At 55.4% G+C, this 138,899-nt stretch overlaps 4 protein-coding genes and 1 long non-coding RNA gene across 6 annotated transcripts; 3 read left to right on the forward strand and 2 right to left on the reverse strand.

The window, feature by feature from the left end:
- Nucleotides 1-9,323: 9,323 nt before the first annotated feature.
- On the forward strand, nucleotides 9,324-25,174 carry SYPL2 (synaptophysin like 2). Its single transcript, XM_074935825.1, has 6 exons — nucleotides 9,324-9,371; nucleotides 9,480-9,551; nucleotides 14,349-14,473; nucleotides 19,635-19,836; nucleotides 20,747-20,938; nucleotides 21,763-25,174. Exons 1-6 carry the CDS (start codon nucleotides 9,324-9,326, stop codon nucleotides 21,889-21,891), a joined length of 768 nt encoding a protein of 255 aa, XP_074791926.1. The 3' UTR covers nucleotides 21,892-25,174.
- Nucleotides 25,175-30,431: 5,257 nt separating this feature from the next.
- Nucleotides 30,432-47,297, forward strand: ATXN7L2 (ataxin 7 like 2). The gene is made up of 11 exons (XM_074935968.1): nucleotides 30,432-30,574; nucleotides 34,774-34,842; nucleotides 36,148-36,252; nucleotides 37,973-38,153; nucleotides 39,194-39,504; nucleotides 40,616-40,698; nucleotides 41,376-41,620; nucleotides 41,912-42,104; nucleotides 42,453-42,574; nucleotides 44,754-45,600; nucleotides 47,183-47,297. Exons 1-11 carry the CDS (start codon nucleotides 30,442-30,444, stop codon nucleotides 47,195-47,197), a joined length of 2,304 nt encoding a protein of 767 aa, XP_074792069.1. The 5' UTR covers nucleotides 30,432-30,441; the 3' UTR covers nucleotides 47,198-47,297.
- A 3,986-nt stretch (nucleotides 47,298-51,283) lies between these two features.
- Nucleotides 51,284-92,381, forward strand: CYB561D1 (cytochrome b561 family member D1). 2 transcript variants are annotated; one of them, XM_074936459.1, is made up of 4 exons: nucleotides 51,289-51,407; nucleotides 53,662-53,699; nucleotides 55,096-55,587; nucleotides 92,308-92,381. In XM_074936459.1, the coding sequence occupies exons 2-4, from the start codon at nucleotides 53,688-53,690 to the stop codon at nucleotides 92,314-92,316; spliced, it is 513 nt and encodes a 170-aa protein (XP_074792560.1). In that variant the 5' UTR covers nucleotides 51,289-51,407; nucleotides 53,662-53,687; the 3' UTR covers nucleotides 92,317-92,381. The 2 variants fall into 2 exon arrangements, with proteins under 2 accessions (XP_074792559.1, XP_074792560.1); XM_074936458.1 differs by lacking the exon at nucleotides 92,308-92,381 and having other exon boundaries at nucleotides 51,284-51,407; nucleotides 55,096-55,718.
- Nucleotides 81,965-85,932, reverse strand: AMIGO1 (adhesion molecule with Ig like domain 1). The gene has a single exon (XM_074936499.1). The coding sequence runs from the start codon at nucleotides 85,596-85,598 to the stop codon at nucleotides 84,102-84,104; it is 1,497 nt and encodes a 498-aa protein (XP_074792600.1). The 5' UTR covers nucleotides 85,599-85,932; the 3' UTR covers nucleotides 81,965-84,101.
- Nucleotides 92,382-106,319: 13,938 nt separating the features above from the next.
- LOC141975678 (uncharacterized) lies at nucleotides 106,320-110,510 on the reverse strand. The gene is made up of 4 exons (XR_012635986.1): nucleotides 110,375-110,510; nucleotides 109,381-109,585; nucleotides 108,189-108,298; nucleotides 106,320-106,596 (listed from the first exon to the last, which is right to left on the reverse strand). It is a non-coding gene; the product is annotated as an uncharacterized LOC141975678 (long non-coding RNA).
- Nucleotides 110,511-138,899: the final 28,389 nt, after the last annotated feature.

The following is a 138,899-nucleotide window of genomic DNA, read 5'->3' on the forward strand; positions in this document are numbered from 1 at the left end:
AAACTGAGGTGCAGAGAAGGGACTTGCACGAAGTCAGAGAGCAAGATTCAGGAAGAGAACCCAAAAATCTTAACTCCAAGTTCCCTGCTTTAACTACTAGAGCACATTGCACTCAGGGGTAGAACCCAGGACTCCTGTTGCCAGAGCGCTGCACTACCCACTAACCCTCATTCCCAGCCTGGACGAGTTTAATGCTCTCAGGTGACATTGGTTAAGCTATGGAGGGTAAGCCATCTGATTTGATCAAAGACTCCATTCCTTCCTCCTGGCAGCACCATCACGGCTTTTAAGTTCTGTTTCACCCCCAGCTGTGCCGTATATGTAGCAAGAGAACTTCATAAAAAGCTCTTTCCCTATCATCAGTTTCTGCTTGTATAGATTGCTGAGCCCACCCTCCCCACTTGATTCATGCTAGCTCAAAACTAGCAGACACCTTACGCTGTTGAAGATCCTAGCTCAAGGTACATTCCAAAATACTGCATATGACAGATACACATGTCCACCGTTGTGTGCATGGAAATTTTATGGCTAAGAAACTATAACTACATCCCAGGTGCTCAGATATCAAGATGATGAGTGTGGTATAAAGCCTCCATAGATAGATTAGTCTAGACAACATCAATATTGCATAAAACCAAATGTACTTTAACTGCCCATGTGGTGTACAGGTGCAACCTTTTGCCATTCCAGTTGGCTACAGTGTGGAAGCCACCTGCATTCAAAGCTAGCCTTATGCCTCCCACACAGATGCCTTTAACAAGTGTGTGGAGAGGAAGGGGGGAGGTTGGATGCTGTGATAATTATTTAATTAGCATGCCAAAATATTAAGCCCTATTTTTTATGCAGTGGATTTAAAAGCAGGAGCAAAGACACAGAGCTAGTTAAATATAAGCACACTTGGAAGGATTGTGCAATATTACCACTCATGCAATGTATAATACAACTCTATTATAGACTCAGAGACCTTTCTACCTAATGCACATATGTACTTTGCACTTGCCTGGCTTGAATAGTTTATCCTCTCTGGAGAAGGGTTTGGCATTCAGGACTTGGCCTAACCTCTCACTTGCACCAGTTTTACATCAACAAGAGAGATCGGAGTGAGACCCCCAGCAAGTGGTGAGAGATCAGACCTTCAGATCACCCTATTATTATGTACAGAACAGCTAATTTAGAGCGTGTTTAGAGGTCTGTATCACTCACTAGTTTGAACTACTCTCTGCTTTTTGAGGAGGAAACATGCACAAATGATAGCATCACCTGGAAGTTCCAAGTTATTTTGTATTTCCCAGTAATACACAGTGGACTAATTTGAAGATTTAACTAATGAGAGAATAACATTCATTCCCCAAAGCAAATCTGAGACCACCTCACTTCCACGTCATGACCCTATGCCCTTTCTCAATGACTCTCCTCTCTCTGATCACCTTCTTCCCCTTTGCTTGGAAACTCCATTGATGTCACCCTTTAGAGAGCTCCTACTTCATTTTAAAACAGCTGCTCCACTGGGACGCTGATACCAGCTGCCTGTTTTTTCAGTCTTTGCCCTCCTCCTCCCAGCAATTGCAAACTCCACTATCCCAGCTGCTTCCCCATATGCCCTTGGCTCCACCCCCTCCCCACAGTCACGCTTTGGGGAACGTGGAAGAGGGAAATAGCAAGCAGAAATAAATATCGATGGTATTTAGGAAGTGGCCATCACTGTATAGAACCTAGGCACTGCTGGAGACAGCAGAATGATTCATGGGCTCAGACATCATGACATTAAGGCCCACACTTGCAAAAGTGGCTTCTCATTTTGGGTGCATCATTTTTGGGAGCCCAACTTGACTCCTAGAACCAGATTTTCACATATGCTGGGTACTCACAGCTCTTATTGACTTCATCTGGAGTTGTGGAGCTTGGGCATCTCTGAAAATTAGGTTTATAGGATGAAAGCCTCACCCCCTTGAAGTAAATGGGAGTTTGCCATTGATTTCAATAGGGCCAGGATTTCGCTCTGTCTAAAGTTGATCATTGGAGATCACTGGCTCTAATTGCCTTTTAAATTTCAGCTCCTGGATTTTGTGAAACCATTTCTGCAAATCTCTGTAGATCTCTGCTTTTCACTTCCTGTCCCTAACTTTTTAACAAATCAGATCTCAGTTGTAGATTTAAACCAATAAGCCAGGCCTTTTCTGTGCAGCAGATAGGGGAAGTTATTCTGCATCAGCAGTAAGAAATGGAGTCTCTGAGACCAACTAAGCACAGATCTGCCAAGTCTCACTGATGGGGGGAATCTAATTCTAGCTGGTTTTAATTTTTCCTTTGTATGTCTCATTGGATTTAGTCATTTGCAGCCACATGTTCAAATCCATCCGTGTGCAAATCCCCATGGGCTAGATTGTATCAGCAGGAAGAGGGGGGAAACCCTTTTCTGAGAGGCTGTGGGAAGGATTGTATTGTTGGTGAAGCCCCATTGTAAGAATCTAGATTTGCAGCTGGGGCGGTGGCAGGGGTAGGAAATGAACCCTCCCCATGCCTTGTTCCCCGTGCATAATCTAATCTTTCATGCTACCATAATCCCATTTCAGTTAATGCTACCATCAGTTAATGCAGGTGCTGTACTTCTCCATGCCATGGGGCCCCCTTTAGAGGAAGCTCTGAGAGTGCATTATTGACAGGGGACTGTTGTTTTGGCCCCATGCGGCTCTTTAGCCAGGAGATGACCGGAGTGGTCTAAGAGTTAGTGTTGAGCAGAGGCTTTCAAACTTTTTGTATTGGTGACCCCTTTCACACAGCAAGCCTCTGAGTGTGACACCCCCCCCCTAAAAATTAAAAACACATTTTTTAAATTTAACACTAGTTTAAATGATAGATTTATAAGTTTATGGGTTAAAATGAATTTACCTTTTCTCTTTTAAATTAAGACCACACACGTTTTAATCAAATTATTGTTATAAGCAGAAAGGTTATCTTTTAAATTGTTGGTGTTTAATATTGGAGCATGCGAAGAAACTTTGTCAGTATCACTTTTCACAGCAGACTTAGTGTCCCACTGCCACCCTTACTTCTGCACCGCCGCTGGCAACAATGCTGCCTTCAGAGCTGGGCAGCTCAGGGCTCCTACTTAAGTATGTTGCGACCCCAGTTTGAGAACCCCTGATGTAGAAGCACAGGGCCTTTGGGAGGCTGGATGTGCTTGGGGGAGGATGGCATTGCATTAGTGAAGGTCTGTTTCTGAAAACCTAGGAAGTCACCCCCATGCAGACAGACAGACTATTTTGAAGACTTAAGTGATGCTTACCCTTAGCTTGTACTGGCCCTGCATTTCACTCTGAGACTAACCCATTATGCCATGCTGGGCCTCCCCAGCTCACAAAGGGAAGTTTGGACAAGCCTTAAGGGGATGATGACATTCTTGAATTAAAGACAAAGAGCTGGGCTTGGCTTAGAACAGCCTTTCCTTGCAATAAGGGAGATGGATTCTGGAGCAAACAGCAGAGGCTGTCAGCTCCACGAGCAAGTAGGAACTGGGACACTGCGACTGGCACATAAAGAAACCACTACTAGCCTCCACCCTTTTCCACCTCCACCTCCATTTCCCACCCCATGGTAGCGTAGCTTCCTGTTGCTGGGTCTGCACAAGCACTAGCATCAATCCTTGATTCTCATCTGTTTCTTTTTCTCAAACCAGCTCTGGTCTGACTGTGCCTATCAGCCAGATCTGTTACTAGTGAGGAAACAAGGTCAGATCCACCACACTGGGAGACAACAAAGCCTCTACACTGGGGAGAAGAATGGCCAAGAGGGGCTCACCACCCCAGCAGTGCCAAGGTAGGCTCAGTAGGGACTGCAGGCTATGGGATTTTCTGCTGGCACAGAAGAAACCTGGTGTTCAATGAACTGGGGCATAATGACCTGCCATTAGAGGGGGCAACCCCCTGGCATTCCATGGGAGAGGAGAACAGTCCATCAGAGGAACAAGGCTGGCAAAACTCCATGAGGTTCTAATCCCCTGTGCAGCATATTCATATGTAGAGGACAGTCGGATCGCCAGCATAAATCGAGGAACTGGGAAATTAGGGATAAAGAAAGCAAGGTATAGTGGTTAAATCAGGGACCTGGGAAGCAGCAGAGCTAGGGGTGCTGAATGGGTTATTAACCAGGAGCTCACAAACAGGTTTGATGGGGTCACACCCATCCATGCTTTCTTTATGGATAAATGGGAGGAGCGCCTTGAAAATATTTTCTGTGGTAACATGGGTCCTAGTATGGAAGAGGCTGGGCACCTGACTGTTCTTGGCTGTACAGATTTGCTGAGTGATGTTGGGCAAGTCATTTCCTCCCTTCCTGTCTCAGTTTCCTCATGTGTAAAAACAGGGATAATAATGGTCCTGACCGCACTCAGGGAGGCAAGAATGTATAAACAAGAGGGTTTATTTGTTAATTCACTGACAAAAAACTTTGTTAACACAGAGTTCAGTGAGATGTTCTCCTGGTGTTATCTGGACCAGTGATCTGCTAGGTCACTCCAATCCTCGACTCTGGGAGCCAGCCTTACCCTGCTCTGCTGTGAGAACCCCCACTCCTGGGCTGGTCACGCACGGCCTCTAGCATAAAGAAAAGGAGTACTTGTGGCACCTTAGAGACTAACCAATTTATTTGAGCATGAGCTTTTGTGAGCTAAAATTGCTTATGCTCAAATAAATTGGTTAGTCTCTAAGGTGCCACAAGTACTCCTTTTCTTTTTGCAAATACAGACTAACACGGCTGTTACTCTGAAACCAGCCTCTAGCATGTAAGCTGCTCCCAGCTATGTGAGTGAGCAGTTTTGGCCAGCCACTGCTTGGATTGTGCAACCCAAATGACATTAGCCATTATCTCCCATCCCAGACACAACCCTAGGAACCTCCGTCTTGCAGTGTCCAGTTATGCCTGCTGGACACTGCAAGCTTATATGAGTTAGTCAGTATAACAAAGAAACTGATACATACCAGACTTGTTATCCCAAGGGGAGTCTCTGACATGCTTTAGACCAAATGCAGTGCTTCAGGTAGAATAAACAAACACATTTATTAACTACAAAAGATAGATTTTAAGTGATTATAAGTCAAAGCACAAGAAGTCAGATTTGGTCAAATGAAATAAAAGCAAAACGCATTCTAAGCTGATCTTAACACTTTCAGTGCCCTTACAAACTAAGATGCTTCTCACCACAGGCTGGCTTTCTCTCAGCACTTCATTCGCTTGGTGGTGATGTCTGTAGATGTAGGTGGAAGAGAGAGAGAGAGGAAGAGCATGGCAAACGTCTCTCCCTTTTATCGTGTTCTTTCTTCCCTCTTGGCTTCCCCCCCGCCCTTGGGGTCAGGTGAGCATTACCTCATCATAGTCCTAAACTGACCAAGGGAAGGGGGGTGGCTCAATCGAGAGTCCAACAGATCCTTTGTTGCTGTCTAGGCCAGTGTCCTTTGTTCCTGTGAGGCTGGGCAGGGTTTGTCCCATACATGACCTGATGATGTGTGAACTGCCCCTCTGCTCCTGGAGAGTTTTGCCCGGGCTTGTTTTAAGCCATGAAGACACATTTTCAGCCTCATAACTATATACATGAAATTACAACCTATAACATTACTATAACAACAATGCTCAGTGCATCATGAGCCTTCTAAAGACACCTGACATGACAAACTTTGCATTGGATACCACACAATCATATTATAAGGATGAACATGGAGGTGCAGGATGTTCTCCCCGAGGTACAGAGCATCACATTCAGGTTGCTGAGTTTCAGAATGTGAAGTTCAGTGACACTCAACCCTCTGAAACCCAGGAAATGAAGAGTTGAGGTACACACCAACATAACCTTAACTCTGCCCCCTTGGAGCTGGCAAAAGCCGCTGGGAGTTACCTGTTTGCCCTACAGCTGCATTCCCTGTTTGAAGTGTAGCTGTACTGAATGGTGGAAGCATTAGTTGGAGCAACTTGACTGAGCTCTGATTGTGATATGAGGAGATCAGGGAGGCCTCTATGGGGGGCTAAGCTCCTCCCACCCTCATGTGTGTGACAAAAGAAAAGAGGCGCATGTGTACCTTAAGGCAGAGGTTCTCAACCTTTTTCTCTCTGAGGCTCCGCCAACAAACTGTAAAAACTCCACGGCCCACCTCTGCCAGAACAACGGGTTTTCTGCATATAAAAGCCAGTGCCAGCATTAGGGGGTAGCAAGCAGGGCAACTGCCCAGGCCCCATGTCACATGGGGCCCCGTGAAGCTACATTGATCAGGCTTCAGATTCAGCCCTGGGTGGCAGGGCTCAGGGCCCCGGGCTTCAGGGCCATGTGATGGGCCTTCAGCTTTCTGCCTTGGTCCCCAGCAAATGTAATGCTGGCCCTGCTTGGCAGGCCCCCTGAAACCTGCTCATAGCCCCCCAGGGAGCCGCATACCCCGGGTTGAGAACCTTAAGGGATCCAGTATGCCTCATGTCAGCACGCAATTCTGTAGGTTATGTCAGTAGCAGTGCACAAGGGTCTTCTTGCCATGGGATTGTCAGCAGAGAGGAGGAATATGAGAGTGGTCTGTGGGTTTAATGATAGATAACTGAAAATACAATGTTAGATGGACTCCTGGGAGTACAGGTGAATGGATTGCAAAAGGAAGCGAAGGGGCTGTAAAACTTAACAAGTATGGGGTTGTTTCTGGGGAGTAGGCTTGGCGTTTGAGTGTAGAACAGGTGTAGGTAGCTCCTGATCAGCACTGCTCACATAAACTCAAGTTTTGCCTTAGCAAAGAGAAGGTGCTCGACTCTGTGCTACAGCTGTCATGTGCCCTTATTCCCTGAATGATATGCACTGTCTGCAAAGGCAGAGTACAAATATGGCTGTTATGGACATACTGGTCATCGCTCAAGGAGGGTAGCATTAAGGTTGTGTGGACACATGCCTCAAAGCCTGTATTTCCTGATTTTCAGAAGTTTATGCTTCAAATACCTTTATTCTTGAGTTACTGGTTTTGAGAGGTTTGAGTTTTGCTGAACTGTATGTTCTGGAAGGCCTACAGAGCAATCTGAACTCTGTATTAATTATGTTTGTCAGTGAATTTCCTAGTTTTGTTTTTTTTAATAGAAAGAGAAGTGTTTGTAGGAGTCAGTGGTCATTTAGGTAGTCGTAGTTATCAGGTAGGTTTGTAGTTGGTATGCTTCTGTGGCTAGGTAATAATTATACCTAGCTCTTATATAACACTTTTCATCAGTAGATCTGAAAGCATTTTACACCATGATCCCTATTTTACAGATGAGGAAACTGAGGAACAGAGAGGTGAAGTGACAGGAATAATCCCAGTCCAGGGGTCTCTCCAGTAGGCCATAGTTGCCATATGAGTCCTAAGTGCTCTGCCCCACTCCCATATGTGTACACTGTTATAGTGCATTGAGGATAATACTCATCCTTTTAAATGTTTGCAGTGTATAGTTGCTGAGGGAAATCACAGATGTGGTCTATATCCTAAATTCTTGAGAGTTTTATTATGTGGTGGTTACAGTAATTTTAAGCCCGTGAGAGGAAAGTGGCGTGTTTCTTCTTTACTATCCCTTCCTCCTTCCTTCCCCCATTCTCCGCTCCTCCTGCCCATTCCCATTTATCCCTCTCTCTTCCTGCAACCTCCAACCCCTTTTCCCACCCACTCTTCTGCCTCTAGTTCCCGCTTCCCTCCACCAACCATTCACATATATAATACATTTCCTTTTCAAACACAGTTTGAATGCCTTCTGAATTATCTGATCTGCTCAGATAACATTTCCCCAAAACAATAATAATGATTAAAAAACAAAATAACAAACCTGGAGAGATGTCAATTTTAGCAAAATGTTTACACTTCATTCTCAGATTTCTGATAAGAGTAGGTTTCAAACTTAAAGTGGCTGCATGTTGGTCAGTTTTCAGTGGCCACACTCCCTGAGGCTATATGAAGGCTAGCAGCTCTCTTGGCTAGTCTTTCTTCATGTGTGCACTGTAATCTGTTCAGCATGTGAGTGTTAGGCTCATGCCTATCTGGTGAGTTTAACTCCTTTTTTTAATATTGTTTTCAATATTGCTTCCCCAAAGGGGCTGTGAATGCCATGCACTAGCTGGGATGAATGTTGATCCTGAGATCATTTTGGGGCAGGATCAGAAACATGTTTTGAGCCCCAGGTCTGAGCAAAAAAACAAAAAATGGCAGAATGTGTCAACCTTAAGAAAAGTTTCAGAGTAACAGCCGTGTTAATCTGTATTCGCAAAAAGAAAAGGAGGACTTGTGGCACCTTAGAGACTAACCAATTTATTTGAGCATGAGCTTTCGTGAGCTACAGCATCCGATGAAGTGAGCTGTAGCTCACGAAAGCTCATGCTCAAATAAATTGGTTAACCTTAAGAAATTCTTTTGTGTAGGGGGGTGCTGTATCTTGGGAACCCCATTCTCAAGACCCCAGTTTGGCACAGTGGTTCTACCCTGCGGTCCCTTGAAGCACACCAAGTTACAAGGCAATGCTAGTAAGCATGCAGCTTTTAGAGCATTTGGAAGAATTGTCCTTTAAACAGGAAGGGCTCCTGACCGTGAGCAGTGGCGGAGCACTGGAGACCCTCCCCGGAACTTCGAAGGGCTCCGACTGCAGTGGCGGGCACGGAGCGGCAGAGAGATGAGCGATACAGGAAAGGGGGAAAGCGCTGGTAGCTGGTATGCGTTAGCTGAGAATGGCTGTGCCCCAGCACGGGGGGGTGCACAAGGGGCTTGGAGGTGACAAATGCTCCTGCACACTGCCTGGGGGCGGTGGGGAAACTTGACTACGTGTTTGCTTTAGTGGCCAGCCCCCAGGAGGGGTGGGTAGGGCTAGACCCATGGCGCTGCTGGGGTCTAGTCTCCGCTAAATTCCCTAATCCGTTAATTGTGCATTCATCCTGGCCCATGGGTTCGTGCCTGTCCCTGGTTTTCATCGGGGGGAATGTAGGGCGAGGCCCCCGCGGGCCCGGGCGGGCGAGAGAGGCAGCCCCAGCCTGGCAGTGGCCCAGGCTCTCCGGCAGTGCCGCGGGCAGGGGGCGGAGGGGCAGGCGGGGCTGGGTTTTGGTCTCCACGTGACTCCGCGAAGTTTCGCTGCGAGTTTGACAGAAGTTTGAATCGCGGGTTCGTCCAGCCGCCAGGGCGGAGCGCAGAAGGCAGCAGCGGCAGCCGCCGGCGGCGGCCCCGGAGCAGCGCCCCCCGGACAGCCCCCTCCGCGCCTGGGCTGCCCCCCAGCCCTGCTCCCCGCAGCCCACCGCCCGGCAAGGGTGCGCTCCGCCCGGCGGCGCACGCAGCGGCCAGCCCTGCCCGCAGCTGGACATGTCCGAGCCCACCGCCGCGGCCGGCCGCAAGGAGCCCGGGCAGCAGGTACCGCCCCCTCCCTCTCCCTCTCCTGCCCCCGCCCCTTCTCTGCGCTCCCCCGGCTCCTCCGGGCTTGGCTGACCGTAGCTCCCCGCCCTTGTCTCTCCCCTGCAGGGCCGGCGGCTCTTCGGGCTGCGCTGGGGCCGCCTGGAGGAGCCCCTGGGCTTCGTTAAGGTGCTGCAGTGGGTGAGTTTGCTACAGCGGCTCTTTCTATTTCGGTACCAGTGAGTGACGTTCCTGCACAGCAAGGCAGCGCCGCCTGGCTGGCTGCGGGGGGGCGGCTCTTTCTGGGGGCGAGTTCTTGGTGAGTGGGGTATGGGGTAGGGTTAGAGGAGGGAAGGAGCTCGGCATGCGGTGCCCCTCCCAGGCAGCCCCTCTGTGTGCAAGGAAGGCCTCCGTTTATGGGGAGGGGTATGGGAACTGGCCTTAGCCCTGCTCACGTTTCACTCGGGGGAGAGGGGGGGAAAGCTGGCTGCCGTGGTTTAACCTTTCCAGAGCTCTGATGTTGCACATACCAGGCCTCGGTGGGTCCCTGAGCTCGCTGAACTCTCCTCTTCCGCCTCCCGCGGGAGAGACAGGAGTCCTGCACTTATTTGGACCCCAGTACTTGGGGCTTGAGTGTGTGGGAAACCTTCCCCCCCTCAGAACAGATCTGTTGTAGAACAGCCTTCTGCCCCCTTCTGATCACCGAATCAGGTGGTAATAGCTGGAGTTGTCTGCTACTGCACTGTTGGAAGTGTGTTCCCAGGGCAAAGTTACCATTGTTTGATAGTTGGAGTCAGTCTCCACTCGGCCTGTCTGCATCATCCAAAGAGCTTTACGTGTACTGACTCTGCCTGTCTAGGGCAGGATGCTGGGAGCCAGGACTCCTTTAGGTTCTCTTCCTACTGACTCTCATGGGACCCTGGGCAAGTCATTTCACCCCCCTGAGCCTCAGCATACACCTCCATAAAACGAAGATACCCACCCCCCTTCTCAGCAGTGTTTCGCCAAGGCCACTGTGAATGAAACAGGCCATAGAAGAATGTAGCGTTGGTGTTCTGAATAACACCAATTATGATTTCTTATGTTTGCAAAGGTAACTTTAAAAGGCCTTCTGTCTGAATGAGGAACCGCAGCACTAGCTAGCATATCTCATGGCACATCAAGGGTGCTGCATTTGTTTCATGCCTCCATGTGGTGACGGAACTGTTCAGCATGTGTTCGTGGTGTGCAGGTCACACTCTGATCTGCCAGGATCCAGGGAGCCTGTACTTGGTGTATGGTGTGCCATGTATGCAGCATTCAGCTCCTCTGTAGCACTCTTCATCCAGAAATCATGTCACAAAGGTAGGGGAGCGTCATGGCCCCTGTTTTACAGCTGTGAAGCAGACAGGGGAGGTGATTTGCACAAGGTCACTGGCAGGGCTAGGAATAGACACACATTGCTTGTCCCGCCCCACATCCTCACCCACACAGCCTGAGAAGCTGGCTGTGACTCTGTTTACTTTGGGTGCACACCTCTAGGCTGACACCTTCCCAAAGTAGCTCTGGTTTTGGATCCCTCTGTTTTTGGGAGCCTAACTTGAGACACTGGGAGCCGGATTTTCAGAGGTGCTGAGTGTCTGCAGTCCTGACTAAAGTCAATGGGAGCTGCTGGTGCACAGCACCTCTGAAAATTCAACATATCCCAAGTCAAACACCCCAAAAGAGAGGCATCCAAAATCAGTGGACGGTCTCACAAACAGTCTTGCTTAGTCAGACCTGAGAGGTGCTGAGTACCCATTGGAATGGAAAGTGCTTCAGCATGCTGCAGGATCAGGCCCTCCAACCAATAGTAGCAAAAGGGTATAAATCCTGGGGAGGGAAAGAAATGATACAGGGCAGTTCGAAGGGACATAACTAGGGGGGACACTGAACAAAGAAACTTAAGCTGAATGCAGGAAAACCAGGGTAACAAAGGCAAAGATCCTCAAAGGTATTTACACTGTCAGTGGAAGTTAAGAGCCTAAATACCTTGGAGCATCTGGGTCAGAGTTCTTTATGGCATAGAGTCTCAAGTTAAATGGTGGGAGAAACATGCTGGACAAAGTACTTGGGAATATATAATACAGAACAGTCCCGTGCTGGCTGAGAATGGACGAGGTGACATAAGATGACCTCTGCCCCTGACTGCTGTGATTCTCTGCCTGTTCTGTTCAGGATTTGGTTACATAGATCAGTCCTTTATAGATGAAGTGGGAACCCCTCAGTCTATTCAGCCTACATTTTCATTCTCTCTCTTGTACACACGCAAACAGAGAGTTGTTTTTTCTTCCTGTCGCTTGTGGGAGCCAGAGTTCAGGGTGCATGAACTTAACCAGAGCTGAGTGTTTCTGCATGAGTTACCAGAAAACTATTCAGAAGCCACATTCATCCCCCCCTGCCAGTGGAAGAGAAAGAGAAATTCAACTCAGAACCAAGAACAGGAAATGTCATTTGAGACTCATAACCATTTCCTGCATGGATGAATTACACTCTCATTACAGGGGGGGAGGCAAAGAAAACAAGACATCAGTTTATTGGTCCTGTAATTGAAAACTGATTTTGGTTTAGAGGCATAAAGGCCCCTGAGCATCATCAGTCCCAGAAAGTGAATTAAAAGTTGCTTCAAAGGAAAAAGATCCTACCAGGGGCTCAGGCCCTCAGCTTCACAGTTCTGAGAGAGACATTCAGGTATTGGGCTGCATTTTGCAATGAGGCAGGAAGTTTGAGGTTTTTGTGAAAACACAGATTTTTCTTTTAATGAAGTCTCTGCTTCTGCCCAGGCCACCTGCCCAAATGTCTCCGCATCAGCTGTTCTGGAAACACCAGCTTCTTTGGGAGGTTTCTGAACTGCTGATTCCGGGCTTTAGGGGGACAGGTGGCCCTGCTGCAAAATTCTTCCAAAGATACCAAGGAGCCTGCTCACCCATCCACATGGGCAGGTAATCCCCACTGAGGCCAATGGGGCAGGGGCGGGGAAGAAGCGTGTGCAGCTCTAGGTCTCGTGGGACACCATCCAGGTCCCTTATCTGCCTGTGGCAGTTCCCTTCCACACACCCCCATCCATTGTGCACCTCCCTCTGCCAAGTGAGGGCGGAGAGCCTCACGGAGTGCACACAAGCTGGCCAGCTCACCAGGGGTTAGTGAGCGATGTGGGGAAGGGAGCCAGTAAGAAGAGATCTCTGGTATGGCGCCTGGCCAGCCTGTGTTGCTGGCACAGATGGGCAAGGATGGAACAGAGGAGCTCAGCAGGGAGGAGGAATCCCTGAGAGCGTGGGCTGTCTATCAGCTGCGCTGGATGGTTACTAGTGCTGTCAGCTGTTCGGTGGTGGGGATTAGGCCCCATGGAGCCCCGACAGGAAGCGCTGGGGTGACAGGTCTCTGGAATGGGGAAGCTTAATGAGCCAGCGACGTGCTCACTGCCTTGTGTGCTCAGGTGTCCTGGTGCCGTGCTGCAGTCAGTGGGGGCTGTCTGCCCGTGCGGCTCAGTGTATCCTTTGTGAGCAGAGCCCCGGGTGCCATGGTGTGCCCCAGGGGGAGGCATCGGCCCCATTGTCTCCAGCACTGGGACAGCTCTTGCTGTCTTTAAGCCATGATGCCTGTGTCAGTCTCTGCAGCTATTCCCTGCCCTTACCTACTGGTTTCTTAGCTGCTAGTAGTTGGAGGAGGGTGTGGTGCAAAGCAGACATGGATCCTGTGTAAATACCTCTGCCAACCTTGCATGTTGTCCGTTAGGGTATCTTCCTTTGCTGACCCCCCTCAGCCCCAGAACCTGCAAAAGGCCTTGTTAGAAAGGAGAGTTATGGGAGTCATCCTAGCAGTGCTGCTGTTCCCTTCCCTGGCTGGTGCAGATGGGAGGTGGTGGTGTCTGTTAGAGCAGGGTCAGTGAGTTAAGACACTGGGGTTCTATTCCCAGCACTGCTATTACCTGCCTTTGTGCCCCTGGGCAAGTCACTTCCCTGCTCTGGGCCTTATCTCTGCCTTCAGTAGGAATCAATGGGCCAGCTCCACAGTTGCTGTAAACTGGTGTAGCTCTGCTGAAGTCAGAGCACCAGTCTGGGGGCACATACCAGTGACGGGGAACGTGCATCCGGAGAGAGGTTGTAGTCTCTGATCGCACCTCTTTGTCCCAGCACATTGGTCCCAGCAAAAGTGTCTGGCTCTCTCTGAGGAAGGTATGTGCTTAGTTTGTTTGCAACATAGCAAGCAGAATCCCAACCAACCGAACTGGGAAGAGAGGCTGGCTCAGAGGATTGCTGGGATCTAGAGAACTTTCACTGCTAGGCTGCCAGCTTGGCCAGCCCCCGGTCAGGAGAGCAGTGAGTGAGAGCTCTGGCGATGACTCTCCACTGGTGGTCTCACTCCAGTTCCATATCACAAAACCTCTATCCCAGTTGGCACTGACTGGCCCCCTTACTCGGCCGTAGCCAAAATAGACTACGGAGACGGCTTCCGTCTCTCTCTGGGTCACAGTACTGCCTGGTTTTCTGTGAGGAAGAGATTGACTCCAGCTCCGCTTCTTCCTCCCCTTGCCCTGCTGCTCAGGGAAGTGCTCTAAGAGCGGTTGCTTGGGAGACAGGGGTGATCTGGAGCCCTGGGTTCTGTTTCTCCATGTTCTGCTTGTGTCGGCCTGTTCTGATTTCTTGTTACAAACGTTATCACTCAAGGAAAAGACCTTGCTGACTGGGTTTTCTGATGAGTCCTTGCACCAGGTGACAGGGATGTCATATGACCATGGCACTACGTTGCAACTGCTGAGGATGTTGCCTTGACTATGATGTGTGGATGCGCCACTGTTATATTGTGTTGCCTCAACTAAACTCAGGACTATTTACCTGTGATCACCGGGGCTGTCTTGTAAATTTCAGGAGGCGTGATGAGCCCAGAAGAGCTACCTGCTAGCGCCTGTTGCCTGTTGCTAGTTCACTGTCACCAGCTGGAGTCCCCCTGACTTCAAAACCTTTTGCTTTTCTCTTCCAGCTCTTTGCCATTTTTGCCTTCGGCTCCTGTGGCTCTTTCAGTGGGGAGACAGGGGCTACCGTAAAATGCAATGATGACCTGAAAGAGATGACCGCCATCTCTGTCCAGTTCGGATACCCTTTCAGGTAATGTGGGATCTTGCTGGACACTAACCCAGAGGATGCTTCCTCTCCAGACTTACATGCCACTGGAGATGGTAATTAATCCATCAGAATAGACAGACTGGCCTGACACCAATGCTTGACTCAATGGAGAGATGTCTGTGAAGGGACCAGAACCTATATCCTACCCCCAGCTTCCCAGATGAGTGCTCTTCCCAAACCAGTACACTCTGACTTGCTTTTACTACCGTTTTAAAAAATAGAAATACTTTTTGAGGCAATGTATAGTTAATCTGTGTAACTCACTGCTGTAGGATAGTGCTGCTAGAACAGGACTCTCACTGCAGGTTTTTCTTTCATTTTAATGGTACCTAAACAGAGTTGAAGGATGGCTGTTTAACTGCCCCTGTTGAAAAATGACTCCCATTTGGGCTCTCCTTGGGGTTTTGGAAACCCCTTCTGCAATGGGTGTGGGCAAAGGGAGGGGAGAGGGCAGGCTGGTATAGGTCTTAATTACCCAAAACTTACTGCAAATAGGAAGCCGTGAGGGAACGGATCCAAAGAAATGGCCTTTGGATGCCTGAAGAGTGGGGGCAAGTGGGCACAGATGGACACGCCTGATCCCACGGTGTGGCAGGGAAGTTGGTTCCTATGCCAGCTTAATTGCAAAGAGAACAAGGCATTTTTTAAATAAACAAGCGAGGAGAGCCAGCGAGAGGAGCTGCCAGCCTTCCCCTCCATGCTCTGCTGAAGCCCTTTCTATGCAAGGCTCCTATGGCCACTGAAGCCCCGTAACTCAGATCCTCAGTTGGTGTGAATCAGTTTATCTCCGTTGAAGTTAGTGGAGCTGTGTCCTTTGACATCAGCGTGTCTTAGCCCTGCTCTGAGGAGTAAATGGTGCCAGCAGCAGTTGCCTTGTCTCCCTAGGGCTCCCAGCCTTTCTGCCGCCGGTGGAGCTGAGCTGGGCTTAGCAATGTTCGAAAACTCCCTTTGTGTATAAAAGGGAGCTGCAGTCAGGCCACAAGATGGAAATAAAGTTATGTCCAATGGAGAAACCTCCCCCTCAGCCCAGTCCAGATCTCTTCTCGCCTCAGCAGAGCAGACCCCGCTCCTCAGGCCAGAGTCGGGCCAGGCTTTCTCACGCGAGCGCCTGCAGGTCATGTGTTTTGTTGGTTATATTTTTTCTCTCTCTCCTGTAACACGTTTTGTCCGGTAACGTAGACACCGACTCGCTGGAGATTTGCTCAAGAATGCAGTGTTCTGTATGGGCCCGTCTTCCCCGCCCTCTGCTGGGTGACTTAGGGACCTTGAAAGCAGGGATAACCAATGCTTGACTAGCTTTGACTGCATCCTATTTAAAGGTGTATCCTCTCTGAGCATCTCCTGGAGATGGAATACCCAAGGGAGAGCCAGTTCATTATGGACAGATCTGTTCTGACCCCTTTAGCTCTCCGTCCAAGAGAGCATTTCAAACACAGACCCCAAAGCATAGGGAGCCCTTTGCCCAAGACAAGCTAGGGAGGCTGTATGACTGAGGTGAAACCTTTTGGACATCTTCAGGCTGCATTATATGGGTGAATGCATGAATAGACCTGGTGTCAGTTCCCACAAGAGAGGAATTTGTGCCACTATTATCTGAGGCAAATAGCATAGCAAAGCTTCAAAGAATGACTAGGTTTTTGTATGAATAAGAGCAGCACCTTCAGTTGTAGCTCTGATAATACTGGAAGGGCTTTTAGTCCTCATGGTTCAGGGCATATGCTGATCACCAGCTGGGTCAGGAAGAAATTCATCTTCCCCCTGCCCTGCCCCCCAGTACGGCATTTAAAACCAGGTATTTTTCTTAAAGCATCTTGCACTGGTCACTATTAAGAGATGAGATGCTGGTCTAGATAGATAAACCATTGATCTGTTCAGTCAAGCAGTTTCTCTGCTCAATTCTCTGTAGGTTGGAGGGCTCAGAGATCCTTTTAATCAGCTAATGTGGGTGTATGGAGAAAACCATCATAATTCAGAGGTGACTACTTTAACTCCTTGTAGCTCACAGGTGTCAATGTCACAGCTGTGAATTCTGAGTGCTATGCTATGGGCTGGCTGCACGCCTGACTCTCTCTCTGGTGTCTCTGAATGAGCCCCTTCAGGAGTCAGGCCTCATGCTTTTACTTCCTGGGGGGTGGAATCACATGATTCTCTCACTCTTAGACTGGACCCTGTGCTTCAGCATCTTGTGTATCTACCGTACTTACCCTGACAGGTCCGAGTGGGTTCAGCACCAGTGGATCATCCCTTCGGGAACCTGTGAGCAGTGGTTTGTACAAATAACCAGAGAGCCTTCTTACACCAAAGCATTGTTCAGCCTTAACAGTAGGAGCCAGGCATAACATGAGAGAGGGATTAAACAAGAAACCGTCTGCACTCAGCTGCGATGGATCTGTTATACTCCCATCGTACTTTGCATCAGCACCTGCTGTGGGCTCATGTGTGGGCACACCCCCTAGGAAGCCTAGAAGGCCTGATTTCTTCAGTTCCCCCAAATGGGGTCTGTGTCTGTCTGCCCCTCCCTAACAAGGTGGAGAGAGACTTTTTAACTGTTTGGTTTCTGTTTCATTGGTTGGCTCCCAGTACTGGCAGAACAAGTCTTGTAACTTGGCTGGAGCCTGGAAATAGCAGCTTCACAGCGAATGGCTCAGGCATCCTCTTCTAATGACTGGCTGGTTGCTTATCTGTAGCCATTGTGTTGCCTTGCTACCTTTTCCTAGTCAGTCCTACTATTAAACTAAACCAATTCGTACAGAGACAACAACCCACCATAGCCAACAACCAGGTCACATACACATACATCCGTCACCCCCATTCCTGACCGCTGCTGAGGTCAGGAGGCAGGTTGCTGCAGACTTCAGCTCATGTTTCAGGTATAGGCCATTGCTGGAAGCAGGGTACTGGCATTGATGAGCCAATGGTCTGTTCCATTATGGCCAGCATTCGTTAATCCCTCAGCCACCCCAAGGCCAGAAAGGTTTGTCAAGCAGTAAGGAAGTCAAAGTGAGCACGGAATAGCCCCGTTTGTTACGGATCAGCAAAAAGGCCTCTTGGGTGAGCAGAAAAGAGGCCAGAATTAGACTGAAATCCAGCCTGTGAAGCTAAAATTATGAAAAGTGTGAACATGGCTATATCTATCCACACATCTCGGCCTGCCTGCCAACATTTGATAGCTATAAATAGAGGCACACCTCTGATCTCCACTGACTAGGAGCACTGCTAGGAGGCTCAGAGAGGGGAGAAATGGAGAACTGTGCTACTGAAATAACAGTGACTGTCCCAGCTCAATAGGGACAGTTGGCAAGAAGGCCTTGGGCATACCTCAGTTCCTCCTTAACAAGTGCTCTCACCATCAGAGCTCCTTTAGGGACCTCCAACATATGCAAGACTCCTGCCCAGTTCCCTACACAAGATGGAAGAGTATAGCTCTCATCCCAGTCTGCTAAGGGCGCGTCACCATCCCTGAGATGATGAACACAGGGAGAGTTTTAAGCATTTAGTGAACTTGTCCCCCATTTGATGGTCCCTGTTTGCTTGATACATTTCACCAAATGGAAAGCAGGCTGCTCTGTTTCACTGTGCAGGTCAGGTCCCCATCCTACATCCTGACGTACACGGGCCGAGCTCAGTGGAGCGTTTTCCATTTAGACCTGCTCTGACCTGGCCCTCACTTTCTGCTCAGTTTCCAGCTGTAGTTCTGGGGTACTAGCCTGGTGCTGTTGTATTCAGCTGCATGAGAGTACGGGGGAGAGTCAGGTCAAAGAGAAAATCCCTCTTTTCCTTTAAAGTCAATTCAGTGGGAGGGGTGATTGGGCCAGAAAGTTTTTCACCCCTCGGTGGCTGTGTCATATTCAGCGTCGGAAGGTGGTGACAGAAAGTTACCTGTTTTTGTATGGGGCTTGACTGCCACGGACAAAGGAGAGCTCACTGCCCCGGGCACGGTGCAGTCTTATCAGAGCATACAGAATTGGAATGCTGGTGCCATCTGATGGCTCTTAGCAGCCTCTGTGAAATGAGTGGGTGGGTGTCATACCAGAACTGAAGTGACAAGTCACAAAATCCTTTCTAAAAAAGAAAAGGAGGACTTGTGGCACCTTAGAGACTAACAAATTTATTTGAGCATAAGCTTTCGTGAGCTACAGCTCACTTCATCTGCATGCATCCGATGAAGTGAGCTGTAGCTCACGAAAGCTTATGCTCTAATAAATTAGTCCTCCTTTTCTTTTTGCGGATACAGACTAACACGGCTGCTACTCTAAAATCCTTTATGTTACTGTCATGAATCGGCCCCACTGCTGGCAGCCTTAGCAGAGAGGTGGTTGAATACCATGGTGATGGTCAATCTTATGGAAACCCAGATAGACAGAGTGGCCAAGGACTGACTGCTGTGGAATCTGAACTCACTCCTACAGTGTGTCTACACTAGCAAATCATCAAGGGGTAGTGCTGCTCCAGTGTAAGAGCAAGTGTAGATCGGACACCAGCATTTATACAGCCAGGGGCAGGGCTACTGGTGTAGATCAAGCCGTAGAGGGGATGAGGCCCGTTGGCAGGCTGCAGTGTAGGGACCATACCCTGCCACTGCCCGTACTGTCCTTGCTCTGTGGATAACTCCCGCCCATGACCACACAGCCCCAAGACCACACTGTCAACCTCCTGCAGAGGCAGGCCAAGCCAGCCGTCCATCTGTCCAGGAGGAGGAAGCAGGACAGTGCTCCTCGTTAGATGCATTTCCCTTCTCTGTGACTGTGGGGCCTTTTCCCAGGCCCTTGTCTGTTCATGCAGCCAGGCAGGGTTCCTATGGGTGCCATCCTCTAGCTCCTTGGACTCCTCTGGGCAGCAGCTGCTCTGCAGGGTTCTCTGCTCAGTGTCCCCCTCTGCATCACTGGTTTTATCCCATGACCTGCACCCCCCAATCCTGTTCTCTTGTCCCCCATACTCAGTCCACCATATCTGGATTCCATGGCCCCTCCCGTATCTGAGGGGGTGGGCCTTTCAAGGCTCCGCCCACCAATCCCAGCCTTCAGACAGGCTGGCGCCTCCCACCCAAGAGGGTGGATGTAGGTCTCACCCCGTTCTCTCTCCTGCACTGCGCCTTCCTCCCTGCTAAATGTATCTCTCTCCCCACCCCTTTCTCTGTGGGCAGGTTATCCAGGATTCCCTTTGAGATGCCTGTCTGCGAGGGCAATGCCACTAAAAGGACTTTGCATCTCATGGGGGACTTCTCGGCCCCCTCCGAGTTCTTCGTGACCCTGGGAGTCTTCTCCTTCCTCTACAGCATGGCAGCCCTGGTGATCTACCTGCGATTTCACTCCCTTTACACAGAGAACAAGAGGCTTCCCTTTGCGGTGAGATCCCTGCCTTAGGCCCCTGGGCTGGGGTTTGTTTGGTGGCTCTTACAGCTGTGGGGCTTGCGCTAAAGAACCTGTGGCACAGGGCTGGGAGTTAGGTCTCCTGGATCTGATTTCTGGCTCCGCCACTGACTCACTATGGGACCTTGGGCAAGTTACTTCCCATTTCTTGGGAGGGGAAGTCAGAGGAGGCAGAGCTGAGCATCTGAGGGCTTCCCCCACCATTGAGCCATCATTCTGTCCCTGCACCCCTTTTCAGGATGGGAGTTCTCTCCCTGTGGTGCTGTCACGCTGGCAACGTGAGGAGAGACAGAGCTGACCCATAGCAGGCACTGTCCCCCTAATCCCGGCCAGGGTCAGCAGCCAAGTGATTAAGCCTTCGACTCTGGGTGCTCAGTGTGAAGGCTGAAGGCTGTTTCAGAGCCAGGGCTCACAGATGAAGGCTGAAGGCCCCGCACTGGGATGTAGCAGGATGTCTGTTTGGTGCCTGGGGCTTCAGGTCAAGAAAGGGAGGCATTAGATGCAGGCAGCAAGGGCAGACTGAAGCTGGGCAGTGCAAGCCAGGTGGTCCTAAACCCCTTTGCTTATCAAAGAACAGGGGAGTCGCATACATTGGGGTGAGGGGTTGGAACACTAGTGGGACCCTCCAGGGAATTTAGGGGCCTTTCTGGAGCATTGGGCCTAGATCTTTTGGAGTCTGCCTTAGTCCACCAGCCGGTGGGGCTGGGGCGGGGCTGGGGGGCTGGTCCCTGGCAGGTGGTGGTGGGAGGTGGTATAGGCCAGGTGGGCTGGAGGTCCTGGAGCTAGACGAGCATTCCCATCTCCATGCCTGGGGCTGGGGAGAGTGAGAGGAGCCCTGCTGTGCACCACAAGGGAGCCAGCATGACGTTTCCTTCCCGCCCCCCAGGATTTCTGCGTGAGCGTCTCCTTCACCTTCTTCTGGTTGGTGGCGGCTGCAGCCTGGGGCAAAGGCCTGTCAGACGTGAAGGGGGCCACACGGCCATCCAGTCTCATCGCCGCCATGTCCGTGTGCCATCTCAAACAGGCCGTGTGCAACGCTGGGGCCACGCCGGCCATGGGGCTGGCCAACATCTCCGTGGTAAGAGCCCACGGCCAAGCCAGCGCCACAGCTGCGCACAAGCAAAGGGGGCAGGGGACCCATTCGGCCAGATTTACACCTGGCGTGAATGCGCCATGTTCTGTTGAAATGAACGGCCCATTTACACCAGCTCAGGATCTGGCCCACAAGCTGCAATGTCTGTGACCACAAAACTGGAGTAGAGCGCTGGTGGAGACGCCTCTTGGGCTGTGCCATGCCCTGGATGGAGGTAGGGGGGTTATCAGCACTGGGGTTTCATCCAGGGACCATGAGCTGCTAGCACCCGGCTTTGTTAGCCGGAGATGGACCGGGCCCATCGACCTCTGTAGACGGACTGTCTGCGCCTGGGGGAGATGGCCATGTGGTTTACAGTAGTTTAACCAGTGCGCCAAGGGCAGTCAGGGCGCCAGGAACTGCTCAGACACCCTGGTGGAAATGGCGCACTGGGTGCCGTCTCTCTACTAAGTGCATTGCCCCGAGAGGCAGTCACTGGCAGTGGATGTGTGCGCTCTGAGTGACTTAGCTACTTCTTCAGCACCAGAACGGGGTGCAGGCAGCAGTTGAGGGGGTTTTGCCAAGTCCGCTTGGCCTCTAGGCCTGGGGAGCTAAGGGCGGTTCTCCGTTGCCTGTAGCAGTTGGCAGCCTTATATCCTTTGAGCCCCCAGCTACCGGGGGGGCCATGCAGCAGAGCGCCGAGCCGTCCTGATTCCACCCGGGAGCGGGGTGTGCACGGCTGGACGCACGCACGCGCCCGAGGCTGGCAGGTCTTGCTGCGAGTTCGCTGATGGTAATTGTGCCCTTTGCTCTCTCTGACTCTCCCCTAGCTCTTTGGCTTCATCAATTTTATCCTGTGGGCTGGAAACTGCTGGTTTGTGTTTAAAGAGACCTCGTGGCACGTGCAGGCCACTAACAAGGAGAACTCTGCTGAACAGGGAGCCATCGACAAGCAATAAAGACCCTCTCTGCCCCCTCAAGACCTCCTCCCACCCTGGACAGCCGGTACCTTGTCACATACACACCTTCGTCCCAGTGCTGTGGGACCATGGCCTGTGCAAGCTCCATCGTCGTGTTGGCATCCCTCCTGAGCATTCTGGGATGCCCACCTTTGAGTGACTGGCAGGCGGGAGTCCTGGCTCGGTCCCAGGTATACGTAGCTTGTTGCAGACTCCAAGGGGCTATTACACAACTCGTGGTTCTGGTGGCAGGGTTTATTATTTTTGTTAATATGTGTAATTTATTTGTTTCTGCGTTCCTGGCCCCCCAGCCTGCGGCTGTGTGGAATTGCTCTTCACAGCTGCTGTGATGAGCCTAAACCAATCAGGAGTTTAGATGCCACAGGAGGGGGTGCGGAGCCACTTGCGGGTGAGAGTGGATGCACTGGGGAGACCTAAGACTGGGGCACTGCAGGACCACAGAACACCCACTACTGCCCAAGCATGGAAAGGCAGAGGCTGTGTCATACCTATCCCCTACTTGACTAGGAACAAGGGAGACAGACAAGAGGCCAAAAGGGAAGGTGGAGAATATGCTGTTTCTTGCTCCTGGGAGGAGAAGGCTGGTATATTTCTCCTCTTCCCTTCTGCCTGCAGCATTGTGTGTCTCCTGGAGGAAGCTGATGGTGGGTTTTCAGCTGTTCTTGAACTCCAGTTTGGCTCAGAGGGAGACCATGCATTAGGCCAGATAATCTAGTGTAGCAGCAGCTTGATAGAGGGGGTGTGATCCTGCCCTTGCCAGACAGTGCTGTAGGAGGGCTTTCCCATCTCGGATCTCACACGGGGCAGCACGGGGGGTAGGAGGTTCCTTACTCAGATCTCCAACTTGATCCACTTCCCAAGGCAGCCCTTTTAGCAGCTCTTGGTGCTTGTCCCTTCCCTGTCCTACAGCTGAGGAGCAGCCCCAGATTCCTCTGAAACCTCCTTATAAAACTTCTGAGTGTGCGTGAGTGTCCGCTCCAATGGCTCCCTATGGGGCAGCAGCAGGTGACTGACCCTCTCTGGTGCCCTGAGCCAGAGAGCTTTGCTTGGCTTCTAGGAGCCTTTTCTCGTAGCTGGAGGATCCACTGGCCTAGTTCATGACCCTAGACCCCAGGCGGAAGGACCCAGAGCTGTGCTGTGCTGACATGGGCACAAGCAGAAGGGAAGCTTTGTCCAAACCGAGTGTTTAGATCATGATCAGTGTCCATGTCTGCAGTAGGAATACCGTCCCCTTACCCCACTGGCACTATGCTAGCCGCTCCTACTAGTCCTGTCCCTGGAGCCCAGCAACACTGATTGGTCACGCAACCCCTGAGCAGTCCTGTCATCCCACCGGCCGCTGGGGCACGAGGCAGCTGGCCCCAAGCCTGTTGGCATTGTAACAGCTGACCCCACAAGGGGCTCTGTGCTCCCGGAGCCGCTGGACAGAATGGTAGCTTAGCATCCCAGGTCCCAAAGACAGCCCTACTTTGTTCACAGAGAAGGGGCTTGTTCAGCAGCTGCTTTAGTGCGCTGAACTCTGTAAACCCCTCTGAGCTTCAGGGCATTGCTCTGCTATGAAGGGGTTGCTGCCTTCCCTAGAAACAGGCGAGAGCTTTGGTTCAAGGGCCTGGGGAATCCAGGCTCCACGCTGACTCTTCGGGTCTTACTCTCTCCCTTTCCTCTCCCTGCCCTCCACGATGGGGGTGCCTCCTTTCTGCTAAAGGAGAGACGGATATTAATGGTGCTTTGTTAGCTGGGGACCGTCTGTTCAGCAAAGACCCAATTGCTGCATATTTTGTACATTTCCCCTCCACCTCTCGCCCCTCCACGGCAGCCAGGCTCTGGCCAGTTGTAGGGAGCCCTGTGGTGTCTCTGCCCCAGAACCACAGGGGACTGAGTCCCACAGGGCTGTGATGCCCATTTCCCTGCAGCACAGCCCCAGTGCCACATGCTGTGGTCCTCTTACGGTGGCCCTGGGACGCCCTGCAGGACAAAAGAATCGACCAATCTGTTGCTGGAGGGCTTCCCCCTCCCCACCCAGGCTTCCAGTCCAGCCGGCTCTGGCCCGACTTCTCCAGTCCTTGAGTTCCTAGAGGTATAAACCCTCATGTTTCTGGGCATAAGCCACCACTAGCTGCCAAGGGTCAGGAAGAAACTTCCCTTGTGGCCAGGCTATTCCATAATTGTCCAGTATGGGTTTTCTTGCACCTTCCTCTTAAGCAGCTGATGCTGGAGACCAGATCCCAGACTAGGCGGGCCACTGGTCTGATGTGGAACGGCAATTCCTACGCTCCCATGGTGGCTTTGAGGGTACCAGGACAACCAACCCACCGAATTGCCACCGCTGCATTTGGTTCCTTCTGCTTTGCCTGCGTCCCTGTTTGCTAATCTGGGGGGATAGTCAAAGCCGATCCCCAGCTGCCAGGCTCCGTTACAGTCAGGAAGTGACGCTGCTTTACGCTAGGTGAGGGTCTGGCCTCTTTGTGGATAAGCCACCGCAGGGACCTGTGCTGCTCAGATCTTCCAAGAGTCCAGCGGCCAACTGAGCTGGCGCCCATCCCTGCCACAGCGGGAGGGTGGAATGGCCGGGTCTTTATTTCGCTTATCCGTGATTAGTAATAATGGCTCCAGAACCTGCGGGGAAGGAGAGGGCACTTCTCTGCATTTTGTAACCTCCGCCCTCATGGGGAAGCGGGGGCTGGGAACCGTTTCTACTGTGGGGCGTGCTGTGTTCTGCCTGTATTTATTTATTTGAAAGGGGAGAGAGAAAATAATACCTTTCTTTTAGCTTTGGTGCTAAGGTGGCACCTGCCCCTTTGCCCAGCACTAGGAGCAGCTCCTATGGCAGCCTGCAGCCCTCCCTCATGAATACCCCCCCCAGCTCAGGCGGTAGGCTCCAGGCCAGGGACTTCTCCTCATTGGGCCCTGCCCCGTGACAGAGATCCTAGAGGAGGGGGCTCCTGGGGCTAGGCAGAGGGGGAGGGACCAACCTTAGCTGGTGCTGACTTTGTGTTTTCCTGGAGAATCTCTTGGCTGTGGGTGGAGGCAGGCCTGGTGCCAGCAAAGGGCCCTGAATGTGTGTGACTCTGCAGGGAGCGGGGTTATGGGGGCAGGGGGGAGGCAATTGCTTTTTAGCCCTTTTGGCCACTGTTAAAGCAACTGATTGCAGCAGGAGTTGAGACGGGGGCAGTGGCCCAATCCCGCGCTCTGCTGTGTGCGCTTGGCACTGCCTGGCTGCTTCGGCCTCCCCAGCCCTGGATTACATTGCATGGTTTTCTGGTGCTTGTTGTTATGACTGAATAAAAAGTGCTGCGAGGGTTTGTTACCACAAGGTGCTGCTCGGGGCCGGTTTCCTTTGCATTCCCCACCCTTCTCCAACAGTCACTCTCTACCCTGCTTCCTCCCGGTCCACGGGGCTCCTACAGCTGTCACACCTGCAACCTGTGGTGGGCCTCCTCCTCAAGGGGCTAGTCTAGCTAGATAACATCCTACTGTTACTGCCAGCAGATGCTCCCCTCGCTGGAGAGGTGCAGGCCTGTACTGTTGGATCTGAGAGTCCTGGATGATAGCCTGTGGCCCCCGTGTCTCCCAGAGTGGGCTGGAGCGCAGTGGCCATACGTGTGATGGGCCCTGCACTACTCCAGGGAAGGGGTGGGTATGCTGCCTGGCTGGCTGCCTCCCCTGCCCCAAGGGAACAAGCCTGCACTCACCTCCAGGGCAGGTGATTAGGTGACCTAAGACAGCTTTGCTATTTGTTGCAGCAGTGTCATCTCTGACCAGCGTCTCCCCGCTGACTCCACCACCTGAGCCATTGCCCACAGCGTCCAGGCAGGGAGGGCATATCATATGCAGCCACAGCCACCCCATGCCAGAGTCGCACCGTCCCCACTGACCTGGCCTGGGCATACACTGCCATCTCACCCACCACAACAGGCCCCACGGATCAAAGGGGGAGAGCCCTTGCTTTGATTATGTCTGACCGATCATGTTAGCAGAGCCATACAACTAGGAACTCCCCAGAAAGGGAAAATCGCCATCTGTTAAGGGCAGAGCAAATCCCACTTGGCAGATAGGCTGGGGTCATATTGGCCCCAACAAGCTGCTGTACCATTCTTTGCCTACAGGCAAGTGCCAATCGGGCAGGGTAAAATGCTTCCCTGCCTTTGAAAACATGGGAGAAAATGCTTCTGGGCTGCTCCCAGCCCCAGGGTGCCCCATGGCTCAGCTTGAGCACCCAGGGAAAAGGCTGCAAGGGTGGAGTGGCCATTGTTTCATGTTACTATGTACATCTCATCAGTGTACATGGCACCTAGAAAAAGGAGGGGCTGGACTGTGATCTAGGTTATACCGGAAAAAATCCACAGGAACTCGACTGACTTGGGCAGAGTCACTTTGGATTTACACCAGTGTAACTTAGATCAGAAACTGGCCCAAGCTCTTTGTTGCCAGGATCTTTTGGTCTTGTGTTAGGCTGAAGCCAGGATAAAAGGGTGCTAGACACAGGGGATGGACATGGCAGTGCTAAAGAAGGGGATGCAGTTTCCTGTGGAGACTGAGTGCTAAAAGCACAGTGGCTTTCTTGTGGATCATCCTTCCAAACAAGGCTCATGGCTCACACCCAAATTCCTCCCTCTGAATCGCATTCAGTGCTGGTGTAGGTAGCTGCCCTGCAGCCAGTGAGAGATGGGCCTTACAGCCTTGGTTCCGGGTGCAGGAGGGACTCTGCAGTCAGTGACTGCCATGTGGATTCATTTTAAAGGCATTTGCAATGGCCATCGCTCTCTGCCTGAACTACACCCCAAATCTCCAATTACCCGTGCTTAACAGGCTCTGCTGCAGGTGCCCCTGGGCAGGCCTCACCTTTGCACACAGAGGAAACGAGCCTTTGTAGCGACCTGCCCAGACTGACAGGTGAAACTGAGCTGGGCAGGATAACGAACGATGCAAAGTGCTAATGGTGCAAGAGGCTGTGATTACTCCTAGGAGAATCTGGTCTCTGCACAGCTCCCCTGACTTAGGCTATGTCTGTACTACAGCCTATGTCAGCAGAACTTATGTCACCCAGGAGGGTGAACAAACCACCCCCGAGCGATCTACGTCACACCGACAAGCGCTCGTGTGCACAGTGCTATGCCAGCGGGAGAGCTGTTTCTGCCGTTCGCGGAGGTGGTTTTATCATGCCAAGGGGAGAGTTCTCCCCCATCGGCACAGAGCGTCTCAACCGGACGCATTGCAGTGGGGCAGCTGCGTTGGTAGAGCTGGGCCGTGCACACTGTTCGTGTAGACACACCCTTCGTTTAACCCTGGTGCCGCAGTGTGGCACGGAGGCCCTTTCTCCCCCCAGCCCTGAGATTTCCAACCCCTAGGCGTATTCCCAGAGCTTGAATCCTCTCCAGGCCTTCAGACCAAATGTGGAACTAAAGCAGGTGGGCAGAACCCCAGTGAGACTGACTTATCTGTGTAATCTGATGGGAAGGGGCAGGGTTATGGGGGAAGGAGGATCTGGACACTGTGATCACAGCCTGCTAAGAGGAGTGACAGATTCCTGGAGAAATATTGCCATTTGGAGACTTTAGCAACAGCCCTTATAGGAAAGAAAATATTCATTAGAAAAGGAGCAAAAGTGATGGATGAACTCATTCTGCCGGCTGGCTGGCTGTATTGATTTCCATGTGGAAGGGAGAGAAATGGATCAGCACAGGCACTGAAACAGACAAAAGCTTTCATGGCCCCAGCGGGCCCCCTTGGCTGCAGTCCTCGCTGACCCCAGGGAGTCCTCTGTCACCAGGACAGGAGAGCCAGGCCAGCTCTGCTGGAGTCTCTCAGGCATATTGGTGCAGGCTTCTTACAGCCTCATCCTAGGTGGTGGGGTGAGGCTGCAGGGGTTCTATCACCCCAGTATCCTGATGGATGGTTTCTGCTAGACCCTGTATCTCGGGTCAGTGCCTTCTGCCTCCCTCAATTCCCCCTGGCAGTTTCCAGTGATACAAGATACTTCTTCACTTCCTGTCCGAACCTGTTGGGTGGTGTTTTCTATTGAGGAAAACAGAAAGGAACATAAACTTTGGCCAACCAAGTGTAGAAATATAATTAGGCAGGGCAAAAAGAATTTGAAGAGCAACTAGCAAAAGACTCAAAAACTAACAGCAAAAAAATGTTTAAGTACATCAGAAGTGGGAAGCCTGCCGATCAATGAGTGGGACCACTGGCACTGGACGATCGAGGTGCTAAAGGAGCACTCAAGGACGATAAGGCCACTGCAGGGAAACTAAATGAATTCTTTGAATTGGTCTTCACTGCAGAGGATGTGAGGGAGGTTCCCAAACCTGAGCCGTTCTTTTTAGGTGACAAATCTGAGGAACTGTTCTAGATTGAGGTGTTAATAGATGTGGTTTTGGAACAAATTAATAAATTAAACAGTAAGTCTCCAGGCCCAGAAGGAACTAAAATATGAAATTGCAGAACTAACTGTGGTATGTAACCTATCGCTTAAATCAGCCTTTGCACCACATGACTGGAAGATATCTAATGTGATGCCGATTTTTAAAAAAGGCTCCAGAGGTGATCCCGGCAATCAGAGGCTGGTAAGCCTAATTTCTGTACCAGGGAAATTGGTTGAAACTTTACTAAAGAACAGAATTATCAGACACGTAAATGAATGTGACTGTTGGGGAAGAGTCAACACAGCTTTTGTAAAGGGAAATCATGCCTCACCAATCCATTAGAATTCTTTGAGGGGGTCAACAAGCATGTGGACGAAGGAGATCCAGCCTTGACAAGGTCCCTCACAAAAGGTTCATAAGCAAAGTAAGTAGTCATGGGATAAGAGGGAAGATCCTCTCCTGGACCAGTAAGTGCTAACAAAAATACCAGGAAACAAAGAGTAGGAATAAACAGTCAGTTTTCACAGTGGAGAGGTACATAGTAGCGTTCCCCAGGGATCTGTACTGGAACCAGTGCTGTTTGACATATTCATAAATGATCTAGAAAAAGTGTAAACAGCAAGGTGGCAAAGTTTGCAGATGATACAAAATTACTTGAGACCATTAAGTCCAAAGCAGACTGCAAAGAGCTACAAAGGGATCTCACAAAACTGGGCAAGAAAATGGCAGACGAAATTCAATGTTGATAAATGCAAAGTAACGCACATTAGAAACCATAATCCCAACTATACATATAAAATGATGGGGTCTAAATTAGCTGTTACCACTCAAGAAAGAGATCTTGGCGTCATCGTGGATAGTTCTCTGAAAACATCCACTCAGTGTGCAGCGGGAGTCAAAAAAGCAAACAGAATTAGGAAAGGGCCAGATAGTAAGTAGGACCCTACCAAATTCAGGGTCCATTTTGGTCAATTTCACAGTCATATGATTTTAAAAATTGTAAGTTTCATGGTGTGGTAATTGTAGGGGTCCTGACCCAAAAGGAGCCGGGTGTGTGGGAGGGGTCACAAGCTTATCCTTGGGGGGTGAGGACACTGCTGCCCTTACCGCGCTGCTGGCGGCGGCGCTGGGCGGCTGGAGAGCCGCGGCTGCTGGCCGGGAGCCCGGCTCGGCAGGCACGCCGCCGCCAGCAGCAGCGCAGAAATACGAGTGGCTCGGTTTGGTATCGCCGCCCCTACTTCTGCGCCGCTGGGGGGCCGCCACCTTCCCAGCTGGGCACCCGGCCACTGGGCTGGCCCACTCTGGCCGTTCTTTGTCTCGCTGTGCGGCGTTAGACAGCCGCTGGGCTCTGGGCCAGCACCCGCTGCACTTCAGAGGTAGGTGAGGAATCGCTCCCTCCCCCCCAGTAGGAACAGTCTGTAGAGCATGTGTGATCTTTGTGCTGTGTAGGGCCCTATGGAAACCCCGGGGGCTACTATGACTCTCGAGATAACTTTTGTGCTGTAGAAACATTGAGGGTGAAACTCCCTCCAGTGCAGGGAGCCCAGGCAGAGCTGGACACAGAATAGGGTGACCAGCTGTCCCGCTTTTATAGGGACAGTCCTGATATTCCAGGCTTTTCCTCATATAGGCACCTGTTACCCCCCCTCCCTTGCCCTGATTTTTCACACTAGCAATCTGGTCACCCTTAAACAGAACCCAGGCGTCCTCGTTCCCAGTGCGCCCCCCCCCGACAGCAGGAAGAGAACCCAGGCGTCCCGGCTCCCAGTACCCCCCCCCCCCCGCGAGGACAGGGAGAGAACCCAGGTGTCCCGGCTCCCAGTGCCGCCCCGCCCCCAAACCCGAGGGCAGGGAGAGAACCCAGGCGTCCCGGCTCCCAGTGCCCCCCCAGGGCAGGGAGAGAACCCAGGCGTCCCGGCTCCCAGTGCCCCCGCCCCCGAGGGCAGGGAGAGAACCCAGGCGTCCGGCCCCGCAGCCACCATCCCCCTACACACCCCCAATCTCCGCCGGGGGGGAGGGGGCGGCTGCGTGGCGCCCGCCGCGGCGCGCCTGCGCAGAGCCGCCGTGGCGCGGGCGCAGCGGACTACACTTCCCAGGATGCGCGGCGCGCCTGCGCGTGGGCCGCCCCGGGCGGGCGGCGGGGGGCGCGCGCTCCCGCGCGGTGATGGCGGTGCGTGGACGCGCGGCGGCGGCGGCAGCAATGGCCGCTGTGGATCGGCGGCTGCCGAGCCTCGATGACTTCGCGGGGCAGAGCTGGAGCGCCTGGGTGGAGAGGGCGGGGCCGCCCGCCGAGCCAGGTGAGGGGCCGCGCGCGCCGCCGGGGCGGGGCCGGCGGGGCGGGGGGCCGGGGGCCGGGGCCGGGGCGGGGAGCGGGGCAGCTGCCGCCGCCGTCCGGCTCCTCTCCCCCGCCCGGCCGCCCGCCCCGAACAAAGGAGCCGCGGGGTCCTAGCGCTGCCCGCGCCGGCCGCGCCGCCGGGTCCTAGCGCCGCGGGGTCCCCGGACCCGCTGGATCCCCTGCGGATCAGCTGCAGCCCCAACACGGCGGATCCCCTGCGATCCCGTGGGTGCCCCCCAAGCACCCGTGATCCCTGATGCGGGTCTGAGCACGTATCGTTTCCTGACCCCACTGGATCCCCTGCGATCTCTGATCCCTTTTGTGAGATCTGTTCTGTGCATGCTGTGACCCCCGGCGCTGCCCGATCCCCTTGGATCCCTTCTGTGCCTCCGGGGCGCCCCCGATCTCTGACCTCGCGGCATCCCCCAGGGTCTCCGCATCTGGATCCACTGAATCCTGCTGTGATCCTCGAGAGCCCTGATCCTTTCTCTGGACCCTGACCGCGTGGATTCCTGATCCCACTGGATGCTCTCTGTGACCCCTACTTGCCTGACCTTCTCTGTGGCCCCTGAACACAGATTCACCCCGTGATCCTTAAAAACAACGAGGAGTCCGGTGTCACCTTAAAGACTAACAGATTTATTGGGGCATAAGCTTTCGTGGGTAAAAATCCCACTTCTTGAGATGCATGGAGATCCTTCTCACCCATTGCTGCCCAGCAGATCCCACCAAGACACTTGTCCTCAGCTCCCTAGCCACCCTCATCCTCTGCGCTCTGTGAGGCCTGTCTGATTGCCCAGCTGTCCCTTGCACCCATCACTTGTGCCCCCACACCAGCCTTGATTTCTCACAAACCCATGCCCTCAAGGCTCCTTGCTCCTGGTGTCTCCTCTCGCTGCCCTATCACCCCCTGAACTTTTCACTTGACTCCCTGAATCTGTCCGCCTCCATCTCCATGCCCCCTGATTTTTCCCTGACCCCCCAAATTATCCCTGACCTTTGAACCCCCAGCATGGTATGCCCTGAAACTGATCTCTCGACCCCACTCCAGAGTCTCTCATGGTCCTCTGATTTGATTCTCCCTGGATCTTCTCCTCCACTGGATTCCCCACCAGACCTGAACTTGATCATGTTCCCCTTGCACCAGGATCCTGACCTTTGTCGTCCCTGAACGTGGTCCCTAAGCCTTACCAAGCCTGATCTCCTCCTGCCACGCCCCCATCCTGCTCCAACCCCTGCTGCCCCCAGCCTGCACCTCTGCACCCTCAACTCCTGCATCCTGCCTCTGTTGCGCTTGCTCCAGCCACTTCACCATCCCTCTGAGCCCTCTTTCGTCCCATGCTGCTCTTCACTCCCATGTTGCTCGCACCCCTCTGCCCTCTTTCCCCAGGGGGATGGAGCTGATAGCTGTCTCTTGAGACTTTTGCCCTTGAAATCCCAGGAGTCATTCAGAAGCATCATCATTTGGGGGGCGGATAATTTGATTTCTCCAGCACAGTCTGAGGCTGGACTCTGGAAAGGCCCTGGAAGTGGGGGAGCGGAGGCCGGTGGAGCTGTCCCTGGTGACGCTTCTTACACTGTGGAGCGGTGTCCCTTCCCCCTCCATTATCTTTCCTTTGCACTAGATGTAGTTAGAGCATCGTGCTTCCTGATCTACTTAGGGCTCCGGCAGAGTTTGCATAATGACTCCTGTGTTTTCAGGGATTTATAGCTGGGCTGTGAAGCAAATTCCCTTTGCAGACAAGTTCGCACTGTCGGCTAAGTTCTTTCCCTGTAGACTGAAAATGGTACAGCAATAAGAGCTGGAGAAAGCCTTGTTAGTTCGTATCTTATGTCTCCTCCTGGTAGGGTGCAGGGCAGGACTCTCCCTACAGTGTGTTTGTCAGGGTTTGTCCTGGCTGGTTTGAACTAATTCACACTGTGGCGTTTAATATCCATGCAACTTTTTGCAAGTTGTTGCTTTATAAAAATATGCAGTTTCCCTTCTCGAGGCTGTTCGTTTCTGGGAGCCTGTTGGCATTTTCTCCCTGAGATTGGGCCGTGGATTTGCCCTGGTTGGCTTTAATTTCTAGGATCATTTTCAAATCTACTTTTGAAAAAGCATTGGCTGGGTTTAGTGCCAGAGAGAAATGACAATGCTGGGAGAAGGGTGGATGCTTTACTGTCTCATTGTGCCTGCATCAAAACGCAGCCCCATCCTGCGAACCGCTGGTTCGTGAGAGTCGGTCCGTGTTTTGAGCTCTGTCTGCAGCGAGTGCAGGCTGTGGTGTCCGGCTATCGGATGCAGACGGAGCATGGCTGAGTGAAGAAAGCAAGGCCCTGGATGTCAGGACTTCTGAACCTGGCTCTGCTGTTGTGTGATCGTGGGCAGATTCGCCTCTTCAGACCCAGTTTCCCATGGGGCTTGTTGAGGTTTCATTGTGCGGGGATGCCTGGGTGAAACTTGCTAGAGAAGGGTGCAGTGTGGGGGAGAGGATTGTGAATCCTGTTGTTTGTGGGTTGTACAGTAGCATTGTCAGGACCCTGTGTGCTGAGGGCTGCCTGGACATACACTAAGAGGCAGTTCTTGCCCTGAAGCATGTACAGTCGACCTAGCCCAGCTAGACAAAGGGTGGGCGAATGGAAGAACCGTCTGCCCCATCTCACGGGGGGAACTGAGGCATGGAGAGATTAAGTGACTCGCTCAGAATCACACAGGGAGCCTTTGGGGAGCAGGGGAGTAACCCAGATCTCCTGAGTCTCAGTCTGGTGCTTCAGCCACACGACCACCAGTTTTGGAGCTGCAATAACCAGGTGCATCAACTCCAACCTGTGCGACCGCAGTGGATTCTCTTTCTGCCCCTCAAGAATTTAAATTAGCCCCAGCTCTCTTCCCCGCTAGACATTCCCAGCCAGCCCTGCTTGCATTCAGACAGCACCATGGGGCTGATTCGAAGGGATACTTGGAATCCTGGAGATGGTGTGTTTGCACCTTGCACCCCATTGTGTTTGCAGGGCGCTGCTCGATCGGCTGGTCTGTGGCACAACCCCAAGGTGTTCATGGGAACCGGAACGGGAGGAGGGAGTGGTGGGACGCTACTCATGCCCACATGTCCCCCTCTCTCTGATCCCTCTGATCCTCTCCACCTTTCTTCCCAGCTGCTGGCCCCCATCCATTTACCTTTCCTTTGTGGCTGCTGTCCCATTCCCCCGTCCCTCGGTGCACAGGGGTAGAACTGGGAGTGATACCAAGGGTCAGAGTGGGTTCTCCATCACTCGCAATTTATAAATCAAGAGGGGATGGCTCTCTAAGAGCTCTGCTGTAGGGATGGTTTGGGGGCTGGTCTCTGGGGGTCAGGCTGGACGGTCACATGCTCCCTTCTGGCATTGGAATCTATGAGCTCAAGGAAAGGAAAATGTCCCAACATGTGGAATCTGCTGGATCTCCCGCACTCTCTGCAGATCCACTTGGCTGGGGGATCATGTCCCAGGTGTGGTGGGGGCAGTCCCAGAGCTCGGGTCTCTTCAAGCAGGTCTGGGCTAAGCCCTGGAAGTGACTCTGATCTCCAGCCGCCCTGGCTGAGCACACTGGCTGCCGAGATGGCCAGTGGGGAAAGAGCGAGCCCTTCGGAAATGGGTTATACCAACCTGGAAAAAGACGGAATAAGAGTGTCCCCAAAGGGAGCTCTTCCAGAATAGTACTGCCCTTGGAATTCACGTTAATCTGGAATAACTTCCCCATGCAGACAATCCTTGAGTCCTGCAAGATCCGCTAGGGCAAGCAGAGAGGTTGTCATGCTTTGCAGGGAAAGGAGCTGCGCTAAAGGCCCTTCACAGACCCAGATAAAGACCCTTCTCTGCCCCGGGGCCGCACCCTGGTTCCACCCCCACCTGTCATGTGGCAAACAGCCCATTGATGGTGCTGTTTGCATCTCCTGCTTGATTCAGGGAGGCCAAGTGGGAGATTCCCTGGGACCAAGGCCCTGCACCTTGTTAACTGGCTGATTCTTAGGGCTCCTCAGTCTGTTGGCAGCTTGGCGACCTGCCATCCTCCCACTTTGCAAGCAGTTAACCCCCCTGTCAGCCTGTAGGGAGCAGGCTCTCTTGGCTTCTGGGTTAGGGGGCTCTGGGGTTCGGGGAAAGGTCCTGACTGTTACTGATGGGGCTGATTGTCTCTAGCAGGGTCTGAGGTGGAGGAGAGCAGCAAGAACGGCAGCAAGAAAGTGGATGCGATGACACTCATTAAGGAAGGTAAGAGCTCGTCCAGCTCCTTCCAGCTCAGGGAGCTGCCCAATTCTGTAGTGGGCATGATCTGTTCCTTTGGTGTGAGGGGAAGGTGCCCAGCTCCGGCCAAGGCTCTTGTTATCTGTGAGTGCCAGGGGTGGGGGGTGGTTAGCACAGGAGCTATTGTGAGTTTGGCATCAGCAGATAACTTTGTGGCCCTGCTCATGGGTTGAGGCTTCCCTTGGCCTGGGCCGTTCAGACCTGTCTGGCCCTCTCGGAGGAGAGAGCTGCTAAATAGTCCTGGTCCTCGTCGCGGCAGCTCCTCTTGGGTGTGCAAACCACGACCCCTTTGGGTGGAGCTGGTCGGGGAGAAATGGGCTTCAGTGCACAGAGCAAACGCGGGGCAGACTTCAGCCCAGGCTGCGCCTCTGGCCTCACTCGCTGTGGAGCTCTGCAGAGCTGGCCTGGAGCCCAAGCAGAGAACGTGGCTGTTGGGGGCTGTGCTCTTCTGGGATCCCCACATCCCTTGCAAGGTTGGTGTAGCTCCAGTACTCCTGGCCTGACTGATCCCCAGCTTCACCTGACAGCCCGGGGCCTCGATCTTGCTTGCTGCGAGGGAGGCTCCCGCAGACATTGAAAGCTGGCCCAGTGCTCTGTAATCCCCCCTAGCATCACACCAGGCAGCCCTGCGATCCAAGTGGATGAGCCCCAGAAACCCAGCGTAGCCCTAAGTCAGTCGCTTTGGCCCAGTCGCTCTCAGGGTGGAGCAGTGTGGGGGCCACAGGATGTCCCCCAGTTTAAGGCTTGAGATGCAGAGGTTTTGGAGCCCCTGGAGAGGCCCTTCTCTCTGGATCGTCTGTGCAGCGCACCCATAAACCGGACACCAAGGTGCCCTTAGCCCCAGCATCCGCACAGGTGGCAGCTGCCCCTCCTCTGTGCCAGCCTTGCCCTGAGGGGCCTTCTCCAGGACTGAGTGGGGAGGTCAGGCTCCATGACCCATTTGACCTTTGGCCTCTGCTGAAACTGCCCGGAGGGGGCCCCACTCGTGGTGGCAGCAGCTGCTTTGTGTCCAGTGAGGTCTGAGACCCACCACGCTCATTTCACACAGGCCATGAACAGCCATTGACTGGCAGCAGCACTGAGCTGGGCTGGGTTTGAGCTGGAGCCCCTGTAGTCTCCCTTTGGGGAGGGGGGACGTGACTGTCCATTTGCATTGGGTACAAAGTTGGGTTTCCTCAGGCGTGTCTTTTGGCCTGGCCAGCCACAGCCCCACAAGGCCGCAGGGGGCCCTTCGTGGCCTCTCCCTTACCGCTCTATCTCTTGCCCTGGCAGACATGTCTATCTTTGGGCACTGCCCCGCCCACGACGAGTTCTACCTGGTGGTGTGTAACCACTGTAGCCAAGTGGTCAAGCCTCAAGCCTTTCAGAAGCACTGCGGTAAGCCGATTGAATGTCCGGGGTGAGGTCAGCAGCCGGGCCCCTTCCGCGCCAGCCGGCAATGGGGACCTGGTTCTATTCTCCTCCCCCGCGTTCTCTGGGCCCTCAGGTGCCGACCCAAAGCGGCTCTGGAATGACAGTTCGGCTGGTGTCGTGGCCACAGCTGCTGTGTTCCTGATTGAGCCGGGGTTGCGTGGGTCCGGAGGGAAGGCTCTGCCTCCTCCGACTGCCGTGGGGAGAGAAATGCCGCAGAGGCAGCGGCGTGGGGCTGTGCAGGAAGCCGCAGACCACTGAGGCCACCCATCGGCCGCACTTGGTCTTGTTTTGCGACATGTATGTACCCTTCGCCCTGGCCCCGCAGCCCTAATGCGGCCTGGTGCGGAGGGGCAGCCCCGGGGGGTGAAGGTCTAGGAGAGGAGTCCCCTGCACTCACCGTGCAGCCGCGGCTCCTGCCCTGTGGGGCTGGGCCTGGCTCCCTGCTCTGGGCATCGTTACTGGGTGTAGGGGGTCGCAACACCACTCAGGTTTGGCCCGGCCACCCCGCCTCCTTCGAGTGAGTGGCATTGCGAACCTGCGCATGCCTGTGAGAGAGGGGCAGCTGGGCCAAACCTGAGTGACACTGTGACCCCTGTGCCAGGCTGCAACACCTGTGGCAAGCCAGGCCTGGCCCCATGGGACCAGGAGCTGCCACTATGGGGAGAGTGTGGGGAGGGCTTGCTCTCTGGGCTGGGAGAATTGTATGTTTGCCTAGGCCTTGGCAACCCACTTAGATCCTTCCCATGACTCTCCGTTGGGTCAGGACCCGCCATTTGGGAAAAGCTCTTTCAGGGGACCTTCAAAAAGCATCCGTGAGTAATTAGCTGGCAACTTGTTTCGCATCCCAGGCATCGTCCTCTTTACTCTCGCAACCGACACAATCCCACCCGCTCCTTGGCAGCAGGAGCTGCCTGCTGCTGGGAGGCCCCCGGCAATCAGCGGCAGGGTGAGAGAGCGGAGGAGCTACCTCTGGCATCCTGGAAAGGACAGTGGGGAGAAGAGCAGCACAGGGAGCCATGTTCCTGGGGTGGGCAGAGCAAGGGGTGCCTGGCTGCTCTGCCTGGCCTGGTTCTGGTGCTGGGCATGGTTCTCCGGGGGCCCGCAGGAAGGTGGAGTGGAGCAGCGTTGAAGGGTCTGATAGCTGTCAGCACGTGTTGGACCTGCTGGGGTCTGTTGCGCTGTCTTCCAAACACATGGTTTTGCATGCAGAGGTGACGTACAGGGCAGTTCAGGCTGCTAGAGTGAGGGGACTGCATGTTGGGCTGAGCACAGGTCCGGGAGCCAGGACTCCTGGGTTCTTAGCCAGCACTGCTGCTAAATTCAGACAAGCACCCAGGTCCGGGAGCCAGGACTCCTGGGTTCTTAGCCAGCACTGCTGCTAAATTCAGACAAGCAGACTGGAGATGGGAAAAGTGGCCACCCCAGGCCATCTTCATGGTTCTGTTAAAATGATCAGCAGTGAGATGACTGTTGCTGTTTCAGTTGTCGTCATTAGCCTTCAGAGTGAACAACACACCGAGATGAATGGGGCCTTTCCTATGGGGCCGGTTTGGCTTCAGACTCAGGCGGCCTTTGCAGCCCCACTCCCCCGGGGTGTTGTAGAGCAGTGAGGGCTGCCCCGCTCCTCTGATGGGCAGGGCCTCATGTGAGCGCGTCACTGACAGAGCCTCCACCTCCCCCGCAGAAAGACGGCACGGACCTCTCAGCAAGCTCTATGCCCAGAAGTGCCATGCGATCAATGGGCAGCCCCCTGCCTGTGGGGGCAACAGCAGCGCCAAGGCCTCGCGGGACAAGTCGCAGAGCTCCCGCAGCCGGGCCCAGCACCCGCCCGAGAGGCCGGACAAGGCACAGAAAGATAACCTCTGGTGAGTGGGACAGGGGAAGGGGGAGCCTGCTCTCACGTGGGGAGCCTGCTCTCACGTAGGGAGCGGGGTGGGCTCAACACAGAGGGGTTGAGGGGAGCCTGGCTCCACTTTCATATGGGTGTGGGGGACCCTGTGCTCCTCTGATGTGAGAAGGATTGAGGGGCAGCCCCGCTCTGGGGAGAGTGGACCTCCTCTCCTGTGTGGGGAGGAGGAAGGGGGGCGATGGAGAGAGACATGGGGGGAGGGGCAATAGGTGAAGCCACACCTGGCTCATACCTGGGGAAATGGGGGAGCCCCACTCAGATATGGGTGGAGGAGGTCACGGGGAGCCCCACTGCACTCTGACATGGGAGGAGGGGCTGCAGGGAAACCCCAGCTGGCTCTGACATGGGGAGGGGGATGAAGGAAGACAGTGGAGGGAACCTGACCTCCCAGATGTGCTGGGAAAGGGGGGGCCCCACCCCACTTCGTGGGGCTCAGGAGATGCGCTATTCTGGCTGTGTGGCAGGGTCTCGATGGAGGCTGCGCCTTCGCCCCCGGCTGCCTGGGCCTCAGTGGACAGGCGTTTCCAGAGCAGGGTGTCGTCTCCATCCGCACGCGCCAGGGCTCGCTCACCCGCACTGCGCTCAGGAGGGATGGCAGCCCGATGGTCCCCTCCAAGGACAGGCATGAGGGAATGAGGGACCTGCACTATCTCAGCCAGCCCCGGCCCTGCCAGTGCCTGCCACCTCCCGTTTAGCCCAGCCACCATGGCTGGTCGGACTGGTGTCTGTGTGCGACGCAGGGGTAGCCCAAGGTATGTGGCAGGCCGGAGCACACGTGACCGCAAGGCTGGTGGGCAGCAGGCCCAGTCCAGGGACTCAGAAGGGGAGCCCAGAGTCCAGGTTTCACAAGCCCAAAGCACCTGCCCCGGGATATGGCTTGGGGGCTGGGACCTGGCCCAGACAGGCCTCAGTCACCCTCTGCTGCTGGGGAGGTTTGCAGCGGCCGCTAGTGCATTCCCTGGCTGAGCTCTCGGAGCCTGTCCCTTCTCCTTCCAGTTTGTTCATGCCAGTGGTGAACCTGGAGAAGATTTCCAGCCTTCCCAAACCGGATGGACACGGCATCAAGGTGCCCCCGAAGGCTGCTGCTGCTTCTGCCCCCGGGCAGCCGCCCGCCAGCTCCAAAGAGCCCATGGGGAAGCTGTCCCTGGCATTGTCGCCCAAAGAGCCGCTTGTGCCAGCCAAGGCAGGAGTCGACTCCGTTGTGCCCGCCGATGGCCTGGACAGGAAATCAGAGAGCACCTCTGCCTCGGGGGAGAAGGAGCCGGGCGCCACCAAACCGCCTCCCAAATCCCACAAGAAGATGGCGCGTGAGTCCTGCTATGCCTCCTTCGCTGCCCAGTGGGGGTGATGCTGAATCAGGCCAAGGTGACAGCTCGAGAGGGCATTTGGGTGGTGGTGACTCAGCAGCCCTGTGCGATGACGCAGCTGCGTGGCTCAGCACTGGTTGCCAGCCATGATAGCTTAGCGGCTCAATTCAGCCTCTCTCCTTGGGCGGGTGGGCTGGGCTCCTCTCTGCCCCATGGTGGGAGCAGGGATCCTGGCATTTCCTTTTCTCTCCTGCCACACATGCACCTGCTGAGCCACTCCCTTCCCAGCCCAAGGAGTGCTCCCCTGATTGGAGCCCAAAAGAGTGAGAAGGCCATTAACCAGATCCTGGGACTCATCTGGTGCCTGTATAGACCTAAAGAGCTGCACACAGCTAGGGGGCTGTCCGCTGGGTACCGTGAGAGAGAGCCTTGGGCCAGTGCCTCAAACCTAGAACTGGGAGTCAGGCCAGCTGTGACCTAGTCCCCTGCCACTGACCCACTGGGCGGACTTGGGCAAGTCACTTAAATGCTCAGTGCCTTGGTTTCTGGACAGTGAGAATAACCCTGGAGATTGTGAGGCCGAAGGAGCTGTTTGCAGTGTTCAGAGATCCTTGCATGGAAGGGGTTGCATATCTTTGCACCTCCTGCACTGGCCCAACGCTGCTTTTGTCTGGGTTTGGGATGTTTCAATCCACCCCGGCAAGCCCATGGAAACCTTTCCATTTCTGCCCTGTTTAGTAAGCCCACATCCCCACCTTGCTTTATAATAACAGATCCTAAGTACTGGGCCTCATTTCTTGGGGGTAAGGTTTTATATAGCACCTACTGCAGTTGTACCTGAGCTCCACCCAACCTCAAAGAGCATGAAAGCTGGTGATGACAGTGTCCCTTTAAAATAGAAGCAAGAAGCAAGATTTTCCTTTTTGAAATGGCGAGAACCTCCCAGCGCAAAGCCTGTTCCAACAGTCAACCAAAGCTCCAGGCCAAATGCAGGGATCTTAGGAAGTTTGGTGAAGACTCTAAAGAGCAGGGCAAGCCCAGGGGATCCAGCCAGGCCCTGTAGCCGCTGCTTTCCCCTCATGCATCTCAGCTCTGTCTTTCTGCCCTGCAGGGAAGGAGTGTGATTTGAACAGGCAGTGTGGAGTTGTGAATCCTGACACCAAAAAGATCTGCACCCGGCTGCTGACCTGCAAGGTACTGTCATGTGTGAGATTGTTTCCTGGTAGAACAGTAGGAGGTGGGGTGAGTTCCTGTCCCCCTACATCCCAGCTGGAGGTTGAAGGGCTCTGCAAGAGGCCCCAGGCTGACGTGCCCACTGGGGAAGAGAAGCGTTTGGTTGCATGGCTATAAAGTGCCACCTTGTGAAGGTCTAATCCAGTGGTTCTCAACCTGTTTACCGTTGTGGGTTGCACATGCAGCTCTTTGTGTTATGTGGGCCACATCCACACAATACATACCATACACAATACACACATCCACGCAGTAGTAGCTGTGTGGCCCAGAGGACATGGGCCACAGCTGTGCACTGACTGGGCTTCAAGCAGCCCGCAGGCCACAGATTGGGAGCCACTGCTCTAGCCTATTGGAGGAGAGGGGGCGAGAGATTAGTGCTGACTGGCTCTAGGAGGCCTCCATGGACTAGAGACACCGCTTCATCTCATGGCTCAGCAACATGCATGCAGACAGGGAAATGTGGAGCCTCGGGCCTCTCCCCCCGGGAAGCCCAGGAGAATCTCCACTAGCTGAATTAGTAAGAGGGTCTGTAGCTCCTGCGAGCCTCTAGGCAGTAGAGGGGGAGGTTCCCTGGGGGTCTGATAGCATCCTGTGGTGAGCCCAGGCTGTGACGCTCTCCCCTCCTGCCCTCATCACAGATTCACTCCGTGCACCAGCGCCGCGAAGTGCAGGGCCGGGCGAAGGACTTTGACGTCTTGGTGGCGGAGCTGAAGGCCAGTTCCAGGAAGGGGGAATCCCCCAAGGAGAAGAGCCCGGTGAGGAAGGAAGTGCTTCCTGACCGACTCTCCCAGGAAGCCTCCTCCGGAGCGCAGACCTCGTTGGTTCTACCCAGCACTTCCCCTTGCCGAGCAAAGCAGCCCCACTCCCTCTGTGCACTTCCCAGGTAACTCAGCAGCAGGGAACCTCGGGTTTGCCTCCATCTACCACCTGTGTGTGTCAGTCCGGGCAGACTCCCCCGCCCTGGCGTAGGAGGGGGTGCTGTGCAGGCACCTCTCCGGAGCTGGCTTCTCCCACCTTCCCCGTGCAGAGATCCCAGCAGAACCAGGCCCCAGTGGGGACCGTCTGCCCTTTCCAGCAGTGCCGCTGGCACATAGATCCCCCCTGGCCTAGTCCCATCCCTCTGCAGGCCCCCAGAGATGGCAGCTCTCACTCCTCTGCCTCTCGTTGGGTTCAGGTCCAGGGTTTCCTCAGAGAGCGACCCAGAGGAGCCGTCTACAACCTGTGGCGACAGAGAGCCCGGGCTCTACCCCTTCCCCATGCCCAAGGGCAGTAGCCGGGGATCGAGCGAGGAGAGCGAGGACGACGTGGCCGAGGAATCCCACAGGCTGGACTGTCATTATGCAACACGGCCACCACGGCCTCAGGCGGTGAGTGCTTGGCGTGAGGTGAGATGGGTCTGTGCCCCTCTCTGGGCGGAGACCAGTGCCCCCTGGAGGCACTGGGGACAATGACCTGTCCAGTGATTCTCAGGCCTGTTTGTCAGCATCCTGCTCCCACGGAGCTGCTTGGATCTCAGAATCCAGCTGGCACCCACGCGGAGTTGCCACATTTGGGGCTGGAAAGGAGATAGGAGGTTGGGGATGCAGCCAACAGTCCGTCCTCTCTGCCATGCTGTGGGCTGGGCTCCTGACCCATGGCAGGGTGCTGCTATGTGGTTTACAGGGGTCTCGGCCTCCCTGATGGCTCTCTCCCCCTCCTCTCTTAATCCCAACCAGTTCTGCACCTTTGGAAGCCGCTTGGTCAGCCCTGGGTGTTACGTGTTCAACCGACGGCTGGACCGGTTCTGCTCGGCCCTCAGCTCCATGCTGGAGAGACACCTCAGCTCACACATGTGGAAGTGAGTGTCCCGCTGGGGGAGGCAGCACCTGGGCCAGAGTGGGGCAGGTGTGTCCCGCTGGGGGGTGGGGCGCCTGGAAGTATGGGAGGAAATTGTTCCCGGCTCACATGTTGAGATAAGAGACTGGCCGAGTGGCACCTGCCCCTGCTCCGCTCCTGGGAGGGTTGCGTTTCCCTGTGGTGGGGACAGCCTAGGGCTGGGCTGGACAGTTGGCAGTTCCCAGTCCAGCCACTCCCCTCCCCAGTCGGCTTCCAGAGGGTGGGTGAGCATCAGCACCTCTGCCCCCCAGCTTTGGCCTAGCGCCTTGGTTGCATTGGGTGCAATTGGCCTTCAGTCTGTTGGGAAGCCCACGCAGACACGTGTGGGCAGAGAAAACGCATGGTAAGATCTCCAGCCGTTCATGGGGGAAGCTCACCCTATGTGCATGAGGGGGTGTCGTGTCCCCATTATTGTAACCCAGGCCAGGGGAGCTGTGGCAGGCTGCAGAGGAAGTCCTGGGGGACTCAAGGAAGCGCTGAGGAGGCAGTTTTCAGGAAGGGAGGTCAGCTGATGTGTCAATCACTTTTGTTCCTTTCAGCCTTGCTAAATTTAGAGGGTGGCTTCTATTTCAGTCTGTACAGTAATGCCTGCCCCAGCCCCCCTTCCCTATTGCCGGCAGTGGGAGCGGCAGGTGGGGTCCCTCCATGCCCTTCAGGGCATCCAGGGCAGCAAGAGAGGATGGCCATTGTGAGCAGAACCCCAAATAGAGCGGCAGCCTGTTAAGAGGTTACAGCAGGCACTGGGGAGCCAGGACACCTGCGTTCTATTTGCAGCTCAGTCACTGACTTACTGAGTGACCTGAGCCAGCCCCAGTGCCTCAATTTCCCCATCTATATAACGGGGGTGACGTCCCCAGTCTGTCGGGGGGGCTAAGGCTGGGCTAGCGTTCGGAATGTGCTTTGAGATCTCAGCGGCAGAGAGTATTAAGTGCAGGGTCCTTATAAAGTGCTTTGTCAGGAACGTAAATAATTCCTATTAACCTTTATCGGGCTGGTTAACACCTCCCTGGCCTGTTCCTGCCCCACACCCCCAAATCCCCACCACCTGCAGTGACTCTCAGTCCCGGCTTCCCCCAGCAGGTGGGGCTGGAGCAAGGGCTTGAAGCACAGCCCTGATAGACAGGCGCATGGGAGAGACAGCCAGGGATCAGAGGGGGAGGAAACAGCGAGGCTGGGGGTCAGAGTAGGGAGGAGATGATTGGGGACGAGAGGAGGAAGCATTTTGGGATTGGAAGGGCAAGGGGGCCAGTGGAGAGGTGGGACATGGCCTGGGATCAGATGTGGGAGGCGACAGCCTGGGGTTGGATGGGGGAAGGGCAGGTGGGTGGGGAGTGGGGGAGGCAGCCTGGGATCTGATGGGTGAGGGGGCTGGCAGGGGTTGGAGACAGCCTGGGATTGGATAGGAGAAGGGCAGGTGGATGGAGTGTGGGGGGAGAATGTCTGGGACTGGATGGGGGAGAGGCCAGAGATTGGATAGGGGCAGGGCAGGTGGGTGGGGAGTACTGGGAGACAGCCTGGGATCGGATGTGGGAGGGGGCTGGCAGGCGCTGGAGATAAGATGGGGGAAGGGTGGGGGGTGGGGATGCAGGGACATGGCCCGGGATGAGATGAGGGAAGGGTAGGTGGGTGAGATGCGGGGGACACAGCCTGGGAACAGATGGGGGAGAGGTTGGGGGAGGAGATTAGGGGACATGGCCTGGGAACAGATGGGGGAGAGGTGGGGGGCGGAAAATGCGGGTACACGACCCGGGATCAGATGGGGGAAGGACAGGTGGAAGGGGATGGGATGGGAGAACCCGGGATCAGATGGGGGAAAGGTGTGGGGTGGGGATGCAGGGGCATGGCCCAGGATGAGATAGGGGAAGGGTAGGTGGGTGAGATGCGGGGGACACAGCCTGAGATCAGATGTGGGAGAGGTCAGGGGAGGGGATGAGGGAACATGGCCTTGGAACAGACTGGGGAAGAGTAAGTGGATGAGATGGGGGAACACAGCCTGGGTTCAGATTGGGGAGAGGCCGGGGAGTGGATGAGGGACACAGCCTGGGATCAGATGGGGTGAGAGTTGTGCGGTGTTGTTTAAATAAGCTGCAGCCCCTCCCCCAACTTTTCTGATTCTGCTTCTGCTTCATTGGCCTCACCAGGAAGATCCCTCCAGCCGCCGACCCCCAGCTGCACCCAGCCCCGTCGCCCGCCGGCCCGGGCTCCTCCACATCCGGCACTTCCCAGACCAGCAGCTCCTCGCTGGCATGCAGCCTTCCCCACGGTGCCCCCGGGAGGACCTCCTTGTCCTGCACAGCGACGGCCGCCAGGGAGAACCGCGGCCACCCCAGCCTGAGCTACACGGTGGGCTCGCCCCCTGCCGCGGCCGCCTGCAGCCAGTCGGACTGCACGGGCGGGAGCCAGTCCATCACCTCCCCACTCCCGGCCAACACCCCCTCGCCATCCTTCAGCAAGTTGCCTTCTACCAAGGCCAGCAAGTCCTCCAAAGCCAAGGAGCCGACGGGCAGCGCGGAGCCAGAGGCCTCGGCCCGAAAGCGCAAGCAGCCTCTGGGTGCTGCTACCGGCCCCCCGTACAAACGGACCTGCCTCCTGGACCCAGGCAAGGGCAAGGTGGCCGGCTGCCAGGTCCCCCACCCACCTGCAAAGACCAAACCCTCCCTGGGCTCCCCCTCCGCCGCCTCCCTCAACGGCGCCATCTCGCCAGGCTCCAGAGTCAAGCGAGCCGGCCACCTGGACTGCAGGGCTCCTGGCCACCCTCAAGTCAAAGCCTCCCAGCTGGAGAACCGGGGCTCCCCCCTGAACGGGCCGAAAGCGCTACAGGCAAACTGCCTCTCGGACGAGGAGGCCAAGAAGCGCAAGAACGCTGCCACCTACTGCAGGCCGGTGAAGGCCAAGCACCCCGCTGCCACCTCCGACTCGGGCTGCGCTGTGCGGAGGAAGAAGGCCGTTGCCTCGCTGGGCTTCGAGGAGAAGCGGAACGCACTGAAGGTACATTTCTCCCCCCCACTCCCCCGCCGCTGTGCACCCCCACTGCAGGCTGATCCTCCTGCCCTGTCCACCTGGGTCTCCCCCTGCTGCTCTGTTGTCCACCCCACAGCACTTCTTTTCCCACAGTCCCCCTCCCCGACCTCTTTGGCTGCGTCCTGGGACCCGCGGAGCCTTCCCAGATGGACCTCATGGTTCATGGGGCCCCTCTGAGCTCTGGGGGGCTGGACCAGGCTGCAGGGGTCTGAGCAGAGCAGCCCCAGGGAGTGGCTGCCACAGGATGGGAGCCTCTGCTCTGGGGCAGTGCCTGGCAAGCAGGCTCCTTGAAGCCCAGCTGGCTGGCAGCTCATCCCTTGGCCACTAGACAGTACAGATCCCCAGCATGAGATGGGTTAATAGGACTGTGGTTATGTGCAAAGTGGTCTGTATTCCAAGCACTCTTCGGAGATGTCACGTCCCCAGCGGGTGGCACTGTTGGGAGTTGGCTGGGGGTGTCCACAGTGCTCCCTCCCAGCAGGGGCTCAGGCTAAGGACAGCCAGGAGGACATGCTTTTCCCAGTAGAAGGTGCTGTGGGACTGAGGCAGGGGCCTTGCCTTGTGGGAGCTCACAGCACTGCAGGGAATGGTCCTGGGCTGGGGCTGGCTGTTGGGAAGGATTATGGCCTCTCCTAACAGGAGGCATGCAGGTCACGGCTGGTATGCGTTGGGTACATGATCGGTACCCCCAGGTCTGTGGGACCGTGGAGTGAGAACAGGGCTGATCAGCTGCTGAACTCTGCCAAGAAACAGTTCCTGTTCCCACCTCTGCCCCAGACTCGCTGCGTGAATTGCTTGCCCTCTCTGGGCCTCAGTTTCCCCATCTGTAAAATGGGGAGAATGTTCTTAAACCTGCTTCTCAGGGGCTGTGAGCTATGATGTGCTGTTCTGCTCTGAAAGATGAAAAACATCCCCCCTGTACTCAGCCGACCTGCTTTCTGGCTGTGTCCGTCACAGCTGCTGGCTTCTTGGTGTCATTACGTTTCTACTGCTTGTGACTCCCATTAGCCCTGCAGGGCAGAGTCTGTTCCTGTTAGCCCTGTGGGGCCGGCCTGGCCACCGGAAAGAGTCTGTTCCTTTTTGTGCATCAATAGAATCAGTCAGTGACCTCTGTGGAAACCCACTGGGGTTAACTTGGCGTGTCGAACCTTTATTACTGATGATGTGCAACAAAGACAGAGCCCAGCTGGATTCTCAGGTCTCCCGGGGAAGTTTGTGGGGGAGGGAATCACCTTTTTGCGGGAGGGGGCACATTCGCTGGGAAGTCGCAGATCTTAACAAGGGCCACGCAATGCCATTTCCAGCAGCACAGGGCATGCTGCACTTCTCAGAAGGGCTCTGGCACTGAGAGCTCTTATTCAGCTATTCAGATGCAAACACAAGGGTGTGCTTTTATTATAAGTAGACCCAATTAGACACAGCCCTTGGGCTTCTGACAAGTCGCCCTCGTCCCTGAGCCCCTGCGGCAGAGAAACACTGGCCCTCTGCGCTCGTGTGTTCTGCTCCTTTGTTCCTCTGTGCTGACCCCTGTCCTCTTGTCTCCTTGCAGTCGAAAGCGCATTAACAAGCAAGTGCCTGTGCAGTGCAGACGGAGCCATTGGTCCTGAGGACTGGGCGGCCCTGGGTCGGATTCAGAGGCCACTGCTTTTTATAACTTTATATTATTTTTTTTAAAAGAAAAAAAACTCTATAAAAATACCTCAAGACTCTTTTCCTGTTCTGTTGCTGCTAAAAAACCCGAACGAACAAAATCCCAAGGGGGAAAAAAATCCAGACGCAAACCCGATCCACACTGGGAGGAGGTTGGAAGCGGATGGACTGGACTGGAGGCAGCCACACAGCCGGGCTGGGATATTTATAAGAATTCTTATTGCTGCTTTTGTTTCTTTTTTTAAAAAAGAAAAATCAGTATTGAAAGGGTGGTGCGGCCTGTGGCTTTCAGCCTGGGGGAGGGGGAGGGGCAAGCGCCCCCTCCTGGCAGGGCTGGGAAGCGGATGTTCCAGCCAGCTACAGTTGGGGTGGATCCCTCTGCAGGCTGCGCCCTGACGTGTGTTTCCGTTGCATGGCATCGCCCATTGCTGCTAGTGCTTGACCGATGCCTGGCTCATGGGTGGCTCCCCCTGCTGGCAGTCCCCTGGCCTGTAGGCACTTCTCTTCTCCCAAAGCCGTGTTTGGTGGCGCAAGCGTTTTCCTCCGGAATGGAGCTTATGTCAGGATCGTGCCATGTCCACACCAGTCCCTTAGTGCAACGTCTTGGCTACTTCATGAGGCCTCTGTTTTTTCTGATTCCCTCTGCTGCTCATTGTGCCTGGCCCAATCTCTGCCTCAGTGCCCCCTTCCTGTTCTAATCCTGGGCAGCAACTGGCACCCAGTGGAGTGGTTGTGTGACAGACAGGAATACCCCACCCCGATGGGACAGCTCTGAACCGGCACCCATGTTCTTGTGTAACTCTCCTCCAGCCCATGTCTTCATTTGAGAAGATTAGTACCTTGCACTGTCCTTAGGACCAGAAGGGTGGCTTGAGCCAGTCATGGTGTGGTTGAGAATTGTAGCTGCTGCTTGGCCAATGCTGTGCTGGTCCAACTCCCCCCAGTGTATTATGATGAATTATTTGTTGTATTGGGCTAACGGCTCGAGGCCCCGATGGGCTGGGCATTGTACAAATCCATCGCTGGAGACAGTCCCTGCCCCAATCTCAACTAGACAAAGGGTGGGAAGGAAAACAGGTGCAGAGAGGGTAAAAGTGACTTGCCCAAGGTCATCCAGCAGCCAAGTGGCAAAGCTGGGAGTACGCCCAAGGCTCCTGACCCACAGTCCAGGTCCTTAGTCCAGCTGCCTTTTTTTCCCCTCTTCCAGGAAAGCTTGTTAGTGTCGGGTCTGTAACTGGATGGTGAGATCCTGGGGAAAGGCTGCAGGGCTGGCTCCTTTCGGCTGGCATTCCGCGGAGAGCCCAGACAGGCGGTTTGGATAGAGACCCTTTTCGGCTTATAGCTGTTCTTTTAACAGGCTGCGACTGGGTACCTGGGAGTGGTGACTTAGGTGCCTCAGGTTAATGTATGTACAGCGCTTAGCACAATGGTCCATAACAAGGGCTGCTGGGCACTATGGTAATACGTCTCTCTATTTGGCCCAAGCCATGCCTCCCAGTCTGTACTGCTGTTTTTAGCCATGTCATGTCCTGCTGTCTCCCAGCTACTGGAGCCTTCCCGCACTGCCTGCCCCACCAGCCTTTCACTGACATGTTTAGCTACACAGCCTGCTTTTCACTGCAGTGTCGCTACATGTCCCCTACACGCTGCCGACACTGGTGTGCAGGGTAGACATAGCCTCAATCTGCTCTCCCCAGCCCCAGTTCACAGTTCTAGCTCTCGTTCCTTCTGCATTCACATCAGGCAGCTTCCTCCTCCAAGCTGCCTGGCCCCAGCCGGGGGAGGGGTCACTGACAGCACAGGAGAGACAGGCTCCTTGCTCTCAGTTCGGGCACCCTGGCTGGGCCTCGGCATGACCCACAGCAACCCAGAACTGCACTTGCAGGGAAACTGCTTGTGAGGCCCAGCCTGGAATGGACCCAGCGCAGACAGAATCTTTGGAGAACTGAGCTGCAAAAATCAAAGTCTCAGCTGAGCATGTGCAAACCGCCATTTTTCAGATGCTCATAACTTGGCCAAATATGGGCAGATTTCTCCAGGGATGGCAAAAGGCACATCTCTAACACCCTCTCAAACTTCAAGTCCCTGTCCCAAAGCAGGGAGGTGCTAGAGCTTTCCAAAGAGAAGGGGACCAGAAATTTTTAACATGGGAAAAACAAGGTATTTTTCACTAGCCTTCTCAGAAGCAGCTGAACTGTTTTGTGTGAAATCCCCCCTCATCCCCCACAAAAATCAGCTTGGAGCAGACACCCAGCATGGAAAATTTCAGCCCAGTTGGTTAAAGTTTGGCAAAGTTATAAGCAACTGAAAATAGGCTTTTAAAATGGGAAATGTCCGAGAACCTGACTGGTAGGCGGCGCCAGCCCTGCACCTGAGAAGGCAGCTCTTCTGGAGCAGGCCTGGAGGGAGCCCTAGGAGCCGTCAGCTGATCCTGGCCCAGGACTGGGCAGGCAGGGCAGTGTTTTAGAAAAAGCCCTCAACATCCATTCCTCCGGGTGGGGGGGTGTCTGTCACCAGATCCCTCTTCGTGGAGTTTCCCCAGCCTCATTCTGCTAGCCATGGGGCAGCAGAGCGCGCCCAGTGTACACGGGGCAGGCCCAGGAGCCCTGGGCGACGTCCCTGTGTGAGAAGGCTGAATTCATGCTGCTGGGGTGTGGGCTGGGTCTCAAACGCCCATGGAGCTGCCCCTTTGGTGTCCCGGCCTATGTTGGCTGCCAGCCGGCGCAGGAGGGAACCGGCCGCAGAGAGATGCCGGACGAAAGGGGCGATGGGGCTTTGGCCCCCCAGGCTGACTGCCTTCCTAGAAGACACGCTGCACAGGGGCTGTGCCCTGTGAACCCAAAGGGGGGAGGTCAAGGCTCCTGGGAGAAAGTAGAGTGGCTTGTGGGTGGGGGGAGAGGAAGGTGCCACGACCCCTGCTCCACCACTAGGACTTCAGTCCTCCAGATCCTCCCTCCAGCCCCCCAGATCCCTCTAGCTCCACCCCTTCCTCTCCCCTCTGGCCCCTTTCACCCCTCCCCTTCCCTCTGGCCCCTCCCCCTGGATCCCTCTAGCTCCACCCCTTCCTCTCCCCTCTGGCCCCTTTCACCCGTCCCCTCCCCCCTCTGGCCCCGCCCCCTCCTCCTCTCTGGCCCCTTTCACCCCCCCCTTCCCTCTGGCCCCGCCCCGGATCCCTCTAGCTCCACCCCTTCCTCTCCCCTCTGGCCCCTTTCACCCCTCCCCTCCCCCCTCTGGCCCCGCCCCCTCCTCCTCTCTGGCCCCTTTCACCCCCCCCTTCCCTCTGGCCCCGCCCCGGATCCCTCTAGCTCCACCCCTTCCTCTCCCCTCTGGCCCCTTTCACCCGTCCCCTCCCCCCTCTGGCCCCGCCCCCTCCTCCTCTCTGGCCCCTTTCACCCCCCCCTTCCCTCTGGCCCCGCCCCGGATCCCTCTAGCTCCACCCCTTCCTCTCCCCTCTGGCCCCTTTCACCCGTCCCCTCCCCCCTCTGGCCCCGCCCCCTCCTCTCTGGCCCCTTTCACCCCCCCCTTCCCTCTGGCCCCGCCCCGGATCCCTCTAGCTCCACCCCTTCCTCTCCCCTCTGGCCCCTTTCACCCGTCCCCTCCCCCCTCTGGCCCCGCCCCCTCCTCCTCTCTGGCCCCTTTCACCCCCCCCTTCCCTCTGGCCCCGCCCCGGATCCCTCTAGCTCCACCCCTTCCTCTCCCCTCTGGCCCCTTTCACCCGTCCCCTCCCCCCTCTGGCCCCGCCCCCTCCTCCTCTCTGGCCCCTTTCACCCCCCCTTCCCTCTGGCCCCGCCCCGGATCCCTCTAGCTCCACCCCTTCCTCTCCCCTCTGGCCCCTTTCACCCCTCCCCTCCCCCCTCTGGCCCCGCCCCCTCCTCCTCTCTGGCCCCTTTCACCCCCCCCTTCCCTCTGGCCCCGCCCCGGCCCCTCCCCGCCCCGGCCCCGTCTCACGCGCTCGGACCCCGCAGGCCGGTGTTGGGGGCGGGGGCGCCCCAGGCCCGCCATGCAGGCCGGGCCCCCGGGGTCCCGCGCCTCCCGCTGGCTGCGGCGGGGCATCGGCCTCCTGGCGCACCTGGTGGCGCTGGGCCTCACCCTCTTCCTGCTGCTGCTCTCCCGGCCCGGCACCAGTGAGTGGGGCAGGGCCCAGGAGGGGCCGGGGGGGTCAGTGGGTGCGGGGGGGGAAGGGTTAAGGGGGCTGGGGGGGGTCAATGGGCGGGAAAGGATTAAGGGGGCTGGGGCATGGTCTGGGGAGGGGCCGAGGGGCCAGTGGGTGCAGGGGGGGGGAAGGGTTAAGGGGGCGGGGGCTGGGGGGGGTCAGTGGGCGGGAAAGGATTAAGGGGGCTGGGGCATGGTCTGGGGAGGGGCCGAGGGGTCAGTGGGTGCAGGGGGGGGGAAGGGTTAAGGGGGCGGGGGCTGGGGGGGGGGTCAGTGGGCGGGAAAGGATTAAGGGGGCTGGGGCATGGTCTGGGGAGGGGCCGAGGGGTCAGTGGGTGCGGGGGGGGGGAAGGGTTAAGGGGGCGGGGGCTGGGGGGGTCAGTGGGCGGGAAAGGATTAAGGGGGCTGGGGTAGGGGAGGCATGGTCTGGGGAGGGGCCGAGGGGTCAGTGGGTGCGGGGGGGGAAGGGTTAAGGGGTCAGGGGCTGGGGGGTCAGTGGGTGGGAAAGGATCTGGGGAAAGGGTTAAGGGGGGTGGAGACTGGGGGGGCTGGGTGAGGGAGGCATGGACTGGGCAGGGGGCTGAGGATGGTCAGTGCGGAGGGCTGGGGTAGGGGAGGCATGATCTGGGGAGGGGGCTGAGGGGGGTTTGTCGGGGGGCAGGGTAGGGGAGGCATGGGCTGGGCCAGGGGCTGGGCCAGGGGCTGGGTGGGCCCAGGTGAGAGTTGGGGTGAAGCTGGATGAGGGGCCTGGCCCCTGGGGGGCGATGGAGGGTGCAGGAGCCCAGAGGCAGAGTGGCGGGAGAGGAAGTGATGGGGCTGTAGGGATGCAGCAGGCTGAGGGTGGGGAACGCGGGGCCAGAGTCAGGGGTCCCCTCTTAGTAATTACTGGTAAGTGGACTGCAGAGCCCCTGAGCTCCCCCTCTTAAGCCTCCACCCTGCTCCCTATAGTACAGTACCCCCGTGTTAGGGCATTGGGGTCTGCACTGAGTCAGTTCCCAACCCCCTTCCAGACCCCTATTCCACATCCTCCCTGTCCAGGGTCTCTGAAATGGGGTGTCTTCCCCCCGGGGCTGGCCAGAGCCTGTCTGTCCCAGCGTTACTCATGTGCATGTCTCTTCTTGCCTCTGGGAGAGGGAGCCAGGGGCTGGAGAGCAGGAGCCAGCAGTTTTATTCCTTGCTCTCCACTGTGTTGTCAGTAGCTCCTCCTCACTAAGATGGGTGACGCTGGCTTTTAAAGTGTGGAGGGACCTAGCAGAGAATGGGAGGAATCACAGAATCATAGACTATCAGGGTTGGAAGGGACCTCAGGAGGTCCTCTAGTCCAACTCCCTGCTCAAAGCAGGGCCAATCCCCCACTAAATCATCCCAGCCAGGGCTTTGTCAAGCCTGACCTTAAAAACCTCTAAGGAAGGAGATTCCACCACCTCCCTAGGCAACCCATTCCAGTGCTTCACCACCCTCCTAGTGAAAAAGTTTTTCCTAATATCCAACCTAGGCCTCCCCCACTGCAACTTGAGACCATTACTCCTTGTTCTGTCATCTGCTACCACTGAGAACAGTCTAGCTCCATCTTCTTTGGAACCCCCTTTCAGGTAGTTGAAAGCAGCTATCAAATCCCTCCTCACTCTTCTCTTCCGCAGGAGGAGAGGGAGGGAGTGTGAAATTATGGACCACTTAGTTTTTCAGCATCTATGAAGTTTCCCAGCACGTCAGTTTCAGCATTCCCTGTGTTTGGGTCAGCTTATTGCTGTTAGAGAAGGTCCATGTGGGGGGTGGGGGAGGGCAGAAGTTGGGCATGAAATGGGATGCATCTGGGAAGAGTTGCAGTGCAAAGACTCAGGCCGATGTAAGATTGTTTAAAAGGCTGCACTCATCTTGGCTTCTGCTCAGTTTGAACACACAGTAGTTTTTAAGAACCACTGATTAACTCTGAGAAGGGATATTATCTCCAAAGGATAGAAATAAACATTGCCAAGGGTGGGGAGAAAGGGACTGAAACCCTGTATTCCACGCGCCTTCCCAAATCCATCAGGAAAACAGGATTCAGACCAGAGCACCAGACAGTTCAGTGCACCCTCCATACTTGATTGTCCCCATCGGGCTCCACAGCCAGGGGAGAGGAACTGTAATGGTGATAAGAAGTGCTAAGGTACAGAATGGGTGAATGAAGCATCATTTTCTGTTTAGTGTTGCCCCAACCCGAAGTGTTAACTCTTTCCTTCCCAGGTCTGTTTTCTTGGCACCCTGTCTTCATGTCTATAGCGGTAAGTTTCTTTTTTTTCTGTTTATCTACTAGAAATGTCCCCAGGTTTATAGCCACTTTGGTTTGCTTTTGAAGTTAGGATGTAGCTCTGGCTTCCCTCCCCCGGAGCCCCACTGGTGCAGATGGAGCCACCCTTAGCAGCATGCACTCATTTGTCCATGATTCATTGCTATCTTCCTGAGGACTTGTGTCCTAGCTGGCTTCCGTTCACTCCTGAGGTCTGGTTTCCAGTGTTTCAGTGGGTGGATATGGTGGTTGGAGGGAAGCGCAGACGATAGCATCTGATCTGGTGTCAACAATGAATTTATTACCCACATCTTTAAAGTAGATGCTCTCCTGATTGGCAAGATGCCCCCAAATGGTAGTTCTTAGCCCTGAGCAGATGGCTGATTCCAGATGTGGTTCAGTGTCAGTTTGGAGTGAAAGCTGCTGTGCCAGTGGCTGAGAGCGAGGGTTCAGGGGTGATCCTTTTTCCGGATCAGAGTGGGACTCTGTAACATCAGTAAGAGAAGTATGTGTAGCTGGGAATTCTGAATATACAGTGGGAGGCAGACCCTCTTACACTGCCAGGAGTTAAAGGTGGTTTCCACTACATATGAAATAGATGAGAATTATTTATTTTGATTGATAAACTGGCCGCCAGTTACCATTTTCCAAACACATTTACACTAGTTTAAAAGCATAGCTCAATGAAAACAACAAAATGGCAAATTCTGCCCCCCCAGAAAACCCTCTTCCCATGACAGGCCTTAGGGAGTAGCTAGATCCTGCAACATGCCCTGAAGGTTTAAAAATAATAATAAAAAGTGGGACACGTATTCGAGCTCGGAATGCCCTGCTTCTGACCATTATCTCCCCCGACCCCGCAGAATAGAAACATGGGGGCTGCAGGAGCGTATCCCACCTGAGCTCCACTGGAGTGAGAGGAGGGTCTCGAAAGTCCCCAGGAACATGCAATAGGGTTTTAGATTCAAAACAACCCCTGGAAAGAGGTTGGTGGTGGGTGCAGTATCCGCATGTGACATGCTAATGCTGCGGCAGCGTCGACCTGCCCTGCAAAGCCCTGATGCTAATGATGGGAGCAGGAGTGTGCATGATTTGCTAGGATTGAACTAACTCACAGGGACAAGGCCGAGTTTCCCAGTTCCCCCTTATGTATGTTGAGCCCTCGGCTGGAAGGACACTCTTGTCACTGGTGGTGGCCATCTCATGGCTCTACCCATGGGAGTAGCTCAGGTTTGGAAGCATGAACTTTTCCTTCCTCCCCTAAAGGCCCCTTGCACTCTTCTGTCTCTGGGCTAAGGTGCTGTCCCGCGCAGGGTCCTTGGCCAGTGTTCCCGCCGGCAGGATGGGGGGCAACCAGGCATCATGTTGCTAATGGTCTCCTGTGTCCCCAGTTCTGCCTCTGCCTGCCTGAAGCCATCCTGCTCTTCTCGCCCGAGAACTCCCCCTTCTGCCTCTGCTCCCGTCTGGTGAAAGTGTGGCTGCACTGGGCCGCGCAGACGCTGGTGGTCGTGGCTGCCACGCTGGGCCTGGGCTTCATCGTCTCCAGCAAGAATCGGAGCGAGCTCCCGCACTTGGTTTCCTGGCACAGCCTCCTGGGCGTCCTGACTCTGGCTGCCACCTGTGGGCAGGCTCTGTGCGGGCTTGGCCTGCGCTTCCCCCAGCTGCTGAGGATCTCCGCTGTGGCACAGCTAAGGCTGTACCATGTCACATGTGGCCTGGTTGTGTGTCTGCTGGCCACCTTCACTGTAGTCCTCGGGATTTGCTCTGATTGGTTCCAGGCACAGGTCAAAGGGGTAGCTTGGTATTTCTGCCTGGCATTGCCCTTCTACCCTGCCCTGGTGATCATGAACCAGACCACTGACGTTCAGCTACTGAAGAAAAGGGTGCGTGTCTGAGCTCCGGCCTCCCCTTCTCCTTGCACCTCTTCCCATCCCGGGTCTGAGCTCCAGCCTGCCCACCCCCCTCTCTTCTCCCTCCCCCACCCCAGCTCCGGCCTGCCCATCCCTGTCTCTTCTCCCCCACCACCCTTCTGAGCTCCGGCCTGCCCATCCCCCTCTCTTCTTCCCTCCCCCCATACACTCTGGTCTGAGCTCCCATCTGCCCTTCTGCCTTTCCACAATGCAGATGTGCACTGGGGGCACGTTCCTTAACTCTCTGTACTAACGAGCATTTCCCTTGGGTGTTTAGCAGAGCTGCCCTGTGGGCGTAGATCCTGAGCTGTCTGATCACAGCTAAGATAGACACTTCATGTATTTTTGTTCAGGTTTTGGACCCGGGGCTCGGTTTTGAGCTCCTGGCTCACACTGGAGTCCCTGCCCCTTAGCACTGCAGCTCAGCTGGTCCTGACCCGGATGTAAATGAGGCAGAAGAGCACCTGGGTGCATCTGGCTGCTGGCAGCGTCGCAATAGGCCCCAGGTTCTCTTCAAACTGGATTAATTATTGTTCCTAATGTTACTCTGGGCTTCCCGTTGCCCTCTCCCCCTGCAACCCCCCCTGGCCCCGACCCATGCAGGCCCTTACAGAACCCCAGGCTTTTCCTAGGCCGGAGGGTTGGATTTTGTGGTAGTTGGACCCCCCAAGGGCCCAGCAGGCTGAGGGAGCAGTTGGAAGGATATGGGGCCTTTTGCTTGATTCTCACCACGGTGGGGTGTGAAATGGGCCTGTGTGAGATGAGTTGGTGATCTAGCTGTGCCTGAGGCCTGCGGGGAAACGCCATAGATAGGTGGCATTGGGCGTGGAAACTTGCACTGTTGCTGCCCAAGCTGGACCCGTCCAGTGGGTAAGCAAAGGTCTTGGCTCTGCATGGTCATCAGCACAGCCCCTTTGACACCTTAGTTCACCTTAGCCAAGGGCGTGGGGGGGTCCCGGAGAGGTGGTTGCTTGGCACCCTCCATGTCCTGAGAAGCCGCTGTTTCAGAGGCCAGTTGCAGCACTTGACTTCTGCTTGTTTGTCCCCCACTGCAGTGGCAGGTCTGTATCTGCGTGTCGCTTTGGGGCAGAGGCCATGGGTTAGCTCAGTGGGTTGTAATGGGAAAGCACCAAGATTGCAGTGGCCCTGGGGTTTTCATGGGCTGGGGATGGCTTTGCAGGTGTGGCCCGGGGGCAGGTTTACTAGCTGTGCGGGCTTCAAAACTCGCAATGACTTGGGCTTTGGACCTGGGCTCCACTGAAAATGTAGGTCAGCATGGCTCTGGAGCTCGCGAGCATCACGGCTGTGCTGACCACACCCCCGGTGTTGACACAGCTGGGGTGACGGAAACCGTTTTTCATCAGTCTAGCTACCATCACCCGGGTAGGTGGTGTTCCTACGCCGATGGAAAACCCCTTTCAGCTGTAGGCTGCGCTGACGCTGCGGGTGTGTGCTGGCATTGCTGCGGCGATGGAGCTGTGTCGCGATAGTCCCCTAGTGTAGACGTAGCCTTAGTCAGCAGCGAAGCTCCTAGGGTCATGTTTGGGGTGGGAGCTGATTGACTTCACTATTCCCATATTTAACCATTTCAATGGCAGGACTTGCAGGGGGCATCTGTCTCCAGTATCTCGGGGAAGGTGCTTCACTGGCTCGCATTGCATTTCCCTTTCCGGGGTGCTGGCACTGCACCAACAGAATGTCCAATGTCATGCCCCCCACACCTCCCCGTATGCGTCACCAGTGGGGTTTTCACCTGTGACCCTCAGCACCGCAGCCCTGGCTAAAGAGTAGCTCTGCTAGGCTGCTATCCTTCCTGAGGATCAGCCACTATGCTAGTGGGGTACACATGCGGTGGGCAGACTGTCACTGCATGGGTGGGGGTGGCAGCAGGGGCAAGGCAGATGTGCTAGCAGGGGCGGAGACCCATGGAAGGGCTGCGATGTCCTTTGATGGCTCTTGCTGTGAACATGCTGCTGAAACCCTTCTGCTCAATCCCACTTGACTGGAAAATGGGAGAGTGTGCAATTCTTTTGTGCACTTAGGGTTTGGTTGCCAGCTGTCCTTCCCCTCCCCAAGGACTCTTTCTGAAACCCCACTTGCAGGGTCACTCTGGATTAGCCCTGCGAAGCCGGAGTGGGCAGCAGCAGGCAGGAGCAATACTTGCACCTCCCAAGCTCAGTACATTCCTCCTTTTAGCTGCATTCTGAGTGGCTCCGGCTCGCTTAACCCAGCTGAATCCCCTCTCTCTGTTGTGTTATGGGTCCAAAAAGCCGGGCCAAGTCCATGCCTTGCAAGCTAAAGGCATTGGCTTTGGGAATGTCTTTCAGGGAGCTAATGAAGTGCAATCCTAAATGCTGACAGCCACATTCCTGTCTGGTTATACGGAGCCTTCCACATGCTGGGTGCTTCCTGGCGTGCCGTGGGACAGCCACGGCCACCCCACCCTGCCCTGTGAGCTCAGGCTTTGGATGCTGGGGACGCAAAACATGTATGTACAGCTGCACTCCAGCTGAGAGCCATTGGGGGGAACTTTCCACCTCATGGGAGCTGGAGACCCCCACCTAACTGTCTCCCTGCAGCACTGGTCAGAATCCGGACCAAGCTTTTCCTTAGGGCAGAGCCAAGCACCAGGATTGTGCCCTACATGTCTGTAGCACTTCACACAATGGGGTGCTGACCTCGGGGAGGGCCTCTGGGCACTATACAAATACCGACCTGTCCCTGCTTTGTGTTGGGATGGAAACCTGTATAAAGCAGCTGTTTTCTCTGAGATCACTCCTTGGGAGAGCTGCAGTCTGGGACCTTGTTCTGACAGGTTCCATCAGCAGCTGCTGTCTGCAGAGATGGGCCAGGTAGGGTTGGGGTTTGTACAGTCGCACATTGTCTGGCTCACCATCGCATGCAGCAAGCCTCACGATATCTCACTCCATAGACCTCCTTGTGGCACATCTTGTTATAGATCATAGCAGGAGTGGAAATAAACCAGAAGCGCTGCAGCCTGGGGGAGAGGGAGAGCAGACAGATGAGTGGCTGCGTTGGACTGAAGGTTGCTAGGGCAGACGGATTGGGAGGGGTGCAGATGGAGTGAAGGCTCTCTGGGCCTCTGATCACATCCCACACCTGCTGGGTTTTGCTGTTCAAACTTTGATTCCAGCTTGCTGAGCAAGCCAGCAGTCTGCCCTTGTGATTGCCAGCTTCGGGGGGAGGGGAGAAAGGGGGTGGCTCTGGGGATGGGTAAGAGAAAAAGTTCATCTAATTAGAGGTATCTAAAAGGCACAGAGAAATTCGTCAGCAGCATGGGGTGGGAGGGAGAGACCGTGAGCAGGATTTGGATTCTGTTTGAAACACAATAACTCCAGTGGAAGAGGGTCACAGGTGAATAGGGCACAAATGGTTCAGTTTCCATGATCTCAGTCTCCAAGTTACTTTAGATCATGCTGTGGCAGAGGCCTCGTCACCCTGCTATTGCTTTCGTTGTCAGTCCTCTGCCTTTCAAATAGCATTGTAATGGGTAAGAAGTGTTTGGCATCTGTGTGGCTGGTGCGTTTGTATGTGCTCTTAGCCTGTGTTGTGTGTTGAATACACAGCCCTGCAGTAATTGGGGCCCAGTCATGGAATGTAATTCTTGTGTGTAACAATGAAACCTCAGTCAATCCCAGCTGTGCCCGATGTGTGCTCTGTTTGCGGCGCATATGGATGGCGTGTGGCATGGCTGGCAGGGTGGTACTGGGGTGCCATGACTGGTGCTGTGCGCTTGAAGCTCAGCCATTTGTGTGTTATCTGTGAGGTGGGGCATGTAGGATGAGACAAGATAATGGCTTAAGCCGAGGCCTGAAAGTCAGATCTGGCTCCTTTCCCCACTCTGCTGCTGACACGTGAGGATGGGCAAACCCTTGTGTGCTGGAGTTTCCCATCTGTAAAATGTGGGGAACACCTCCCTGACTCGCAAGGCTGGTGGGGGCTAACTGAACTGCTAACGCCCATGGCTGGCAGGGGTGGGCTCGAGACGGGCAGGGTGTTGTCAGGAAGTGGTCTGGCCTCGTTCATTTCTCCGGGGCAGGAGTGCCCATGCAGCTGCCGCAAAGCCGGTGGGTCTGAGTGAAGAGTGAGCAGCACTGCGCCTTGTGTGGCACCTGTCATCAGAGGCTCTCAAGCATGTCACAGCCGCTAATCACTTAATCCTCATGACCACCCCCCGGTTATTTTTATTACCATTTTATAGCTGGGCAAATTGAGATACAGAAAGGGAACAACACTTGCCCAAGGTCCCACAGCTAACCCAGATCTGCTGACTTCAGTCCTGCTGCTCAAACCACTGGGCTGGGCCTGAGATGGAAGGGAAGAGAAGGCCCAGCGTGGGTGGCACTGAGCATCTAGAAGAGAAACTGGGGGTCGGGAGGTTATTACATGGGAGGTTGCGAGCGGTCAACCTCTACCCCAAATCCCACTTTGCCTCCGGCATTTATAATGGTGTTAAATATATCAAAGAGTGTTTTTAGTTTAGAAGGGGGGTTGCACTCAGAGGCTTGCTGTGTGAAAGGGGTCACTAGTAAAATAGTTTGAGAGCCACTGATCTAGAATGACTGAGTGGCAATGTCTGCCCACGCCCCCTCTGATGGGCACCAGGGTGGCGGGGAGAAGAGGGAAATCAGCTTCTGCCCCATGAAGAGAGGGAAGCTAGTGGGTCCCAGGGCATAACTGAGATGGATGTGGTGGCCAGACGGGCTGTCTCTGGTACTTACATGGTCCCCATTGCTGGACTGTGAACACCTCACACTGCACAACCCCCTGTGAGGTGGGCAGTGCCATTACCCCCATCGTTTCTTTGTGCTTCTGCACATATAGGGACCTAAGTGACTTGCCCAAGGTTGCCCTGGCCGTCTGCAGCGGGGCAGGGAATTGAACCCAGGATCTCCTAAATGTCAGGCTCTGCCCTACGAGGGCCACTCCAGCCTTGCATCACAGGGGTGATACATGATCACAGCCTCGCCCTTGCGCAAAGCCCTGTGCCTCCAGCACTTTGCCGTGCAGTGATCCGTGCTCGTGAGTTGGGGGGGTTCCGAATGCGCCCTAGCGGGCCCCCCCCCCCCCACGCGCTGCTGGGATGGAGGCACCAGCTGCCCCGAAGAAATGTAGCATCCCTGTCTCAGCTGCACGGACCAGGACCAGTGGATGTTGGGGTGATGTTTGCCCACACGGGGGAGCTGTTTGCAAAGGAGGGAGAGCTGCCAGAGCTCGCCGGGACTGGTCTGTGGGGGCCTGGATACTTCACAGCTTGGCAATTGAACGCTCATCAGTCTCGCCCCTAAAACCTCCTGATCCAGGTGCAGGGAGAGGCTGCTGCAGTAACAGGCTGGACGAAAGCTTCTGTGTTCCCATCCAGCCGCAGAGCCACTAGGGTAACTGGAGGGAAGCCCTGGGCTGCGGTTCTGCCAAGCTTGCCTCGCCTTCCCTCGAGCATGTGCCCCTTTCTCCCCCACCCCGACAGCACCAGCTCAGGCTAGCTGCCAAGCTGTCTGAATGCTCCAGGCTCTGCCTATGTCCCTGGAACAGAGCCGGTACCATTGCTGCGTGAACACAGGAGCTTGGATGTTGGCCCTACAGATGTTTGGGGGCGGGGGGAAGAGGATTAAATAATGTGTAAAATCAAGTCAGCCAGAGGTCACCTTAACAGCAGCATCCAGAAAGCCAAGGAGGAAAGATGAGGATTAGCTGAGGGACCCGTGTCACCTCTCTCCAGCTGTCGACCCCCCTGGACTGTCCAAGCTGGTTTCCCAGGGCCTTGCTTGTGTGGCTGCTCTGGTTGTTGGGGGATACAAATTGTGCCATGCTGGGACTAGCTATGTTTGACCGTAGGCCGCTGCCAGATCCCCAACTCCCCCGCTAGACCCAGGGATTGATGACTGATACAAAGGTCGACATCTCATGAAGCGTCCGGCAAACGTTTTGTGTCCTGTCAAACACAGTGAGGATCCCAGTCTGCCTGTGACCCCGAGTCAATCCCGCATGCTAGCAGCTTGTTTACCTGCGGGGGTGGTGGGGAAGGCCCAGACGGTGTGATTGTGAAGTCCCATATCTTGCACCAAGCCAAGGCTAGAAACGCTGTCTGCTTTGGGCCTGGAATGCATTGCCCAAGCACAGGCCCCAGGTCACTCCTCCCTGGGGTGCAACTCAGCCTCTCTCCCTGCCCCCAGCATACTGGGATCAGTCGATCTATGGGACTGATCTGGGCCATGGTACGGTAGTGTCTGAGCAGTAGCAATCGTTACTGTATTGACCCTTGCAGACCCCTGTGGGATGGGGAAGTTTTGTTATTCCCAGGGTCTCTCTTGCCTTCTTCCCCTCCTCTCCTAGTTAAGTTGTCAAAGTCAGTCCTGCAGGGTTCCGGGTGTTAGTGCTGCCAGAGCCCCAGCCCTGCAGCATGGGGGTGGTCCCCCCCTCACCCATGCACATGGTGTGCCTGCTGTTCGGGCTTGGAGCCCAGCAGCCTGAGGGTTGGCCCTGAACAGCAGCTTTGATGGACGTGCAGACAAAGGAGCTCAGCAGGGCCTTTCAGACAAGTGAGCAGCGCTGCTTGGCTTGCTCTTTTCAGCTCTCAGGGAAAGTACTGCACCTTGGGACCACGCAGCGTTTGATCTCTGGCCCGCTCAGCAACCCAAGACATGGCCCGGCTCATCTCCCGAGGGGTGCTTGGATTTGCTCCTGTTGTTAGAAGGCTCCGAGTCGCTTTCATCCCCTGCATACAGCATCCGGGAGAGCCGACCGCACTCCTACTCTGATCCCACGCTCCTTTCAACTGGAGTTCTGGGCGCAGGCCTCCAATGGTGGAATCCCTCTGCTGTTCTGTTGTAAGGAGCCAATTGCCCTCCAGCCCAACGGTGTCTCCCTGGAGTCCAGAGAGGGGATGCCCCCTGCCGCTCCAGGCCTTTGCGCTGGTGCTGTGCCGCTGAGTTAAGCCCTCTCTGGTGACTGTTCGTGCAGAGGATAACATGCTTGTTTCCACTCCCCCTTCTTCATACAACCTCCAGAGAGGCGATCTTGGGGGCTGTGAGGCAGTGATGGAAGCTCCTGTGTTTGACCCATTAAAATGTGTGTTACAGCTGTGCCTCATGGTCCCAACTGGGGCCACCTTGTGCTAGGTGCGGTACAAATGCATAGGAAGAGGAGGAATGGAGGCACTAAACAGAGCAGATGGAACAGAGGGGAGAGAAAGGGATACACCATACAAGCAGGAGATGGGACCCTGGGATTCAGTGACTTGCCCAAGATCACCCAGGGCGTGGACCCAGCCCACCCCATCTGGTGCCTTTATACCCAGACCTGTGTCCTTTCATACCCTGTCTGATCTTCACCCAGAGCTGTGAACTGCCCTGTTTACACTTTTCCTGGCACATGTCAGCTAGCCCAGCCCCCACTGCTAGCTGCCCTGCCAAGTACCCTCTAGTGCTCCAGACTGCTACAGAGCACACTCTGCCTTTTAGTCAGTCTCCTCTGCAGGCTCAGCCCATGATCCAGCCTCCTGCTGTTTCTCAGCCTGGCCGCTGGCACATCATCCAGCATGCCTGTCCCCATCTCTCCCAGGAGAGCGTTGCTGGGCTCCAGCTGCCATCTCAGGTGTCCGTCTTGCCCTGAGGTTACCTACCTCCAAGCCAGAGTCTGGACACGCAGCAGCTGGAAGCAGCCTTGGGCACTGCGCCTGCTATGGCAGCCACAAAGACCCTGCTCACAGTCCCACATCATTCTGTAGCTGGAGTGTTTGGGGGAGCCCAGGGAGCGGGAGTGAAAGGGAATGAGGTCAGGAGCAGCCTTTTCCCCAGGGCGGGCTGGCAGTTCCCTTTTTTGGCCAGGGAGCCAGTTTTATTAGGAGCCTGGTAGCAGAAATATGGACCAGTGCACGTGTGTGCGCCCAGGTGTCTCTGTGCAGGGGTACATATGTGTGTGGCATAGGTGCATATATGCAGAGCCTTGTGGGTGGTGCATGTATGCTGGAGTGTGAGGGAAAGTGTACATGGAGGTGCCCGTGTACAGATGGATCCAGGCAGGTGTGGGTGATGTGGGAGAGAGGGTGCACAGCTGAATCTGTCGGGATTCTGGGCAGTCTGGCATGGTTTGCATAAAATAGAGCAGACCCCCAGGCTGCCCTAAATTATGCCATGACCCAGGGGTGATGGAGTCTTTGTAAAGGTGGGGGGCATTGGCCCCTTGTGCCCTCCTGTTCTGGTGCCCCTGCCATGACCCATATCAGTCCCCAGACCACCCTGGAATCAATCAGGAAGGCACCTTTGCCCTCCCAGCCCCGTGGCTGCAAGAAGCAGAGGCTAGGACTGTAAGGCCCCTCATTCAGCCCACCACGTTCCATAGGGAATCATTGATTGGTTCTTGGCCCTTCACTGTTCAACATTTTTATCAGTGACCTGGAAGAAAACATAAAATCACCACTGATAAAGTTTGCAGATGACACAAAGATTGGGGGAGTTGTAAATAATGAAGTGGACAGGTCACTGAAACAGAGCAACCTGGATCGCTTGGAAAGTTTGGGAACAACCTAGCAATGTGTTTTAATATGGCTAAATGTAAGTGTCTCCATCTGGGAACAAAGAACATCGGCCACACTTACAGGAATCAATCTGTTTAGTTTAACAAAGAGAAGGTAACAAATATTTTTAAAAGGCCTCTTCAGTCCAGCAGAGAAAGGTATGACAGGATCCAATGGTTGGAAGTTAAAGCTAACTTTTAACAGGGAGGGTGATTAACCATTGGAACAACTCACCAAGGGTCACGGTAGATTCTCCATCACTGACCATTTGTAAATCAAAATGGGATGTTTTTCCCAAGCTTTGCTCTAGGAATGATTCTGGGGCAGTTCTCTGCCCTATGTAACACAGCGGGTTAGACTAGATGATCCCAGCAGTTGCTTCTGCCCTTGGAATCTATGAATGAGCCTTGATCACTCAGTGCAGATGCTGAATCTGGGCTGATCAGTTTCACCTCCACATTCTTGCTGGGTGCTTAGCCCTGGGGGGAGATGTTTACATCGGTTTCTCCCCTAGGGCGAGCTGGTGCAGAGATGTCTCTGTGCTGGGTTTTGCAAACCGTTCTCTTTTCTATTTATCTCCCCCGCCCCCCATGCATCTAAGCGTGGTGCCTGCACCTAGCTGACAGTATCCTTTCAAGTCTCCCATCCAGGAGGAGCGTTTGAAACCCCAGCGAGGATGAAAGTGGTGTTGCTGCCAGATGATGTTATGTCTGTGACAGCTCTGGCGTGCTGCGCACTTCAGGCTGGGAGCAGTGGCTGGTTGATGTACAGGCAGAGCAGGAGCAGAAGTAGGTTGGGGTGGGGGAAGCTCCAGACAAGTTTCCTAGGAAACAAGACAATGGGCCAGGGACGTGGTCACCAAAGGGGAGGGTGGCATGGAGTGCTGTGAGGGGAATTCCTAACAGAGGAAACTCCCAGGGTTCTCCTCCCCGCTGTCCCCCTACATCCCTTTCTCAGACTGCAGCAGCTGGTGTCTGCTTCACAGCCTGGATATTCTGAGAACAGAACTGCCCCAGGAGCTCCAGCACAGAGCCAGACGCCAGCTTGCTGGTCCAGCCAGACGATTAGAGTGTTTGGGGGGGGATCTTTGGGAAGGAGAAATGTGGGAGCTTCCATAGGGGAAGCAATAGCGAGAGGAGCCTGTGCTAGCGGCTGCAGTGCCATCGAGGTGGCCTGGCTTCTCTTCGCGTTTCCACCATGCACTTATAACATCACTGGGGGAAATTCTGCAGCCTCTGATGCTGGAGGCCCTTTGGGGGTGGGGCTCCTGTATTCCAGCGCTCGTGTGGGCAGAGGCTGCGTGGGGGTTAAGGTCTGGTGCTGCAGGGAGCTCAAGCTGTTTGCACACCTGCTGCACTAGTCTTCAGAGCACAGGGTAGAGGATGGATGGGAGGGGTGAGCTTGGGAAGCCTTGGCACAGGACTTCCCTTAGGCCTCGCTCTGTGGTAGGGGAGGCGCAGCTTGGCAGCCACATGTCAGCAGTTCATTAACATGGGGCCAGGGTCTCTAGTAATCCCCATGTGGGGTGGGGTGTCTTGCCTGGTGCTGATCCACCCAGCATCCCATTGCTGCCCGGAGCAGGCTCAGGCCTCTGGCTGGAGGTGCCTTGTGAATGGGGGGCCTTGGGGGCGATGCGCTGCTGTGTAGTTAATCAGGATTCTGCAGCAAACCACATCCTGCTCAGGGGCAGCTCTGCCAGGGCGCACAGTTAGGCCAGAGAAGTATCGGGGGGCGGGGGGATGCATTCAGCACAGATCCTGAGCCATGTAAATTCTCCTGAGCTGAAATTCAGTGCAGCGAGGGCTCCTTGCTGGCATGGCAGCACCTTGAGCCACTTCTGTGCCAGGGGCAGAGTGGACGAGATGGCAAGGGACAGTCCAACCCTGCAGGAGTCAGCTTTGCAGGCAGGACAGGCTGGCTTTGACAGCCTGATAACCAGAATAATTCTGTGTGCGCGCACATCTGCCCCCAGCCTCCCGCTGTCTCTGCCATGGCTTGGTCCTGCCTCCTGGGCAGCCTCCTGCTACAACAGGTCAGCGTCTCATGCCTGGCATCTGGGCTGCCACCCTACTAGCCTGCCCGCCAGGCCACGCCTGTCCTTGCACAGTCACAGATATCCTCTCGCTTGGCTCCTTCCCCCCCATACCTGGCCAGCACCCCCTCCCACCTGGGTTCCCAAATCCACCCCAGCCATACCACCAAGGCCCTCTCCAGGCCTTCGCCACCTCCCGCCTGGACTACTGCAGCCTCCTCTTCTCCCTTCACATGTTCGTCCTGCCCTGCCGCTTCCACCGTATCACACCCCCAGCCCTGGGCCTCACCCGGACCTCCTTGCATGTCAGCTCCAGCTCCAGCTCCTCACCCTGGCCTCCCAGGCTCTCTGTGGCATCCTCCCCTACCTGGGTGCCTCCTCCGGCTGCCCCTTGCACTCTGCAGTTGGTTTCCCACCTCCCACTCAAGCCCGGAACAGCTCCTCTCCTGATGTGTGCCTAGAGGCTTCAACTCCTCTGCACTCCTTCCTGCCACCTCGCCTTCCAGTAACCTGTCCCGCGTGGGTGCCTGACCCCAGCAAGGTCACTGAATACACAGGCCACCATTTCTAAGCCATGGGGCCCAAGCTTATGCCCCTGTGTGCCAGAGGACCTGTTCCTCTGTGGTGCTGGGCACCCCCAGATCCAGCCCAAATCAGTGAGAGCCGGGGTGCTCCATATCTCTGAAAATCCAGCCACTTTGTTATGGCATTAGTTGCCTACCTTGAGGCCCCCCAGGTTTGGGGAAGGTTGTGATTTGAGGCAGAACCCATGCAAAGCACAGTGGTCTGGGCTTTGGTCTGGGTCCATCTGAAAGCCAGAGTATGCCAGATACAGAGAGGTCCCCTGCAATGCTGGAGAAGGGAGAGCACTGGGCTCCTTCTGGCTCTGTGTGTCTGTGTGCGCATGCACTGGGGGGGACAGCGATCCTAGCCCTGTGAGCCTGGCTCTGAAGTCATTTGTGGGGCCCAGGTAACATCATCCCAAGAGACACTGCTGGTGCAGTGACGCTGTGACACCTCTCTTTGGCAGGGGGCGGGGAGGAAGCCCCATGCCTGGGGCTCATTTTAGCCCTAGGCCCTGCAGGAAGGCAGGTTGCTTAGCTAGGGCTGCTCCCTCTCCCCAGCGGCTGCTTCAGAAGCAGTCATGGCTTTGACAGAGAGAAAAAGAATCCTCCCCTAAAACCTGGCACAGGAGAGTACTTACTGCCCCTCTCTGACCGCAGGCCATGGGGGAGGGAAGACACTTTTTAGTTCCCAAGAGAAAGGGAAATGGGAACCTCAGCAGAGTCTACTGGGCCTGCAGGAGCAGCCGGAGCAGCATAAAACCCTCACCCAGAGAGGATAAATTAGGCATTAATATCATTGCTAAAAGGTATTATCCCCTTCATATGGAGCTGGCTCCAAAGCCCTTCTAATACCTGCCAGAGAGCTGAGTGGATTTCTGCAGCAGGGATACAGTGCTGCCTACCTATTTATCCGCCCCACAGAGCAGTTCACACAGGGCCCTGAGCTCTCCATGGTGCCCCAAGATCAGCACCTGCTGCTGCCCAGGATTTGCTTGACATTCTGGAGAGAGGCTCAGAACCTTCCTGTGGGCAGTAGCAAGGAAAGGGAGGTCTGTGCTCCTCCAGAGCAGCTATATCACCATGCAGCACCCACACCACTGGGCAGCATTGGCCCCATGGGCCCCAGATCCTGCAGCTCCCATGCCACCAAGCTGCAATGCACCAGACCTGGAAATGGGTGCAAAACCCCGCATTGGTCTCCAAAGGTAGAACTGTTACCTGGGGACTGGGAGGGTCCTGGCTTGAGTGCTGACTGTATTAGCAAGCAGGGCACAGCCAGTGATTCCAGCAGCCAGGGGATGGGAATGCTGCTCATTGGGGCATGGCTTTTTTCATTCTGTTTGTGCCCCTGCAGGCGCCTGGGTGCTGTAATGGCTATAATAGCGTTCGGCTGCCAGGGCCAGGCGGAGGGAGCCCAATGTGTCTAGTTTGCATCTCTCAGCAACTTCTCTCCCTTTGCTTGAAGGGTCTCTGGAGAAGCCTGATAACGTATTGCCTCCAGGGGATTGATGGAGGGGACCCTGAGTGTGGAGCTGCCCTAGGGAGAGCTGCTTTCGTAGCACAGGCTGAGCTGTACCATGGAAGGTGGTGGCAGGTACCAGGAGATGTTGTCTAATGATTAGCGCAGAGGGATGTGGGTCAGGAACCCTGGGTTCTATTCCCAGCCCTGGGAGGAGAATGGGGTCTAGTGATTGGAAGTGAGGCCTCCTGGGTTTTATTCCTGGCTTTTCCACTGACACTCTGAGAAATTGGTCACGACATGTCCTGGTGCCTTAGTGCTCCTGTCTATTAAATAGGGACAATACGACTTCCCTCTCCTGCCAGAGAGCTGTGAGGAGCAATCGTGGCTCGCCGAGTCAGAGGCTATATACGTGACAAATGTGATTGCATGTGGGCTGGATGATTTGGAAGGTCCCTGGGATTCCTCTCTGAGACACAGCCAGGCAGTGGGCTCATTTTTAAATCTGGAAGCCTGTGTACCATGGCGGTGGGCAAGACTAGCTCAGGGCTCTCGGGCAGAGTGGCTGATGCTCTGCCTGTCAACCCCACCTTTTTCCAAGGCTCACCTGGGGCTGGGGGCGGGGGCGGGGGGGAGGAGTTCCGCCTGAGTAAATGACAGGGGATTGGCGGGGGCTGAACTTGCTCTTTTCAGAGGGTGAACATGCCTGCAGGTGTGACTGTGTCCCCCATGTGGGGTGCGTTCTCTTCCCAGTCCCCCAGTGCTGGCTTTCCCCTGCAGCTGCTCTTCCTGCCAGTTCCTAGCAGTTCTAGGGTGACCATAGTTCCCCAAGTGAAAATGGGGCATCGTATGGGGCTGGCCCGAGTCCTCTCCCCATGTGCGGCTGGCCTGAGTCGCTCACCCAAGCCCTGCCCCCCCCGCACAGGACTGGCAGCACTCCTCTCCCAAGCCCTGCCTGCCCACCCCCCCGCCCCGTGAGGCTGGGGCTGGTGTTGCTGCTCACCTGAGCCCTGCCCCCCCTCTCCCACAGGGCTGGCAGAACTCCTCTCCCGAGCCCTGCCCCCCCTGCACAGAGCTGGCCTTGCTGCTCACCTCCACCCCTGCGTCCCTGCAACCTTGTGCTCTGCATCCCGCTTTTTGATAAAACTGGGCATTTGTCCCGTTGGCTCTCGGCAACTGAGCAACTCGACAAGAGCCAATGGGAGAAATGGCCAGTTTTGGCCAAGAAGTCGTGGCGACCAGGACAGGGTTAAAAAGCAGCTGGCACTGTCTAGTCTTCTCTGGGACACATCCTTCTTATGACTGAGCTGGTGGAGGGACGCACCCTGTCCCCTAACAGATCAGGGTTCACACCTAGCGTGGGCAGCATCACACGCACGTGCACACCGAGACTGAGGGCCTGCATCCATCGACCAGTGCCAAGGGTCGGCGCTGGGCACCTCACTGCTAGAAAACTGTCAGCACTTCCGGGAGGAATTCAGAGAAGAGCCAAAGAAATGAGCAGAGGCTGGAGGGATTTTCCCACAGTGAGACTGGAAGGAGCTAAACAGATCCAGCTTGGCTAAGAGCTTGATTTGCCATCAGTTTCCATTAGCTTCCACTGGAGTTGTGAGCACTCTGCAAATCAGGCCCTGGGGGAGACATGATAGCACGCTGCAGGTATTTGCATGGGCTAAGCATCAAGAAAACAGAGGCACATGGGGGAATTGCTAGGAGGGACTGGAGGAAATGAAGAAAGCGGAGTATTACGAGAAACCTCTTAACGATGGAGATCCATTAGGCTGTGGAATAGCCTCCCAAAGTGGCTGGGCTGGAAGCCAGGTCTCTCCGAGCTCCCCCCGTGTACAGACACGCAAACAAATGCTGGTGTCCAGGCAGCCGGTCACTGAGGTGACACCCGGGGGCACAAGCTGGCCCTGGTGCTGCCGGAATGGCCCAGAGCTGTGGCTAGCTGCGGTGGACGGAAGGGTCTGGCCAAGAGAATGTCCCAGCAGGCCGTAGTGTTTTCTCCATACACAATGCTCCCGTCAGCCTGCCCCAGTGACTCCGTCGCCTGTAACATTCGTGGCTGGAAAAGATTTTACCTTCCAGTTCCACACGGTGTCTCCTGAGCTGCTGGCGTCTCCCAGCCATGAGTGCGTGAGCCACCCTTTGGATGGGCCTTGCTACTGTCAGCTCCGTGGGAAAGGGGAACGCTTACCCTGACAGGCCTGTGGGCACCCTTGCAATGAAAGCGCAGGGTCAGTCCTCTCAGAAATGTGCCGACCGAAGCAGCAGGGCCCTTTCGCGCTCCCAGCCCCCACCAGCCACGTCTCGCCCTCCGGCAGGCAGAGCTCTCAGCTTGTATGATGCAGCCCTCAGTTTTGCTGCATTAGCCTTTCCCTTTTAGAGGCTCAAGTTAAATTCTACAAGCCTATCGCCAAATTCTACCTTGGTGTCGATCTAGGCCAGCCCTTATGCACCAGATCTTCTCTGCCGTCAGAGCTGCACTTTGCACAGGGGTGTGTGTGTGTGTGTGTATAAGGTACCTTTACACAGGGTAGGACAGAAAGGTGGGCTTGTAGAATTTAACTTGAGTCTCTAAAAGGGAAAGGCTAATGCAGCAAAACTGACAGCTGCATCATACAAGCTGAGAGCTCTGCCTGCCGGAGGGCGAGACGTGGCTGATGGAGGCTGCGAGCGCGAAAGGGCCCTGCTGCTTCGGTCGGCACATTTGTGAGAGGACTGACCCTGCGCTTTCATTGCAAGCGTGCCCACAGGCCTGTCAGGGTAAGCGTTCCCCTTTCCCACGGAGCTGACAGTAGCAAGGCCTATCCAAAGGGCGGCTCACGTGTATTGTAGAATTGTAGAACCACCGTGCTGGTTCTGTGCCCCTCTCTTGGGCATCTGCCAGTAGCCAACAAGGCTGGGGTGTGCATGGCTTGGGGTGTGTGAGGTGTTTGCGGGGTTGAGGTTTGTGCAGTGTGCATGTGTGGTGAGTGTGGTGTCTGGGACCTGTGTGTGGTGTGCATGTGTCAGCTGAACCTGCTCCTTACTCTGGTGAGACCATGTTTGAGGAGAAGGCTCTGGGGGCAAGAAGCAAGTACCACAATAAGCCCTGAAGCCTGAAGCCTTAGAGAGATGAGCGCTCACTATTGACCCCTGTTGGTGAGTAGTAGAGCAGCCTGTGATGAAGTGGGACTGTTCTTAATGTTTCCTCTGAATACTGTGGGGGTGCCTCAGTTTCCCCTAGGCAGTTCTTAAGTATCTAGGTGGTGGGATAAGGGTGTATGATCGTTGCAGAGCCCTAGAGGGCAGGTGTGTGCAGGGGTCTGAACACAGAGAATGGCCGACACCCTGTTTCCTGGCAACTGATGGCCTGGGCCCTTCCCCCCTGCAAGGTGAGAGCTAAAGGGTTGGAGAACAAAGGAATCCGGTGACCTCCTGGCCCGGGAAAGGGACAAAGCCCAGAGGAGGAGGGGCTGGAGAGAGTTTCAGTTTGGGGCTGGCTGGGGACATGGAGTGAAGGGCAGACGTGGTTGTCTGGCTCACTGCCCACCCAAAATGGACCCAGCTGAGGGGTCCTGTTCTCTGCACCTACAAGCTCTGTTTTAGACCATGTTCCTGTCGTCTAATAAACCTTCTGTTTTACTGGCTGGCTGAGAGTCACGTCTGACTGTGGTGGAGTGCAGGACCCTCTGGCTTCCCCAGGACCCTGCCTAGGCAGACTAGCTGTGGGAAGCGCACGGAGGGGCAGAGGATGCTGAATCCTCCGAGGTCAGACCCAGGAAGGTGGAAGCTGTGTGAGCTGGGTGTCCTGCAGACAGTCTGCTCACAGAAAGGAGACTTCTCCAGAGTCCTGACTGGCTTCATAGGGAGCAGCTCCAGAGCATCGCCCGGGGATTCCGTGACAACTGGTGGCAGTGGTGGGATGTACTGCACCCCGCGGATGGCGCTTCCTGCAGTAAGTGCCTGGGGAGCAGTAAAATGAAGGGGAATAGACGAGAACCAGGCATGCTGGAAGGCTCAGAGAGGAGTGGTTTCGGGGGGCGGTTAGCCCCTGAGAGTGTGTGACCAGCGAGAAGGACTGTGCAGTAATGGGGTGCCCCTGGGGACTGCGGTGAGCAGTCTCGGGGTGGAGGAGCCTGCAGCTTGGCCCTGGGAGAGAGAAGGACTTTTGCAGTAACAGGTGTGACGAAGTGGGACTGTTCTTAATGTTTTCTCTGAATAGTGTGGGGGTGCCTCAGTTTCCCCTATGCAGTTCTTAAGTGTCTAGGGGGTGGGGTAAGGGTGTATGATTACTGCAGAGCCCTAGAGGGCAGGTGTGTGCAGGGGTCTGGACACAGAGAAGGGCCGACACCCTGTTTCCTGGCAACTGATGGCCTGGGCCCTTCCCCGCTGCAAGGTGAGAGCTAAAGGGTTGGAGAACAAAGGAATTCAGTGACCTCCTGGCCCGGGAAAGGAACAAAGCCCAGAGGAGGAGGGGCTGGAGGGAGTTTCAGTTTGGGGCTGGCTGAGACATGGAGTGAAGGGCAGACGTGGTTGTCTGGCTTACTGCCCCCCAAATTGGACCCGGCTGAGGGGTCCTGTTCTCTGCACCTGCAAGCTCTGTTTTAGACCATGTTCCTGTCGTCTAATAAACCTCTGTTTTACTGGCTGGCTGAGAGTCACGTCTGACTGCGAAGTTGGGGTGCAGGACCCTCTGGCTTCCCCAGGAGCCCCACCTGAGCGGACTCGCTGTGGGAAGCGCACAGAGGGGCAGAGAATGCTGAAGTCTCCAAGGTCAGACCCAGGAAGGTGGAAGCTGTGTGAGCTGTGTGCCCTGGACACAGGCTGCTCACAGAAAGGCGACTGCCGCAGAGTCCTGACTGGTTTCACGGGGAGCAGTTCCAGAGCACCGCCCAGGGACTCTGTGACAACAGGGTTCCCCTGGGGATTGCAGCGAGCAGTCCAAGGGGCGGAGGAGTCTGCAGCTTGACCCTGGCAAAGAGGTGGTGACCTCGAGAAGGGCTGGTACACTAGGGGTTCTCCCTGGAAACCGTGGGGAGCTGAGACCACACAGGCCTGTGAGTCCACAACAACTTGGGAAGAGCGGAGTGATGGCCTGTCACCGTCTCCTGAAGAAGGACATTGTAACCCTGTGCAGAAAGAGAGGGTTGCGCATTGGAAAGTTCACCAAAGCACAGTTAATCATGCAGCTGGAGGAGGATGATCACTCTAAGGAACAGATTCCTGACCCCAAATGGGGCTATAGCAGGATCTGGGAGCAGCTGGAGCAGTAGCCAGGCATCCCCAAGACTCCTGTCCCCGACCAGATGGGGGTCTTCACGATCGGGTTCCCCATCAGGGGATTGGAGATGGACGGGATTGGAGCTGAGTCCGAGAGAGCAAGAGGACTGTGAGAGAGAGTGAGAGCCCGAGAAGGAGCTGCAGAAGCAGCAGCAGCATGAACTGGCGGTGGGGGAGCGGAGAGGCCTAGGGGACCTCCCAGGGGTGAGTGGGGATAGACCTCGGGGTGCCAGTTCCGCAGGGAACCTCGAGACTAAATTGCTGCCCCCGGTTTAAGGGGGGGGGGGGATGTGGATGCCCACCTCACTGCCTTTGAGCAGGCTGGAGATTTGAACCAGGGGGACCCTGCGGAAAAGCCCCGGTGTCTAGCTCTCTTGCTGGGTCCCAAGGCCATAGACTCCGTCAGCCGGATGGGTGGGGAGGTGGACAGGCTTCCACTCCTGGTCCCAACCTATATGTCTGTGTGGAGTCTCCTGGGCCAGGCCCCTCGGACCCCCAGTGGGAGCGGAAGGTGATGGTCAATGGGGAGACATTCCTGGGGTGGCGAGATCCTGGGACAGAGAGAACGGTTGTCAGGCCCCGGGTGGTGCAGCCTCAGATGCTGAGGGGCTGTGTGAGCTGGGTGAGGGTCCCAGGGATGAAGCCTCTCGCCCTGCCTATGGCCCAGATCCCTGTGCAGACCCAGGAGGGGTGGGGCTGCCTGGTCGTTGGGGTTCTCCAGGATACCAGCTGCGAGACCCTGTTGGGGAGTGACTGTGTCTTTTTGGGACAGGATCCAGGCCCTGCTCCTGTAACGTCCAAGGGTTTGAATTTGAATCCAGGGAACCAATCGGCAGAGAGGGAAATGGTCAGTGAAAATGCAGATGACCTGGCTGGCAGTGGGGAGGAGCTGCTAGGCTCAGGATACCTGCCTGCCTGTAACCAGACCCCTGGGGCTGGGTGGGACAGAGAGATGCTTCCCGCCCCCTCACACACAGCAGAGAGGGGCTCACGCTGGCTCTGATGCAGTGAGGAAAGCAGTGCGCTCGGGACTTACCCCCACTGGGACAGCAAGGGCAGCGCTGAGCACAATGGGAGCTGAGACCCCAGCTGAGTGGGGGGAGACACAGGCAGGGCAGGGTATCTGCTGGGAGTGGCAAGGTGCTTGGTAAGGAAAGTCTGGATGAGCCTAGGCAGCCTTGTGAGCTGATGGCTTTGTCTAGTCAGCAGTGTGGGAAGGCGAGGAGAGTGGAAGATGAGTGTCCCTGGACCTTACCTGTTAGCTGGGTGGAGAAGTGTGACAGTGAAGGAAATGTGCCTGTGTCTGTCAGGGGTATTGACTTGCCTGTGGAGGGAGCTACCCTGGTCTCCAAGCAGTTGCCTGTGACCAGCCTTGTGTGCTGGGACAAGGGGAATGAGATCCCAAGCTGTGTGTCTGGGAAAGGAGAAAGTGTGTCCGGCTCTTCTTTGTCTGTGGAGCAGACAGAAGGGGCCTTTCAACCTGTGATGGTTGAGGGTAGTGCAGTTGTCTCAGAGTTGATTCTGGATTCAACTAAAGCCCAGGAAGGGAAGGGTCCTAAGTTTATGTCTGCTCGGGAGAATGGCCTGTAACTAGGTCGCATCCAGTTAGTGTCTATGTAAAATCCCAGAGACCAGACAATTCTGGTGCTTGTATTTTGCCTGTTGCTAGTGTGTTGTTGGGAAAGGGTGTCGCAACTCTGTCTAATCAGGGTGATACCCTAGCCAGGGCACAAGGAGAGCAGAAAGGTGATTTGATTGTGTTGCCTACTGAGGGTGTGGAAACCTGTAGCAAGAAGGAAAAGATTCCTGAACTTGTGTGTGGCAAAGGGAAGGAGAATGCTTCTAACCTTTTATCTAGGAAGTCTGTGAGTTTGCCTGAAAGGGGATTGTGTAGGAATCCGCCTGATGGGCCAGAGGTAAATCTGGATGTAAGTGAGACCCAGAAAGAGTCTGTTGTTGCTCAGGAAAGTGTTGCTCTAGAGCAAGCCCTAGGTGAAGAGGGTAAGGGCAGAATTTCTGTGAAGGGTGAATTGTTGCATAGAAAAGCCCTAGGGAAAGGAATCCTCATGGAGTCTTTGCAAGCAGTTTACTGCAACTGAAGGGTGTGAAAGTGATTTAATCAAGAAAGTTTCCATTCCTAATGGCCACAAATTTTCTGTTGTGAATGGATCCACTGACTTTTCTGTTGAAAGATCCAGTGTGGATAGCTTTGAGAAGGTCTCAGATGAAGTGAAAGCTGTTAAGAAAGTTAAACAGTCCTATAACCAAGTGGCTGTGTTTGGCCAGCTTGTTGGGGAGACAAGGTTGTTGAGAAAGGAATGTCTCCATGCTAGTTCTGTAAGTGAATAGTATGTGGCCCAGGTCAAGATGGGGGCTCTTAACCAAGAGAGCCTGAATTGCAGCCCTCCAGACTGGAGCACTGGGAGAAGACCCGATCCCAGTTTGACCCCTGGGGGTTTTGGGGTGGCAAAAGGGCACAGGCCGCATAAACCTTCCCACATGCGGCATGCGAGTGCTATCGACCACCCCCGACCTAAGGGAGTGCATGAAACTGGAAGGGCCTGGTGTAACTCCCACCAAGGAACAGAAGAGATGCTGGGGCATCCATGGGAATGTTGGTGGCTTCGAACTTCCCCAGGTCACTGGCTAAAGTGACCCCACTCAGTTCGATCTCGAAGGGGGGAGAGATGTGATGAAGTGGGACTGTTCTTAATGTTTCCTCTGAATAGTGTGAGGGTGCCTCAGTTTCCCCTAGGCAGTTCTTAAGTATCTAGGTGGTGGGATAAGGGTGTATGATCGTTGCAGAGCCCTAGTGGGCAGGTGTGTGCAGGGGTCTGGACACAGAGAAGGGCCGACACCCTGTTTCCTGGCAACTGATGGCCTGGGCCCTTCCCCCCTGCAAGGTGAGAGCTAAAGGGTTGGAGAACAAAGGAATCCAGTGACCTCCTGGCCCGGGAAAGGAACAAAGCCCAGAGGAGGAGGGGCTGGAGAGAGTTTCAGTTTGGGGCTGGCTGGGGACATGGAGTGAAGGGCAGACATGGTTGTCTGGCTCACTGCCCACCCAAAATGGACCCAGCTGAGGGGTCCTGTTCTCTGCACCTGCAAGCTCTGGTTTAGACCATGTTCCTGTCGTCTAATAAACCTTCTGTTTTACTGGCTGGCTGAGAGTCACGTCTGACTGCGGTGAGGTGCAGGACCCTCTGGCTTCCCCAGGACCCCGCCTAGGTGGACTTGCTGTGGGAAGCGCACGGAGGGGCAGAGGATGCTGAATGCTCCAAGGTCAGACCCAGGAAGGTGGAAGCCGGGTGAGCTGTGTGTCCTGCAGACAGTCTGCTCACAGAGAGGAGACTTCCCCAGAGTCCTGCCTGGCTTCATAGGGAGCAGTTCCAGAGCATCGCCCGGGGACTCCGTGACACAGCTCCAAATGACCCACACACTCCAGCTAGGCAGGGACACTGTGGGGCAGGGAGCTCTCTGTCGGCCTCTGGTGGAGAGCTGTGGGAATTGACTGAGTGGGCCCAGCCTCTCTGGCATTTTAGTTATGTGGCAGTTGGGGACGTTTTGGTGGAAATCCAGGTCCATTGTGAGTTTGAGGGCAACAGAATGCAACTGACCCTGCTGGGAGATGCGAGGACAAGAGAGCAGCAGCAAGCATGCCTGGGGCCCCTGCCCAGGGCTGAAGTAAGGGCAGAAAGCTAAAGGGAGAGAGACAGTGGGGCAGCGTGCAGAGTGCCTGTCTGCGGGGAGGACTGCGTGGAGGGCTGGAGACACGGATTCTTCTCTAGAGAGCTGAGCTGAGATTGCTGCGAGACAGCAGCAGGTGCAATGCTGAGGTGGCTCTGGCTGTACAGAATGCAGCAGTCTCCCTGCTCAGATTGCTCCATCCAGGTCAGGAGACAGAGCCCCCAGAGCAGCCCAGGCTGCATCAGCCTGCCAGCATCCTTGGACTTCTCCAGGCCAGCTAACAGCGAGCAGGGAGCTGGGGAAACATCAGCTAGTCACAGCAACCAGAGGAGGAGTAAGGGTGAGACTATTGTTAAGGGGTGGGGGAGTCTTACCTCCTAGAATTTGTTAATTGCTGGCTCTCCCAAGTTCAGCCTGTTGTCCCCTACTCCCCACCCCCATAAAGTTCCATTTGTTTTAGACCCCCAGACTCAGTGCTTGCGGCAGGGAAGCATTGCCCATCAAGGGCACCAAGGGGGGTTCAGACAGTCTCCCAGGTTTCTGGGTGGGGGCTGAAGTCAGTGCTATTTAAGTCTTTAGAAGGAACTCCTAGAAAATAGAACCTGCTCCAGACAGCACCTGGCAGAAGGGTTAAAACTGCCAAAGGGTCCCCACCCTTTCCCAGTGGATCCTTTCAGCCTATGGGCCTTTGGCACCAGGTCAGACCTTTAATGGTTGGTTACCCTGTGTCACTGACACTAGGGGTCTATCACGGGGTTTGTATCCTCCACACCAGCGGTGCCAGATCACCAAATTCCATGTTAGACCACCACATCCGCAGCTAGCCATGCTGTCACTGAAGGACTGTTGTGACTGCTTCCCACTGGGGCTGTGTCACATTCCCCCTCGATCACCCCACACCACTGTCCTCTGGGGGCTCCCCAGCATGGCTTATTCAACTCAGCTTACCCTGCCCGAGATGGCCAGTGCTCCCGAGCGGACAGACACACCCGCCTAAGTGAGGCATTGATCTCTCCCATTGTTCATTCCCCACTGGGACCACGTGGGTGCTGCGGAAACCCTAGTGCCTGCCAAGGTGAGCTAGAGATCCGCCTACGGCAGCGCATGCCTTACCAGCTGGAGTCCCGAAGGCCTTCCTCCCTCCCAGCCGCAGCCTTGTCTACACTGGGGTGCCCTAAAGCGGCACTGCTGGGAACCATGACCTGTCCTGGGGCACCTAACCCCAGGCCGGTTCCCAGGGCCGGATTAACCTTTTTCGGGCCTGGTGCCAAATTTATTTGTGGGCCCCCGTGGGAGCAATGGAGCATGGTGCCGAGACTGGCCAGGTTTCTGCACCAGTCCCAGGTGGCTCAGCTCCGGGGGGACAGGTGGGGCCCCACCGGTGGTGGGAAGCAGAGACTGCCCGGAGCCGGAAGTGCCCTGGGGTCTGGCCGGGAGCAGAGACGAGCAGTGGAGTGGGGCCAAGGAGGCAGCAGGCAGGCAGGCCGAGAGGAGCAAGTGGTGAGCGGGGGGAGCCCGCGGGGCCTCGGCGTGCAGGGAAGCAGAGCAGACCGAGGCCCCTTCTGAGCATGGGCCCGGCTCCATGGAGCCACTGGCACCACTGTAAACCCAGCGCTGCCCATTTCACCAACACGCCAGCTTCATGCTAGAGCTGCCCTGATGGCTGAAGCCCCCACCATAGCCCTGTCTATGGGAGCATGTCCGTTGTCTCAGGCCTCTCTCCACCTCCTGGAGACATCCTGTCGTTACTCACCAGGCCAGTGACAAACCAGGCAAGCCTGCGAATGCAGAACCTTAAAACATGTTTATTTTCGCCTATGTCTATGCGTCAGAGCACAGCCTACCAGAGAGAGCTGCAGCCTGGTGCTCAGCAGGCCGGGCGGCTCCGGCTGGAATGGAGAACAGAATGCGCATCCCGTGCAGGGCAGAATAACATCCATGGGGCCTGCAAGCCCACAGGGTGGGGCAGGAGTGGACAGGCTCTGCCTGGCCCCCTGTCGTGGTGGGAGCAGAGCAGCTGCCTCAGACCTGGCCTGGAGGCTCCCCAGACTCTGCACGCACGCACACACACACACACACGCATGCACACACTCTCTCTCACACACACACACCCCCCCCCGTGGAACCAGAGCTCCCCCTGCCCCCTCTCTGCTCTCCCTTTACCCTCCTGGGGGCTCCTGTCCACTGCCAGGGGCCTCTTTAGGCTCTCTGTTAAGCACACTGGGCCCCCTGCCCTGCCCTGTGGGTTTCCCTCTCCAGCTTCGTTCCTCTGAGCGATCACCACTCCGCTCCTGGCTGCCCCCAAGCCCCTGCTCCTTGTATCAGCGGTGTATCGACACGGAGCTGCGAGGATGCTTGGGGGGCTGTGCCCCTCCATCGATACCCTCACATGGGGGACCTCTGGACATGGGAAGGGGGTGTCCTGCCTCCCTAGCATCAGCTGTCAGGCACTAGCAGAGACAGGTGTCCAAATTGGGCCTGCTCCTTCGCGGTGCTGGGTGATGGAGTTGCGGGTGCTCAGCACCTTCTAGGATCTGCCCATTGATTAGCAAGCACAAGGGTGGCCACTCTTGCATGCCGTGATCTCGGTCCTGTCTTTTTGGGGGCTACATCTCCTGGGACGTGGCAGGAATGTGGGGGGCAGAGCTCTCTCATGGCTCTGGGTGGGCTGCATTTGCCTGTCAGGCATCCCCCTGTGGCAGGCACATGCCGGGGGGTTGCCCAGGCCAACGCCCCAGGCCCGTTTCTGTGCAGGTAGCTGTGCGGCCAGTGGGCAAATCTTCTAGCCCCTTGTTTGTTATTCACAATGGGAAAGAGAGTTGGGGGGCTTCCCATTCTGCCTGCACAGGTTTAAAGGAAGGGAAGGTTGCCTTTGGAATTATTCCTGATGCACAGTGTCATCTGTGGGCACGAAAGCAGGCAAGGCTCTAGCTGCTCACCGAGGGGCTGCAGAGTTGGGAGCTCAGGCTATGGGGACATGATCTTCTGGTCAGATGCAAAAGACATTGGCTGGCTTGGGAATGGGGAATAGGCTCTTGGGCCTTTTCCCTCTCTGGGGCACTGGCTCTGATATGGCCCCAGGGTTGGGGGACTGGCCAGCTCAGGGGAATAGGATACAGGGCACTGGAGATCTGATTGCCCAGAGCTGTCCTGTCTTCCCTTCTGCATCCTCCTGCATGGCCCCGTCAAAGCCCAGAGCTATGGTGAGGCGCTCAGAGCAGGCTGCACCATCGAGCATGCTGGAGTTTGCCTGTCGGGCCCTGCTGCGGGTCAGCAATAGCTCCCTAATGTACATTCTAGTAAGGCAACCCCTCGCAAGGACACAGCACACAGCCCGTGGGACAGCCGAGCGCTAGGGTGACCAGACAGCAAGTGCGAAATATCGGGACAGGGGGTGGGGGTAATAGGAGCCTGTATAAGAAAAAGACCCAAAAATCAGGGCATCTGGTCACCCTACCCAGCGCACAAGCTGGCGCACAGAACCCAGGGCTCCTGCTCTCTGCTTCTGCCCCTGCCTTTCTGTTCCTGGGCAGTGCCACAGGGAGCTTTTCAGTTCTCTAGCCCTGGTGTCCCCGACGCAGCAGGCTGGCATCTCCCAACTGGGTGGTGGCCCAGCCCCTATGTGGGGCTCTCGCCAGGGGACTGAGTTATGTCCTGGCCTGCATGTGGGGCTCTCAGCAAGCCAAGGGGCACGAGCCCAGCCAGCAGCCTCGCACTTGCCATGCGGCTCTGAACTGTTCTTAATGGATGAGTTAGCCCAGCCCGCACCTCTCCAGCCAGGGACAGCTCCTGGCCTGATTCTCCCTCTGGCAGCCTGGCCCTTGTAGGGGCCACTGGAGAGCTAGGCATAGCCTCCTCCTGGCAGATCCAGCCACAGGTCTGGACAGTGGGCTGTGCTCACCAGGCCTTAGGGGATCTCATCCCCTTTGCTTCCTGTCACATGCAGAGGTACCCACATCTTCTGGCAGGCGGGGAGAGGAGCAACTGTGTTTGGAGGCTGGGTCTTTGAGTGGGGTGTGTGTGTGTGAATGTACACACCCATGTACACACCTATGCACACTTGTGTGTGCTCTCAAGTTCACACATGCATCCATACACACACAGGTATGCAACACGCCCATGCACACTTGTGTGCTCACCCCCGTGCACACTTGTGCACTCATACACACGGAGGCATGCACGCACCCCTAGCAAGGTACCAACAAGCTCAGTCTCACTCCCCATCTCTGCCCTCCCCCAGAGGGGCACACACCGGCAGAGACACTCGCAACCTTCCAGCTCCATGCACACAGCACAGCCACTCAGAGCCTCTGTGCCACGCCACGCAACAGCCCACAGATCCACACACTGAGCGTGCGAACTGGACTGGATGCATGTGTGTGTGTGCAAGAGCGATTGTACAGGGGTGAGCTGTGTGCGGCAGCATACGTGTGTGTCACTCCAGGGAGGGCTAGGCAGAGATGGGAACTGGCCTGTGGAGGGCACTGACCTCCCCTGAGTCAGATCTCCCTGTTTCCTCCCCACCCCCTACCTTCCTGCAGCTGCCTTGGCCTGCCCGGGGCACTCCCTGCCCAGCACACAGGCGGCTGTGGTATTCAGGGAGCTCACAAGGAGGCTACAAGGTAGCGGGGCTTTTTTGTGGGGTGGAGACGGGAAGAGACTGCACAGGGTGGGGGGAAAGGGCCACCAGCGAAGCGGCCTTGTGTTTCCACAGGTGCCAGGATTGAATCTCAGTCACACACATCCTGCCCATTAGGGTCAAATCGCCCCCCTCCTTCCCCCAGCACAATCCCTTTCACACGCACCCTGCCTTGCTCTGCCCCCTCCCCTCGAGCTCCCCCCTGTGTGGCTTGCAGGCTGGTCTCACCTGGATCGCATGCTTCTCTTGGAGGACTCATGCTTCACAATAACATGCCAGGAAAAGCATTTAGACGAGTCCCGGAGCCAGGCCCCGTTCTCGGGCTGATGAGTAGGATGGAAGAGATGGCGCCTTGCGCTCCTTCTGCTTGTGCCAGCCATCACCTCAGGCTCCTGGCAGGCTCAGACAGCCCCCAAGACGAGGCCAGCTGGGGCAGTGATGGAGAGATCTAGGGCTCCAGGGAGAGTCCACAGCGACGTACCATGGAGCTCGCCACTCTTTGGGGATGATGCTATTCATGGCCAGGCCCTAGAGATCAGTGGGGGCTTCCCTCCGTCCCAGTCTCTCTGGGCTGCTCTCTTCCCTTTGTTCACCCCCCCGCTGCCTGAAGCTAAGGGAGCCACCAGTACCACGGACAGCTGTAGGCTGGGTGGGACCCCCGCAAGGTAATGCCCAGACAGCTCTGGGCATCTGATTAGCTCCCCCCACCTTCATGTACAGCAGCACCCGCCCTCTGGGACCCCCAACCCTGTCGCTGCCCCTGCTATCTCCTCTGCTTAGCGCGGGGTCCTCTGGCTGCACCTGGTGCATAGACCAAACCCTGCCTCCCGCTGGCGCGGGCTGGGCGAGTTTGTTGCTAGCAGGCTCAGAGCTGGGATGATCTGTGTCAAGACCACATCACATATTGGGGCAGGCAAAGGGACCACTGCAAGGGGACATCCTGCTCTACTGCCCCCACTCCTCTGTGCCCATCCCCTCCCTGGGAAGGGCCCAGACTCTCCCGGGGGAAAGGAGAAGGGAAAAGGAAACATAGGATGGAAAGAATCAATTTGTAGCTCAGCGGAGAGAAAAGCCACCAGGATCAGGGGGTGGAGGAGGCTTGAGGAAGGGAGATGTAGAAGGAGCAGGAGCCTATTTTGGGGGCCCCAAACCCCCCGTCTGCTCAGAAGTGCTGCTACGTCTGATCACATAGTTTCCAACCCCGCTTCCCTGCAGGACTCCTGTGCGCTGCCTGCTGCCTTCAATGGCCTCCATTACCAGTTCTCCTTCCTACCATCCCTGGAGCACGCAGCCCCTCGGCTTGCTGGGACAGCCCACACAAGCGCCGTACAGAGGGGTAGAGGCGCAGTGCCTCCCTGGCAGCCACGGCACAGCCCGCCAAGGGGTTGCTGATGTTCTGCAATGCTGAATAGCTGTCCCGGAAACCCAGCTTGTGCCTTGATGTATCACTGTAATTAGGAATGGGAATCGGATCATTAGGCTGTCATCCAGAGAGTGCACTGGGGGACCAGCTGGTGTTGATCATGCCCCACTGTGTCCTGAGTTCGTGATGCAGGAGGGGCAGCTGACATGCCATCTTACAGACCCCAGGAGTGATCAATTCCCACTTTCATCCTGATGGAGCTGAAAATCTCTGGGTTGCATTAGTTCCAAAAGGGGGTGTCTAGCAAGAAGCTGGTAGGTAGCAGGAGAGAGACCCCCGCTCCCACATGCAGGTCCCCAACAGATGTCAAGGCTTTCAGTGGCCAAGCTATGAAAGCAGAAGGTGACCTTCAAATGGCGGATCCAGGCCAAGGTTGTGGTGCTGGGACACCTCAGAGATGAACATGGTTTCACACCACAGTAGTCAAAAGCAGACCTGGGATGTCCCTTGAGGAGTAAGGAAGGGTTGCCCCGGCATTGCAGCAGCAATCCCCCACCTCCCCATCTTAGCTGGGTGGGGCACTGGCGCTGTATCCCTGCTGCACGTTTCATTTCCCGGTGGGACTCTGCAAAGCTCTGGCTGGAGGAACTTGCAGTTGTCATTCCACATCGAGGGCTGGGGGTGGCTGCAGGGAGCAGACTGCCGGGCTCTGCTTGCCACTTGGGCTCTGCTGGATGGGAGGACAATTGGGGTGATAGCAGGATCTGTGCTGCATAGCGGGAGGCAGCGCCTGGCAACAGTGTTGTGCCATGTGCATGGAGATCCATCACCCCACTGCTGGGCCCAGCCCCTGCCCCCCTGGCCAGCTACACTCTAGGGTCACTACCTGTCCTCATCCACTCGCTCTGCAACACTCCCACCTCTCCGTGTCTTCCGACACCTACACTACGATGGGCGTGTCCGAGAAGACAGAGCTGACAGAGTCCGGGTCTGACACTTTCCTGTGGGCCTTCTGGGCCCTTCTGGCCACCTGCTCTGGCGTGCTGTTGGGTTTGACCTTGCCGTTCTGGCCTTGCATGGGGCCGGAAGCCGCGAGGTGGCTGAGGCTTCCCTTCCGGCCGCCTGCCTCGGGGTTGTGGTTGGGCGTGGTGCTGAGCATGGAGGAGTTGATGCTGTCCTCCGGCGGGGCGGCCAGCTTCTCGTTGCTCCGGCAGCAGCATCGGCATGGCGTCAGGTACAGGTAGATGAGCACCAGGATGACGCTGAGGATGCAGCCCACCAGCGTGGTGTAGGCCGTGTTCAGCGTGTCGTGAGGCCCATGCTGGGTGAAGTTGTGGACCATCACGTCCACGTAGAGGGTCTCGTTGAAGGCCTGGCTGACCGCGTAGCAGGTGTACGTGCCCATGTCCTCCACCCGGATGGGGCGGATCTGCAGGCTGCCGTTGCCCAGCACGGTCATGGTGCTGTTGGCGGACTCCTCCGGGAAGCGCCTGTTGGTTGGGGTCACCCACTCCCTGGTGGTCGCCCCCCGGACCTTGGTGTCACAGTCGATGGTCACCGTGTCCCCCAGGTAGGTCTCCAGCATGTGCTCCTTGAACTCGCTGCAGTTGAGGGAGTCGTGACGGTTGAGGGTGAAGACGCTGACGCTGCGCTTGGCCTGGGGCAGGCTGCACACAAGCTCCTCCCGGAAGTCCACCACCGAGCTGAGCTGGCGCGCGTGCCAGTGAGCAAAGAGCTCGTACAACCCGCAGTCACAGTTCAGCGGGTTGCTGTGGAGGTAGAGGCCGTTTTTCATCCAGGCGGGGAGGCCTTTCAGGGCCGTGACCGGCAGGCCCTTGATTTTGTTGGCGGAAAGGTCCAGCAGGGCCAGGTCAGGCAGCTTGGCCCGGTCCTTCACCAGCTCCACTGGGAAGCGGGAGATCTGGTTCTGGCTCAGGTAGAGTTTCTGCAGCTTGGCCATGTCGTCGAACGCGCTGCGGTCCATCTGGGCGATCTGGTTGTTGTACAGCAGCAGCACCTCCAGCTCCTGCAGCTGGCTGAAGAGGAACTCCTCCAGCGCCTTGAGGCTGTTGGAGGAGAGGTCCAGGTACCTCAGGTGTGGGACGTGGCAGAAGGCCTCGGTGGAGATGAAGCCCAGGGCGTTGTGGCTGAGCAGCAGGGAGTGGAGGTGCGGGAGGCGGGCGGGGGTCCAGTCCGCCCGCAGGCGGGTCAGGTTGTTGTGGCTGAGGTCCAGGATGGCTGTGAAGCGAGGCAGCTGAGTGGGGATGATCCCCAGGCCCAGCTTGGAGCAGCTGATGATGTTGCTGGCACACAGGCATCTTGGGGGGCAGTTCAGGACCGACCCCGCTTCCCGGGCCAGGCCGCAACCCAGCAGCAAGAGGAGCAGGAGCCAGACTCTCCCGCAGCGCAGCGCCAGGCGGTGACCCAGCGCTAGCATGGTAAGGGGTGCCAGGCGCAGAGAGCCGCAGGGCCGGGACCATGGGTGCAGCGCCGAGGCTGGTGCGGGCTCTGGCTCGCAGGCTGCTAGGCTCTGGCGCAGCGCGCGGGGAAGGCTTGGCACGCTGCCGGAATATTCATCACCCGAGTCATGCTCGCATCCACCTGCTCTTTGCCATGGGCTGCCCGGCGGGGGATCGGGCCGGCGGGAGCGGAGCCTGGCCCGGCGGAGTCCGTCTCCTCCCGCCTCGCTGCTCTGCGGCGAGCCCCGCACCGGGCAGGCGGCGCCACCGCTCCCTCTCCGGGTGCGGGCCGGGTCGCGGGTCCTCCCGTCCGGGGAGAGACCCCCGCAGCGCTCAGCCCATCCTCGCCCCTCCCGGGACCGGGGCCGAGCGAGCCCCTGGCGAGGGCAGCCCGCGCCCCGCTCCTCGGACGGCGCCGCGCGGCGCGGCAGGGAGCCTGCCCCGGGGCGCAACGAGCTCGGGGGGCCCCGAGTGCCGGGGGGCGGCTGTCACCGCGCGCGGAGCTGGCTGGCCGGGGGGCCGGGCCGGCGCTGCCCGCCCCGAGCCGTGCTCATCGCCGCCCGCCGCGGCCGGGGGCTCCTGGGGCAGCGGCCGGCCGGGAAGCCCGGGAGCGAGCGAGCAGGGAAGCCCGGACGCTGCAGCAACCCTGGCTCGGTCCCCGGCTGGAGGGAGGCGGGGGCCGCTCCTGGATGCTCCGCCGCCGGCGCCCGCCTGGCTTTGCAAAGGTTCCGGCTCCGGATCCTCCTCCGCCTTGACGGGCCCGGGCGCCTTATTAGCATGACTCGGATTGTATTATTCCGGGGGGTGCGGCGCGAACCAGTCCCCGGCCGCTCCCCGCGCTCCGCGGCCCGGCATTGGCTGGGGCTGCGCCGCACCAGCCCAATGAACCGTCGCTGGCTTGCAGCCTGTGACGTGCTGGCTGCCGGCAGAGACACCCAGCCCCGCTGCTGCGGGAGCAGGGCGGGGGAGCTAGGCCCGGCCCGGCCCCTGAGTTCCTTGTGGGGACGCGGGCAGCTCAGGACCCTGCTGACTCGGGCCCCTCTCTAAGTCCGAATGAGCAGAGCTGTCCAAAGGGAGCGCCCCGCGCAGACGCTGGGCTGGCTGCGGGCAGTGCTTCCAGCCGGGAGGGTGGGTGGCCTCCTGGGTGGCATGGGGATCAGGGGAAACCACATGAAAAATAAGGGACAACACCATGTCCCTTCGCAGAGCAGGCCTTTGCCTCTCACTTGCACATTTCTACTGCCCTGGAGACAGTTGTCACCAGCGTCAACGTAATGTACTTTCCAGTCTGAATTCACTTCGTGCCTCTTAGAAATAAGGGATGGGTGGTCACCCAACTCGCACTGTGCCAAAGGAGAAGCATTCGCAATGCCAGGCTCCACTGAGGGAGCCAGATCTTATTCTTTACTCGAATGCGCTAGCAGGTTCACAGCACCTTCCCTTCTAGATAAGAGATGGCACATGGAGAGCAGGAGAAGAAGCGGAGCGTGGTGGGAAAGGGTGGGCAGGGGGTGGGCACTAGATAAGGAGATGGGCCGGGGGTGTGTGTGTGCATGCCTCTAAATGGGGTTGCAATTGAGCTAATGGAGAATTCCCCATTGGGGAAAAAATGTCCATTTTGGAAAAAAGGATATTTTTTATCCAAAACCTGAAATATTTCTATTTTATACCAAAATATTTTATTTTTTTTAAAAGTCAGAAAAAAATCAAAGATTTTTTTTTGACAGAAACAAATATATTTTTGGTTTGGTTGAAATTTCTCATGGGAAAAACAACCCAGCCCTAGTTCTGAAGCTTTCGTTTGCTTATGTAGCTTTAACTCCAAACTGGGGGGAGGTTCTTGGTAGCAGGGCCCCATTACTCTGGTACTAGAGGGCTGGACCAGACTGAGGGGCAGGCATTATATAGTTTATTCCCACTGTAGGTCCCACATGGGCAATAGGACCCCAATGCCAGGGAACAGCACCGATTTCTCAGGGCCAGGTTTGCATCCCCCTCTTCCCCAGGCAGTGTCTGTGCATCCAAAATGGACATAGCCCCCCAAGCATATTTTGCCCTCTTTTGAAGCATCAGTTATTGCAATAGGCAAGATACTGGATGAGGCCAGTCTGCATTTTGAGGAGACTAGATGGACCATTGGTCTGACGCCGTACAGCAGGAGGCAGGAGAGTAGCATAGCCAGCCCAGTGTTGTGTGCAGATCCAGAGGGCCCAAAAAGCCTGGAAACATTTGGGTTCTTACTAGTCTCAACCCTTAGAACACTTTGAGGTTTGCCTTTGAGTTACCTCTGGTGCCTTTGTGGTGGTCTCCTGCCCCTCGGGGCCTCCTGTAGCCCAGCGGGTGTGCTTTGCAGTTTGCTCAGCAGGCTGGAGGAGAGACAGCCATGCAATATTCACTTCTTTTCCATCACTCATAGGCAAGCCATGGAAGCAGCCAACTTTTCATCTTAGTTGTGGTTTCCAAAGTTACTTTTAACTGAGACATCAAGGAAATTGCTAAAGGTCATAAATTATTAGTGCCTTTAAATTTTCATGTCACTTATGGGACTGGATCTTTCCCAACACAGATGCCCCAAAACACAGCATTAATCCTCTCTCTCTCTCAGCAGAGAGCTCGGGAAGGATGGCTACAAATCATGGGCTTGCGGTGAGTCGATGGAGACATGTTGGGCTAAACTCTCTCAGGGACAGCAGTGGAAACCGCTTTGACTTTGATGAGCAGTTGAGGGCACAATTTGACCCATTGAATCCAGATGGAATTGGATGGAGCAGAATTATATAAATAGCTGTGCAAGGCTCAGGGGTGGCTGAACAGGGTTGGAGAAAACAAGAACCAGCCCGAATCTTCAGCCAGATCCAAGTCTTTCTTTGACTTTCTGAAAAGTTTGGCTACCTCTGGTCTGGTCTTCTTGGGTGGATGCAAATTTGCATGTGAAACTGGGCTGTCTATCTAGTCCAGTATCCTGCCTCCTGCTGTACTGGATCATCAACCCAATGTTTGTAGTTCATGCTGTGACACTCTGTACCTCAGGGGAAGACCCAGCACCTCCATGTTCATCCTTGTAAAATGATTTTGTGGTATCCAATGCAAAGTTTGTCATGTCGGGTGTCTTCGGAAGCCTCATGATACACTGATCATTGTTATAGTGATGTTATAAAAAGAAAAGGAGTACTTGTGGCACCTTAGAGACTAACCAATTTATTTGAGCATAAGCTTTCGTGAGCTCACTTCATCGGATGCATCGGAGCTGTAGCTCACGAAAGCTTATGCGCAAATAAATTGGTTAGTCTCTAAGGTGCCACAAGTCCTCCTTTTCTTTTTGCGAATACAGACTAACACGGCTGTTACTCTGAAACCTGAGTGATGTTATAGTAATTGTTACAGTAATGTTATAGGTTATAATTTCATCTATATAGTTATGAGGCTGAAAATGTATCCTCATGGCTTAAAATAAGCCCAGGCAAAAACTCTCCAAGAGCAGAGAAGCAGTTCACACCTTATAAGGACAGGTATGGGACAAACCCTGCCCAGCCTCACAGGAACAAAGGACGCTGGCCTAGGCAGCAACAAAAGAATCTGTTGGACTCTTGAGTGAGTCACCCCCTGTGACGAAGTGGGACTGTTCTTAATGTTTCCTCTGAATAGTGTGGGGGTGCCTCAGTTTCCCCTATGCAGTTCTTAAGTATCTAGGTGGTGGGGTAAGGGTATATGATCATTGCAGAGCCCTAGAGGGCAGGTGTGTGCAGGGGTCTGGACACAGAGAATGGCCAATACCCTGTTTCCTGGCAACTGATGGCCTGGCCCTTCCCCCCTGCAAGGTGAGAGCTAAAGGGTTGGCGAACAAAGGAATCCGGTGACCTCCTGGCCCAGGAAAGTGCAGATGTGGTTGTCTGGCTCACTGCCCCCCAAAATGGACCCAGCTGAGGGGTCCTGTTCTCTGCACCTGCAAGCTCTGTTTTAGACCAAGTTCCTGTTGTCTAATAAACCTTCTGTTTTACTGGCTGGCTGAGAGTCATGTCTGACTGCGGAGTTGGGGGGCAGGACCCTCTGGCTTCCCCAAGACTCCGCCTGGGCGGACTCGCTGGGAGAAGCGCACGGAGGGGCAGAGGATGCTGAATGCTCCGAGGTCAGACCCAGGAAGGTGGAAGCCGTGTGAGCTGTGTGTCCTGCAGACAGTCTGCTCACAGAAAAGAGACTTCCCCAGAGTCCTGACTGGCTTCATAGGGAGCAGTTCCAGAGCATCGCCCAGGGACTCCGTGACACCCCCTTCCTTTGGTCAGTTTGGGACAATGATGAGGTAATGCTCCCCTGACTCTGAAGGCGTGGGGGGAGGGGGGAAGGGGGCAAAGCCAAGAAGGAAGAAAGGACATGACAAAAGGGAGAGACGTTTGCCATGCTCTTCCTCTCTCTTCCACCTACATCTACAGACACCACCACCAAGCGAATGAAGTGCTGATCAAAGGGGAGAGCCTGGCTGAAGGACAACCAGCCAGCCTGTGGTGAGAAGCCTCTAAATTTGTAAGGGCACTGAAAGTGTTAAGATCAGCTTAGAATGCGTTTTGTTTTTATCTCATTTGACTAAATCTGACTTGTTGTGCTTTGGCTTATAATCACTTAAAATCTATCTTTATAGTTAGTAAATCTGTTTGTTTATTCTACCTGAAGCAGTGCGCTTGGTTTGAAGCGTGTAAGAGATTCCCCTTGGGATAACAAGCCTGGGGGGAGGGATAGCTCAGTGGTTTGAGCATTGGCCTGCTAAACCAGGGTTGTGAGTTCAATCCTTGAGGGGGCCATTTAGGGAATTGGGGCAAAAATTGGGGATTGGTTCTGCTTTGAGCAGGGGGTTTGTCATAAATATAAAGGGAAGGGTAACCACCTTTCTGTATACAGTGCTATAAAATCCCGCCTGGCCGGAGGCAAAATCCTTTCACCTGTAAAGGGTTAAGAAGCTAAGGTAACGTCACTGGCACCTGACCCAAAATGACCAATGAGGAGACAAGATACTTTCAAATCTCGAGTGAGGGACAAAGGGTTTTGTCTGTGTGATACCTTTGCCAGGAACAGATCAAGGATGCAAGCTTTCCAACTCTTGTAAAGTTAGTAAGTAATCTAGCTAGAAAATGCGTTAGATTTCCTTTTGGTTTTTGGCTTGTAAAATTCGCTATGCTGGAGGGAATGTGTATTCCTGTTTTTGTGTCTTTTTGTAACTTAAGGTTTTGCCTAGAGGGATTCTCTATGTTTTGAATCGGATTACCCTGTAATATATTTACCATCCTGATTTTACAGAGGTGATTCTTTTACCTTTTCTTTAAATAAAATTCTTCTTTTAAGAACCTGATTTATTTTTCATTGTTCTTAAGATCCAAGGGTTTGGGTCTGTGTTCACCTGTACCAATTGGTGAGGATATTATTATCAAGCCTTCCCCAGGAAAGGGGGTGTAGGGCTTGGGGGGATATTTTGGGGGAAGACGTCTCCAAGTGGGCTCTTTCCCTATTCTTTGTTTAAAACGCTTGGTGGTGGCAGCATAGTGTTCAAGGACCAGGCAAAGTCTGTACCTTGGGGAAGTTTTTACCTAAGCTGGTAAGAATAAGCTTAGGGGGTCTTTCATGCAGGTCCCCACATCTGTACCCTAGAGTTCAGAGTGGGGAAGGAACCTTGACATGGTGGCAGAGCAGTGGCATCATTTTGAACCAGAAGCACAGCAGGATTTTAAAAGGTTTTGTAAAAGATGATTGCAGCTGCAGATTCTGTCTCTCTGCCTAGGGACAGAGCAGCTCCATAACGAAAGGAAATCTAACGCATTTTCTAGCTTGATTACTTACTAACTTTACAGGAGTTGAAGGGCTTGCATCCTTGATCTGTTCCTGGCAAAGGTATCACACAGCCAGAAAAAACCCGTTGTCCCCCGCCTCCAGATTTGAAAGTATCTTGTCTCCTCATTGGTCATTTTGGTCAGGTGCCAGCGAGGTTACCTTAGCTTCTTAACCCTTTACAGGTGAAAGGATTTTGCCTCTGGCCAGGAGGGATTTTATAGCACTGTATACAGAAAGGTGGTTACCCTTCCCTTTATATTTATGACAGGGTTGGATTAGATGATCTCCCGAGGTTCCTTCCAACCCTGATATTCTATGATTCTGTGAATTTCTTTGTTAAATTGATGAATTCATATAAACCTGCAGCGTCCAGCAGGTATAACTGGACACGGCAAGACGGAGGTTCCTAGGGTTGAGTCTGGGATGGGAGGTATTGGCTAGTGTCATTCGGTTGCACAATCCAAGGAGCAACTGACATGCTAGAGGCTGTGCGTGACCAGCCCAGGAGTGGGGGTTCTCCCAGCAGAGCAGGGTCAGGCTGGCTCCCAGAGTCAAGGCTTGGAGTGACCGAGCAGATCACTGGTCTGGATAACGCCAGAGGGGAGTGTCACACATGCCCCTGTGCATTTCCTGGGGGTGGTCAGAAACAGAAGTGCTGAAATGCCACCAGGCAGGTGCCTCTGCCAGTATGAGATTGTAATTCCTTATAGGCGCATTCAGGGCTTCTTCACTGCGGCTCCACACTCACGGGTATCATAGTCACAAGCGTGTGAGACGTGCCAGAGGTCAGAGCGTGACTCAGGTTTGTGCATGTTTGGAGGAGGGACATTGCAGGGAATTATTACAATTATTATTTATCATTTGTATTACCAGAGTGCCTAGAAGCACAGGTTGTGGCCCAGGACCCTGAGATCAGGCCCCCATTTTGCGGGGTGCTGCACAGACACAGAGGAAGAGACGGTCCCTGCCCTGAAGAGTTTACGTCAACTATCCCCATTTCACAGGTGCGTGGAGGGGGGGGAGAAGAGGAGAAATGCTTTGTCCAAGGTGACATGGTGTGCATACAGCAGAAACTGAAGAGAACCCAGGAGTCCTGACTCTCTTTCTGCTCTCTAAGCATCACAGGTGCATCTCAAAGGTGCATCAGTAGTGTTATTACCATTATACAGATGGGGAAACTGAGGTACAGATTTAGGAAGTGACCTACCGAAGGTCACAGAGAGTTAGAACTGGGAATAGACCATGCGTTTCCTGACTCTTAATCCTGAGCACTGACCAGTGGCCCATGTTCCCTCATCCAGCTGGGAATTTACATGCACTCCAACTTGGCTCTGTCTGAATCTCTGTCTGTGTCACTCTCCCATTAAATGCTACATGGGTTCACTTCAGTATGTCATTAATCAGCTTTCTTTTCTCTCCTTGAAAGCAGTGCAAAAATGACAGTAACAGTGATTATTTTGTTAATTATTTTAATGCGCAAAAGCCAGGAACTGCAGAGTTACTGGATCAAATTCTACTGTCACTTACCCCAGTGTAAAGCTGGAGTAACACCTTTGACATCCGCGAAAGTGAATGGATGCGAGATTGTCCCAGCAATGGTAACTCTGGCACACTGTGCAGTAGACAGATGGGTGGATGTGGGGGGAGAGGGAGACGGATGGATAGATTGATCTTGAGACACAGGAAAGGGATGGTGTTCAGAGGACAGGTGCTCAGCACTTTCTAAAAACCAGGCCCCTTAAGGCATCTCAAGTTGGGCATCCAAAAATTGATGCCCCCAAAATCTCTAGTTACTGTGGACAATCTTGGCTGAGATATCCCAGCTGGGGGGGAGGGGTGTGCTGAGAGATGGCTGGTGTGAGAGACCATGAGCCTCTAATACCCTAACTTCTGTGCATTTAAATGCTACACCCGACTGTCACTGTACCTGGTCCCTTGGGGAGGGGGCAGAGCGGGGGCGGGAAGAGGTGGAGTGAGGGTGGGGCTTTGGGGAGGGGGCAGAGTGGGGCCAGCCTTGGGGTGGAGCACCCCCACGGAAAAGGAAAAGTTGGTGCCTATGGTGGGTCATGATGATCTATATAATAATTATCCTTGCCCTAGTGACCTCTGGCTCCCAAAGATGTGATAAGGAGGCACTGGCGTGTGTCTGTGGCAGGCTTGTTCCCAGAATGGCATTCTACGCAAATCTTTGATGTCCTTGGAAGACATTAGCTCCAGAATGTCTGATTAAGGAATTAAAAGAGGCCGAATTGTGCAGGGCTGACAGCAAGAGATGGCAATCGGCTGACCCAGGACTGGCTAAAGCTGTTAAGTAGATAAATGCAACTGTGTGCTGCCCAGTGCGGTGATGGTGCACGCAGTGAAATAATCCTCTTAAACGAGCACCAATTGATGGATAATTGATGTGGATACCCTGCTACAGAGCATGGGGAGTTGAACCACATTAAAAATAATTGCTGACGCCTGGCTTGTGTGTGCTCCCAGCTCAGCCTTGCAATCCTCCTGGCTCTAATGACTGGAAGGTCGCGCCAGCACTCGCAGTGGCAGGAAGCATGCTAACAAGCAAACCGGGGCAGCTGCTCAGAGGGCCCTCACCCTGACCCTGGGGCTCAAAATGAACCAGGCTCCGCCCCTGCCCCACCTTCCAAGCCACACACCTCCTAAGGTGGAACCAAGGAATCCAGTTCTGATCTCTCTTACACCAACTGTACACTGGTGTCACCCAGTGGGTGACCCTCATTTACACCAGGGTGTGAGAGAAGACCACCCAGTGGAATTGCAGGGGGCCTTGTATCAAGAGGGGCCTGCCTGGCACATGACTGGGGACTGTGAAATAGCACCTGGATGGCCCAATGAGTAGGGTACTAGACTGGTACATGGCGGACTTGAGTTCAAGTCCCAACTCTGCCATAGGCTTCCTGTGTGACCTTGGGCAATATACTTAGCGTCTCTTGCCTCAGTTTCCATCTGTACAATGGGACTAACAGCCCAGCCCTGCCCCACACGGGTGTGTGAGGATAATATATTCAGGACTGTGAGATGCTGAGACACTGTAAGTGTCACAGTGGGGTTGTGGGCAGCCAGACCTAGTAGCCAGAGGCCATGGTCACGAGACAGGAGTCAGCTGGGTCAGGATACGAGGAGGTCAGAAACAGGAGACAAACTGGAGGTGAAAACCACAAATCAGATACCAGGAAATGTGGCAGGGAGCACACACTCCAGAACAGTGTGGACAGCTTCCTGTTCCTGCTGTTGGCTTAAGTAGGGCTAGCAGACCAATCAGCTGGTCTGGGACTCCACCAATAGGACTGCAGGGGCGGAGCTGGGCTTCATGGGTCCCAGGTATGCAGGCTGTCAGATGGAGGGTTGGAGCAGGGCTGCTCCTATAAACACTGCTGACCCAGGTTTGCGACGGGTGGGTCACATAGGCACAGACTCCGTGGGTGCTCCAGGGCTGGAGCACCCACGGAAAAAAAAAGTGGGTGCTCAGCACCCACCAGACACAGCTGTTTGGTGGCTTGGGGAGGGGGGAGAGCAACGAATGGTGGGCAGACGGGGGCCTTGGAGAGGGGGCAGAGGGGGCTGGGGCCTTGGGATGGAGCAGGGGTGGAGAGCCCTCGGGGAAAAGGAAAATTGGTGCCTATGGTGAGTCATGATGATCTATACCGGACATAGAGAGGAGTTACTCCTGATTTACACCAGGATCAGTAAAAGAGAGAGGAGCTGCTTTTGACTCAGTGCATCAGTCTGCCCTCTGGATGCCGGTACCCCAGTGTGGGGTGCCTTAGGCCTCAGGGTGCCACATGAAAAAACTGTGTTGTGATAAGTTGAGTGGAGTGAGGGTCGACAGCTGCCTTACAGATCGGTTTTCAGTAGAATCAGGAGTACACCGGGGGTGCATTCTCTTACCTTCGTTTTTTAATATTCTGATAGACTATCCAGTGAGAAAGCTGATGGAGGCCAAAGTAGGAGGTGTGAAAGATAAAGATTAATCAAATTTAGAGGATCTCAACGATGCGGATGGTTTTGTCTCACTGGGAGAGCCACTGACCAACTACAGATAATGCTGGATGAGCTGCAAAAACCTGTAGAATCTCTGGAACTTAAGATCAATGGTTACCACTGCACTGAGTCCCAGCTGCCCCAGTGAGACCTTGGGCACTTTGCTAGACAACCAGACAAATCACTTGTGATCTATGCATGATTGACCAAAGACCATTCAGTCATGGAAGGGAGCTGAGTCACCTTACTCTTGGGTGCTGATGGAAGTTGTTTTCTTTGTTTTAACAATGTGACTTACAAATCCTTGCCGTGTAAATATCAGAAACAAAACAATCCTGACCGCAGTTAGTGTTTGTGGAAAGAGACATTATCTAGGAATACAGTCAGCAGAGCTTTGGAGAGAGATGTGAAAATTGTTAAAAGGTCCATCGTTAAGGTTGCACGGAGCTCTCTGTGTATTCTGTGGAGAGACGATTTTTTTAAGTACACTAAAATCTGCACACGTCGTCAAACTGGCCAGAGAACTGCTGGGCCAGTGGAAAGCCCAGAGAGCGTTAGCACTGGAAATTTGGGGCATTTGGTACAGGGGTTCTTGAGATTCCGCCCCCACGCCGTGACCTCCTTTTTAAAATCTGCTGGTTCTGACTACACTTTTTTGCCCAGAGCTAGGGGAAAACTAGAGGGAGTACTCACATACAGCTTCTATCACTGCGCTGCCCCTCATCTCAGCTGGCGTTGGCCACCAAGAGCCAGCTTCAAAACCCCGTGGGTCAGCCGTGAGGAGCCTTTGGGTCTGGTTGTCCGAGTGGTGCACGTGAGTGTGACAGGTCCAGCGTGCCAGCAGGAGCGGGCTGAGCGACGCAGGCTGGAGCAGCGTTCCTTTGCAAAGGCAACGTTTCAAAGTGCTCTGAAATGCACAGGAAGAGTGAAATCTGGCATGCCGGATCAGAGGCTAGTTCAGCTCGGTGGGGCCACCCTGGGGTCGTTTGATCAAAGAGGTCCGGAGATACAGTTGCCCCGAAATGTCCTGTTTTTAAATTCAGGCTTGGTGCATATCGCAGACACGCAGCAGGGAGAGCAGGGTGGGGGACGCAGCACAAAGCGCGGAGACCAGGCCGTGAGCTTATAATGGCCTGGCTTGGTGCATTATCTTGTGTGGCCAAGTTATTTTTTCTGATCCTCAGATCGACTTTGGCTGCCAACTTGCCTGCTCTGGAAGGGTACAAAGTGCTGCTAAGCATCCGTAACTCCCCTGTCACCACAGAGTTTGCGGATGGATTGAGAGCTCTAAGGCAAGAACCCACACCAGGGGTCACTCCCCCTGCGGACGCTGCGCGCACAGAGACTCACCTGTGGACCATGTTTCTGCTCCATATAACAGGTTTCATCACTGGACTGGCATAGCCCAAGTGGAAGAATTATTCATCACTCCTGTGTTGCACACGTGTCTCTTTTGTCAGACAGACACACTGGTCTAACGGGACCCCGTTGCCTGCTGGTTTTGGCCGGGGGGTTGTATCCTGTTGCCCAGAGGCTCTGGCGACACCCTGTCACGTTTGTCTGATCCGGTAAACAGCTCGGTGCGCCTGGCGCTTGCCACATCACCTGTCCACTCCCCAGGTGCTGGGTACCATTAGCGGGCAGGCACCTGGCCAGAGGGCTCAGCGGACACGGGATTCTCTTTGAGAGCTGGGTCCTAACCGTTGTTCTGCATCAGAACCAGGCCTCCCTAAGGGTGTTTGTGTAACCAGGCGGGCCAGCCCTGGCTGTCCTCGGTGTGGCAGGCTATCCCAGAGTGCATTGCCCTGCATGCTGCCGGTGCTGCTCTGAGTGCCCGGCTGCCAGGTGCTCTGTCCCCTGCTGAGACACTATGGGATAGCTGCCTGCGTCTCCCTGCAGTGCGTCAATCCGAACGCAGCCAGGCAAGTGCAGGTGCACGGATTGAACCGACGCAGGGCTGAGCTGTGTGTCGCCAGGCCGGCTGAGAGAGCTGTGGCCTGGTTACCAAAGCAAAGCGCGACGGAATGCTTGTCTACACGGGGAAATGGATTGGCATTATTCTGTTATAGCTGGGAGGGTCAGTTTCCCTGTGTCGTCAAGCCCTTATAGTGCACAAGTGCCAATGCAGCTTACAGGTGAGCTGATGTTTCTGTGCTTTAAGGCGCTTAAGTGAGCACAATAGCTAACGAGTGTTGCTCGGTCATTAGCTCCACAAATGGTCATTAAAAACAGCCGAGGAGCTTTCAGTGTCAAAAGCAACACTAAACAGCTTTCAGTGTCAAAAGCAAGAGTCAGTATGGGCCGAGTGCTTAAATCTTGCTCAAGTTCCCAGCACTCCTCTGCGTCTCAGAATTCCTCCCTGGACCCGTCACAGTCCTTTGTGAAGAACACAGCTAGGCTGTCAAACAAAACCACCCCCACCCCAGACAAAGACTTGCAAGGGACCATTCAAGATGGACGGGGGGAGATAGCTCAGTGGTTTGAACATTGGCCCACTAACCCAGGATTGAGAGTTCAATCCTTGAGGGGGCCATTTAGGGATCTGGGGCAAAAATTGGGGATTGGTCCTGCTTTGAGCAGGGGGTTGGACTAGATGACCTCCTGAGGTCCCTTCCAACCCTGATATTCTATGATCACCATGGCTACATTGTAGCCATGCGAATCTGCTATTGCTGAAAGGGTATCTGCCTATAACTATTTCACTTAAAGAGCTCACAGCTGAATTTCATAGATAATGGAACAAACAGGTAACAAACCAGCCGGGAGCAGCTAGGGGTGGAAGGACAGGAGCGGGTCAGTAGGGTTACACGGTGCGAAAGGCAAGTTAAGGGTGGTGGAATGTTTGGCCAGAACCTCAGTTGGTATAAATCAGTATAGTTCCATTGAAGCCCTTTTGCACCAGCTGAGGTCTGGCCCCACAATTATATCTATCGCCCCTCCCCTGAGCTGTGTGTGCACCCCCCCACACACACACCCCTGCACCTTTCTAGTATTTCATCATTAGTTTTTTGGTAATCAGCCTATCTTCATCTCAAGCTTTGGTCTTCTCTGCTCTGTGTTCCCTTCCTCTCCACTTTGTTTCCATCCTCTCTCCATATCTGCCTGCCCGCCTGTCCCCTAGTTTGTGTTGCCTGCCACGCTGTAGGGAGTGGCTCATGATCGTGAGTGCCGACCTCAGGGCAGACGGTCAGGAAACAGGACAGACACCCCAAACTGGTGGTGTGTTCTGTTAGGAGATTTCACCAAGCCAGTAACAAATGTGAACTCCTGGATCACTGTACACGGAGTCACAGACAGTCCCCTTAGACTCTCCAGCCTGTCTTGACAGCCAGACAAACTGGGCTTTGTGCTAATGGTCCTGTGATGGGGTGTATGTGCCCCGCACTGGAGAGGAAGGGGTGAAGGCGGCACTCTTAGCAGTGGAAGCCATACCCCTTCAGCCCTGCGGGGTGTGCTCCAACTGCAGCTACAGTATAAAAGTATAAAAGGGAGCAGCTCAGCCCATGTTCCCTCTTTAGCAAAGCTTTTGACACGGTCTCCCACAGTATTCTTGCCAGCAATTAAAGAAGTATGGGCTGGATGAATGGACTATAAGGTGGATAGAAAGTTGGCTAGATTGTCGGGCTCAACGGGTAGTGATCAATGGCTCCATGTCTAGTTGGCAGCCGGGATCAAGTGGAGTGCCCCAAGGGTCGGTCCTGGGGCCGGTTTTGTTCCATATCTTCATAAATGATCTGGAGGATGGTGTGGATTGCACCCTCAGCAAGTTTGCAGATGACACTAAACTGGGAGGAGAGGTAGATACGGTGGAGGATAGGGATAGGATACAGAGGGACCTAGACAATTTAGAGGATTGTGCCAAAAGAAATCTGATGAGGTTCAACAAGGACAAGTGCAGAGTCCTGCACTTAGGACGGAAGAATCCCATGCACCGCGACAGACTAGGGACCGAATAGCTTGGCAGCAGTTCTGCAGAAAAGGACCTAGGGGTTACAGTGGACGAGAAGCTGGATAGGAGTCAACAGTGTGCCCTTGTTGCCAAGAAGGCCGATGGCATTTTGGGATGTATACGTAGGGGCATTGCCAGCAGATCGAGGGACGTGATCGTTCCCCTCTATTCGACACTGGTGAGGCCTCATCTGGAGTACTGTGTCCAGTTTTGGGCCCCACACTACAAGAAGGATGTGGAAAAATTGGAAAGAGTCCAGCGGAGGGCAACAAAAATGATTAGGGGACTGGAACACGTGAGTTATGAGGAACTGAGGGAACCGGGGATGTTTAGTCTGCGGAAGAGAAGAATGAGGGGGGATTTGATAGCTGCTTTCAACTACCTGAAAGGGGGTTCCAAAGAGGATGGCTCTAGACTGTTCTCAGTGGTAGCAGATGACAGAACAAGGAGTAATGGTCTCAAGTTGCAGTGGGGGAGGTTTAGGTTGGATATTAGGAAAAACTTTTTCACTAGGGGGGTGGAGAAACACTGGAATGTGTTACCTAGGGAGGTGGTGGAATTTTCTACCTTAGATATTTTTAAGGTCAGGCTTGACAAAGCCCTGGCTGGGATGATTTAGTTGGGGATTGGTCCTGCTTTGAGCAGGGGGTTGGACTAGATGACCTCCTGAGGTCCCTTCCAACCCTGATATTCCATGATTCTATGAATGAATTTTGTGATGTGTGACACATCACCTCCATATCCGTGCACATAACAAAGTTCATATGGTGGGGGTGGGGCCAAGGGGTACAGAGTGTGGGAGGGGGCTCGGGGATGGGGCAGAGGGTTGGGTGCAGGGGGGAGAGAGCTCCAGCTGGGGGTGCAGGCTCTGGGGTGGGGCTGGGGATGAGGGGCTCAGGACTGGGGCAGAGGGTTGGGCTGCAAGGGGGTGAGGGCTCCAGCTGGGGGTGCAGACTCTGGAGAGGGGCCAGGGATGAGGGGTTTAGGGTGCAGGCTGCCCCGGGGCTATGGCAGGGAGAGAGGACTCCCCCCAGCTTTCTCTCCCCGCAGCAGCACCTGGGGTGGGGGTGGGAGGGGCACCTCTCCCATGGCTGCGGCAGGTCTGGGCCGGGGCTGGGTTGGGGATGGGGGCGGGGCGCCTCTTCCCCAGCCATGACAGGTCCGGGCCAGGCTGGGTTGGGTCTGGGGTGGGGGGAAAGGAATCTCTCCCCACTGCAGCCCTGTGCGCCTGCGTCATTTCAAGGGAACTTAGGTCAGGGCTGACACTGAGGAGGGAGGAGGCACCTCGCTGGCTCCAGCCAAGGAGCAGCAGGAATCCTGGACCGTGGGAGCAGGAGACGCCGAGACCCAGCCAGGTGCCCAGGTGTCAGGGTTCCCTCCCCACTCTGAACTCTGGGGTACAGATGTGGGTACCTGGATGAAAGGCCCCCTAAGCTTATTTTTACCAGCTTAGGTTAAAAACTTCCCCAAGGCACAAATCCTTCCTTGTCCTTGGACGGGATTGCTGCCACCACCAAGTGAGTTAGACAAAGATTCAGGAAAAGGGTCACTTGGAGTTCCTTGTTCCGCAAAATATTTCCCCAAGCTCCTTTACCCCCTTTCCTGGGGAGGCTTGAGAATAATGTGAGGACCGACCAGACCCTTTGTCCCTAGGACACTGATAATCAAACAGGTTCATATGCTTTTGCATGGACTACCGTAAGCTAAATGCTGTGACTCGCTCAGAAAACTATCCAATGCCACGCAGAGATGAGCTGTTGGAGAAAGTTTTATTTAAACATACCTAAAATAATACATCTAAAATTACAGAAATTGTAAATAAAGGCAAGGAAATGCATTAGATTATCTATTTATGACACGCCGCCCAAATCACAGATAGTGCTGGACAGCCTGTTCCACACTGGCTGTGATTTCTTCCTGGAGCTCTAGGAGAAAACAGAGTTAATAAGACACATGCACCTTTAAATATGTTACCGATTATATAAAAACTAACAATATTTCCCACATTTCAAGGATGATTTTAACCAGTTGATTCTGGGAAACTTTCATGGGAGAGTGCATCAGCCACCTTGTTAGAAGCTCCTGAGATGTGTTGGATGTCGAAATCAAAATCTTGGAGAACTAAACTCCACCGAAGAAGTTTTTTGTTATTTTCCTTGACGGTATGAAGCCACTGTAGCGCAGCATCGTCGGTTTGCAGGTGGAAACGCTGTCCCCAAATGTATGAGCATAGCTTTTCCAGAGTGTAGACAATGGTGTAATATTCCTTTTTGGTGATTGACCAGTGGCTTTCCCTCTCAAACGGCTTCTTGCTGAGAAACACGACAGGATGGAACTCTTGATCCAGTCCTTCCTGCATTAAAACTGCTCCCACACCACGCTCAGATGTATCTGTGGTTACAAGGAACGGTTTGTCAAAGTCTGGGGCCCTTAGCACAGGGTCAGACATGAGTGTCGCTTTAAGCTGGTTAAAGGCCTTCTGACACTCTTCAGTCCACTGAACTGCATTTGGCTGGGTTTTTTTGGTTAGGTCTGTCAGTGGGGCGGTGATTTGGTTGTAGTGCGGTACAAATCGCCTGTAATATCCGGCCAAGCCTAAGAAGTTTCTCCAATAGCTCATCTGTGCGTGGCATTGGATAGTTGTCTGGGCGAGTCACAGCACTTAGTTTATGGTAGTCCATGCAAAAACATATTTCCCCATCTGGTTTGGGAACTAGAACCACTGGAGATGCCCATGCACTGCCAGAGGGGCAGATTACACCCATCTGTAGCATGTCCTGGATCTCCTGTCCCATAGCAGTTTTGGCGTGAGGAGCCACCCAGTAAGGTTGGGCTCTAATTGGGCGAGCATTACCTGTGTCAATGGAGTGGTACACCCGTTCGGTCCGTCCTGGGCTGGCTGAGAACATCGGCACGAAGCTAGTGCACAGCTCCTTGATCTGCTGTCACTGCATATGTCCAAGGGTCATGGAGAGGTTCACCTCTTTCACGCCACCATCACTTTTTCCTTCATAGTAGACACCTTCAGGCCACTCAGCGTCATCTCATCCCTGGGCTGTAAACTGACAAACCTTTAATTCTCTGGAATAAAAGGGCTTTAGAGAATTAATATAGTACACTTTAGGCTTTAGATTTGAGGTATGGGACACTTTGAGATAGTTAACAGCTCCCAGAAGCTCTTGGACTGTAAATGGCCCTTCCCATGACGCTTCCATCTTATGGGCCTGGAGCGCCTTTAAGACCATGGCCTGGTCCCCTACTTTGAAGGAACTCTTTCTGGCATGTTTATCATACCAGGCCTTTTGCTCTTCCTGAGCATTTTTTAGATTTTCTCTGGCAAGGGCTAAAGAGTGCAAAAGTCCACATTCCTGAGCAGCTCTTGTACTGGACAAGCAACTTGGCTGTAGGCAAGTTTAAAGAGTTGGACATGAAGGGTTGAATCATCACTTGGGCCTCTGGGTTGATGAATTTGGAGTCCACTAAGGATTGGTGGATAGCTGACATCTGCGCTCCAGTATTCCTCCACACAGTAACCTTCTTCCTGCCCACACTCACAGTTTCCCTTCTCTCTGAGGGTATCTGGGAGGCATCGGGCCTGGGGACCTTTGGTGTGACTCCGGTGTAATGAACTGCAGTCTGTTGGGGTTCTTGGGGCAGTTGGCCTTCACATGTCCCAGCTAGTTACATTTAAAATATCGCCCAGCTGACTGGTCACTGGGGTGAGGTGGGTTGCTGGAGAATGGTGTGGTGGGACGATAAGGTGGCTGGGATTTTCCTTGAGGTGTAGGTGGGGCCTTTTGCTGCCCCCGGTGGTAGGGTGTTGTCTCGGGTTCCCCTTCTGATATCCACTTCAACTGCTACTAGCTTTTTTCTTTTCCGCCACCTTCACCCATTTGGTTCTGATCTCCCCCATCTCGATTACCATTGTGGGTTTCCCATCTAGGACGTACCTTTCTATTTCCTCAGGAACACCCTCTAAGAACTGTTCCATTTGCGTTAGGAGAGACAGATCTTCCCAAGATTTAACGTTTGCTCCTGATATCCAGGCATCCCAATTTTTCACAATGTGGTCGGCGTGTTGGGAAAATGCCACGTCCGGTTTCCACCTTAGGGCTCTGAACCACCAACGGGCCTGCTCGGGGGTTAGCCCCATTCTAATTCTGGCCTTTTGTAAAGAAAAGTTTGTAGCTGTTCATTTGTTCCTTAGGCATTTCAGCTGCCACCTCTGCTAAGAGTCCACTGAGCTGCAGCCTCAGCTCCACCATACACTGGTCTGTAGAGATGCTGTACCCAAGGCAGGCCCTTTTGAAATTTTCTAAGAAGGCCTCTGTATCATCGCCTGCCTTGTAGGTGGGGAATTTTTTGGAATGGGGAGCGGTACCTGGAGAAGAATTGTTAGGATTGTCTGGTAGACCCAGCTTAGCCCTTTCCAGCTCTAAGCGCTTCAGCTCTAACTCCATATCCAAGTGTTTCACCTCTATTTCCATCTCCAAGCATTTTGCCTCCGCCTGCAAGCATTTTGCCTCTTTCCTCTCCTCCGCTTCCAACTCCAAGCCTTTTCAGTCCATTTGTCTTTCACATCCTTTCTGTTTTTGTTCAGCCTCCAATCTGGCTAATTCCAGTTTTTTCTGGACCTCACTTTCCATCATCCTAGCCTTCCTGCACTTAGCGTAGCCTAACCCGAGAGCTAGAAAGAAAGAAAAAAACCCAGCTTGTGAATTCCCTTGCAGGAACTTAACTACTCTGCCTTCAGGCAAAGAAGGGGAAAAAAAAAAAAAACAACTCCAGCTGCCCTCAGCTAAAAAAAAACAAAAACAAAAAAAAACCCTCCCTGGTTTTCAAGCAGCCAAAAGAAAAAATGTGTCCTTTTAAAATCCTGAGGTCTGTGCTTCTGGTTCAAACTGATCCCACCTCGCTGCCACCATGTCAGGGTTCCCTCCCCACTCTGAACTCTGGGGTACAGATGTGGGGACCTGGATGAAAGACCCCCTAAGCTTATTTTTACCAGCTTAGGTTAAAAACTTCCCCAAGACACAAATTCTTTCCTTGTCCTTGGACGGGATTGCTGCCACCACCAAGTGAGTTAGACAAAAATTCAGGAAAAGGGTCACTTGGAGTTCCTTGTTCCCCAAAATATTCCCCCAGCCCTTTCACTCCCTTTCCTGGGGAGGCTTGAGAATAATGTGAGTACCGACCAGACCCTGTGTCCCTAGGAAAATCAAACAAGTTCTTAAAAGAAGAACTTTATTTAAAGAAAAAAAAGTAAAAGAATCACACCTGCAAAATCAGGATGGAAGGTAACTTTACAGGGTAATAAAAAGATTTAAACACAGAGGATTCCCCTGTAGGCTCAGCTTCAAAGTTACAGAAAACAGGAATAAAACTCCCTCTTAGCATAGGGAAAATTCACAAGCTAAAACAATAGATAATCTAACGCATTTCCTTGCCTTTACTTACAATTTCTGTAATTTTATATGTATCATTTCAGGTATGTTTTCAGGAGATATTTTACCTGCTTTGTCTCTCTCTCTGTCCAGAGAGGGAACAACAAAGAGAGCACAAACAAAACCTTCCCCCCCCCCCCCCCCCGCCGCCCGCAGATGTGAAAGTATCTTCTTTCCTTATTGGTCCTTTTGGTTAGGTGCCAACCAGGTTATTTGAGCTTCTTAACCCCTTACAGGTAAAGTGATTCTGTACCTCTGGCCAGGATGGATTTTGTGTTACTGCATACATAAATTTTGTTACCCTTCCCTTTATATTTGTGACACCAGGCACCTGTGGACGCCCCAGGGAGATCGCTGTCACCGGGAGCAGCGCTGCCCAAGGAGCCTGGGGACTCCACAGGCGCCCAGACTTCAACTACAGGAGCCATGGTAGGAAGTAGCCCAGGGAGGGACTAGCCAGAATCCCAGCAGCAGTTGGTGCGTCTCAGGCAGATTCCCCACCGACTTAGTGACGAACCCATTTGCCACTACCAGGGCCCTGGGCTGGGACCCAATAGAGCAGGGAGGGTCTGGGTCCCCCTTCCCCGGCCACCCCCTTTGGCAGGTGTCACGGAGTGTGGGGGAGTCCAGGCCCTGCACCCCTCTTCCTGGGATTCACTGAGACTCTCAGCCAGCCAGTAAAACAGAAGGTTTATTGGGCAATAGGAACACAGTCCAAAACAGAGCTTGTGGGTACAACCAGGACCCCTCAGTCAAGTCCTTCTGGGAGAGAAGGGAGCTTAGACCCCAGCCCTGGGGTTCCCTGCATTCCTCCACCCAGCCCCAAACCGAAAACTAAACCCCCCCAGCAGGCTCTCTCCTGCAGCCTCTGTTCACATTCCTGGGCAGAGGTGTTACCTCCCCCTCCCCCTCCCGGCTCAGGTTACAGGCTCTCAGGTCTCCCATCCCCAGGGCACATTCCCAGGTCAACACTCCCCCCTCCCTGCTGCGTCACATCGTCACAGCAGGTGGCCCACCAAACCCCCTCCTATGGACCCTTCCCTACAGCCCAGGGGAGTCCTATTAACTCCGACCATCAGGCCATGCAGCTCTGAGGCTAAGGGCAGCCATATCAATTCAATCACAGGGCTACCATGGCCTGACCACCCCCCGCAAGAATGACGGGGTGCACTTGCCCCGCGACACATCACTTACAGCAAAAATCACACATCAGATTGATCCTAGACCCAAGAGACCAGTCACTTACCCCAGATCAGTTGGTGGTTCTCTAGATCTTACACCAAAGACAATGCTGACAATCAATTGTATAGTAAACTAACTAAAGGTTTATTAGCTAAGAAAAGGAAATGAGTTACTGAGAGGTTAAAGCAGGTAAAATATATGCACAGGTGAGTCACAGTTTGTAATTCCAAATGATGGCAGTGATGTAGTAAGCTGCCGGTTTCCCAAAAGTCTTTTTTGGGTACCCAGATTGTCGCTGGGGATCTCCGCTTTGCCTCTGGTGCACTTCCCTGTGAGAGTCCAAACAGGTCAGAGATGAAAGATCTTTCCTTGAATCCATATTTATAGCTTCTTCTCACAGAAAACAAGCCGACTGTGTCTTTACCCACGTGGGCTCTTCTTCTGATGATGGAGAGTGAGGAATGCACTTGGAGTCTTTGACCTCTGATCATCACACACAATAACCACTGGCTTTGAAATTAGCACTTTTCTGTTAAAGTCCCTCACTGGCATTCCATACGGCTTCTCTGAGGGATTAGTTAGTTACTGGTGGACACACAATGGAAATGTTTGCCATTACATTATAGCAGGATAAGTAACAACAATGCCAGTAACATCCCATTAGTTTTCACGAAGTTTACACCCCAAATACATTCTGATACATTTAACAATCACTTTGATCTATACACAAGTGAATGTACCTGAAAAAACTCTGGCATGACATGGTCTGCCAGCATCACACTGCCAATGAAATGCAGGCTGGATACAGGGAAATGCCCGCTAAAAACAGCACCTCTCTCCTTGTACTGTCCTCTCTTGGCTACAGCGTCAGGTGGTAAATTCTGGCCAGTGGAAGCGGGTACAGGGATAAATGCACCAGGCAGTGAGAGCAGCAGCTGCTGCTGGAGGGCTACCTGGGCAACAGACTGAAGGGAATGTCTAAGGAGCCCCAGGGGGTCTGATGGAACCACAGGAATACAGGGATTGCAAGCAAAGGAGGGAGAGAATTGTGCCCTTTGTTGTGTGTGGGGAAAGCGGAGAGCGGGGCTTCCAGGGAGGGAAGGAAACATATATATGCACACAGCCCCACACAACATACATATGCACACAAAATATATACCTGCACCACAAATATACACCCCCCCATACTCAGTGTATATGCACTCAGAATATACACTACTCCTGAGGGCATTCTGTGCCAAAAAAATTAAAAATTCTGTGCACAATATTTTAAAATTCTGCAAGGTTTATTTGTCTATAAATAAATGCAGAGGCTCCAGTATTGCAGTGGGGGGGTGCCCACAGGCAACTGGCTGCACAAAGGTGGTAGATCACCCTGCAGCCCCCCACCCCAGGACACAGACTCAGCGGTGAGGCTGCACCCAACCCTGACAAAGCACAAGGCCTGGGCCTGCCCCAGAAACACCCTGGAGCCCTGCCCCTCTGCACCAGGTGCACCAGGTGTGGGGCAGGCAGGCTCAACCAGGCAGGATCCAAGTGTAGAGGGGATCAGTGTGGGGGGGATCCAGGTGTGGGGTGAGAGGATTCTGTGTGGGACAATCTGGGTGCAAGCAGCTCAGTGTGGGGGGATCTGGATGCACAGAGGCTCATGGGGGGGGGGGGGTTCCAGACTCTGCAGGGTATTCCAGGTGAAGCTGATTGGGGCTCAGCAGAGGGGTCTGGGTGCTGGGGAGTGGGGCTTGGTGGGGTGGAGGGTCAAGGTGCAGCTAGTTGGGGGTCAGTGACATGGGGGTCTGGATGTGGGGGCTTAGGATGGCATAGGGGATGGGGCATCAGGGTGAGGGTTTGAGTTCAGGGAGCTCAGGGAGCAGTGGTCTGGGTGCAGGGTTGGGGTTCTGGAGGCAGGGAGTCTAGGTGCAGAGGGGCTCCAGATGTAGGGGTTAAGGTTCAGTGGGGTGGGGTTCAGGTATGGAGGGCTAGAGGAGTTCTGGGTGAGGCTTGGCAGGGGTGTCTGGGTATGGGAGGTCTGGATGCATGGGGGTTGGGCAGATGGGGGAGCAGCTTCCCCTACAGTGACCACCTCCCCATGCAGCTGAGGAATGATAGGGACAGGAAGCTGATCCCAGCTCAGGGTAGGAGCCACTGGCTGGGGCGTCCCCAGTCCCGCGGTGATTTACCTCTCTGTCGGCTGCTCCGGGTGCCTGAAGCGATGTATCTGCACAGCTAGGGAGTGGTGCGTGGCTGCTCTTGCAGCTTCCCTTTGCTTCCCTGTCCGAAAGCCATTTTTCTGCAGGAAGCAAAGAAATCTGCGGTAGACATGAATTCTGCGCACGCGCAGTGGCACAAAATTCCCCCAGGAGTAATGACACACAAAAATACTGACAACACCTCACCCCTCTGTGCAGCCACAATATACTCACAGACATGCACACAGCTAGACCGTATGTACAGACAGGCAGTACACCCATACAGATTATGTATACACACATGCACACGGAGAGCATTTATTGTGATTACAGTCGTGTCTAGGACAGGGGGTTTCAACCTTTTTCTTTCTGAGAAAATCCCACAACCTGCTATAAAAACTCCAGGGCCCACCTGTGCACGACACCTGGTTTTCTGCATATAAAAGCCAGGGCGAGCGTTAGGGGGCAGCAAGCAGGGCAATTGCCTGGGCCCCACGCCACAGGGGGCACCGCAAAGCTAAGTTGCTCAGGCTTCGGCTTCAGCTCCATGTGGTGGGGCTTCAGCTTTCTGCCCTGGGCCCCAGCAAGTCTAATGCTGGCCCTGCTTGGCGGACCCCCTGAAACCTGTTTGCGGCCCCCTCAGTGGGCTCCGGACTCCTGGTTGAGAACCACTGGTCTAGGAGTCCCACTCATGGCGCAGGACCTGTTGTGTCAGGCGCGGTACAACACAGAACAAAAAGACGGTCCCTGCCTCAGGGAGCATACAACCTAAGTATGAGATAAGAGACAACAGCTGGACACAGGCAGACCAAAGGGGGCATACAAGGAAACAGTGAGACAGGATTGGCCAGTATGACAGGCTGTGTTCTCAGCACACCAGCAGCCTAGGTGTGGTCAAGTTGTCTTGAAGCCCTCACAGCAAAGGAGAGTGTTGCGGAGGGACATGAAGGAGGAGAACGAAGGAGCTTTATGAGTCTGCAGAAGAGAAGAATGAGGGGGGATTTGATAGCTGCTTTCAACTACCTGAAGGCAGGTTCCAAAGAGGATGGAGCTCGGCTGTTCTCAGTGGTAGCAGATGACAGAACAAGGAGTAATGGTCTCAAGTTGCAGTGGAGGAGGTCTAGGTTGGATATTAGGAAAAACTATTTCACTAGGAGGGTGGTGAAGCACTGGAATGGGTTACCTAGAGAGGTGGTGGAATCTCCTTCCTTAGAGGTTTTTAAGGCCCGGCTCGACAAAGCCCTGGCTGGGATGATTTAGTTGGTGTTGGTCCTGCTTTGAGCAGGGGGTTGGACTCGATGACCTCCTGAGGTTTCTTCCAACCCTGATATTCTATGATCCTATGATTCTAGGCTTACAGGGACCTCCGCCCCAGCAGGAGGGGAAGCCTGGGGGAAAGCACAAAGGAGCTTGTTAGAAAATTTAACAAGGGGCTGGAGACTGGCCACATATATAGCACACGCACATACACAGGCAGACCCGTTAGTACAAATACACACTAACACTCACCTTCACTGCGCATCTACACACAGCCATGTATGGTGCACAGACACACTGTCCGTCTGTGTCTATCTATCCATCCCCATACACTGCATCTCTCTCTTTCTCCCCCCACACACACCCTATCTATCTATGTATCTATCTAATGCTCATTACAATGGTATCAGCACACCTAAAGGAAGCTATAAAATAATGGAAACTTCTTTTAAAACATGCAGAAGTCTGATGTGGTGACTCCTTTCCCCATCCCCACAGCTGAACTATGGACACCCATCAGCCTTCATGGGCTGTGAATGTCTCACGCTGAGCCCATGCCAAGGAGGGGCTAGTCGATTGTCCTACCCTGGGTCCCTTGTGCTCTGGACAATGTCCCAGCCTAGCAAACTGACAGGCTGGCAGGCAGCGAGGAGGAAGATGAGAATGTCTGACATCTGTCATGGCCCCACCCTACCCTGCACCTCAGCGGAGCTCGTCCAGCCCCCAGCTGAGAGAGCCAGGTTGTGCTGGCTTGGAATGAAGGTCCACCCTGTGTGTGAGGATGGAACAGAAACCGTCTGGCTCCAGATGCTGGGAGTCTGAGAACAAGCAGCAACCTCATGAGAGCACAGCTAGAGGCTTTAACCTTCACTCAGCAAGCCACGTCCTTCCCCCTCCCCCCTGCTTGTTCCAGGACTGACCTTCCTTTGCATCCGCCCTCTTCCTCGCTGTGTACGGAAGTTGCTTGTATCCTTGGCTCTCAGGCAGATTTTTAGATGCAAACATTTGTGCAATTTTTTGATCCAAAATTAGGGGGAAGGGAAATGGAGACAAATAAACAGGGATCAAAGTCTGAATCAGATGTTTGGAGGAAGGTGGGAAGCTCGCCAGACTGAAATGCAAAGAACATACAATCCCCTGAACATCTTACTCATCACCCACAAACCCAGCAACCCCCAACTCTCCCTCATCACCCATTCTAGGGAGCGCAGCACTTCTAGCTCTCGGGGATGCTCACACAAGGGAGATGCTAGTTGGGCTTGTGGGGTGAGTTGCATGACACCGGCGCCGAGAAGGCCCGATGTGCCAAGGGGCTTTACAAACTCATTGAAAGGGACAGCCCAGGCTCTGAAGAGTTCACAGTCTAACGAGACAAGACAGACACTGCTGTTATTCCCACATAACAGGTGGCATGGAGGGATGTGGTTCTTCTGTTCTCTGCTTACCGCACACAATAGCTTCGTCTCCTGAGGGCTGGAATACGGTGGTTTCGTTCTGGTTGTGGGGCGGTGTTTAGTGGCCTATGATGAACAGGGGATCAGAGTAGATGGTCTGGTGGTTCTTCTGGCCTTCAACTCTATGACGTGACTTGCCCAAGGTCACACAGGGAGTAAGTAGCAGGGTCAGAAATTGAGCCCAGATCTCCTGAGTCCTCAGCCAAGTGCCTCAGCCCCAGCCTTCCATTGTCCTGCAGCAGACCAAACCAGGGGAAAGATCAAACAAGGAATTGCTTCCTCCAGCCCATTGGCCTTCCCTACAGGCGGGGGAGCGGGATCCAGAAGGATTCAGACCTGCTGAGAGCAGGACGAGAAAGTGGGGCATGGCCCACGCTGGTGGGCTCTAACGGTCTCACTGTTCTCACCACCGGTGGAGGTGGCCTGCTGCAGTCGCAGTGGGACATTTTAGGACAGATAGTGGGACAATAGGACATTTTAGGACCCTGCTAGTCCCTGGGCCCTCTGGCTGCTGGGTTTCACCAGAGCTCTGTTTCCAGCGGGCACTGGTCCCATCAGCTTCTTGGCTGGCCCTGCTCCAGCTCTGCAACTTCTGCTCCATCCCAGCGGGTCCCCAAAGTGATGTTTGTTCCTCAGGCTAAACTCCTCCTAAAAGGGACGCGGTGTGGTCATGGATAGGACATGGAGCTAGGCCTCAGGAGATTTGGGCTCTATTCAGGCTCGCTGTATGACCGTGGCCAGGTCCCTTCACCTCCCAGTGCCTCACTTTTCCTGTTACTAGCTGGAGATACTAGATCGGAGGTGGGCAAACTACAGCCCATGGGCTGCATCCGACCCCCGGGACCCTCCTGCCTGGCCCCTGAGCTCCTGGCTGGGAGGCTGGTCCCCGGCCCCTCCCCTGCTGTCCCCCCTCCCCCCAGTCTCAGCGCCCCTCACCACCGGCGAAACACTCTGGGCAGCCGGGCAGCTCAGTGCAGAGCTGCGGCCTGCCCCGGTGCTCTGGGTGGCGCGGTATGGAGGCGGGGGGGTTGGATAGAGGGCAGGGGAGTTTGGGAGTGTGGTCGGGGGTGTGGATAGGGGTCGGAGCAGTCGGAGGGCGGGGAACAGGGGGGTTGGATGGGGCAGGGGTTCTGGGGGAGGCAGTCAGGAATGGGGGGGGTCGGATGGGGTGGCAGGGGGCAGTCAGGGGTGGGGAGTCTGGGGGTGGTCAGGGGACAGGGAGCAGGGGGTGGTGGATGGGGCAGGAGTCCCAGGGGAGCCATCAGGGGGCGAGAAGCAGGGGGGGTCAGATAGGGACTGAGGGCCGGGCCATGCCTGGCTGTTTGGGGAGACAGAGTCTCCCCTAACTGGCCGTCCATACAATTTTGGAAACCCGATGTGGCCCTCAGGCCAAAAAGTTTGCCCGCCCCTGTACTAGATGGACCACGGGTGCAGCATGAGGAGCCCTGTGGACAGCAAGTGCTAAGTGTGGCTATGAATGGTATCACTGGAACCGTAGTGCCTGGCTGAATTCAGGGCTCTCCTTACGCCCAGCCTCATGGTGTCTGAAAGAATCACCTCAGCATCTCCTGCCCCCCAGCCTCTCTCCTCTTACCACCCCTCTGTCCCTTTCTCCCTGAGCAGTCTGCTCTCCTTCCTTCTCTCTCTCCCTTGAGCTCATGTTTCTCCTTCCCTGACTTTTCCCTCTCCCCTTTTTTCTCCCCTTCATCACAATGTCTCCACCTCCCTCCTTTCCCTCTGCTACTTTTCCTTCCTTCCTTTCTCCATCTCTCTCTATTTCCCTTTTCCTCCCTCTCATCATCTCTCTAGCCACCCTCCCGCCCACGCATCCATCACTTGCCCCCCTATCTCTCTCTACCTCGAGTTTATACAATCTCTTTCCTCCCTCTCTTCCCTGCTCCCCCATCTCTCGCTTTTTCTCACTGTGTCTCTGGCCCAAGGTCACCTCTCTATGCAGCCGAATCAATGGCATTCTCTTCTAAAGCTGGCTTTGGCTGCGGTGCTTTGGCTGCAGTGAAGCAGAACAGAATGAGATGAGAATCCCTCCCAGTTGGAGGGGGAGCACAGGGAGTGTCATCTTTAAAGGCTGGGTACAAGCGTATATATTATCTTCAGAGCTGGGCCTGCTTTTCACACGCAGCCCTGGCTGGATCTCCTTTACTCTGCCTTCACGCAGTTCTGCAAGCACTTGGGCTGCAAACATTCCAAGCACTGAGCACCCCTGGGACTTGGCCTCTGTTTTTCTCTCTGTTACGTTACTTGCGGGCTTCTGATTAGCGCCTGGAATAAATAGCAGTGCGATAATGATTTCCGTGATCACTGCCTGGCAGGAGTTAGAGGCTCTGCCATGCAGCTGGGATGCCGCAGCATTGCGGAGGGCGCGTGCCGGGTGGTTGGATTCTCAGCTGTCTCACTCAGAATCACCCAGGCCCCCGAGCTGAGCTAGTATATAATTCCCTCACCCACACCCTGGGGCCAGTCAGAGCAGAGGCAACCCCATCTCCTGGCCTGGCAGAGCTGAGACCCCCTGGGACAGCGTAGATAGGGGGTTAACTTGCAGCCACAGGGTTAATTAGCCCCGCAGTGTATCTGTGTTGGCTGGTAGGCCTCAGTAAAGGGGTAGAACCCAGGCTAGGGGTGGGGGAAGCTGTGGGAGACAGGCAGGGTGTCCTGCCTCCCTGGTCCCTTCAGCTGAATTCAGCATTTCAGAGCCAAGAACCAGGCTGGTCTGACATCATGCAGCTAACTAATAGAGTGCTGGGGGGAGGGAGAGTTCAGCCCCAAGTCTAAACATTAGGACTTTAAAACCCAGATCCAGATTCTATTGCCCATGTGCCCATCTCCTGCCTTCTCCCTCCCATGCCCAGCGGTGCTGCCCCATCTCTGCATGCTCATCTGGGGGCAGTCACTGTCCCAGTGCCAAAGCCACATCATTCCCTGGTTCCCCTTTCCTGCGGTGCTGGCGGGGGGCACAGACTTAGCACATGTGGCTGGTGGGCTGGGGAGGGAGCCCAGGGCAGTGGATGGAGATTAGCGAGTAGATTAACTTCAGAAGTGAAAGAAGATCAAGCTAACAGATTATAAGGGAGGAGATTTATTGCATTTCTCCCCTCCCCCTCTCCCTAATCTCCCCCTTCATTTGGATTCTGTAGGTGGAAGATCTGCTGCCTCTGGCCAGTGTCCAGAGAGTGAAAGTCCTTGTGATTAAGGGGTGTTGCAAGGGCACATGGACACAGAGTCCTGGGAGGGAACCAGTGTGGGCAGGACAGTGTGGGCATGGATTATAAAGTGGATAGAAAGCTGGCTAGATTGTCGGGCTCAACGGGTAGTGATCAATGGCTCCATGTCTAGTTGGCAGCCGGTATCAAGTTGAGTGCCCCGGGGGTGGGTCCTGGGGCTGGTTTTGTTCATCCCATCATCCAATGATCTGGATGATGGGATGAATTGCACCCTCAGCAAGTTCGCAGCTCACACTAAGATGGGGGGAAGGTAGATAAGCTGGAGAGTAGGGATAGGGTCCAGAGTGACTTAGACAAATTGGAGGATTGGGCCAAAAGAAATCTAATGAGGTTCAACAAGGACAAATGCAGAGACCTGCACTTAGGATGGAAGAATCCCATGCACCGCTACAGGCTGGGGACTGGCTGGCTAAGCGGCAGTTCTGCAGAAAAGGACCTGGGGGTTACAGTGGACGAGAAGCTGGATGTGTGTCAGCAGTGTGCCCTTGTTGCCAAGAAGGCCAATGGCATATTGGGCCCTATTAGTAGGAGTGTTGCCAGCAGATCGAGGGAAGTGATTATTCCCCTCTATTCGACACTGGTGAGGCCACGCCTGGAGTACTGTGTCTGGTTTTGGTCCCACCACTACAGAAGAGATATGGACAAATTGGAGACAGTCCAGTGGAAGACAATGAAAACGATTCGGGGGCTGGGGCACATGACTTACGAGGAGAGGCTGAGGGAACTGGGCATGTTTAGTCTGCAGAAGAAAAGAGTGAGGGGAGATTTGATAGCAGCCTTCAGTTACCTGAAGGGGGGTTCCAAAGAGGATGGAGCTAGGCTGTTCTCAGTGGTGGCAGATGACAGAACAAGGAGCAATGGTCTTAAGTTGCAGTGGGGGAGGTTTAGGTTGGATATTAGGAAAAACTATTTCACTAGGAGGGTGGTGAAGCACTGGAATGGGTTACCTAGGGAGGTGGTGGAATCTCCTTCCTTAGAGATTTTTAAGGCCTGGCTTGACAAAACCTGGCTGGGATGATTTAGTTGGTGTTGGTCCTGCTTTGAGCAGGGGGTTGGACTAGATGACCTCCTGAGGTCTCTTCCAACCCTGTTAGTCTATGATTCTATGACAGAAGAGGGGCATGCAAGTGTCCTGTGCCCTCCAGGAATGTAATCTCAGCCATGCAGGGGAGGCAGAAAGGAGAGGACTGCCCTCCCCGAACACATCTGAGACCCTGGCCTTCTGGCTTCTGTGTGCATTGAGAGGGGGTGGAAGGGATCGGTTCTTGGTCGATCCTGTGCTATTTACCATTTTTATCAGTGGCCTGGAAGACAACACAAACTCATCCCTGATACAGCTTGCAGAGTCAGGGAGTGGGTCACTGATTCAGAGCAAGCTGGGTCACATGGTAGTCTGGGCACAAGCAAATAGTATGTGCTTTACTATGGCCAAATGTAAATGCATCCATCTAGGAGCAAAGAACACAGGCCACACTTACACAGTGAGGGACTCCATCCTGGGAAGCAGAGACTCTGAAAAGGTCTTGGACGTCATGGTGGAGAATCAGCTGAATGTGACTCCAAGTGCGATGCTGGGGCCAAAAGGGCTACTGTGATCCAGGGATGTATAAACAGGGCAATCTTCAGTCGGCGCAGAGAGGTGATTTTCCCTCTATATTTGGCCCTGGTGTGACGGCTGCTGGGATCCTGTGTCCAGGTCTGGTGCCCACCATTCCAGCAGGGTGCTGATCAATTGGAGAGGGATCAGAGAAGAGCCACAAGAATGATTTAAGGATTGGAGAACATGCCGTAGTGATAGAATCACAGAGCTCAATCTGTTTAGCTGAACAAAGAGAAGGTTACGGGGTGACTTGACCAGTCTATAGGTACCTACAAGGGGAATAGTAGACAAAGGTGTCACGGATTCACAGGTCTGATGTTCTCTCACGGCTCTGTAACAGTCCCTGGGAGACCCCTTTTGAGTGTTAACCCCCTTAGAGTCCTACTGTTTCACTGGGGTAAACCCCTTGGGTTCACCACCTCCTGGGGCCTCACCTCTGAGCCTTCAGCACCTCTGCCTCATTCCATGAACTCCCTCAAACTGGACACCTGGGGACTTGAACAGCCAAAGGGATCAATGCACTCCCGCCCTCTTGAGACTGGAGCGACTCTCAGACAGAGTCATAAAAACAGAAGGGTTTATTAGATGTCTGGGACACAGTGTAGAAAGTCCTTGGTTAGCACAGAGAATGGAAAAGTTACAGCTTAGTCCCTCTGGGTGTGGCCAGAGCCCTCGTGGGCTCAGACCCCTCTGTAGAGTCCCCTCTTTCCCCCCAGTCCAGAATTGTGTCTCCAGGAGCCCACGGCCCCATATGATGCCACCCCCTGGCCACTGCCCAGTCTTTTGTTCCTCTTCCTGGGCAAACAGGGTCACCCGGTCTCCTCCTGACTCACTCTTTGCCTCCAGCTGGTCAAACCGGCTGGCTTCCCGTAGAGGGCCAGTTTCTAGGTAACAAATCGCTGGGCCATTGTCTGAGCCCAGGCCCCACCTGGATCACTGGATTCTTCTGCAAAAAAGCCCACCTTTTCCACCTTCCTCCCAGCCCGTAACGAGATAATAGGGAGGAAACTGAGGCACACATGTTATTCATACAAAATATTCTGAAAAAAATCCCACTTTGTCATATCTCTCCCCACTTCGAGACCGAGCTGAGTGGGGTCACTTCAGCCAGTGAACTGGAGAAGTTTGAACCCACCAATGGAGTCCGTAGGTGCCACAGCATCTTTCCCAATTCCTTGGCAGTTCTTATACCAGACCTTTCAAGATTTCCTTAGCATCCTTGTTGATCCATCACAATTAGTTTACAATGCACAGCTCAGAGCAGTATCACATCCTCCCATAGGTCAGGGCTGCTTGGTGACACTCGCAGGGCCCACGTGAGGTACTTTTATGCTCCCTGGATTCAAATCCTGGGCCGTTACAGACGCAGGGGCTGAAGCCTGTCTCAGAAAGATACAGTCATTTCCCGAAAGGACATCAGTGCTGATATCTTGGAGGACCCCAGCTACTAGCCACCCAGATCCACCCTGTGTCTGTGCAGGGATCTGAGCCATAGGCAGGGTAAATGGCTTCATATTTGAGACCTTCACCTAAGTGACGCATCCCCTCAGCATTCAATGGGCTTGCACCACACACTGTTTGACAAGGGTTCTCTCTGTCCCAGGAATATCTCCACCTCAGGAATGTCTTCCCGTTGATCACCACTTTCCTCTCCCATTGGGGATCAGATGTGTCTGAGCCCCAGAGAGTACAAGAGGATATGTACATGGGGCCCTGGAGTGGGGCCCTGTCTGCCACCATCCCCTGTGCCCCCAAGGAGCTGGCTGGCTCCAAAAGGTCACTCCCACAATTAAATCTCTGAGCCTGGTTACAGGCTGGCTCTGTGGGCGCACCGAGGCTGAGTTAACCCCTCTGTCCTGGACAGTCTGGCAGACAAAGGTTTAACAAGATCCAGTGGCTGGAAGTGGAAGCCACAGAAATTCAGATTGGAAAGAAGGTGGAAATAACAGTGAATTTTACTTAACCACGGGAACAACTTTCCAAGGCTCGTGGAAAATTGTTCAATCCAGACTGGCTGTTTTTCTCAGAGCTCTGCTCTGGGGATTCTTTCAGGCCATTCTCGGGCCTGAGATCCCAGCGGTCCCTTCTAGCCAGAGCCTCTCCAAGGGGGAGCGGGGCATGGCTCTGTCTGTAGGTGGGTTTGTCCTTATGCGGGAGTTTGGGTGCGTGTCTGTCGGCCTATCGGTGCGTGGGAGAAGGCGTAGCCGTGTGCGGGGTGCCCATGTTTGTGGGGGGAAATGTGAGTCTATCTGTGTTCTGCCTCACCAAGCTTCAGCAGCTTCACAAAACGGCTGTTTGTCTAGGACAGGGGGTTCACCCCGCATCTGCCCATTAAGGTGGCCAGGTGGGCCAATTAACCACCTAGGCTGCACCTGGAGGAGCCAGGGAGCATGAAGACTAATTCAGGATGACACTGACCAGGCCAGACACAGCTGGCTGGTACAAAGCCGGGTAGCTGAGGGCAGAAGGGGGCTGCAGTCCCCGTCTCAGAGGCTCTGGAGAGAAGGGAGCTGGGCTGGAGGGAAGACTGTACCTGGCGTGGGTGGAGAAGCACCTCGATAGAGGCAGTGTAGGAAGCAGGCCATGGAAACAGCAGCGAGGTGCAGGACAGTGCGGACCTTGGCCGCTGGTTGTAGGGTCCCTGGGCTGGACCTGGAGACGAGGGTAGACCCGGGTTCCCCCACCAGCCACTGGGGAAGTGACACCATTGAGGGGCAGTGAATTGGAAAGTTGGCTGGGACAGCTGGCATGGAGAGACTTTGGTACAGACACCCTAGAAGGGGAAAAGTTCGGTGAGCTGGCTGGGGGCCAAGCCATGAAGCTGGAGCAGTCGAGTCCCAAGGGAGAGAGAGAGAGAAACGGAGCATGCACCTGCAGGAAGGGGTGTCAGACTGGCAGAGCTAATCCCCATGCTCCAGTGGTGAGTAGAGCTCCCGGGACAGCCCCGCTCAGTGCAGGCGAGTCAGGGATCCCAGGCAGCAGGAGATGGGGTGAGACTGTCACGACAAGCCACACGGTCCCCTTTTATTTGCGTTGCTGCTGCTCAACCCCCCCAGAGGCAGCGAGGCCCTGTCCCTGCTGCAACTGGCTGGTGCTGTGGCAGGGGCAGACCTGCAGCTCTCCTGCACCCAGCGCAGCCCTGGCCTGCTGAGCACAGTTCAAGCTCCCTGGCCATGCTGGGAGCTGAGCACACCGCCTCCACCCAAAGGGAGCAGACACCAAAGCTCAGGACACTGCCTGTAGGCAGAGCTAGACTGACACCTGGAAGAGCTGGGCCCAAGGCCTGGAGCATTGTAGAAATGGTTCATGCTGGAAATGTGTACCCGAGGATGCGGGTATCCGCGGATATAAATCAGTATCTGCAGAACTGCAGGGTTCTCCCGGGAACTGCAGCGGAGAAAGGAACAGAACGTGGGGCTGCTGCTCCCAGGAGCCAGTGCCCCATGCCGGCAGCTCCTCTGATGCGGCCCCGCCCCTGTCCCTTCCACACAGCTGTCTGTGTCTCCTGTCTGGGAACATGCGCGTGTCACGGAGTGTGGGGGAGTCCAGGCCCTGCACCCCTCTTTCTGGGATTCACTGAGACTCTCAGCCAGCCAGTAAAACAGAAGGTTTATTGGACAACAGGAACCCAGTCCAAAACAGAGCTTGTGGGTACACCCAGGACCCCTCAGTGAAGTCCTTCTGGGGGAGCAGGGAGCTTAGACCCCAGCCCTGGGGTTCCCTGTGTTCCTCCACCCAGCCCCAAACTGAAACTAAACCCACCGAGCAGGTTCCCTGCTGCAGCCTCCATCCACATTCCTGGGCAGAGGTGTCACCTCCCCCTCCCCCTCCTGGCTCAGGTGACAGGCTCTCAGGTCTCCCGTCCCCAGGGCACATTCCCAGGTCAACACTCCCCCCTCCCTGCTGCGTCACATTGTCACATCTCTCCCCCCTTCGAGACTGAACTGAGCGGGGTCACTGTGACCAGTGACCTGGGGAAGTTCGGGGCCCCCTCTCCGGGACAGCGCATCCGCTATCAGGTTGGCACTTCCCTTCACGTGGACCACGTCCATGTCGTAATCCTGCAGGAGCAGGCTCCACCTCAGGAGCTTGGCGTTGGCTCCTTTCATCTGGTGCAGCCAGGTCAGGGGAGAGTGGTCGGTGTACACGGTGAAGTGTCGCCCGAAGAGATAGGGCTCTAGTTTCTTGAGGGCCCACACCATGGCCAGGCACTCCTTCTCGATGGCCGCGTAGTGTTGCTCCCGGGGTAGCAACTTCTTGCTCAGGTACACGATGGGGTGTCTCTCCCCCTTTTCATCCTCCTGCATTAACACCGCCCCCAGTCCCGTGTCGGAGGCGTCGGTGAACACCACAAAGGGCTTGTCAAAGTCTGGGTTTGCTAGAACTGGGCCACTGACCAGAGCCTCCTTCCATATAACAGTTCGAAAGGCGAAAATCCGGTAGACTCCTGGGGCACCTCCCTGTACGCGAACAGCAGGTGAGGTAAGTACTTGTCCCAATCCTGTGGGTGCTGGTTCATAAAGGTTTTCAGCATCATCTTTAGCGTCCCGTTAAACCTCTCCACCAGCCCATTGGACTGGGGGTGATACGCTGAGGCCCAGTCATGCCGGACCCCACATTTCTCCCACAAGCACCGGAGCAGGGCCGACATGAAGTTGGACCCTTGGTCTGTCAAGACTTCCCTGGGGAACCCCACTCGGCTGAAAATGGTCAGGAGCGCATCTGCCACGGTGTCTGCTTCAATGGAAGCTAAGGGCACTGCCTCGGGGTAGCGGGTGGCGAAATCTACCACCACCAGAATGTATTTCTTCCCCGACCGGGTCGTCTTGCTGAGAGGCCCCACGATGTCCATGGCCACCTTCTGGAAAGGCTCCTCTATGATGGGCAAAGGTCTCAACGCCGCTTTCCCCTTGTCCCGGGCCTTCCCCACCCTCTGACAGGGGTCACAGGATCGGCAATACTGCCGGACGGTGGTAAAGACCCCGGGCCAGTAAAAGTTCTGTAGCAACCTCTGCCGGGTGCGCCGGATTCCCTGGTGCCCTGCGAGGGGGATGTCATGGGCCAGGGACAGGAGCTTGCGGCGGTACTTCTGGGGGACCACCAGCTGCCTCCTGATCCCACAGGACTCCCCTTCCCCTGGGGGAGCCCATTCTCGGTACAGGAACCCCTTCTCCCACAGGAACCTCTCCTGGCAGCCTCTCCTCATGGTCCGTCCCTCACTGAGGTCGGCCAGGTCCCTGAGCTTCTGCAAGGAGGGATCTTTCCTCAACTCGGCCTGGAACTCAGCGGCTGGGGAAGGGATGGGGCCCGGTTCCCCCTCCGTGGCCAGGTCTGAGGCCGCAGCCTCTCTGAGCCGTGCCCCTCGGCGCTCCCTCCCCACCCGAGTAGGGTCTCGCGCCTCCAGTGTGGTACCCTCCCCAGGGTCAGGTCGCAGTGCCCCTCGCCGGCTCTGGCTACGGGTCACAACCAGGGCGGTCTGGGGGTCGCTTGGCCAGTCCTCTAGGTCTCCCCCCATCAAAACTTCAGTGGGCAAATGGTGGTGTACCCCCACATCTTTGGGGCCCTCCTTGGTCCCCCATTTCAGGTGTACCCTTGCCACGGGCACCTTAAATGGGGTCCCGCCCACCCCCGTCAGGGTCAGGTAGGTGTTGGGCACCACCCGATCTGGGGCCACCACCTCGGGCCGGGCCAGCGTCACCTCCGCGCCCGTATCCCAGTATCCATTGACCTTCCTCCCATCCACCTCCAGGGGAACAAGGCACTCTCTCCGGAGGGACAGCCCCGCACCCACCCTGTAAACCGAGCACCCTGAGTCCAGAGCCTCCAGCCCTCTGGCGGGGCTGGCTGGGGGTACTCTTCCCTCCTGAGCAGGTGGCAAACTGGTAGCCCCCCTTTCCTGGGTCGCCTGCCCCTCGTCCAGCTGAGTCCCTACCCAGTTAACCCTGGGTAGGTTGGGTCTGCTCAGTTTGTCCCTGAGCCCGGGGCACTGGGCCCGTACGTGGCCTCTCTGGCCACAGTGATAGCAGCTCAGGTCACGTTGGTCCCCTCGAACGGGTCGGAGGGGCCCGACACCAGGCGTTCCCCTTTGGAGGGGGTTCTCCCTATTTCCCCGCTGGGAGGCCCCATGGTGACTCTCTCTCTGCATCGGGGGGGGCCTGTTCTTTTGGGACTCCTCCCGGCTACCCCCTGACCGACTGTTCACAAACTCGTCGGCCAGCTGCCCTGCATGCTGGGGGTTCGCGAGCTTTTTGTCCACCAGCCACAGCCTCAGGTCGGACGGGCACTGTTCATACAGCTGCTCCAGTACGATTAGGTCCAGCAGGTCCTCTTTAGTTTGGGCCCCCGCTGTCCACTTGCGGGCATATCCCTGCATCCTGTTGACCAGTTGTAGGTAGGTGACCTCAGACGTTTTACGCTGACTCCGGAACCTTCTCCGGTACATCTCGGGGGTCAGCCCAAACTCACGGAGCAGGGCCTGTTTGAACAGTTCATAGTCCCCTGCCTCTGCCCCTGTCATCCGGCTGTAGACCTCCACGGCTTTGGGGTCCAGTAAGGGGGTGAGGAACTGGAGCCTGTCTGCAGGGTCAACCCTGTGCAGCTCGCAGGCATTCTCAAAGGCCGTCAGGAAGCTATCTATGTCCTCCCCCTCCTTCCGCTGGGCCAGGACGCACTTATCAAAGCTCCTTGCAGTCTTGGGTCCCCCCTCACTCACCGCAGCCGGGGCCCCACTGCTCCTCAGCCTGGCCAGCTCCAGTTCATGCTGTCTTTGTTTCTCCTTCTCCTGCTGCTCATGTTGACGTTCCCTCTCCTTCTCCTGACGCTCCCTCTCCTTCTCCTCCTGCTCATGTTGACGTTGTTTCTCCTCATGTTGACGTTGTTTTTCATGATCCTCCAGCTCCCTCATTTTCCTCTCCCTCTCCCCTTCCAGCCGCATCCGCTCCAGGGATGGGGAGCTCCGCTGGGAGGATCCCCTGCTGGCTGCTGGGGTCAGGGGGCCCTCGGTATTCGCTGGGCTTCCCACAACCCCTCCCCCAGGCATAGGTAGGAAGGGTCTCGGGGTGTCCTGGGCAGCAGTCTGACCCCTCCCAGCCTGGTCAGGCCCCAGGGCCCACGCTGCGTCCGCCGGGCGGCTTCCCTCAGGGACAGGGATCGGGTCATCCAAGCGATCCCTCTCCTCCAGCTGGGCAATCAGCTGTTCCTTGGTGGACCTCCCGACGCGCAGCCCCCTCTGCCTGCACAGCTCCACCAGGTCGCTCTTAAGGCGTTTAGCGTACATCTCCCGGCTGGCCACTCGCAGGCCGGGCAGCTGTCCACGGTTTCCAGGAAAAGCCCCTAGTGTGCCAGTCCTTCTTGAGGTCACCACCTCTTTGCCAGGATCGAGCTGCAGACTCCTCCGCCCCTGGGACCGCTCGCTGCAATCCCCCAGGGGACCCTGTTACTGCAAAAGTCCTTCTCTCTGGTCACACACTCCCAGGGGTTAACCGCCCCCTGAAACCGTCTCTCTCTGAATCTTCAGCACGCCTGGTCCCCGTCAATCCCCCTTCGTTTTACTGTTCCCCAGTCACTTACTGCAGGAAGCGCCGTTCACGGGGTGCAGTAGATCCCACCGCTGCCACCAGTTGTCACGGAGTGTGGGGGAGTCCAGGCCCTGCACCCCTCTTTCTGGGATTCACTGAGACTCTCAGCCAGCCAGTAAAACAGAAGGTTTATTGGACAACAGGAACCCAGTCCAAAACAGAGCTTGTGGGTACACCCAGGACCCCTCAGTGAAGTCCTTCTGGGGGAGCAGGGAGCTTAGACCCCAGCCCTGGGGTTCCCTGTGTTCCTCCACCCAGCCCCAAACTGAAACTAAACCCACCGAGCAGGTTCCCTGCTGCAGCCTCCATCCACATTCCTGGGCAGAGGTGTCACCTCCCCCTCCCCCTCCTGGCTCAGGTGACAGGCTCTCAGGTCTCCCGTCCCCAGGGCACATTCCCAGGTCAACACTCCCCCCTCCCTGCTGCGTCACATCGTCACAGCGCGCTGCTTGAACACAAGAGTGCGACCAGGGACAGCTGCCGGTGAGCCTGGTACTTCACTGCCCGCCCCAGTGGATGGGGTCGGTACAGCCATGCTGGAGGAGCTGCCAGCATGGGGCTGGGAGCAGCGGCCCCATGTTCTGCTCCTTTCACCACTGCAGTTCCCAGGGGAGTCCTGCGGTTCCACGGATACCCATTTATATCCCCGGATAGCCGCATTTGCGGGTATAAATTTGTATCCACGCAGGACTCTACTTCTTGGTATCACCCACTGGCTAGCTAAAGTAGCTCCTTGTCCATCCAGCGTGCTGCCTTTTGTGGGTCCCATTCCAAGCGCCTGGCTCTCCCGTTCATTGTGTCGGAGCCTGGGCACCTGACTCAAGGTCTGTGGATTGCAGTGTTGTTCTGGTGAATTTCTAGGTGCCTAAAAGTTAGATGTTGTGACCAGTGCTGAATTTGGAATGAAATAGGTGCCGAGGCTCAAGAAATTCTTTTACATTCATAACTGATGCAGCAAGCCCAGAGGTGCTGGGGCTATGAACTGCCAAGCCAAGAGGTGCTGGGACTTAACCCTGGCACAAATTAAGCCCTGGTTGTGACACTTCTGGGAAGGCCTTGCTGCAACTCATCTCTGTTAACAACCTCTGGCTAATGCTCGCGGGGTCTCCTCTATTTCATGGAAGAACTCCTGGTCTATGGCGGTCAGGTTGCTGGCACCTCTTTGATCTGTCCTCTCCTTCCAGCCTGGGAGCTTTGCAGCTGGGCTTGCCAACCTGGCTGGAGTTGTTGCTCCCACAGACACTTAACCTCCACCTACAAGGAACCCACCAGTGCTGCTTTAGTTCCTTTTGTGAAACCTCAAGGTCTTGTTTTAAATTCTTTTGTGGCGTCTTCAGCTCTTGTTTCAAGTCTGGTGTGGAATCCCATTGGCCATTTCGGATTTCTGCAAGCACCTCCATTAGGCACTCCACCTGGGCTCAACAGAACAACCAGCTCACAACCTCTCCCCTTGGAAACCCTATCCTGCTCCTCACCTCAGTATGGCCCCTTTTTGACCTCAGCGGCTCCTCAAAGTTTGGGGCCCTGAGGATGTGCCAGCTGGAAGCAGCAATTGATGGAGTCTGGTGCTGACTTTGCTGGAATCTGATTTATTTACAAGGAACGTACCTGTGCCTCTGAACACAGAAGAAACCAAGAACTAAAGGAGCCAACACCAGAGCCCAAAAGCTCTCTCTGGCTTTTTCCAGGGTGATGCTGTGCTGATAGGTGGCTGCTGGGCTTTCTTGCCTCTCCCTCCCTGACTGGGCTTTGTCTGTTCACAGTTTGTGTGTGATCTCTCTTCACATACACACGCACCCCTCTGCCCAAAGCAACACTCAGCCAAAAGCTCCTGGGCAGGTTCACACCCACTTTTCATCTTCAGTGGGGCCTTATTCGGACCCGCCTCACATTAATGGTTTGATCTCGAGCTCTGCGCAAAACAAACAAAACACCCCAAATAAAAACGAATAGAAAATGCCTAGAAACTAGGTGAAAAAATGGTGATTTTTTTTCCCCTGGGTTTATATCTCCACAGTGAGTTCCTTACCGGTCCCTGCACCCTTCCGAAGCACACCCAATTTCAAAGGAAATCTACTAAGCACGTCGATTTCAGAGGACTTAGAAGAGGTTGACCTTTAAGCAGAAGTTGTGATGCTGCCACGCTGCTATAATAAATGCTCTAGTTCGAACAGGAATGATTTCAGGGCAGTTCTCTGGCCTGCACGTCACAGGAGGTAATGGTAAATGAGCACAATGTTCCTTTCTGACTCCAAAGACACCATCTGATTGGGAGTGGCAGCGTAAACCTGAGGAAGAGCTCTTTGAAAGCTCCTCTCTTTCACAAACAGAAGTTGGTCCAATAGAAGAAATCACCTCACCCACTTTGTCTTACTAATGGAGCAGGTCCTCAAGGAATCAATTCTGAAGCACTTAGACGAGAGGAAAGTGATCAGGAACAGTCAGCATGGATTCACCAAGGGCAAGTCATGCCTGACTAATCTAATTGCCTTCTATGATGAGATAACTGGGTCTGTGGATGAAGGGAAAGCGGTGGACGTGTTGTTCCTTGACTTTAGCAAAGCTTTTGACATGGTCTCCCACAGTATTCTTGCCAGCAAGTTAAAGAAGTATGGGCTGGATGAATGGACTATAAGGTGGATAGAAAGCTGGCTAGATTGTCAGGCTCAACGGGTAGTGATCAATGGCTCCGTGTCTAGTTGGCAGCCGGTATCAAGTGGAGTGCCCCAAGGGTCGGTCCTGGGGCTGCTTTTGTTCAATATCTTCATAAATGATCTGGAGGATGGTGTGGATTGCACCCTCAGCAAGTTTGCAGATGACACTAAATTGGGAGGAGAGGTAGATACGCTGGAGGGTAGGGATAGGATACAGAGGGACTTAGACAAATTGGAGGATTGGGCCAAAAGAAATCTGATGAGGTTCAACAAGGACAAGTGCAGAGTCCTGCACTTAGGACGGAAGAATCCCATGCACCGCTACAGACCAGGGACCGAATGGCTCGGCAGCAGTTCTGCAGAAAAGGACCTAGGGGTTACAGTGGACAAGAAGCTGGATATGAGTCAACAGTGTGCCCTTGTTGCCAAGAAGGCCAATGGCATTTTGGGATTATAAGTAGGGGCATTGCCAGCAGATCGAGGGATGTGATCGTTCCCCTCTATTCGACACTGGTGAGGCCTCATCTGGAGTACTGTGTCCAGTTTTGGGCCCCACACTACAAGAAGGATGTGGAAAAATTGGAGAGAGTCCAGCGGAGAGCAACAAAAATGATTAGGGGACTGGAACACATGACTTATGAGGAGAGGCTGAGGGAACTGGGGATGTTTAGTCTGCGGAAGAGAAGAATGAGGGGGGATTTGATAGCTGCTTTCAACTACCTGAAAGGGGGTTCCAAAGAGGATGGCTCTATACTGTTCTCAGTGGTAGCACATGACAGAACAAGGAGTAATGGTCTCAAGTTGCAGTGGGAGAGGTTTAGGTTGGATATTAGGAAAAACTTTTTCACTAGGAGGGTGGTGAAACACTGGAATGCGTTACCTAGGGAGGTGGTGGAATCTCCTTCCTTAGAAGTTTTTAAGGTCAGGCTTGACAAAGCCCTGGCTGGGATGATTTAATTGGGGATTGGTCCTGCTTTGAGCAGGGGGTTGGACTAGATGACCTCCTGAGGTCCCTTCCAACCCTGATATTCTATGGTTCTATGATTCTATGACTAAGAAAACCAAGTAAGTTACAGATCCCAAAAACTGGAACAAGGAAATCAAATGTAAGGGCTGGCCTCTGAGAACAGCTGTGGAGGTCATGTCTATGCTTCAGAACGCAAGGAGTAGGTTGAGTTTTGGAAGAAAGCCAAGGGTTATGGCAGGTCCAACCCAAAAGAGAAAGGGCAAAACTTTGCACCTTCAACTCCCCAGTGCGTGCAAGTGACTCTTCATTAGGGTGACTTCAGCCCTTGGGCTGTACCAAAGCATCATGTTCCCAATCTCTGAGGATCTGGATTAACAATTGCTGGTGATCTGCTGATTTGAGGGGGAAATGATCAATCCTGTGATCAGAGACAGCCGCTAGCCAGAGATAGAGCTTCAAACTCTATTAGCTAAGATGGTCAGGGATGCAACTCCGTGCTCTGGGTGTCCCTAACCTGTGGTTGCCAGAAGCTGGGAATGGGCGACAGGGGATGGATCACTCGAAGTGGCTCTGCTCTGTTCATTCCCTTGAAGCACCTGGTACCAGGTCCCTATCGGAAGATTAGACGGACCCTGACCCAGTATGGCCGTTCTTATGTTAACTCAACATACTGAATATTCACATTGTAGTAGCACGTGGGGCCGAATCACAGATCGGGGCCTTCTCATGCCGGGCGCTGTTCACATGTATAACAAAGATATGGCCCCTGCCTCAAAGAGCTGACAGATAAGTGCATCATTATGAGTTAACAGGCTGAATTCAGCCAAGCTTCATGAAACCTGCAGGAGCAGGAGGGAGCTGGGGCATGCAGCTCTCACCAGGACTGCTCCCTGCTCAACAGCTCCAAGGGGATGAAAAATGACAATGCACTCGCCCAGTGAAACTCAAGCACTCGGTCATCAGAACAAAGTCCCATTGGTGGGTCCTATCGGGCATGTGGCTGATTAACCCCTCTGTGGTTCCCCATCAGCGGGCTGCACCCAGCATCGGAGAATGGAGGAGAGAGGGAGGGTCCTGCTCCCAGGTGAACAATCCCTGATTAGGGGAAGACCCACCTATTCCTCACACTACTAAAGCAATCTACAAAGGGGAACCTGCCACCCCGGCTCAGGCGGCTCCGGGCACCGACGTCGTTTCTTCCTGCAGTGAGTTACACGCCTGCCTCGCTCCACACGAAATGACCAGAGGAACCGCTGCTGCCACCTTCCTTCTAACTCTTAGCCCCATAGTTAGAGCACTCAGCTGGGAGCGGGGAGACCCAGGTTCAAGTCCCCATGCTGCCAGGGGGAGAGAAAGGATTTGCGCCAGGGTCTCCTACCTTTAGGGACAGGTGCGCTAGCCACTGGGCTATGGGATATTCAGAGGTTAGGGCTCCTTCAGTCTCTCCTGTTCCACGGGCTAAATAATGACAGTGGATTAAGGCAGGGAGGCTGGATCCCCCTCCCCTCAGGTGGCTGCTCTACCCACTGGGCTGCAGAGCCATTCTCATGTGTGCTCTGCAGGGGGGCTGACTTTGTGATTTCCCTGTGGGTGCTGGACCCCTGCTGTGCCCCAGGCTCCACCCCTTTCCCTGCTCCTCCCCCAGCGCCTCCTGCATGCAGCTGCTCACTGCTGGGTGGGAGGGGGTGGGGCTGCCAGTGGGCGCTGAGCACCCTCTGTTTTTTTCCGTGGGTGCCCCAGCCCCGGAGCACCCACGGAGTCGGTGCCTGTGGCACTCTGTCTGGCTGCTGACTGCTCCTCTGTGAGTAGCTACGTAACTAGGCATTGGGCCAGAGAAGAGGGAAGTGGGAATGACTGTAGCATGGTGATTAGGGGAGACCCTGGGTCCAGTCCGCCTGCTCCAAGGGCTCTTTCATTATTTATCCCCAGGGGAACGGCTTCAACAGGAAACTGAGGGACCCTCACATCAGAAGATCCCATAGCTCACTAGTTAGGGCATCCATCCCCTGAGAGACAGGAAACCACTGTCCAAATTGGCTCTAACCACTGGGTTAAAAGTTATAAGGGGGGGTTGGCGGGGGGGCGTGGCACCTCCTCCTGCCAGATACTGTCTGAGCCCTGCTCTGCGGTGCGCTCAGCGGCTGCCTACCCCACAGGGATCTGCGTTGGGTGGCGGAAGGTGTCTTCCCCAGTGTGTGGCTCACCCTGGGGCTTAGACAGACATCCAGACACCTGGAGAGATCCAGCCAGGCACAAGTGAGTTTAGGCACCTACAAGGTTCACTGGGAGTTTTGTGGACACAGTGGGGCTCAGGTGCTTAAACCCGACACTTAGGTGCCTGTGTATCTCTGGGGGACGGGGGGGGACAGACGACGCCCATATCCCCCTCCCAGGCTCACCGCCGTTAACACTGTTTGATTCGATAACTTACTTTTCAGTCATGGGATTCCAGTCAGCTTCTGGTATGGCTCTGGCGGAAAATAGGGAAAACAAAGGTCAAAATTAGTAATGATCTTAAGCCAGTCTAGATTCCCACGGAGCTACTTACGCACACTTTGCAGGGTGGTGGGGGGTGTAAAGGAACCTACATTGGTGTAACCTGCACACTGAGGAGCTGGAAGAGGTCCCAGAAGGTGCATGGTGCAGCATGGAGAGACCTCCTGACATTGCTGGTCTTGCTGCACTCCTCGCTCTGAAGTCAGTGTGGGTTCAGGGATTGACACCAACAGGAGATCTCCCCATGTGACTGCTTCTCCTGCTCTGGGGCCCAATCGCCCCCTCAGTGTGAGATGTGAATGTGCCAGTGGGCAATGCTGCTCTTTTCTGCACCATTTTGCCCTTCTCTGGAGGTATGTTGCGTCCAATGGGTTTGTTCTCTGCAGAGTATGTGAGTCCCTAGACCTTAGAGCTGGGAGACCAGAGAGTGGCCGCTGCAAACTGTAGGGTTAAAAACCAAAATCCAGGGCCACTGGCAGATGTTGCTGCTGAGATAAGAACACTTTGCGGCTCTGGCTCCTTTGTGCCTTCCCGGAGACAGATCAATGCCGCTGGAAGCAGCTGGCGTCTCTCCACAAAACAGGCAGATTTGAGCGTAGCCCATTGGCTTGGCTGCAGAGCCCAAGTTCTCATTTTCTGGGCCGCTGAAGGCTCTGGAATCTGGCTCTTGGCAGTTCTGCTGTGGTGGCTACAGGCAGCGACCCGAGCGACCGCGCTGTCTAGGGAAGGGGGTGTGCATCCCCCATGGCACCACCAAAAGTCTGGAACTTGCTCCCCAGTCATTTTCATTGTCTGCTGACTGAGCTCAATTGTTAGCACGGGGTACTGAAGGTTGTCGGCTAGCGGGGGGACCTTTAGTGTGTATATTAGTACTGAATGCTGCTGGGGTGATTGCACATTGAATTCATTGGGAGGCAGTGTGACCTAGTGGACTGGGAGGTGGAAGCCCTGCCTTCTATTCCTGACTCTGGCCTGCTGGTGACAAGTCACTTTCCTGCTCTGTGCCTCAGTTTCCCCACCTGTAAAATGGGGACAATGGTATCAACCCTCCTGTGAAGGACTCTATGATGAAAAGTGCCATATCAGAGCTAGGAGCTGTTAAGAACTGTCCAGGCTCTAGAGCTTTCCCTGCAGGCCACAGGCACTGACTCAGCCCAGCGACCTGTGCAGGGGCTGGTTAGTATAGAACCATAGAACATCAGGGGTGGAAGGGACCTCAGGAGGTCATCTAGTCCAACCCCCTGCTCAAAGCAGGACCAATCCCCAATTTTTGGCCCAGATCCCTAAACAGCCCCCTCAGGGATTGAGCTCACAACCCTGGGTTTAGCAGGCCAATGCTCAAACCACTGAGCTATCCGTCCACCCAGCTGCCAAGAGAGGAGCTGGTGGGTGATTGGCGGGCACTTGTTGCCACCCTTTGAGGACAGGTGAACCCTTTAAAGACACAGGCCATGCTGGCAAGACTGAGCCCTGCAGACCCAGCTCTGCCCTTGTCCCGCAGCACCAATTCTCTGCCCTCCCTCCCTCAGCTCTCACAGCCCCTGCAGGAATCTAGCCTCACCACCCTCGAGGGATCTCTCAGTTGGGGGGACATTGACACTCACGGAGGTGAAGTGATTTGTCCAAGGGCACAGTGGGGACACAGGCTGAGCGTTGCCGCACCAAACAATAGGTGCCCAGACACACGGGGGAGTCGCAGCCCCTGTTCAGGCGTCCAGGCTCCCGGTACAACACGGAGGAGAACCTGGCACCTACGGGAGGGATGCCAGCCTGCTGAGCAGAGAGCCACCTAAGCCAGCCAAGAGGACATGCCCAGGAGAAAGGGGTGCTAGGCCCTGCCCCAGTGGGAGTTAGGCTCCTATCTCTTCTTGGGCTGCTGAGCCGCGAACCTGCCCCTGGAGTCAATGCCTAGGTGGGTCAGCCCCTGCTCAAAATCACATATAAAAAAGGAGGCGGCAGCAGCCCCCCATAATCCCGGGATTAGATGGAAACCGGGATGTAAATCCCTGCTCCAGATCGGGCAGAGGGGAGAGCTGAATCTAGGCCATCTGCATCCCCCGGGGGTGCTCTAAGTACAGGCTCCTCCTGCAGCCCTGCTGGTGTGGAGCCAGATTCAGGAGGCAGCCTCCAAAAACACTGCCAGGGTCAGGCCGCACAGGTGGGGGACGCTTGGCCTGAGGGTCCTGCTCAAGGTGAGGCTCTGAACAGCTCTGGGTGTGCGCCACCGGCTGGAAGGTTTGGGATGGTACTGTAGAAATTAGCCCCGAGAGGTGAGGCAGGAGCTGAATGGGGGGGAGGGGCGAGGATTTGAATGTTTGGCCTAGGCAGGTGGTCGCCTCAATCCCTTTGTGGAGCTAGTCCACAGTGACAGAGCTGGGAACAGATCCGGGGGTCCTGATCTCCCGCGCCCTGCTTGAACCATTAGAAAACACTTCCCTCCTCGACTCCTGACTGCCGGTTCCTCTTCTCTAACCAGCAGACCATGCTGCCAGCTCCCAGGAGCCCTAGCAGCTCTTGATACTGTTCATTCCCCTCCCCACTTTTCACTGCTCGTTTGTTCGCTCTCTCGTTGTGGGGCCTGCACATCCCCCCTGGCGCTGAGCCACCTCTGCAAACACAGCTCTCACTCTCCCTGCTGACATATGCTGGGCAAACAGAATGGCCGGCGTGCACTCTGAGCACTCAGCACCCCACCTTCTCGCCTGCTTCCTCTCTCCTTTCCCAACAGCAATCATCCATCCCAGCTAACATTTACCATGCCTCCCCCGCTCCCACTCACTCATCCCTTCTCGAGGGGCCGGGCTTCCATTCGCCTTCCTGGGGAAGGCGTAGGAGGGATGAAGGATGCTTAGGAAGAGGATCCGTCAGCTGATCAGTGCAGATGGAGCCCAGAATTGCTATAAACATAGAGGCAGGGCTGGGTTTTCTCTGCGGGGGCAGATGCTTCCTCCAGTGCAGGCTCCATTACTGACTGAGCCCAGGACTGACGCTGGGGAGAGCACAGGCAGAGGGTGAATGGTGAACATTTAACAAGTGGGGGAGGGCTCTTTCCTTCCAGTGCCCCTGCTCTCCTCAGGCTGATTTGTTTTACATGGAGGACCCAGGGGTCCTGTGGACAGGTCACCCTGTGTCAAGGAGGCTCTCCAGGTAGTAGTGTAAAACCAGGAGACTAGGAGACTGCTCTCCACGCTCGGCTCCCAGCAGGAGAATGGAGTCCAGGTTCTTCTCTCTGCTGGACAGGGCTGGGGCTGGTCAGGGGCGGCATATGCAGAAACCCTGAACTCAATGAATGGTGATTCCACTCCGCCAAGATTGGTAGGGATGGGCCTGAGCTGCAGTCTCTGGCTCAGAACCTGGACACTGCTCATGTCCCCGGGCGGCGTTCAGATCCGGTGTTTGGGTCAGACCTGTTCTGTGACGTAATAACTCAGTGCTCTCTGAGGCACTCAAAGCGCTGCACATTCACCTTGCCCGGTAACACCCCTGAGAGCTGTCCTGGGCCCATCTCAGGCAGGGGGAAGGTCCTGGGACTTGGCCAAGGTCACACGGGGGAGTGAATCCTGCAGCCCTGATGCCCACATCCCCTGATCTAACCACTAGGCCACATCCCCTCCCCATTAGCCCAGTGTGTAAAATACAGCCCTGCCATACTGTCAGGAGGGGACTGCAGAGTTGGAGGCCTGGCGACTGGAGAACGGCACCCGCCACCCCCCAGTAGGGCTCAGCTGTGCCATATTGGCTATTGCTCTCCCTTCTCCCTGGTAGCCGCAGCATTGTTCACGCACAACCAGTCACAACCGTGCCCAGGCGCAAACACCCAGCACCACAAGGGATGCTGACAAAGCCCAGTGCAGGAACCTGAGCCACCAGAGCAGAGGGGGCGAGCTGGCCAGATGTCACCCGGCTGTGACATAACGAGCTCAGGGGCTGATTAGTGCCGGTTACTGGATTCTAATTAAACAGAGTCTCCAGCCCGGGCAAGGGGCATTAGGGTCCCAGCTCTGCTCACCTCGCCTCTCCCCAGCTGCTGCTGCAAGCCACAGGGGTTGAGCACGCTGTCTCTCAGCAGAGCAGGTGAAGAGTGACTCCTGCTGTGATCTTCAGCGTAGGGTGGGCCTCCCTGGGTTCTGGGGGGCACATTCCTGAAAGGGAAACTAAACAGGGCCCGACTGCCCCTACCCTGATCCTCCCTTTTGTCTGGGGGAACTGGGAACCACATGGCACAACGGGCCCTGATCCCTTACGGAGGCCTCCTGGGCATGATTGCTGCACTGCTAATAAAACAGGAATTCAGCCAAGCTAAGCATGCTGCCCACCCAGAAATGCTGGGCCGGGCCCCACTCCCCCGAGATAGGCTGCCCTCCCTGCGTCCCCTCCCTGCAGAGAGCCGCAAGGGCTGTGCTCCCAGCTGGGATGGGGGGGTGCCTGGGCTTCACAGGGTCTACCAGCTGCAGCTGCTGGGAAACCCAGCCTCCAGGGCGGTTGGGCAACCTGGCCGGGCAGGAAGCACTGGCAGAGCTGTGAGGAAAGCTGCCAAGAGAGCAAGCAAAGGCGGTGTGGGGCGAGGGCGGAGCTAAGGAGCAGAGCATCACGCCTGAGCCCAAGCCTGCTGCATCTGCAGCCGGGAATTCCCCCCATTGTGGGTGCAGGCCGCACAGTAGCATAAATGAGCGGAGAGGCCGTGGGGGTGGCTGTGGGGAGTGGGGAGCCCGGGCTGACAGCTCATGCTGACTGCTTTTGGAAGGCAAGGACACATGCTGAATGAAGGACAAAGCTAACAGAGGGATGCAGCTGCAGGCGGGGGGACCTCTTAAAGCAGCATGCCTTGCTTTGATCTGCAAAGACAAAGCCCTCCTTTAAAGGCTGCGGCAGGTCCCTGCAAGGCTGCTGTGACCCCCATGCTGTGATTCTTGGGGAGTCTATGGCCGTGGCATGCCCACAAGGGAGCAGATGCATTGGGGTTTGTCCTCCTGGGTTTTCATTGCTTTGTTGTGGTGAATTTCGTGCTGGTGGAACCTTGATGCCAGTCAGTCTCTGGCCAGCCAAAGGGACAGCCCTGGAGACTGGATCTTCTTCGGCTTCTCCCCAGAACAGGGACAGGGCAAGCATCCTCCCCTGGCCCCAGCACACAACTGCTCTCTGCCCATTCCTAGATTTCAAAGCCAGAGGGGACCCTTTCATCATCTGGTCTGACCTCCTGCATAGTGCAGGCCAGAGCCCAGCCCCCAGGGGTTCCTGCATCCAGCGCAGAGCTTGTCGCTAAGCTAGAGCAGGGCTTGCAGAGCCATCCGATTGCAGATTATAGACTCTAAGAGATGGAGGATGTGCCGCAGCCACTGATCAGTCACTTGCCTGACTCTCAGTTCGCACTTCGCTGGCCTCAGCTTCCAGCTGGTGGAGCTCACCCTGCCCCAGGGATCACCCTTCTAAGGACAAGATGGCAGCTGAGTGTGGGTTAGGTTGGAGCCTCTTTGGAGCAGAGGCCAGGGCCGGTGTTCTGTTTTGAAAGTGCCTATCACAGTGTGGCTGGCACCAGCAGCAGCAAACAGAGACAACAGCACTCAGCCTGCCTCTGCCATGCCACATCCCAGGGTACATTGACAGAAGTAGGAACTGAACCTGGGACCTCTGGTTCTCAGCACATAAGCTTCCACTCCCTGAGCTGATACACCTCTGAGAGAGGTTGCCTGGCAGCCTGGACACGGGTCACACCTCGGAGGGAGGGAGGGAGGGAAGGAGGGAGCGTCCTTTGTGACTGGGACACCTGTCCACAAAGGACTGGATGGAAACCCAGCAAATTCACTTCACATCGGCCTCTGAATGGCCATCAGGTGGTGACTCCTGGACCATTTAGCCAAGGGGTTGGGTAAACCAGATCTGGACCCAAACTATCCCAGCAATAGGGTTCGATGGTCACCAGCCTGGTGGGGATAAAACTGGGGCGTTAAAACTAGCAAAACCTCCCCATTGCTAACGGCAGTGATGCTCCCCTGGGGTTACCACTGTTGGGAGCTGAGTGTAGATGGCTCCTTGGCCCCAGCAGTGTTTGCGGCACTGAGTAGCCCAGCAGAGAAACTCAAAGCTGTTGTCTGTGCAAACCACAGTACGTTTAGGAGGCAAGAACCCCAGCGTGTGTCACTGGGGCTCGCTCGGCATCCAGGGGAAGGTTGCTTGTCCTGGGTGAACTGACAACAAGGCTGACGCTGACGGATGGAGCCCTGCAACTTCACAACCACACCCCAGAGGCTTGACGCTGTGATACGGAAGTGAGCGAGGCCATGTGTCGAAGTGAGAGACTCCTCAAAGCCAGCACCAGGGGAGTGGGGAGAGATCTGCACGGGGAGGGACGCTGGAGCTTTCGGCTGACAGTCAGTGGACAAAGATTCTTTTCAAGGAAGAGCCTTTTGTCAGCTGAGGCCCAGATTCAGGGGCTCCCATTGCACAGTGGGGCTAAGGCAGCTGTGAGTGAATCCAGCAAGGAGGGGGCGGGAGGGAGGCACGGGAGTACCAGCCCTGCTTTTTATTAAGGTTGTCTGACATGTCTCATTGTAAGAGCCTGTTTTCACTTTGCTCCAGGGTGACCGGCCCTTTAATGGGGTGGAAGCGGGGGGGCAGTCCAGTGTACCTGTGGTTCATCAGCTGTCGCAGCTGGAGTGTAAGAGAAGGCCCCTGGGCATGTGAATGGGGGGAAATCAGAAAAGGGGCAGCTGTGAAAGGTGCAGAGAAGGGCAGGGGAGGGCTGCCACCGAGAGCCATTGGGAAGAGCAAGAGGAGAAGAACATTACTGGGGAGGACCCACCAAGTAGAGCCCGGTGTGGATACAAAAACGTGTATCCGTATCCAATCCGTGGATTTGCAGGGCTCTACACTGGGGGCCGGGCTGAGGCTCTGAGGTACCGCATCCCCCGCTGGAGCCTGTCGGGGACAGCCTCGTGGGCAGCTGTGGGGAGCCCACCTGGAGTTGTGGACCATCCACCTGCCCTCGGTCTGGTGGGGAGCCTGTGGAGTGGGGACACGGCGGGGGCTGCTCTCAGCTCCCCACCCCATGCATCGCAGGCAGGTGGAGGGTCCGTCGCAGCTCCCCTCAGCTCCCTGGCTGGGCTCCATGCTGGGCTGGCCATGGGGGCTGGGGGTAATCTGTGGAGCTCCCCGGGGCTGCTCGGGCCCCCCACCCAGCGCAGGTTGAGGGTCCGCCCAGGCTCCCCACAGCTGCCTGCCCAGCAGGGCCAGATTAACCTTTTGTGGGCCCGGCGCCAAACCTATTTGTGGGCCCCCATGGAGGCAGTGGGGCCTGGCGTGGGGAGGTCAGTCCCCAGGGCGAGGGACCAGCCAGAGGCAACGGGGCCTGGCGCGGGGGGGTCAGTCCCCGGGGCGAGGGACCAGCCAGAGGAAATGGGGCCTGGCGTGGGGGGGTCAGTCCCCAGGGCGAGGGACCAGCCAGAGGCAACGGGGCCTGGCGTGGGGGGGTCAGTCCCCAGGGCGAGGGACCAGCCAGAGGCAACGGGGCCTGGCATGGGGGGGTCAGTCCCCAGGGCGAGGGACCAGCCAGAGGCAACGGGGCCTGGCGCGGGGGGGTCAGTCCCCAGGGCGAGGGACCAGCCAGAGGCAACGGGGCCTGGCGCGGGGGGGTCAGTCCCCAGGGCGAGGGACCAGCCAAGGCAACGGGGCCTGGCGCGGGGAGGTCAGTCCCCGGGGCAAGGGACCAGCCAGAGGAAACGGGGCCTGGCGCGGGGGGTCAGTCCCCGGGGCGAGGGACCAGCCAGAGGAAACGGGGCCTGGCGCGGGGAGGTCAGTCCCCAGGGCGAGGGACCAGCCAAGGCAACGGGGCCTGGCGCGGGGGGGTCAGTCCCCGGGGCGAGGGACCAGCCAAGGCAACGGGGCCTGGCGCGGGGAGGTCAGTCCCCGGGGCGAGGGACCAGCCAGAGGAAACGGGGCCTGGCGCGGGGGGGTCAGTCCCCGGGGCGAGGGACCAGCCAGAGGAAACGGGGCCTGGCGCGGGGAGGTCAGTCCCCAGGGCGAGGGACCAGCCAGAGGAAACGGGGCCTGGCGCAGGGGGGTCAGTCCCCGGGGCGAGGGACCAGCCAGAGGAAACGGGGCCTGGCGCGGGGAGGTCAGTCCTCAGGGTGAGGGACCAGCCAGAGGAAACGGGGCCTGGCGCGGGGGGGTCAGTCCCCGGGGCGAGGGACCAGCCAAGGCAACGGGGCCTGGCGCGGGGAGGTCAGTCCCCGGGGCGAGGGACCAGCCAGAGGAAACGGGGCCTGGCGCGGGGGGGTCAGTCCCTGGAGCGAGGGACCAGCCAGAGGAAACGGGGCCTGGCGCGGGGGGGTCAGTCCCTGGAGCGAGGGACCAGCCAGAGGAAACGGGGCCTGGCGCGGGGGGGTCAGTCCCTGGAGCGAGGGACCAGCCAGAGGAAACGGGGCCTGGCGCAGGGGGGTCAGTCCCCGGGGCGAGGGACCAGCCAGAGGAAACGGGGCCTGGCGCGGGGAGGTCAGTCCCCGGGGCGAGGGACCAGCCAGAGGAAACGGGGCCTGGCGCGGGGAGGTCAGTCCTCAGGGTGAGGGACCAGCCAGAGGAAACGGGGCCTGGCGCGGGGGGGTCAGTCCCCGGGGCGAGGGACCAGCCAAGGCAACGGGGCCTGGCGCGGGGAGGTCAGTCCCCGGGGCGAGGGACCAGCCAGAGGAAACGGGGCCTGGCGCGGGGGGGTCAGTCCCTGGAGCGAGGGACCAGCCAGAGGAAACGGGGCCTGGCGCAGGGGGGTCAGTCCCCGGAGCGAGGGACCAGCCAGAGGAAACGGGGCCTGGCGCGGGGAGGTCAGTCCCCGGGGCGAGGGACCAGCCAGAGGCAACGGGGCCTGGCGCGGGGAGGTCAGTCCCCGGGGCGAGGGACCAGCCAGAGGAAATGGGGCCTGGCGCGGGGGGGTCAGTCCCCAGGGTGAGGGACCAGCCAAGGCAACGGGGCCTGGCGCGGGGGGGTCAGTCCCCGGGGCGAGGGACCAGCCAGAGGAAACGGGGCCTGGCGCGGGGAGGTCAGTCCCCGGGGCGAGGGACCAGCCAGAGGAAACGGGGCCTGGCATGGCAGGGGAAGCCGTGCTCCACCCAGCCCAGTGTGAGATCACTATTTACAAACTGGCAGTTGCCAGACACACAGTGGCCTGCCCAGCCCTGTGCTGCCATCATGCCCCTTCCCTCGGGAGCAGGCCCATGCCACACCAAACAGCCCCCCCCCGCCCAACATCCCCCCAACTCCCTATGGCCAGAGCCCCCCCCCCCCCGACCCCCTGCAAATGCACAGCGCCCTGCACAATACCACGACTGCTCACAGCCCCACCATAACTGCCCAGCACCCCCCACAGAATCCCCCACTCCCTAGTGCCCCAACACACACACACATCTTCCCTGCCCCTTCACAGCCCAGCACCCCCCCAGAGCCTCAAGAGACCCACTCCCCCACGCCCTGCC

Source organism: Natator depressus, chromosome 21 (assembly GCF_965152275.1).
Source record: "Natator depressus isolate rNatDep1 chromosome 21, rNatDep2.hap1, whole genome shotgun sequence".
Lineage (NCBI taxonomy): Eukaryota > Metazoa > Chordata > Testudines > Cheloniidae > Natator > Natator depressus.

Bases quoted from the DNA above. Each gene is read 5' to 3' on its own strand.
- CYB561D1 (XM_074936458.1), top strand. From the start codon at position 51,284: ATGCAGGCCGGGCCCCCGGGGTCCCGCGCCTCCCGCTGGCTGCGGCGG. The intron at 51,408-53,661 runs GTGAGTGGGGCA...TTTCCTTCCCAG, and splicing joins GCTCTCCCGGCCCGGCACCA to GTCTGTTTTCTTGGCACCCT. The intron at 53,700-55,095 runs GTAAGTTTCTTT...CTGTGTCCCCAG, and splicing joins CTGTCTTCATGTCTATAGCG to TTCTGCCTCTGCCTGCCTGA.
- ATXN7L2 (XM_074935968.1), top strand. From the start codon at position 30,442: ATGGCGGTGCGTGGACGCGCGGCGGCGGCGGCAGCAATGGCCGCTGTG. The intron at 34,843-36,147 runs GTAAGAGCTCGT...TTGCCCTGGCAG, and splicing joins GATGACACTCATTAAGGAAG to ACATGTCTATCTTTGGGCAC. The intron at 36,253-37,972 runs GTAAGCCGATTG...CCTCCCCCGCAG, and splicing joins AGCCTTTCAGAAGCACTGCG to AAAGACGGCACGGACCTCTC.
- AMIGO1 (XM_074936499.1), bottom strand. From the start codon at position 85,598: ATGCTAGCGCTGGGTCACCGCCTGGCGCTGCGCTGCGGGAGAGTCTGG.
- SYPL2 (XM_074935825.1), top strand. From the start codon at position 9,324: ATGTCCGAGCCCACCGCCGCGGCCGGCCGCAAGGAGCCCGGGCAGCAG. The intron at 9,552-14,348 runs GTGAGTTTGCTA...TTTCTCTTCCAG, and splicing joins TCGTTAAGGTGCTGCAGTGG to CTCTTTGCCATTTTTGCCTT. The intron at 14,474-19,634 runs GTAATGTGGGAT...CTCTGTGGGCAG, and splicing joins CAGTTCGGATACCCTTTCAG to GTTATCCAGGATTCCCTTTG.